Genomic DNA, 141,703 nt, shown 5'->3' with positions numbered 1-141,703 from the left:
CCACATTGCCCACCACTGCACTGTCTCTGGGGGGTCAGCGGGCCGCCTAAGAGGCAGAGGCTGGGACTTCTATCGTGGCTGTGCCCCTTATCAGCCGCGTGACTTCTGCCTTTCCCGTTCACGTGTCTGATTCTGTTTCTTCAGCTGTGAACAGGCTGTCTTTAGCATAGGCCTCCCGGGGTCTTGGTGACAGTAAAGGAAGCAGTGAATGCACAGGGCTTCGCAAAGGGCCTGGCACATACTGAGCCCTCCAAACGGAGAGCTGTTCCCTGCACTCTGCAGTGGGGGCTTCAGAAAGGGCGTCGGAGGTGGCGGGAATCCCCAGTGCCAGGAAGAAGGTGCAGAGGCATGAAACGGGAGGGCGCCCCGGAGTGGCTGGAGGTTGCTTTCCCTGTTGGGATGGCAGGAAAGGAAAGTGGAGCCTGGGCAGGCCCCCCTCCTGAGCACGTGTATACTGGGCCAGGAGCTGGAATTTGACCAGGGGGACCATGAGGGCCACTGCAGGGTGTTAGGTTGGGAATGGGGTGATCTGATTTCTGGCAGTGGGAGGGTGGGTTGTAGGGGCTAGGCTGGAGGCAGGAGACCAGTGGGCAGGCTGTGGGTGTGGTGGGCTGCGACACTCAGGCACAAAGTGGAGAAGGACCAGATCACGGTGGGGGCCTGGGGTTGGGTGGGTGGGGGGCACGGGAGGGAAGGCAACCCGTCCTGGATGGCTGCAGGGTTTCTCCATAGGGTGACTGAGGGATTACAGAGCTAAACGCATGGGGAATGCATGTGGGTTTTGATGTGAATAGTTTGACTTCTCTGGAATTGGGGAGCTTCCTGAGGAACTTCTTTTTTCATTCTGTCTCTCCGTGTGGAAAATCTTTCTGGAATCTCTGAGTGAAGGACCCGTCCCCTAGCGACAAGAGAGTTCACTTGGATGCTGTGCCCACCTCCTCCCCGTGGGGCTAGGGACCCGGCGAGGGAGGGGACAGCCTGGCCTGTAGGTGCCAAAGCTGGGGATGTTGTTTGGAAGCTCTTTTCCAGGGTCTGTCAGTTTTCTTGTGATTTTCTTCCTTTTCCTCAAAGTGTGTGGAAAGAGACAATTCCAGTTAGTGGGACATGTGTATTCCAAGGCCCTTGACAGGGGCTCAGCAACCTTTCAACACTTGATCTTAGCCAAAAGGCCGAGAAGTGATTCAGCAACCTTTCAAAAAGTAAGCTCGTTGTCGTCCCCTCTCCCCATTATTTTTTGGTGAGTGTGAATTGGGGGCTGTTGTTCCGCAGGTCTTAGATCTCGCACTTTATAGATGGGGGAAAGGAGACCCATGGGAAAGCAGATGAGACTTGCTTGGGTCCAGTTGTGAATTAATGGCAGAGCTGGGCCTGGGCCAGGCGCCAGTCCTCCTCTTCCAGGCTGTTCGTGGCTCTCCAGCGGCACTGCCTCCCTGAGGAGTGTGGGGGTGCAGAAGTGACGCGCGTCCACAGGGGCCCCTGTCCCAGCTCCGAGGTGCACAGCTGGTCACAGTAGATACCCGCACACTGGGCAGGACTCAAACTGTCTGAAGCCCCCGACTCAGAAGCCCATCGTCCCCACCCTTCCAATCTGAGATGGGCCCAGGGGCGTAGCTGGAGGCTGGGAGTGCGCACCGAAGGATTGGGGGTGGTTCCTTCCTTATGAGAAGAGGAGAAGAGAACCCTCTCTAGATGGGGGGAAGGCGGTCCACGTCCCTACTCCAGCTGATTGCGGTGCTGAGGAGAGGCCTTTGTCTGGGTTGCCAGGGGAACCAAAGTTTCTGCCTCCTTTCAGGGCTGTGATTGGCCCCTGGTGGAGCTGGAGCTTTGGTGAATGGAGGGGCCTTCCTCCTACCTGCATCTTTCATGGGGTGAGAAAACCAGAGTGAGGCAGGGGTCCCCATGGAAGCGCCCCATAGCCTTCTGTGCTCCACTCCCTCAGCTGTAGAGATGATGGGTCCCCTGGTTCATTCACTCATTAATTTATCCCAGGCAGCGTCTGCCCCAGGCCCTTCATGCTGTAGGTCCAGGAAGGCTAACCTAAGAGTCAGAAGACTTGCATTTGGATCCTGGCACAGCCACAGACTCTCTCCTGGCCTTAGCTGGGCCCCTTCCCCTCCCTGGGCCTCAGTTTCCCTACATGTAAAAACAAAGGCATTGGGCTGAACTTCTGGTCCTTCCAGTTCTGAATTCCCTGACCACACAGCCCACATCCCCTTCTTTTCGACTTTTCACACTCCCATCTAGCCTCCGACCACACTGTTGTCGCTTGTAGGGGCTCAGGTTAGATGCAGGACAGAATAGGGAGTTGCAAACAGCTCTTAGCATTGTTTTGTTTTCCCTTCTGGGACTTGTGTGTTCTCTCCAGCTTCAAGAAGCCCCAAATCCTGCAGCTCTTCTTACATCATTCCTTCCACCCGGACCCAGGCTCAGGGTAAACAGGCCGAGGATGGCCAGTTGATGGCTGCCTCATCGCTGCTGCTCACAGAAGGGCTGGGCAGCGGGTAGAACGGGGACGGCCAGGCTGGGTGGGGCCATTGGGGGAGCCCTGGCGCTCAGCAGTCCTGGGTTTGGGGCCTAAGTCAGCCACGTGTTGGCTAGGTGACCTTGGCAGGACTTTTCAGCTCAGTTCTGGCCTCCGTGGCACAGGACTCATAATGCCACCTTGGGGGGGCTGTTACAGAGGTTGAACAAAATGACATGTCCACCGTACACGTCCTACAGGGCCCCAAGTCCCCCCAGCCCCAGTCTCTCCCCTAGAAATGCAGGGAGCTGGGACAGGTCTGGATCGGAGGGCTTGCCGGGGCTGACCGTAGAAGCTGCTCGTTCCTGGCAGCGCCGAACTGCAGGGAGAGAAGAGCGTTGCCTTGGGCGGGTGATGTCTGAGTGGGGGAGGCCGTGTGTCAGAGCTAATGTTTGAATAACACTTTTAAGATCCTCCAGGGACCTCAAATTAGGATGTTTCAGATGAGCTGAAATCAGAGCAAAGTAAAGAGGCTGAGCTCACTGGCAGGAAAGGGGGTGGCCTAATTGGTCCTGGCCTTGTGCTGGCCCGGCCACGCTCATTACCGCAGGCTGACTGGGAGGACGGCCCCTACATCTGGGCTGTGGGCAGCAGGAAGGGATGCCAGTTTCCTTAGAATGGGGGTGTGCTGGGGGCCATCTGGTAGTGACTCAGCCCTGCGTCTTGCTGGCTCACTAGATTGAGGGTCAGAGGTGGTTTCTTGGGTCACTGGCCTTCAGAGCCTTGTTTAGCTTTTAGCTCTGTGACCCAGCCTCCCTCCCCCTCTGGGCTGTAGGAGCCGCAGCTCCGGCTTGGCTGCTGCCTGCTGTGCGTGTGTGGTGGGAGGCAGAGATGGCCCAATGAAGTCGGACGTGAATTGCTGGGGGACCTTCCCTCCTGGGCTCAGGTTGACCTGAGGGCCGTGATGAGGTGCGTAGAGAGAGGGAGGAGGGGGTTTTCCGGAGAAGAAGGTGGGCTGGTGGTGTGGGCGGTGGGTAGGGGAATACGTGTGAACAGGTATGTGAGTCAGGCCTGCTTATGTGTCTGCTTACATCCAGGAGGCTCAGAATCTAAGGGACATGCCTCCAAGAGGCTGAGGAAGGGCCCATGGAGCGAGTATGCGTGTGTGAGCGTGTGTGTGTGTGTGCGCGCGCGTGCATGTGCGCACGCGTATGCCCGTGTGGAATGTGGGTCCCTGTGGAAACACTGGTGGTAGAATTGGTGAGTTGTTATGTGTCAGGAAAATCCTGACCAAGTTCTTCTCTGAGGCCTCCTCTGTTCAGCTTGGGCTGGGATGGGAATGCATGGCCATGGGTGTGGCGCATCATTGCTTCTCTTGGTGCCTGGTTTGCATTGGAAATGCTGTTTCTGGGGACACCGGTTGTGGTGGGAGCATTTGGAGACTCCTCAGTGGGGAACGTGGGGCACCAATGACTAGAGCTTTCTTGGCACCCAGCTTGCCTGGTGAATGCGGTTGGGGGCATAGGGGCTGGCACTGGGCACAGCGCCTCGCAGACCAAGGGATCCCCTCTTCTCTCTCTTTCCTCTGTCTCCACCACACCACACCCTTCTTTCCAGCTTTGTCACTACCTCTCTGGCCAGCAGTCATTCACCTGTTCCCCCTTCTCTCATCGACATCTCCGTGTGGGGGTTCCTCAGGGCTCCATCATGGTTACTATTGTTTTTTTTAAAGAAAACTTTCCTTTTTATTATTATTTTTTAAAAAGATTTTATTTATTTGAGAGAGAGAGTGCCCGCGCATGAGTGGGGTGAGGGGCAGGGGGAGAAGCAGACTCCTCACTAAGCAAGGAGCCCGATGCTGGACTCGATCCCGGGGCCCTGAGATCATGACCAGAGCCGAAGGCAGATGCTTAACCAACTGAACTACCCAGGCGCCCCTAGAGAAAACTTTCTTTTTTAAATTATGAAAAGTAACAACACAGTAGAGAGATTTTAAAAAAACAGGAGGAGGGAAAAAGTGACTCCCTCGTATTGTTGGGAGTTGGGTGTGTTTCCTTCCAACCTTTCCCCTTTCCCCCTTTCTTAGATAGCCATAGGCCTCCTGGCGCATCTTTGGGCCTGTCCTGTGGGTTTCACTCAGCTGTGTCTGCAGAAAGTCTGTGTCGCTACAGAGAGTCCCATCAGAGACAAGATCCCCTCCCCACTCCCCTGTTGCTGACCATTCACGTTGCTTCCCGTCTTGCTCTTACGAATAACACTGCAGTGAACATTGCACGAGGTGCTTTTTCCGTATTTTAGGTGATGCCTGTTCGGGTGGGCTGCCAGGAGGGGCATTCTGGGTCGAGGGCTATGGACCCCTTTCAGGCTTCTGCCGCTGGAAAGCCCAGCATCCACAGACTGGAAGGACAGGCTGTTTTTGACGCCCCTCAGGTCTGCTGAACTGGTTCCTTGGGTTCAGGGACTGTTCTGGCCCCTCCTCTGTCTGGCCTTTATTCACTCTAGGAGGGGGCCAGGATAGGGCTATGGAGTGAGGCGGCCTGGGTTCAAAGCAGGCTCCCCTCTGCCCCTGCTTGAGTCCATCTCCTCAGCCATGAAATGGGCATCATGAGAGTGACTGTCTCACAAGGCGCGGTGAGGTTCAGAGAAAGCCACCTAGTGACTTGGCCAGGTTTCCAGCCTTCTGGGTGGTCTCTTTCCCTGATGCTGGCCTACCCCTGGGGATGGTCTGGTTTATGGAGGCCAGCGTTCCTGTGTTGGAGAACATATTAGAGGGGCCCAGTCCCTGGAGAAAGGTGGGGCTTCTCCCTTTCCTTCTAGAACTCTTTCCCTTTCATGTCTTTTCTGGGGTGCTGTTTCCCCGAAGATACCTCTCTGGGGTAGAGTTTGGTCCCCCTATCAAGCCTACTCCCTAGAGGCTCATTCAGGGCACATGTTGGCCCCAGGAATCCCCCTGGCTGGCCCTTGGAAAGAGTTTCTTTTTTTTTTTTAATTTTTTATAAACATATAATGTATTTTTATCCCCAGGGGTACAGGTCTGTGAATCACCAGGTTTACACACTTCACATCACTCACCATAGCACGTACCGCATACCCTCCCCAATGTCCATAACCCCACTCCCCTCTCCCGACCCCCCTCCCCCCAGCAACCCTCAGTTTGTTTTGTGAGATTAAGAGTCACTTATGGTTTGTCTCCCTCCCGATCCCATCTTGTTTCATTTATTCTTCTCCTATGCCCTAACCCCCCATGTTGCATCTCCACTTCCTCATATCAGGGAGATCATATGATAGTTGTCTTTCTCCGATTGACTTATTTCGCTAAGCATAATACCCTCTAGTTCCATCCACGTCGTCGCAAATGGCAAGATTTTATTTTGATGGCTGCATAGTATTCCATTGTATATATATACCACATTTTCTTTATCCATTCATCTGTTGTTGGACATCTAGGTTCTTTCCATAGTTTGGCTATTGTGGACATTGCTGCTATAAACATTCGGGTGCATGTGCCCCTTCGGATCACTATGTTTGTATCTTTAGGGTAAATACCCAGTAGTGCCATTGCTGGGTCATAGGGTAGCTCTATTTTCAACTTTTTGAGGAACCTCCATGCTGTTTTCCAGAGTGGTTGCACCAGCTTGCATTCCCACCAACAGTGTAGGAGGGTTCCCCTTGGAGAGAGAGTTTCATCAGGGGCTTCAGTCCTGGAGGGCAAGGTGGGCTCCAAGCATCCCTCCTTAGAGTGACTGTATTAGTTTCTTTCCTACCGCTGTTAGTAGTAAATTACCACATGTTTAGTATCTTAAAATAACCCAGATTCATTACTTTATAGTCATGGAGGTCGGAAGTCTGGAACTGGGCCTTATGGGGCTAAAATCAAGGTGCTGCCTTCCTTCTGGAGGCTCCAGGGGAGACCGTGCACCTTGACCTTTCCCACTTCTAGAAGCCCCACGTTCCTTGGCTCATGGTCCCTCCCAGCAGTGGCATTGCTCCAACCTCTGGTTCCACCGTCACTCCTCCTTCTGTGGCTTTCAGTCCCCTGCTTCCCTCTTTCACTTATAAGGATCTTAGGATTGATTACATCGGGACCACTTCAAGATAATATCATCTCAAAATTCTTTTTTTTTAAATTAAAGATTTTATTTATTTATTTGACAGAGAGAGATCACAAGTAGGCAGAGAGGCAGGCAGAGAGAGAGAGAGAGAGAGAGAGAGAGGAGGAAGCAGGCTCTCCACTGAGCAGAGAGCCCGATGCGGGACTCGATCCCAGGACCCTGAGACCATGACCTGAGCCGAAGGCAGAGGCTTAACCCACTGAGCCACCCAGGTGCCCCTCATCTCAAAATTCTTAACCTAGTCACACGTGCACAGTCCCTCCTGCCATGCGAGGTAACATACTCACAGATTCTAGGCATTAGAACATGGACAACATTGAGGGGCCATTATTCTGTCTATCTCAGGGACCAGTACCAGGAGTCTGTCTGGATTAGCGGACCCCCAGGTACTGTGGGAACTCTACCACCAGCCTCTGTGATGGAGGACGGGCCAGGGGAACCCAGACCTCATTATGCTATGGTTGGGAGAGGCATGAGAGACCATATCCCCAGATTCTCAGTGATGGAGGGCTCTGAGGGGAGGCAGTGTACCCTGTGACAGTGAGACAAGGTGTTCCATGAGGCAAACCTCAGAGAACGTGGCCCCTGGCCTTGACGGTTAGGACTGGTGAGGAGCTGTCTGATGAAGCCGAGCAGCCATGTTCACACGCTGCCATCACTGCTGTGTGTATATGTGTTCGCGTGTACGTTCACTCATCTACGTCTCTGCAGCAGTGCTCTTGGGAGGGGCCAAGGAACCACTCTTTAAAAAGGCCCTTTCTGTTCTCGTTCTAAGCAAAATAATTACACAAGTGACTAATTTTATCCCTAATCCCATAATTACTTTATTATGTAGCTGATGAGAGGGCCCTGAGCTGTGCCTATGGAGCCACTTTGGCGGCTGGCCCAGCTGGCCTGCTCTGCCGGCACGCAGCCCCACCCTACCTCTGACCCACATCCCCCACAATAGCAAGGTCACTCAGTTCCATTCTGGCCGAGAGCAGCCACACTTTGGTATTTGGGGTCTCTTCCCCCAGGATCTACAGACAAGCACAGCTGCCTGGACAGTAAGAGCTCGTGTTTCTAGAGCAAAGTCAGTAGGAGTCAAGGGAGCTGGGTTCTAGTTCACCTCAGTAACTTGCTCTGTGACCTTGAGCAAGTCATTTCCCTCTGGGTCTCAACTCTGTTGTCTGTCAAATGGGGCCGTTACCAGCGTTTGCACCCCATGATTCTGTGAGGGGAGCTGAGGGAGCTGGAGTTTTGAGACTGAGGTACCTTGTGCTGCTTGCTGGTAGCATGTTCCAGTCTTGGCGTTGGAGAGAAGACAAAGATGCTGTACTAGTGATGGGCATTGTTTATTGAGTGCTTATCCCATAGCAAGCACTGTGCCATGTCCTTTAATTATATTTTTCTCATTCTGTACTCATGACTGTGAGGCAAGCTTTACAGAAGAGGAAACTGAAGCAGTGGTTGGTAGAGTGACTTGCCCGCCAGGGAGTGGCAAAACTGGGTCTGTCTCCTACCCCCTTAGCTGCCATCCTCCACTGTCTTCTGATACAGAAACAAATGAAGGGCCATTCAGCTAGGAGGTAGTAGAGCTGGGATTTGAATGCAGATCCGCCTGTCCCTGAAGATCTTGCCTTTCCCATAAGGCCAGCCTCCCAGAGTTAGGCTTATAGGGGTGCCCAAACCTCTTGAAAGATGAATATGTAGACTTCAATTTGACACGACAAAATGTAGGAATGGAAAGATAAGTTGGAAAGACCAGGGAATTAGGTGGCCCAGTGTTGTGTTCTAGCTTTGCCACTGGCTCAGCGTGTGACCTTAAGTAGGTCCCCTCTTATCTCCAGGCCTCGGTGTTTGATCTGTAGGACGAGGGGTGGAGTGAGACAGTCTCCGAAGGCCTTCCTGGTGTTGACACTCTGCGGTTGTAGGTAACCTCATCCTAGAAGGTGCTAAGGGCCAAGGGTCAGCCCATGGTGGAGGCCAGTGGGTAGGTAACTTGGCAGCCCTGTTTGTTTCTGGTATGGTCACTCCATGAGAATGGAGGCTACTTAGACCACATTCCACTGAGGGAGAATCTGCCAAACAACTTACTCAGGCCATGGAGTCAAGATCAGAGAGTGGAGGAGGTCATTTCCAGAATGTTCCTGCTGGTTACAGTCCAGCCTGGGCACTCAGCATTCTCAGGAATCTGGATCTGACCTCTCCAGAGGTCTGGATCTGCCTCGCTCCAGAGACCACACTGGACTCAGCCAGGAACAAGCAATGGTCTGTCTGGGAGGGTCTGTGGGGGGTACCTAGAGACCTCAGCATAATGAGTAATAAGGGCTACTTTGTGTTTTCACTGCACACAATGGCACTTTTCTTGCAATACTATATTCATTTAATTCACTTAAAGCTATATGACGAAGGTGCTATGGTTCATTCCCACTCAACAGCTGAGGAAGAGGACACCCAGAAGGTTAAGTAATTTTCTCCAGCTCACACAGCTAGTGAGGGATGGCGTGGGATTTGGGATCCTAACTCCAGAGCCCACACTCTTGGCCTTTTGTACTGATATCCCAGGGGCTGAAGAGATAAGAATAAGGTTAGGAGTCAGCTGGTTTTTGAATCCCTGCTCTCTCCTTACCACCTGCGTTTCCTGGGGCGTTACTTTATCTATCTGAATTTTCATTTCTTCCTCCATAAAACGGGTACAGGAATTCCTGCCTGTCAGGATTACTTTAAAGATGGCTGAGATGATGATGTGGGATGGTGTCCAGTGTGTGGTAGGTGGTCAGGAAAGGCCTTTCCCCATTTGCCCATTTGCTCTCCTCTTCCTCCTACTTCTCCAACATGCCTGAGCATCCGGCCACCCCGGAGGGCTCTCCACAATATGACTTGTACCCCAGGGCCCTTTCACGTGCTGCTCTGCCGCCCCACTGTCTCTACCTGTTATTCCTTCCTTCACTTCCTTCTGGGTTTCCATCCTTCCCTCTTTCCTTGAGGATTCCGGGCAGGGGGTGGGGTAGAGAGTGAGGCCAGATTCTCCCAGAGGCCTCTGCTTTGGTGCTGACCAGAACAGCCCCTGACTGGGGGCAGAATTCAGGGTAGGAGGCAGGATCCTAGCACCCTGGAAGTGCATGCCCTTGCTGGAAAGTCCTCTGTTTGTGCTCCGTGGCTTTGGAGGGGTGCGTGGGGGTGGGGGGGGGTTGGTGCTTCTCCTCTTTGCATCACCCCGTTTCTGCATACTTTTCTAGTCCTTCCTATCTCTTTTAGCTTTGTCTCTTAGTCTTTTACTCTGTTTTGGGGTTTTCTGCCTGGTACTTTCTTTTTTTAACTAAATTTTTTTTACCATGATAAAATACACCTAACATAAATGTATCATCTCCACCATTGTTAACTACACAGTTCAGGTGCGTGGAGTCTGTTCATGCTGTCATGCAACCATGAGCATGCTCATCTCCAGAACTTCTTTCCTGCAAAACCAAAACTCTATACCCGTCGAACAACAGCTCTCCAGTTCTCTCCATCCCCAGCCCCTGGTAACCAGCACTCTGCTTTCTGTCTCCATGAATCTGACTACTGTCCGTACCTCGTGTAAATGGCGTCAAACAGTATGTGCCTCTTTGTGTCTGGCTTATGTCACTGAGCATAACGCCTGCAAGGTCCAGCCACATTCCAGCATGTGTCAGAATCCCCTTCCTTTTTAAGACTGAATAATATTCCATCATATGTGTAGGACACATTTTGTTTATCCATTCATCTGTTGTTGGACTCTTGTGTTGCTTCTACTTCTTGGTGGTTGTGAGTAACGCCGCTATGAACACAGATGTACAAATATCTCTTCAAGACCACGCTTTCAGAGCTTTTGGGTATATCCCAGAATTGCTAGATCATATGGTTAGCACTATTTTTTTTTAAAGATTGATTTATTTATTTGAGAGAGAGAGCGTGCGCACGTGGTGGGGGGTGGTGTGGGGAAGACAGGGAAAGAATCTTGGGAGAGAGGGGCAGGAGCAGAGGGAGAGAGAGATTCCCAAGCAAGTTCCACGCTCAGTGCAGAGCCCAGTGTGGGGCTTGATCTCAAGACCGCTGAGATTGTGACCTGAGCCGAAATCAAGAGTCAGGCACTTCACCGACTGAGCCCCCCAGGTGCCCCAGTTAGCAGTTTTTTAAAGCCACTATTTGTCGTGTGCTGACACACTTGACCTGTATTGCCTCATTCAGTCCTTATATCTGCTCTGTATCGTAGGTAGAACTAGCCTTCATTTGCAGCTAAGGAATGGAGAAGGCTCAGAGAGGTGAAGACATCCCCTCAAAGTCTCCCAGCTAGAAAACCCAGGGAGCCGGGGCTAGGAGCTGACCGTTGGCTGGAGTCCTTGCCCGTTGCGCTCTGCTGCCTCCTAGTGGCCTCCCTTTCCCCACTGGTCACATTTTCTGCCCCTGTTGGGTAGTTTCTCTCACTCACACTCACACGGTCACTCTCTCCTGACTCATGTGCTTGCTCTCTCTGGAGACTTGGAGCAACCTGAGTAAAGGCTGTCTGACTGCTAGGAGGTTTTTGTGAGCTGGGGACCTGCAGAGAGAGGCCTGTAATTTGCTTTCTAATCATAGTTCTCTGGATTTACACTCGCCTCTCTCCCAGCGGTGGACAGGATCTCAGGCTGCGTCATGTGGCCTGTGGACCCGCAGAGAGATGCCCGCTAGGGTCAGCTCCAGGGGTAGGGGCACTGTACCCCCCTCAAGAGGGGCAGTGAGGGAGGGGAGAGGGCCCAGCCAGCCAGCCTGGGATTCTCCTGGCTCGCCGGTTTCCTAGCAACAGCACAGAGGCCGAAAATTGTATAGAAAGATGGAGGAAGCGAGGTTTCTAAGTGGGTTCTAGTACGCCTGCCTTTTCCTGACCTTCAAAACTGTAAAAGCAAAATATTTCTAAGTTTGGGTGATTTTACTGGTTTTCTAAGTTCAAGCCAGACTTAGAATTTACATGCTCATCAGCCATCTTTCTGTTGTCCTTTTGTCTTTATTTTAACTTTTTGTATTATGGACAATTGCAAACCTGCTAAAAAGTAGGGAGAATAGTATAACAAACCTTCACGAACCCATTGCTCGGTTTTGACAGTCACCAACATGTCAGAGCCCAGCCATCAACGAACGCAGGAGTCAGAGCTTTTCTTCATTTGCAGCACTAGCTGCGCACGCCGTACATAGTAGCTGCTTAGGAAATAAGCAGATGCTGGCTGATGACAAATCCTTTTCCCTCTCTGGGTCTCGGTTTCCTCATCTCCTTGGGAAAGGGTTAAGACCAGATGATTTATTTCTAAGAGATAAGGTGATGGTGTGGGGCAGTGGGCAGAGCGTACACTGGTGTCAGACGTACTTGTTTAAATCCTTGTGCCGCCATTCCGTAGTTAAGCAAGTTACATCTCAGTTTCCTCATCTGTAAAATGGGGCTACTGGGTCCTGCTTCTCAGGGGTGGTTTGGAGCACTGAATAAAGATGAAATAGCTGTTTTGTTGCTAGTACTTATTTTTTTTTTAAGATTTTATTTACTTATTTGACAGAGAGAGATCACAAGTAGGCAGAGAGGCAGGCCGAGGGAGAGGGGGAAGCAGGCTCCCTTCTGAGCAGAGAGCCTGATGCGGGGCTCGATCCCAGGACCCCGGGATCATGACCTGAGCCGAAGGCAGAGGCGTAACCCACGGAGTCACCCAAGCACCTCTTGTTGCTAGTACTTTTATTATTGCTTTAAAAAAAAAAAGATTTTATTTATTTACTTATTTGAGAGAGAGAGGGTGAGAGAGAAGGTGCATGTGGGGGAAGGGGCAGGCCGCGGGGAGGGAGAGGGACAAGCAGACACTCCACTGAGTGTAGAGCCTGACTCGGGCCTTGATCCCACCACCCTGAGATCAAGACCTGAGCCAAGATCGAGAGTTGGACACTTAAGTGACTGAGACACCCAGGCACCCCTATTATTGCTATTTTTAATACTAATAGTCTGGTGGGAAGAGTCCATGTACACACTTCAAAAATACGAAAGGAGATTGGAATTGATGAGAATGTGAGGCCTAGGATTCCACTTCTTTTTTTTTTTTGGCCCAGTCAGCAGAAAGTCAGAAGCTCAAGAAAAGGACAGTGCCGCTGAAGCCGGTGCCCCAGATGTGGAGCTGGGAGCAGGCCTAGAGTGGGAGCCGTGCGGGCTAAGTCCATTTCCTCCCCTCCCACTCCTCCCTCCCCCCAGCCACGCAGGGGTGCTGTAACCCCTGTGAAAGGAGCCTGCCAGCTGCTGCCTCCTCAGTGAGACAGGCCAGAGCAGGAGAGCCAGAGGTGGAGAGAGTGCAGGGCATGGCAGGCTGGTTGCTAGGAGATCCGAGGAGGCAGCAAGGACCTGCTGGGAGGGGATGGTGGCTTGTGTGGAGATGCAGGGCACGTGGCCCTAGATGGGCTTTTGTCGGGTTCTGGGCAGGGGAGGGCGGTGTAGCGACCATGAGCTCAGCTGGAAGAGAGGGCTCTGGAGAATATGGCTCCTTAGAATGTGGGCTCAGGATGTCCTGTTTGGATCTTCTATTTAACTCCTTCTCTGTGCCATTCGGACCTGTGTCTGAATCCTGACTTACATGTGACCGTTGGCAAGTGTTGTGCTGCTACCCTTGTGGGGCCTCAGTGTCCTTCTCCGTCTAATGGGTACAACACCCACTTTGAAAGCCGTTGTGAGGTTTAAGTGATATGAGTATAATAAAATGCTCTAGAAAAAAGGAAAACAGAATATAATGAATGTTCATGACCACTTTTTAAGATTTTTTAAAAAAATTCCAGTACAGTTGACATACAACGTGACATTAGTTTCAGGTGTACACCACAGTGATTCAAGTTCTCTATACTTGAAGCTGCGCTCTCCAGTAGTGTAGCTGCCATCTGTCATGCTATTACACTGTCATCGACCATCTCCCCTACACTTGGCCTTTTTTTCCTGTGACTTCATTCATTCTGTAAGTGGAAGCCTGTGTCTCCCACTTGCCTTCACCCATTTTGCCCATGCCTCTCCCCTCTGGCCACTATCAGTTTGTTCTCTGTATTTATAGGTCTGATTCTCCTTTTTGTTCATTTATTCTTTTTTTTTTTTTTTTTTAGATTTCACATATGAGTGAAATCATTTGGTATTTGTCTTTCTGCGTCTGACTTCTTTCACATAGCATAATACCCTCTAGGTCCATCCATGTTGTCACAAACAGCATGATCGCCTCCTTTTTTATGGCCGAATAATATTCCATCGTACATATATGCCACATCTTCTTCTTTTAATTTTTTTATTAACATATAATGTATTATTTGCCTCCGGGGTACAGGTCTGTGAATTGTCAGGGTTACATACTTTACAGCACTCACCATAGCACATACCCTCCCTGATGTCCATAACCCAACATGCCACATCTTCTTTATCCATTCATCGATGAATGGACGCTTGGGTTGCTTCCATATCTTGGCTTTTGTAAATAATGCTGCAGTAAACACGGGGATGCATACATCTTTTTGAATTAGTGTTTTTATTTTCATTGGGTACATACCCAGTACTGTGTTTACTGGATCATAGTGTATTTCTATTTTTAATTTTTCGAGGAACCTCCATACTGTTTTCCACAGTGGCTGTACCAATTTACATTCCCATCAACAGATTTATTACCACTTTTATCTTTTTATAATACTTATGTCCCTTATTGTAGAATGAGATGCATGCTGTCTGGATCAGACTCTGTGTGGATGAGATTCAGGAACTGGGGTTCCTGGAAGAGGGCACTTCTGCTGTGGAGGCCTGTGTCAGGGGACCGTGAGGGATGGCTGGATGGGGCCCCCAATTAGTGCAATTCCAGGGAGTACCTGGGGAGGACATGGAAGTTCAAAGCCAGAGGGAGACTTGGTGAGAGTGGAGGCTAAAGGGGTGGGACCTCTAATGAAAAACCAGGAAGGGCTTTGCGTGGTTCAGACCATAGGCTGTGAGTCAGCTGAAGGTAATGGGCCATTCTTATGTAAATAATATATGTTCCACACATCCACACAGCAGAAAATCAGCAAGGAAGTAAAACAAAACCCAAGTAAGCACAAGAGAAATAATTCCACTGTCAAAAAACAACATCTGGGGACATAATTTTTTGTCTCTTTCCTTCCAGTTTTCTTTTTTTTTTTTTTTAAAGAATTTATTTGTTTATTTGAGAGAGAGAGAGAGAGAGCACAGGCAGGGGAGAGCAGCAGGCAGAGGGAGAGGGAGACACAGACTACCTGCTGAGCAGGGAATCTGATGCGGGGCTGGATCCCAGGACCCTGAGATCATGACTCCAGCTGAAGGCAGGTGCTTAACCCACTGAGCCACCAGGCACCCCTCCAGTTTTTGTCATTTTCTGTGCATGCACACATACATTTTATAGCAATGGATCATATGTTATATACTGTTTTCTACTTGCTTTTTAAATTGTTGTATTGTGTTATGAATGTGATTACACACCATCGTAGAGATCCACAGCACTCTTTTAACAACTGCATAATATTTCAGGATATTTATGTATCACTATTTGTAAAACATAGCCGCTATTTTTAGACACTTCTATTAATTCTAATTCCCACTTCACTCTGATATACAAAACTCTTGTATACACAAAACAAATGTTCTTGTAGCTATATCGTGGGGTCTGTGCATTGTAGAAGAAGAATTTCTGGCTTAAAGTTATGTATACTTTTAAGGCTTAGAATGCGCTTTTCCAAAGTGCCCTCCAGGAAGATGAAACCAGCTGACCATGGCATTGACCCTGTTCAAGTCTGCCTGACTCACTAGGTGCTCATTGCCTTAGTACCCAGACTTCAGTGGGGTGGTGTGGGGGGAGAGGCTTCTTCAAAAGGACTTGGGAGGAGGAGAGGTATCAATAGCTACTCTGAGGGGACTCTTGCAGAAGGAGGGCCCCCTGCCTGGGCTGGTGGCCTGGTGTGGTCTGTCATGGTGAGGGCTCTGTTGGTCAGTGGAGGCTGGGCTGGGCTGAGACACAGGTCTAGCTCCACCGCCCTGGCTCGGGCTGGCAGTCTTGGCCCTGGTGTGATCTTGGGCTCAGCCTGGTGTGATCAGCATGGTCACCAATCCAAGACATTCATTCTAAAAGCCGGCACAGCCTCTCTGGCCATGCCAATGGCCGTGTACATTCACGTAGCACAGAGTGATTCATCAGAGCCAGCGGTAGCGGCCGTCACTCTGACAGAGTGGAACTGCTCTCACCCATCCTGTCACTTGGCCTCTAAAAATATCTCTTGCCTGTTCTGAGTGACCGCACCACCAAGTGTCTGGAGGTGTAGTCTGTGGCTGTGGCTATGTGAGGGAGGGTATATGTGTGTGTGTGTCTCTCTGTCTGTGTTGGGGTGCGGAGTGGCATCTGGGACCCTCTTTGGTGGTTGGCATCTGAGCTGGGGATTTGGGGTGGGGGAACAAGAGGTGAGCAACTCCTCCTCTCCTACCTTCTCACGGCTGGGGACAATCTGTCCACTCTTGGGAAGTGACAGAGACAGCCTGTGGGGGCCAGGGTTGTCTTTCAGGACTGTGGGCTCACTCCCTGCTGCCTGGGGGGAGCAGAAGAGGGGATAGCCTGCAGAGGTGATGTGACAAGGCAGGGGGCAGGCACTGGGAGGGATGCAGAGCATTTAGCCCATCAGCGATCGAATCCTACGAAATTACATTTCAGATTTCATCACTTTGGTGAAATTTTTCACATAGAGTTCCTTTAAATTAGATACAAATACAGCTATTTCTTCTTGTCACGGGTGATTAGAGACCATCTAGCCAAGGTTTCTTGACCAGGTGTCCGCTGATCACCCATAGGGTGATCGACACATGGGCTTCATGAGGTCGCTTGATGCCTGAAATAACAAGAAGTGTGTGTGTGTGTGTGTGTGTGTGTGTGTGTCTGGAAGTGTGCCCATGTGCATTTTTCTGGGGGAGAAACTCTGCAGTTTTCATCTCATTTTCAGAGAAAACCATGACCCATAAAAGGTTAAGAACCACACTAGGCCAACTGCCTCCCATTAGAGGTAAGGAAATTGAATCCAGAGAGGAGAATGACTGCCTGAGATCTCACTGCCAAGATCAGAGTCCAGGTTTGTCGATACCGTCTCCCTCTGGCTGGTTCCCTGAGTTAGGATCCAGCTCCCGCAGTAGGCAGAACCCCAGGTACTGTTTCCCATACCCTTCTGTCTGGCGTGGATCAACTGAACAGGCTTGACGCTTTCCATGGCGGTGGGCAGCTGAGCACTCATGTCCAGACAATCCTATTCCCAGGTGGTCTTGTAGGGAAAGACTCAAGGGCCATCTTCTGACTTGATTCCCTATAGGGCATCTTAGCTAAAGACATTAAATTCGGGGCGCCTGGGTGGCTCAGTGGGTTAAAGCCTCTGCCTTCGGCTCAGGTCATGATCCCAGGGTCCTGGGATCGAGCCCCGAATCGGGCTCTCTGCTCAGCAGGGAGCCTGCTTCCTCCTCTCTCTCTGCCTGCTCCTTTGCCTACTTGTGATCTCTGTCTGTCAAATAAACAAATAAAAATCTTTAAAAAAAAAAAAGACATTAAATTCGCCTCTTGGATCTTGACACAAGATGTGCCCTTGCCTTCTGAGAGAGGACCTGACACCTTTGGCCTGGAGAGAAGACACTGGTGCTGTGGGGGAGTGGGCCTCGAAATACATGATGGACAGGCAGGAGGCCGTAGCTCATGGCAGGAGACAGATGCTGGTCCATTGTATATGGGAGGACTTTAACTTGGTGCCATGGGAGTTTAGATAAAGAGGCACAGGAGGACTAAAAATTATAATTAACATTCACTGACCACTTACTATATGCCAGGCACTTTTCTTAGAAGAGTTAACTTAGAGTATTAACTTCTTTGATCTTTATAATAACCGATTAGGGTTATTATACGTAAACTGAGGCTGAAGAGATTAAGCACACTGGTTAATGTCTGAGACAGGCCATGGAGCCACGTCTTCTGACTCTGGAGTTAGAGTTACTTTGGAACCAGCATGGATGGCCCCTAGCCTCGGTGCTTGCAGATCTCACCCCCGAGTGTGCATCAGAACCGTGAGAGGGCCGATCAAAACCCAAGTTACTTCTCCGAACCCCCAAGTTTCTGACTCTGCAGGTCTGGGGTAGGGCCTGAGGATTTGTACACTAAGGCATTCTCAGATGATACTGCTGTTCTGGGAAGCATGCTTTGAGAAGCATTGTGCTCTGCATTCCAGCTTACTGATAGGAAGAGGTGAACAGAGGGAAGGGAAGCAGTTATCGATCTTGCCTGGATTATTGTAATGCTCTCTGGCCCACCACCAGATCTAGGATTCTTCTACCCTCCAGTCATTCACTCCTCTCTAAGGACAAATTTATCTTCCTAAAGCTCAGCTCTGGTCATGTCACGCCTCCACGCAAAGTCTTCCGGATTCTCTGCCATGAGGACCAGTGCCATCCAGTAGAACTGTCTGGAAATGGTGCACATCTGCACTGTCCAATATGGTAGCCACTAACCACAGGTGGCTATGAATTTTACATTTTTTCCCGTCTTAATTCATTTAAATTTAAATAGTCATATGTGGCTAGTTGCTAGACAGTGCAGGAAATCACTTGGTATGCCATGCCATTCGAGGCTCCCACAGGTACCATATGCCCTCCAGCCCCAGCCTCAGCCCTTAGCATCCCCAGCTCAGGGCCACACGGGGCTGGTTTCCTGAGTCTTCCCTGGGCTCCCCAGCCCTGGGCCTTTTTTTAATACTGTCTCCTCCACCTGGACTGTCCTTCTGCCCTGTATGTAATGTTCAGCCCAAATGCTCCCTCCGCCTTGAAACTTTTGACACTCTGCCCTCCCCCAGTCTCTTTCTCCTCTGAACTCCAAAACACTTCATCCTTTTCTTACAGCCTTTAGTACTTTTTGCCTTCTATTGCATGTAGCTGGTGCTGGTGTTTTCTCTAAACTGTGAGCTTTCAGAGAGCATGACTGTTTGCTAGTGAGTTCTCGCTGCCTATCTCAGGTTCCCCAAGGCATGGAGAGGAGCTCGCTAAATCCCACAAACCTTTGCCCTGGTGCACTGGGGAAATGGAGATGGATAACATGCCCTTCCTGTCCTCAAGCTGCTCACGGGCTCTCACGAGAATCTGATTCATGTCCAGAGAAGCACTGAAGCCAATGGTTATTTTGGGCAGGAAGATAAAAGCCACAGAGGGCCGAGTTGGCGAGGGAGTCCGGCAGGAGCCACCTAAGCAGAAGGCTGTGTTTGTACACACAGAAGGCTTCTCTGCCCGGCCTGGCCTGGTACTAGGAGTGGGAACATCCAGACATCACTGCCTGGCCGCCTCCTGAAGCTGGGGATTAGCCAGTGATATAGCGACTGGTCTCACCATCTGATCCCTGCATATGGGTGGATGGGGAGGAGGTTGCAAAGACTCCAGAGCTCTGCCAGCTTCTGGAAGTGGAGCGTTGGCTGGGTGACACCTGGGCTGGGAACCTGAATATGAGAAAATGTCCATTGTGGTCTGAGCAATGGGCAGCGGGTAAAATTCTGCTTGGCCTGGTGTGGGAATTTAGAGATCTTGGGAACAGTCCTGGTTGCAATAGAAAGATGGTCAGAAAGAAAAAAAAAGGGGGGGGGAGAAACAGCATTCTAGCTTCAGAATCTAGTACCTAGAGGATTCCACATCCTGAAAATCTCTAGCAAATATTCATCTCTGGGACAAAAATCTTTTCTTTTTTTGATTTTTTAAAAGATTTTATTTATTTGTCAAAGAGAGAGCGCGCCCAAGCAGGCAGAGCAGCAGGCAGAGGCAGAGAGAGGAGCAGGCTCCCGGCTGAGCAAGGAGCCTGATGTGGGACTTGATCCCAGGACCCTGGGATCATGACCTGAGCCGAAGGCAGCTGCTCAACGAACTGAGCCACCCATGCGGCCCCAAAAATCTTTTTTAAAATGAAAATTTTATTGAGGGGGTGTGGGTGGCTCAGTTGGTTGGACGTCTGACTCTTGGTTTCTGCTCAGGTCGGGATCTTGGGGACGTGAGATCAAGCCCTGTGTCAGGGGCTCTCCCTCTCCTTCTGCCCCATCCCCCTGCTCGCTCTCACTCTCTCTAAAATAAATAAATCTTTAAAGAAAAACTTTATTGAAGTTGCAAATGCAGCAAAGTACACAGATCGTAAGTTTACGCACACTTGTGTAACTATAATCCAGACAAGAACTAAAACACGGCCAGCATCTCCACAGTACATTTGTGACAAGCCAAATGTATGCAGGGTTGAGGATGGAAAAGCCACGGGCTCTGGAGTCAGGCATGTCTGCCACTGAATCCTGCCCCTTCCCCACCCCCCACTAGCAGCGTGACCTTGGTTTAGTGACTTCACTGCTCTGAGCTTCAGTTTCCTCCCCTTGGAAAAGCAAGTGCGTCTCTAACCTCTGCTTTACGGGGCGGTAGGAGATTAAAAACCGAAAATGTATCCAAATTGCTAGGCGCCGTGCCAGTACGTAGTGGGGACTCAGCTGCTCTCTGCAACAATGATGTGGATTGATGGTGTCACTGCAGCATCTTCTGGCACATGGGACCGCAGACACATTGCCACTCACTGCTCCCAGCCTCTGTATGACAGTCTCCAAGGTCTCTTCTGACTGCAAGGAGTCTGTGATGCTCCGGCGATGAGCAGACCTCAGAGGCCACCGCAGGCACCTGATGGGAGGCTGGGTGGCCGGGTATGCTTAGCGAGTGGGACGGTGGCCAGACCTTTCAAGTTCAGGCCCCCTAAGTGTGGCTCTCAGACTCCTGGGTGAGGGCAGTTGGAGTATGGGGCTCCATTAAGAAATGTAGCCAAGGTGATGTTGGGGTCAGAAGAACACAGCCCCAAGAGTGTCCTGGTTTCCTGGTGAATTGTTACTCCCGGCCTCTGACTCTGGGAGTGAGGGTGGCTCAAGAGACACACAGCACAAATGCACATGTGTTCTGAGCTGGGCCCCCATGGGGAGAAGGATGAAAGTGAGCCCTGCCATCAGGCTGACAGCAGGCAGGACTTGGGGCCTTGCAGCTGGAGGGCAGAGTGCGGGAGGGAGAGGCCCAGAGTTTCCTTCTATCTGGGAGGGGTTGTTGCCAAGAGGAGGAGACCAGGAAGGACTTCCTGGAGAATGCCTGGATGGATGACCATGGGAAAAGGAGGAGGGGTCTCCCAGGCAGAGGAAAGAACAGGGGCAGAAGCAGAGAGGCAGGGCCGGGCCGCCATCCTGGGAGCCTGGAAGCATTCATACTGACAGAGCTCCCCACCCGGAACCTGAGGATAAGACTGAGGAACCAGGTGAGATCAGCCTGTGGGCGGTCTGGGGAGTCAGACTGAGGAGTTTGGCTTGCTTAATCAGAGAACAGGGGACCCCTGAAGGCTCCTCCGTGGAGGAAGCAGAGCAGGACCAGCTCCTGGAGATTTGCTCAGTGGAGACCAACAGGTACACATTCTTCCAGAGCTGCATTATTTTTTGGCTAAAGGTGGCGGCCAAACGTCCACGCTACTGGAGTGGGCCTTGAGAGCCGTTGGGACGTGTGGACCTGTGCAGAGGCCTGGCTGTGGGTACGGAAAGAAGAAGGAGGGAGGTGGGGGAAGGTAAGGCTCCCCCCTTTGCCAGACTGCATTCTTGTTGGAGAAGCCAGAGAGCCTCATGACAACTGAACTCCAAATTCAGAAGTGGAGACACGAGATGTGTGGTCTAGTAGGCCAGAGGAGGCAACAGGCTGGGTAGAACATGGGTGGAAGAGGCAGGGAGGGTGAACTTCTTGCGGGGGAGGCAACCTTTAGAGGCTTTGGAGAGACTCAGGGTACCACAGGACACGCTCAGCCCTTTGTGGGTTTTCTCTCATGTCCTCTTCCTAGGCTCTAGGAGGTGGTGCCAATAACCCCATTCTACAGAGGTGGGAACTGAGGCTCAGAGAGGCCTTGCCCAAGGTCACACAGCTCCTGTACAAATTCATGAGTGTCCCCCATCCCTGCCTCTGGCCCCCTCTGCAGAGATAAATGTTGCCCTCATGCTCTTCAGCAACACCACACTGGGTCTAGAAAGGTACTTTGTACTGTGTGACCTGCCATGCAGCTCCGTCATCATTCCACGCCAGAATATGACCTAATGCAGGAGAGTGCGGCTCCCACGGTCTGGCCTGGAAGGTTCGAGGGAAGGGTGGTCCCTGGGGACTGCAGCGCTTTGGGAGCCTTTCTGGAGGAATCTGAAGGCGAGGAGATGGGGGGCAGCGGGAAGGGGAGGGTTCCTGCCAGGTGAGTGCTGCTGCCTGTCCACCCTGCCTGCTCTCTACATGCAGGCAGACGCAGCCACCCCGCAGTGCCTTCCAGAGAGTGCCAAAGACCAGTGAGAACAGCCTTGTCAGGCAGACTGTCCCAGACCTGCGGGTTATGCTGCTCTGGAAAGTTTGGCTCTGGTAGCTTCCCCCAGAGACTGGCCCAGCTCTCAGCTGCCTGGGGCTGCAGCTCAGCCCACCCAGGCCCTGCAGCCCTCTGGGGCCAAAGCCAGATGCTCTGCAGCTTTCTTGCCCTGGAATACCCTCCTGTCCATGACCTTGCCTTTAACCAAGCTCAGTTTGGGCATTCCCTCCTCCAGGAAGCCTTCTCTGAGCCCCAGGGGCTGGGTTAGGACTTAAGACTATCTAAATCCATGCAGATTAAAGGAAATGTCGTGTGAGCCACATTTGTAATTTAGAATTTTCTAGCGGCTACGTGAAAAAAGAAAAGCAAAAAGAAACCAATGACATATTCTAATGATATATTTTATTAACTCAATATATCCAAGATACTTCAACACAAAAATTACTGAGCTCTATTACACTCTTTTTCAATTAAATCTTCAATGTCCAGTGCCAACTTTAGCCTTACAATACACCTCAATTTGCATCTGTCTCGGTTCAAGGACTCAGTAGCCACAAGCCCCTAGTGGCTGCTGTAGTAGTCAGCACAGCTCTGGGGGCAGGGAAGAGAGCATAAGGATTGACGCTCAGGGTTTGCCATCAGACAGACATGGCAGTCACATCCTGGTTCTGCTGCTTCTTCGCTGGGTGAACTTTGGGAAGTCATTAACCCCTTCGAGCATCACTTACTTTAGCTGCGAAAGGAGTGAATGATTTCGATGCTAGAGAATTATTGTGAGCATTCTACAAATGAATGTGTATCTAGTGTCAGGTACAAAGTAAGTCCTCAGAAGATGGTGGCATTCATCTTACAGTGTGCCCTCTGATGGGCTGGCTTATGTGCCATTCTCCACTGGACTGACACGAGTCCAAAGACGGAGGCTACCCAATTCCTCTCGCCTCCCCTGAGTCTAGGGCCCAGCTCAGTGTGAACATTACCGTTTGCTGAATGAAAGATTAAGACCTTGGGCTAGGAGTACTAACCACCCAACTTGCTCGCCCGGGAACCAAGGGGCCCCTGCTGGCGGGGAGTCATGAGACCACTGACTAAGTGGGGTGACCTTGACAGAGGCCACTGAAGATGAAAAAGAGGGTAGGAGGGGCCCTGCTTGAAGGGTTCAGTGTCATCTCTGCTCCAGCCTTGGGTGGGGGGGTGGCGGAGGCTATTGCTGACACTGTGTGCTTTGACTTCCCAGCCAATGGGGCAAATCATTTCCATCCTTCTCCTGGCTTTCTGATATCCTGGCCCTTTTCCATCAAGCTCCTTGGAGTTAGAATTTAAGAGAAAATAATTTATCCCACCTCCTGGGCAAACCAGAGAAGGGAGGCAGGGTCCTGTCCCTTGTCTTCCGCCAGCATTTGCTGACCCCCATCACACCAACCCTATAACGGCAGTAGGGCAGGAAGAATTTCTCCCATTTTATAGATGAGGGAACAGGCTCAGAGAGGGCAGTTCTGCCCAAGTAACATAGACAGTGGTAGAGCCAGGGCTGGAAGCAGAATTTAGGGAGAACCAAGGGAGCTGGAAAGACCTTCTTCCCTGGGTGGGCTCTTCTTTGTCCACCTGGGCCCCTAGCATTTCTCCACAGGGGTTTTCAGGAGAGGTGGTGCTGGGTTAGGTCCTGTTCCTGTGCCTCAGTTTCCCTGCCTGGGGAAGGAAGGCAGCAAAGGAACTGGAGTATTAACTTCAGCTGATGCCCATAAGGAGCCATGCGTTCGTCAGAGTACCCCCAGCCCACCCTCCACCAGATTTCTCTGCAAAAGCTTATTGCAGGGTCAAGTGGAACATGGTTCAGAGAGCTAGTGTGACGGAGCAGGTATAACCTTGCACAAGGCACTCACCACTCTGGGCCTCAGCCTGCCTGTTTATAAAATGGGGATGATACTATCTCACAAGATGTTGTGAAGATCACACACAAAAGTACTTTGCAAACTGGAACGTGCTAATAGAAATACTGGTCAATACTAATCATAGAAATAATGACCATAGTAGAAGAAGCCCACATTTCTGTATGGTCCCACTGACCTGAAGGGAATTAATTGGGCCTTTTGAGTATAAATCCAGAATGATGTCTGGGAATGTCCTGCCGCGGTCTTTGGAATGTAGCACAGATTCTTCTGGGAAAGTGAGAGGCTCCGTCTAGCTGAGGAGGGTGGGAAAATGGCCCTGACCCAGGAGGGGAGGGAGAAGGAAGGAGGGGGAGGAGAGGATCCAGAGAAGGAGACTGAACTAGGAGGAACAGGGGCTTTGGCCACATGCTCTGTCCTGCCTATAGGAGCCCAGGGTTGGGAAGGTCAGTGAACAGAAGAGGCTTGGAATCAATCTGGAATAAAAATAGTGGCCAGCAGGGAGTCAAGGATTTCTCACCAGATGTGTAAAAGAATCAGCAAGTTCATCTGATGTGACTCTGGAGTTTTACTGATCCTTTCAGTCATTCGTTTGAACAAATGTGCAGTCACTGAACTCTAACAAACATCCCCAGTGGCGAAGTGACTTGCCCAAGGCCATACCCTGGAGGGCCTGGTGAGTTCCTGACAGGAATTTGGGAAGCTGGAGAGTGACAAGTCCGGAGGTGAAGGAGGACATCTGTTAAGGAAGTCTGCCCAGCGGGACTCTGGTCGTTCTGTGAATTGGCTCTGGGCTGCTTTGTCCATCTTCCCGGCTCCTGTCTGGGGCAAGGGCATGTTCTCTAGGACTGGGAGGAACTGGCTTCCTTCTGCTGTCTGCCCACTCCTGAGCCTAGTGGACAGCACGGAGAGTGAAGGGACCGGAAGCTACGTCTTGGGAACATCTGGTGGAGTTTTTAAGCTGGAGAAGATAAGGCTTGGTGTGGGGGTGGAAGGGACATAGTTGCTATCTTGTGTTCTCTGAAGGGTGCTGGGGAGAAGGCATGGCCTCATTCTCTGGAGGCCCTATTGCGGTATTAGGACCTAGGTTGGAAGGTCACCAGGAGGGAGCAGCCACACAGACACTCAGAGACAGGGAGGAGAGTTGGACAGTGGTGAGTCGACATTGAGGGACGCAGCCCACCGGTGAGGCTGACAGTGAGGGACCTACAGCTTGGCGGGGGGGCGGGGGGCAGATGGCTTGGCTCATGTCTGGGCTGCTTCCCAGCTTTGGGCTTCTGTGGTTTCCACTGCAGTGGAGTCTGGGAGGCCTAGAACAGTGGCTGGCATATAGTAGGTACTAGGGAATTATTGGAAGAGTGGAAAAATCTGTGCATGTCCGAGGGGAAGAGGCTGGGGAGTAGGGGTCATGTGGGCTACAGATGATACCATGGGCAGAAGTCTTTGGAGATTATGTTGGAAGTTACCCACTGTCTTCCCTGGGGCTTCCACCATGAAATGGGATCCTAGAGGTGAGTATGTCCAACCCTTTCTTTGATTGTTTGCAAACTGAGGCCCAAAGCAGGAACAACTTGCCCCAAACTATTGGCCAAGACAGTGACAGAACTGGACCAGATCCCAGACCCTCTGCCTCCCACAGTCCTCTGCCATTTGAGGTCCGGGCCTGTGGACAGAGGGAGCTGGAGGTGTGGTGGCTGGGACCAGCTATTTGAGTTAGTTCCGCTGAAGGGCTTTCCTGTGGTTTTTGTGTCCTATCCTGAGTGCCATAGACCCCTTGGCTACCCCGCCCCCTACCTTCCAGGAGCCTAGGTGCACACCCTGTGTGTGCTCACGAACATCCAGGAAAAAACATCTGTACACAGGCCCAGTCCCCAGTTATACTTAGGGTCACTGCCACCAAGGCATATATGGGCAAATGCACACATACGCTCAGAAACCCACAGGATCCTAGGAGACCTTTGCACATACCTCCTCCCTGGTGGGGGAGGAGCCCTGAGTCCCTGGGAGATCGTGCCCTTCTTTGCTGCCGGGGAGGTGAGGGTATCCGGCTCTGCTCGGTGGGCTGGGAGGCCCACTGAGTCTGAGTCACCCCTTCTGAGTCAGGGATCCTCCTCCTTCTTCTCCCCTCCCCCTCCCTCTGTCCCTGCCGAGCTCCCAAGAGGGGTCGTCCCTGCGCGGAGGGCCGAGGGTGGCGGGGGGGTGGGGGGGGCGGCGCGAGGTTGGGGGGGCGCGGGATGGGGGGGCCCGCGAGGGCGCAGGAGTTGGCTCCGTGGCTTCACCGCGGTCCCGCAGGGGTCCGGGAACGGCCGGTGACAGCGCTGGGGAGGAAGTGGCCTGGGAGCCTGAGAGAGAGAGAGAGAGAGAGAGAGAGAGAGAAGCAGAAGGAGGAGGAGAGGGAGGCTGGCCGAGAGGAGGCGGAGGCAGGGGCAGGGCCGCCGGAGGGAGCAGGCAGGCGCGCGGCGGCCGCCCCTGGGCTGGGCGCGGAGGCCGGGCGGGGGCGGGGGCTGGCCGCGCGTCGGGCGCCAGGCCCGGGGCTGTGGGCACGGTGCCCAGCCCCCGGCGCACGCCGAGCCGCCGCCGCCGCCGCCGCTGCTGCAGTCGGCATCCATCAGCGGGCGGGGGTGTCGCGGAACAGGCTGCTCCGCAGAGCCCGCCGCGGCCCCGCGCGCCCGCCCCGCCCCGCGGCCTCCCGGCCCGCAGGAGCCGACGGGGCGCCCCCCGCCCAGCCTGCCCGAGATGGGGCACCCGGGGCTCAGGTAGGCACGTGGGGGGGGTGGGTCAGGTGGCATGGGGGGGCTGGGGACTCAGTACATGTAGGCCGGGCCTGCGACCCTGGGGAGGACCGGGGACAAGACCGGGAGGAACTGAGTTTGCAGGCTGTTGACTCCCTGGCCTGTGTGTGTTGGTGGTGGTGGCAGTAGCGGTGGTGGTGGTGGTGGTGATGATGATGATGATGAGATCTGTGCTGTTCTTCCCTGCCTCCCAGGTCTGCAGCTTCTCCGAGGCCTGGAGAGAGAGGTGGGCAGGCAGTGGGCTGGTGGTTACTGTTGGGATGAACCGTTGCTGGGTGCTGGGCTCCCTGGCTGGGCCACTCTGTTCTTTGAGATCGTTCCTGCTGCCTCCGTGGAGGCCAGGGGCTCCCTGGATCTTCTCGTCTAAGCTTCAGATGCCGCAGGCCAGTCTCTTGGTTAGAGACTGGGGTGCTGGGCAGCTCCTATCCTCTCGCTCACCCTCTGGTTATAGACCTTTTTCCACCCTGGCCTCACTTCCCACTGCATCTCCCTTCCAAGTCACCCAAAGCTGGGTGGATGGATAATAGTCCAGGCCACCTCTGGGGTTCTGGTTTCCTATTGTTCTGGCCCGAGGCTGCTCCCCTGATTAGAGGGAGAGGACTTGTGGGTTCTAGTGTCTGGCACCTTCACACTTAGGAATGTCTGAGGGCCTGAGAAGCTGGGGTCTTGGGGACAGGCATGGGGTGGGGGGTGGAGGGTGGGCAAGTGACTGTAGCCACTAGGGTAACTTCCCAGGTGCTGAGGCCACTGCCTGGCAGACCTACAGCCCCAGGATGGTCCATGGGGACCTTGAGGCACTGGACATGGACTAGGAAGGAGTTCTGAAGATACTGGTCTCCTTGTTGGCTGCCGGCTAGGGTCCTTGCCACCCCCCCCCCCAACCTCTGAGAATGCGTTGGTGGGGGAAAGGCACTACCACGTGTTCCTGCCTTCACTTCTGGATCTGCATATCACCTCCTCTGCAAAGGTGGGAGTGTAAGAGGGCTGGATTTAGGACCTCTCGGGCTGTGTGGGGTCTGGCTGCTCCATCTCTCCCCCACCTCCCAGCATTAGGAGTCTTCCAGAATTAGCAGCAGCTGGGCCATGTTGAGAGCTGGGGATGGGAACGAAGCCCCCAGAAGCTCCCGGAAGACAGTGCTGCCTGACCCGGACAAGGATGTGGAGAATAGGGGCGGCTGTGTGCCCGCCTGCCCACCCATTCCTCCAGATGGAGCCTGCGGCAGAGGCAGCCTGTGCCAGCCTCCTCTCTGAGCCGCTGTGGCCCAGGGAGGCGCTGCCAGCTCTGTGCAGGGAGGAAGCTGGCTTCTCCTGGCCAGCCTGAGGTCATGCCTGCCTGGCAACCCCACGCGCAGTCTTTGTGGCGTGCGGAGCATGGTTCCTTGAAGGGTACTGCGAGGCAGTCCTAGAGATCAGTGCAGGGGGCATTGTTACTATGAACACCCCTCCTGGGCCATGTGGCATTTCCCTGGGCTCAGCTCTGTGAGCTTCATGGAGCTTTCATAGAACCTGCACGGGAATGATGCTTGACCCGATCGGTAGTCCTCACTTAGTAAACGTTGAAAGCTTGAATGAGACCTAGAGAGGAAGAATGACTTGTCCAAGGTCACCTAGCAGCTGAGTGGGAGGGCCAGCACTAAGGCATCCAGGCCTTCTACCCTTGGTTTGAGGTTCCTGCAGCCTGGATACCTGCTTCCCCATCGCTGTGGCTGTTGCCTACACAGGTCTTTGACAGGGGCTGGGCATTCTAGACTGGAGCTTGAGGCCAGCCTTTAGGAGGGGGTCTCACATTGGCCTCCCAGCCCGTGGCCCCAAAAGATGAAGAGAAAAGGTCAGGCTGCCTCACAGATAATGGGCCAGAGCTGAGGCAATGGGCAGCCAGCAGCCCTTGACCTTGGGAGTATACGGAGCCAAAAGGATGCTGGAGGCCCAGAGATATTCTGGGCCTGAGCCTGCAGAGAAAGTGGATGGGGTCTCTTGACTGGACTGCGCTGTGTTAGCTCCAACATGGACTTCTCTGCGGGCCTCTCTGGGCTTCTGTATCCCCATTTATTAAAAGGGGATGATAATCTCTACCTGGAGTAATATCAGTGATTACACAATCCAGATGATGGCATTTTGAGCAGTTACCTTGGGCTAGTACTTTGCCTTATCTCACAGCAGCCCTGTCAGGTATTATCTACTCTGTACAAACGAGAAACTGCAGCTCAGAGAGGTTGTGTCACCTGCCTGAGGTTACACAGCTGGAAAGTGTGGGGCTGTCTGCATCTGGAGCCCTTCTCTCTCCCATGGCGATATGTCTGGGGCGGTGTCTGGGCGTGCTAGATTGGTGTCCGGCAGAGCCACAGCTGGTCAGCCACAGCTGATGTGTTGGGGCTGGTCCAGCTAGAGTGCTCTGTGTTGGGTCTGGTGAGACAAAGGCGGTTCTGTGGCCCAAGTGCTTCTGATGTCCAGAGGGATGGGGCAGCGGGGTACCCGTGAGGAGCCCTGACAGAGTGGCTGCCTTGGCTTTCTGCTTCCTGGCCAGGGTTCCCTAGAAGTGGGCTGCTCTGGGCTCCCTGCCCCCATTGGCTCTCGGGGAAGACTGGTTGGCTTTCAGCCCTACCCCTTCCGCATTGCTGGGACCCTAATAACCTGAAAACAAAGGTGGGAATGCAGGGTACCAGGTGGGATGGGGACGAGAAGGCGCTTCTAGGGCGGGTGGCTTGGGGATGAGAATAGGAACAGCCAGCATTTACTGAGCACCTACGACATGCCAGGCCCTGTTCGAGGGCTTACCCATACAACTCATACAATTTTCACAAAGCCCAGTGAGGTAGGAATGCTTCTTCTCATTTTACACATTGAGGGAACTGAGGCTTACAGGCAAGGGAAAGGCAGTTGCTCAGGGTCACATGGCTAGGTCATGGGGGAGCCCCGATTTCAATCCAGGCGGAGTAGGCCAAAGCCACGTTCCCAGTGGCCGTGCCAGCAGCCTGTAGTGTCTTCTCAGAGGCCCAGTTTTGTGCAGTTGGAAAAATATTCTCTGGGTATACCTCCTGCAGGCCCCCTGTTGTGTCCGAGGAAACATCCTTCTTTTCAGGGGGCTCACAGTCTGGCTGGAGAAGGGCAGACAGGACGTGGGGAGGTGAAGAGCCAGCTGTTCCATATGCTAAGCATGGATTCCTATTTTGGTGATCAGGGAAGGCTTCCTGGAGCCTGTGCACTGGCACCAAAGACCAAGTGGAATTTCAGTGGCTGTGAGGAAGGGTCCCCACTCCCCTAGGTCAGAGGGGAAGGAAGTAGGGTTGCCTCTGAAGAAGAGTGAGCAGTCTGGGACACCTGGGGCAGGTAGGGCAGGGGGGCTGGTTGCACTGGGAGGTGACTCAGAAAGCCGGCTTGGGGGTGGGTCTTTGGCAAGGTTCTGGAATCCACCAGGCCTAAGCTCTCGTCACACAACTCCGCTGTGTACCAGCCACGTGCCCTCGGGCCCATCACTTAACTAGCCCGAGCCTCAGTTTCCTCATCTGTAAAACAGGGATAAACACACCTGTCTTCTTGAGACCACGTGTGGTGGTGGTTATGTAAAGGGTCTAGCGTGGTGCTGGCACATCCAAGGGACTCAGGAAACACGACTGCTCTCTCCCCTCAGTCTCTCTCAAATGCCAGGCTAAGATGTTTCCAGTTGACAGGAGCCTGGAGGCTCTGGGAGCCTTGGTAGGTCTGCACGGGGCTCGCATGCACTGGGGCATGACAGAAGTGTTCCGGAAGGTCCCTTTGACAACTGCAGGAACCACGAGGAAGGGCGGGACTGCAGCCTTGTGGGAGAAACGTCAGCCCCATGGACTGGGAGGGCGGGCGAGGGAGGAAGGTTGACAATGCACTGAGATGTTCTCTCTCCTGGGGGGCGGGGGGCTCAGCTGGTGGGCTGGGGCAGGCCGCAGGGGTTGTGAATTGGGTTTGAGGCCTCCTGGGCTGAAGGTGAAGGACTGTCTCTCTTCAGTCATTCTGAAGGCTGCCTGGCATCTTTTTGTGCATCTGGCTTTTTTTTTTTTTCCTTTTGAATAATTTCCTTTGGATGAATCTCCATCAGAGCTTCCTGTATAATAGCAGTAAATTGGGACTAAGTGCCCAACAATAGGAAGATGATTGAGAGCGTTTTGGAACATCCAATGGATAAAATAATATACAGCCGTGAACAGCCACAGAAATACTTACTCTTACAGCATATGGAGTGGGGCACTTGGGAAGGTTCTTCGCATCCTTAATTCATTTCACGTCTGTGTGACTCAGGTGGGACAGGGTTAGATTCTGCCTGTCCACAAGGAGATGCACGCTAGGTTCTAATCTCCTTGAGGGCAGGTTTCATGTTTAATTCATTGTTCTATCCACCGCATATAGCTCAGTGATTTGCAAATGCTTGTCTGGTGAAAGAATTGATTGAAGGAACAAAGCAGAGGGGAGTTGGCTTGTCCAAGGTCATATAGGCTGTAAGACCCAGGACCTGGCCTCCTCATCCCTACCTGCTCCATGCTTACTCATCGCTCAGTAGCTGTGCAGGGGAAGTAGGGTGAAGGGGTTCCTAGCCAAGGGCTTGGCACGCACACAGACCAGGACTTTAGTCTACTTTCCATCCTTCTGAGCTGCTAGGCTTCGGCAAATTGATCTTTTAAGGCTCACTTACCCCATCTGTAATATGGACAGTCCAAGAATCTGCTTTTGGGGTTGTTGTCAAGATTAAATGATTTCAGGCATGTAAAACTCTTAGCACTATAACTAGCACGTAGTCAAGCACGCATGAATATTGGCTTTGATGATAATGATTTAATAATGGGGAAGTATTTCTGATACAATTAATGTTTAATGGAAAAAAATCCATAAAATTAGGAACACTCAGATTGAAGTGGTGTAGAATTAGGGATGACCAGAGATAACAGATTGGGAAAGAACGGGCAGAAGTGGGGATACAGCAGATATGATGGGAGGTCAATAAGACTGATCAAAACAGATCTTCTAAAAATACTTTATATTTTCCTTATTTTTATTTTTTTTAAAGATTTTATTTATTTATTTGACAGAGATCACAAGTAGGCAGAGAGGCAGGCAGAGAGAGAGGGGGGAAGCAGGCTCCCTGCCGAGCAGAGAGCCCAACGTGGGGCCCCATCCCGGGAGCCCAGGATCATGACCTGAGCCGGAGGCAGAGGCTTTCACCCACTGAGCCACCCAGGCATCCCTATTTTTATGTTTTTTTTAAAGATTTTATTTATTTGAGAGAAAGCAAGAGACAGAGCACGAGCAGAGGGGGAGGGGCAGAAGGAAAGGGAGAAGCAGGCTCCCCCCGAGCAGGGAGCCCTGATCTAGGACTCTCTGATCCCAGGACCCTGGGATCATGACCTGAGCCGAAGGCAGACACTTAGCCGACTGAGCCACCCAGGCACTTCTGTTCCTTAGTTTTAATTAGAAAAGAAATATGTGAAAAGTCCAGATAATTCAGAAGTGTGTTCTCCCTTTGTCTCCCCAACCAAAATTCTGTCCAGAAGGACCCAATGATAACAGTGTGCTGTGTGTCTCTCAGGGTATTTTCTGTGCCTACATAAGCACACAAACCAGAATGGGACCATAAATTGCATCATTGTTTTACAACTTGCATTTTTTCACTTAACTCTGTATCGACATCTTTCCATGTAGATATATATAAAATCTATTGCAAAAATTTTCACAAGTATGTTATACTTTCATAATTCAGTTTTAAAAAAGAATTTATTTATTTGAGAAAGAGAGAGAGCGAGAGCGCGAGTGCGCATAAATGGGGAGAAGGGCAGAGGGAGAGGGAGAAGCAGACTCTCCGCTGAGCAGGGAGCCGGACATGGGGCTCCACATGGGGCTCAGATCGTGATCGGAGCCGAAGGCACCCACTTAACTGACTGAGCCACCCAGGTACCCCAGTCCTATCATTTGTTTTTAGAGGGGTAAATCCTGGGTGCCTGGGTGGCACTGGGTGGCTCAGTCAGTGAAGCGTCCGACTTGGTTTCAGCTCAGGTCATGCTCTGCCCCTCCCCCCACTGGCTCGCAGGTGCGCTTTCTCTCTCTCTCTCTCTCAAATAATAAATAAATCTAAAGGGTTAAATCCTAGGTAATTTGACCAAGGCCCTGTCGATAAACATTTAAAGTTGTTTCCCAATTTTACTCTATTCTAAATGATACTGACAATGAACTCTAATAGCATTTGAACAATTGAAGAAAATGAAGTGAGAGAGAGAGTCAGAAACGAGCATGAGGGTTGGCCGGGGTGGGGGGGTCTACAGGTCTGCCGCTCCGCACTTCAGCCCCTGCTTCTCAGCAGAGCTGAGCGGGGCAAGGACCTTGAGGGGGCTGGCTTGCTTGGAGGAGACCCTGTCTCTGTCACTATCAAAGGGTGAGGATGTCCCAGGGAAACCCCTTCTGTCAATAGACCCAGTATGGAGCTCACCTGTGGAATTTCCAAATTCCCTTTGGATGCTTTAAGCTGCTCCAGAGTCCTGCTGCTGCCTACACCCTGAGCATCCTTGGAAAAGTTCGTTGCCTTCTCTGGACCTCGCTTTGCCCATCTGTATGGTTGTGACAACCTTACTGATGAGAGCCAACGTTGCCACTCAGTGTCTGCTGTCTGGCGACATGGTGCCAGAGGGAGCTTCTCGTGCATTCTCTCATTTATTTCTTACAACATGCCTTTGAGGCGTAGGGCTTGTTATTCTAATTTTACAGGCTCACACTGGCTCTCAGGGAGGTCCGGTAACTTGCCCAAGGTCCTCAAGCCAGGATTCAAACTCTCGTCCAGAGCCTGTGTTCCTAACTGCTCTTCTACGTTCCCTCTTACCTGCTGCTGATCGGTGAGGACCAAGCGAAATGATGATTATAAAAGGATTCTTTAAATTGTAAAAGCACCCACATGTGGGAGGGGTTGGTACTGCTGTTATTATTTCTACATCCAGAGCAACCGTAGCTTGGTTACATGGTTGACAGCGAGGTGGAGTTTGTGGGATGTAGCAGGATTGAGGGGGAAGAGCGCGGGACTGTCAGCCAGCAGAGCTGGGTCCTCGTTCTGGCTCTACTTGAACTGGTGAGCTTCGTGACCTTGGCCAGCCAAACTGGCCTGAGGGATAAGCCCATCTGCCCTGGGTGGCCCTTGTGCAGCTCAAATGAGACAAAGCCTGGCACACAGCCAGCTCATTGCCTGGCATTCAGAGGATGCCCCGGTACGGGGAGGTCTCTGGCTGTCTCTGCAGCCAGCCGTGTGGTCCGGGCAGAAGGTCTTTCTCCTTTCTGATGCCATTGCTCTGCAGGTCTGGGTGGGTCATGTGGTCCCCCAGCCCACAACTGCACATCAGCCTGTGGCTCCTTGGCGGCACGGAGCCAGTGCCTACGGGTGGCAGCCTCTTCATGTTGCTTGGTTTTATTTAATGCGGTGCCAACAAATTGCTCTGTCCCTATTGCTGTGGACAGAGCTGAGCAGCGGTGCTGACCATGGCAGGCCCAGCTCCCCTCTTGACCCCACCTGCCTCTGTCAGGGGCTCCTGGGCCTCGGCTGCAAGGGTGGCCCCGGGCCCCAGAGGCCGCTCTCTCAGCCTGCACCCTCCCTACCTCGTGGCAGGCAGATGTGTCATTCACATCCACCCCGAGGTCGTCACTCCAGGAAGGGAATGTTCTGTACTGGGGAAATCCCGGTGGGCAGGAGCAGCATCTCCAGAGGGGAAGAGTAAGTCTTTGTAGGCTCACCCTCTCTGTGTTTTTTCCTTTTCATTCCTCCCTTTTTCTTTTCTGATTCCAAAAGTAACACATGTTCATAGTAGAAAAAGGATGAAACCTGGAGAACCCCTGAAAAAGCCTAAAGAAAAGTCTGTAATTCTTTCTCCAAGGGAATGCTATTATTCACATCTCTGCCTTGAGACTTAATGCTAACGATGAGGACATCTAATATTTCTTAAGCCCTCATGGTGGGCTTTGACATGTGTTAAGTGCTTATGGCCTGGTTCGGGTGTCACAGTAACCATGTGAAATAGGCAAGATAATCATCGTGAATTTTACAGATCAAGACACTGAGGCACAGAGACGTTAAAAGACTTGTTCCTGGTCTCCTTGTTGCCCCTTTTGTCCCTAACCACTAGGTGACGCTGCCTTTTCCCGATTACTTCTTCTCCCCTGCTCTAATGCATTTATCTGTTTAGTGGATCAGTTAGATTCTGGCAGAAGCAGAATTCCACTCAGAGGCTTACACTGAGGAGATGTTAATAAAGGTGTGGGCAGGATTAAGGGAACCCACAGGGGTGCCCCACAACATAACAGCGACAGAAGCAGTTTCCTCCCTTCGGCCTGAATGAACAGAGAGCGGGAGTAGTGTTACCAGAACTCCGTGATGGCTGGGTCTGTGCAAGGAGAGGACACAGAGGGCCTCAGCCACTGCCAGAACCACAGAGAAGGAAATTGGGAAGACGTTCCCCAACTTCTCTCTTCTTCCACTCTTGAACCAGTACCTCCCATTGGCCAAACCCAACTGGACATCAGCAGGCAAGGGAGCTCAATCTGAGGGCCAGTCCAAGGGGTCAGCCTCCTGGTTCTTTGAACAGGGCATGAATCTGGAGGTACAAATGGAGACTGACAGCCCAGGAGATGTGTTTGGATGGGGATGGGGGAGATGTGCCCCTCGATTTCACGAAAAGAAAGAAGAGTTAACTTGGTAACTGTGGTTATTGAAAACAGAAGAGTCTCACTTGCTGCCTGGCGTTCTCTTGATGTCTTCCACATCCTGTCCATTTCTCTCTCTCTCTCTTTGTTCCTTCCTTCTATTAGTTCCTCCCTGGTTCAGAATTCCCAAGAAGGCCTGGGTAAAAGTTGCCAGTGTGCAAGATTTAGAAGAGAGCCTTACTGGCTTGGGAGCCATTATCATGACCATGGACACACAGGGCTGTGTGTGCCCTCATGTTGTCCCACTGCTGTGTATATGCTTACAAAGACATGCTTCTGGTATACACAAGGATCTGGAATATACTGTCCCTAAATTATATGACTTCAACTTTTTTTTTTAATTTATTTTTTAAATTTAAATTCAATTAATTAACATATAATATATTATTTGTTTAAGGGGTACAGGTCTGTGATTCATCAGTTTTATATAATACCCAGTGCTCATTACAACACATACCCTTCCCAATGTCCATCACCCAGTTACCCCATCCCTCCACCCGCCCTGCGCTCCAGCAACCCTCAGTTTGTTTCTTGATTAAGAGTCTCTTAAGGTTTATGACTTCACTTTTTGTATCTCAAAGTTAGCCCATTCTCTGTGATGTCCTTTATCTACATGGCCCTGCCCTGAAGTGACAGGATAGGGGCTCTCATCCCTGTTGGGCAGATGAGGAAGCCATTGCTCAGAATGGGGAAGTGACTTGCCCAAGGCCCATCAGTTAGGAGGTGGCAAAACTGAAGCAAGACACTTTGGTCCTGACTTTTTTTTTCTTTTTCTTTTTTTTTTTTTTTGAGAGAGTGTAGATAGCAGGTGGGGATGGATAGAGGGGGAGGAAGAGAGAATCTTAAGCTGGGCATGGAGCCTGACCTGGGACTTAACCTCATGACCCTGAGATCCTGACCTGAGCTGAAATCCAGAGTCAGACGCCTAACTGACTGAGCCACCCCCCAGTGGTCCCTATTCTGAATTCCATTCTTCCTAGTGTATTTGCCTTTCAATCTTGGAAGTTTTCCCTCAGCCAGCCTCCCCCCTTGGAGAAATTCATACAGCCTTCCCACCCCCACCCTCTGAGACTGCTGAAATGCCCTATAGTGGGGTGGACTTTGGAGTCGGAGAGACTTAACACAGCCTTATGACCTTGGGCGGATCAGCATGCCTCTTTTGGTTTGTGTGTCTCACCAGTAAAATAAGGGTGATAATATCAGGAGTTTGGATGGAAAAGTCAGGTGCTTAAGGTCTGATAAGTCATCAGGACAGACTGGCTGGCTGGTAGCCAGAAGGGCTCCCGAGGTGAATGCAGCCCAGGTCTCTGTCCCCAGCTGAGTGCACTTAAAACTCGTGTCTCATTGGTGTTTCATTCACCCATCATGCATGTGTTTGTCCGTTTGTCCATCCACCTATCCTCCTGACACCAGACCCCCTGGGTTTGAATTTTGGCACTGTTATGCACTGGTGTATGATCTTAGGCAAGTTCCTTAACTTCTCAGTGCTCCAAATCCTTCTTTTACAAAACAGAGATAATAAAAGTACCTATTCTAGGTTATTGTGAAGGTTAAATGGTTTAATTGACGTAAAGTGCTTAGACCAGTGCTGGGCAAATAGTAGACTCTATGAATGTTAGCTTTGTGGGTATTTATCAAGAATTGCCCTAAGTCCTGGGGATAATGGCAGTTGAGATGGCTAACATTTGGTCTTTATGGAGTTTCTATTTCAGAGTAATGGAAATAAATAAGTAAAACGAATTATGTGATAGTTACTATGAAAAAAAAAAAAAAACCCAGCATGGTTGCTTAATGGGTACAGAGTTTCTGTTTGGGGTAATGAAAAATTTAGAAAATAGACAGTGGGTATTGTTGCACGAATGTAATTAACATCATGGAATAGTTACACTTAAAAATGGTTAAAATGGCAAAAACCAAACCAAACCAAATCCAAAGCCCAGCATGCTGTCACCAGAAAAAGAAGGGGGGGGGACCCATTTTACTTATTTATTTGTTTTGAAAGATTCTGTTTATTTATTTAGAGAGAGTGCAAGAGCAGGGGGAGGGGCAGAGGGAGAAGGGAGAGAGAATCTGAACCAGACTCTACTCTGAGCGTGGAGCCTAACGCGGGGCTCAATCTCATGACCTTGAGATCATGACCAGAGCCAAAATGGAGAGTTGGACACTGACCCAACTGAGCCACTAAGGCACCCCAGAAGAAAGACCCACTTTGGGCGGAGGGGTCAAGGGGCACTGGATTGAGGTGTAAAGGGCGAGAGCTGCCATGTCAAGAGATGGGACAAGCCCCTGTCCACCCAGAGGGACCATTAGGGCAAAGCCCTATGCCAGGGGTAGGCCTGATGCACTGGAAGGCAGAAGGAGAGCCAATCAGCCAGGCTCACAGTGATGGTGGGAGCTGATGCCACGGCCCTAAGCAGGGACCTTTAACTTTGGTGAGGAGTTTGTGTTTTATTTTGATGGTAAGTCATTGAAGGCTTTAAGGAGGGCATCTGAGGAAATGGACAGCACAGGGAAGGTGTCACGGGTACCATGATAGTGTCATTTGGTGACTGATGGTAGCTATACTGGGTGTCGTGAGGTGTAGACTTGTCCATTCACTGTGCTGTATGATGGAAATTAACCTAGCATTGTGTGCTGACTATAGTTGAATTACAAAAAACAAAGAAAGCATCCGTTTGGAGTTTTGGAAAAATCCACGGGTAGCCCCAGAGACTCCATGAAGGAGGCCGGGTGGCCGTGTGGGCATGGTCTGACTGTGGCTGGGACCTGTGCAGTGGCTGTGGGATGGAGAAAAAGAAAGAAGCCAAGGTCCTGGATTCAGAGATGCTGACTCATGCTAACCCTGGCCAAAGGGCCTGATGTATAAACCAGCTGATTCATTTTTAATGAGTTGGTGCAGTGACAGGCCAAGTGAATATTGTGTCGCCCGGGCGAGGACATTCTCTTGCAGCAGGACGTCCAGACGGCAAGCCACGGGGCCCCTGGAGGGCAAGCCAGGGGAGCCAGCCAGAGCTCGCGCAGCTAAAGAGCATCAGCTGCCGACAGCCTTCTGGACTGGCCTCTGCCACACAGACCTGACAGGGCTGGTGTGGGCGCCGTCCACATTTACTTCTCTGGCTGACCTTTCTCTTTCCGAATCCTGTGCATTGGGGTTTTCATATGTCCGCGCCATCCGTCTGGCCTTGCTGGCCTCTGGCTCCTGGAACATCTTCTCCATGCGTTCTGGGCTGGCGCTTCTGAACTCCTGCTTCTCAGACCACTCCCCGCTGCAGCTTCTCGGTACTGTTTGTAATTATAGACCCTCTCAGCGTCGTTTTATTGGGTGCATACCATGTTAAGTGCTCTCTCTAGGTTATGGTCCTGAACCTCTACCACCACGCTCAGAGGGAGGGGGGAGTATCTCCATTTTATAGACAAGGTGACTGAGGCTCACAGCATTGAAGTCACTTGCCCATGGTTACAGAGTGAGCCAGTTGGGGGCGCCAGGCTTTGGGTCTGGGTCTGCCTGGCCTAGGTCTGCACCCCCCCCTGCCCTGGTACCCCTGTGAAGAGTCCATGAGAGGCCGGTGTCAAATCCCTGACCGTAGGCCTGGCCCCCAGCAGCACTCCGGGATGTGAGTCTTGCCCTTTCTAGCAAAGTAACTTTTGTGACTCTTCCAAGGCGACCTCCTCCACCCCCAGTTCACTCCAACCTGTTCAACCTGCCAGGCCGTTTGGAGCTCACCTTTATAGGCTTCTTGTTCTGAGGTATCAGGATGTCAAGGCCTCCTGTCTGTCCTCTGCGCAGGCCTCCTTGTTCCCATCTCTAGACATTTGCCCCCACGGTGACTCAGCCCAAATGCCCTGTCTGCCATATCTGAATTCCCCCTTTTGGCAAATTTTAACTCGTCCTCACCCCCCTTCCCCACTCCCTACCCTATGAGCCCTCCTTTGGGTACTCTGGGTTGTACTCCTGATCGCCAACTCCCCAGAATCTTCTAGAGGCTAAAACATCCAATGACAAATCGAAATTGCATCCTGCCTGGGTGTTTAACCATTTTCTGGGGGAGCATCATCTCCCCGTGTTGCAGTGAGCTCCAAAGAACCAGCCACACGTGCTTCCCCTAGGGTACCCCCAGTGCCCAGCCGGCCAGGCTGCCCATCCGGCTCCCTCAGTCTCTGCTGGCCTGGGCCCGGGCAGAACTGTGCCCATGCGACTGGCTGTGGCAGAACCCAAGGCCAGGCTCTTCGCTTGCTCTCAGTGGCCGAGAGAGACCATACTGTTATCCCTGGACTTGTGAAATCAAGAAGGATCTCATCATAGGTTTAAAAAAATAATAATGATGTTATTTTTCTTTTAAATTCATAAAAAATTTTGGGGGGTACCTGGGTGGCACATTCAGTTAGGCATGTAACTCTTGATTTCGGCTCAGGTCATGGTCTTGGGGTCATGAAATTGAGCCCATGTCAGGCTCTGTGCGCAGTAGGAAGTCTGCTAAAGATTCTCTCTCCCTCACCCTCTGCCCCTCCCCCCATGCTCATTCTAGCATGCATGCACTTTCTCTAGAAATAAATAAATACTTCTTTAAAAAAAATAAGTCCAGGGGCACCTGGGTGGCTCAGTGGGTTAAGGCCTCTGCCTTTGGCTCAGGTCATGATCCCGGGGTCCTGGGATCGAGCCCCGCATCGGGCTCTCTGCTCAGCGGGGAGCCTGCTTCCCTTCCTCTCTCTCTGCCTGCCTCTCTGCCTACTTGTGATCTCTGTCAAATAAATAAAAAAATCTTTAAAAAAAAATAAATCCATAAAAATTTTAAGTTTAATCAGACTTTACCTCCTCATCCTGTCACACGAAGCCCCTTGCATTGGAAGATTTTATTTTTTAATCTCTCATTTTTTTAAAATCAAGAAATCTCCAGGTATCGTAGAAAAATTGAGAACCACAGTGGAACAGAAGAAAGAATAACCTGTATTCGTGCCATCTAGGAACAAACACAATTAATACTTTGTTAAATATTCTGTATCCGTGTGTATGTATTAATCAAAGTAAGGTTGGTCTGCACAAGCTGTTGTGTGTGGAGCTTTTCATTCAGATATTTCTTTTACGTCATCTTTTTTGACGCTATAGAGAGGATGAGCCCTTATTTCTGTCACCAGGCCCTGGTCGTGGGGTTCGTTGGTGGCGTGGGCCGCCTCTTTGGCTTCCAGCCTGGTCCTGAGTACTTTCTCCATCCAGATGGTTCTGTTCAAGTTTGCTAGGGGCAGCAAAGTGAGGTGGGAAGCTTCATGGCCCCAGTGCCAGGGTCTGGGGAGTGGGAGGCTGGGTGAGGAGAGTGGGCGGGAAGGGCCAGGGAAGGTCTGTCTGAGGAAAGGACGGTCACTCAAGTCTCTTTGCTCTCCTCATCTCACCTAGAAGAGAAGAGATTGAATGATCTCAAAGCACTTCCAGCTGGGGTCGATTCCCTGCCTGCAGGCTCTACTGGAGATCTGGGCAGGGGAAGAATCGGGTTTGTTTTTTTTTTTTTTTTAAGATTTTATTTGTTCACTTGACAGACAGATTACAAGTAGGCAAGAGAGGCAGGCAGGGAGAGAGAGGAGGAAGCAGGCTCTCCACGGAGCAGAGAGCCCGATGTGGGGCTCGATCCCAGGACCCCGGGATCATGACCTGAGCCGAAGGCAGAGGCCTTAACCCACTGAGCCACCCAGGCACCCCAGAATCGGGGTGTTTATTTACAGTTGCTGTTCTGGCTGTTGGATGCGGGTCTGGGGAAGGTTCATCAGAAAATAGGGGCTGACACGAGATGGAAGCGGAGGGGAGAGCACCCGCGTCAGAGCCTCTGGGCCGCCTGGGCCCATGACGGTCACGTGGAAACTGCTTTTCACAGCAGGACACCTACAGAGTAGTCTGGATCCTTTCTAAATTTTTTTTAAAGCAAAATTAAGTGGGCATTTATTTTAAGGATTCTTCTTAGAGACCTTATCTCGTATGATGGCTGATATTCTCAGGTCCAGGCCTCGGAGAGATCCAGGTCCAGGCAGACAGGTCTCCCTCGTTCCCTGTGAGGCCGTGACCTCCCCTGGAGCTGCTTCTAGTGCTTTGTGTCCTGGTACAGAGTTGACATCTGGTGTCACGTAAGTGACAGTGAGCCTTTATTTAACTACGGCTTTAAGTTGAACCATAAAGTCCGAGGTAATGACTTGAGTGGAAAGCATTTCTGGGTGGGGAAGAGGCCATGTGACCAAGGCCCTCCCTTCCTCCTCATCTTACTTCTTAATAGCAGCGTCAGTAACAACAAGCCCTTTCATTTGTGCTAGGAGCTCTGGCTTGCAAAGTGTGACCTGTTCGGGTCAGCTCTTGTGTGGCCTAGCAGGGCCCTCAGGGGCCCCGGCTTTCTGGCCAGTGCCCTTCGCTTGGGGCTGGGCTGGTGCCCCCTGGAATGCTGGGAGAGAAACTGAAGGAGACGGGAGTGGAGGGTAAGGGTTTGGAGCACATGTGTAGCGCATGGCAGAGCCAATGTCCGTCTGTCTGTTTGCTCAGTAGAGGCCTCCCATGGTGAATAGCTTTGGAAACAGACCTGCCATGTCTAGTCTGGATCTTTCTTATTTAATGTAATGGATTTAGAGGGAGGCTCTAGGCTCGGGGGTGAGGGTTCCTGCCCATTTCCCTTTTCCTCACGTTTTAGCTCCAAACTTATTTATTTGTCTATTTTTCTATTTATTTATTTATTTTGAGGATCCACTCTGACCAGGGTCAGGAATAGGTGATTTTGCCCCCTTAAAAAAAAAAAACAACAACCCAGTTTGTCAGTTATATGTATTTAAAATTAAAGAAGTAATTACGAAGCCTATGAAGTAAAAAATGAAGTTGCCTTTCTTCGCCTACCCCATGGATCTCCCTCTTTATCCTCTAACCAGTTCTCAGTTATGAACCTGTCTTAACAGTTTGGTCAGTGTCCGTTCAGATCTTTCAGCACACGTGTATCAGCACCAAGAGGTATCGTTGAGGTTGTTGCTTTGTTAAATATAAAAGCGGGGCCACGCCATTCTTCCTCCTTTCCTCTCCTTGCAGTTTGCTTATGCCAGCAGAATGGCTGGGCACTAGGGCCCCGATTCTCTGAAATCTCATTTCCTGCTCCAAGGGGAGAAGGGTAAGAGTCGCCTGTCCCAGAGATTATTTCTCTAAGTCCTGTGCTTTTTGGGTGAATCCTAGTGCGGGAAGTGACTGCTCTGTGTGCGGCGGACCCAGGGCCTGTGTCCAGGTCTCCTGACTTACCTCATCCGGATTCTGTGCGTTTTAAATAATGTCCTCCTGTCTTATCCCTACAGATCCATTCTCTCAACATCCCTGTGGCGGTAGCGGTGTGGGCTTGGGGCGTGAAGACCCTTGCTCAGAGTCAGGGCCCGAAGGGCCCGAAGCCCAGGGCTCTTTTGATTGAGTTGAGTTTATCCAGCGTTTATGGAGCGGCTACTGTGTGCCCGGGGCTGGGGTTGGAGAGACAGCCAGGCTGAGGGCCTGCCCAGAGCGGGTCACTGACTATCCTTTGTGCTCCTGGCAGAGTGGGGCTCCCTGGAGAGCCTCTCATTGTCCCGAGGAGGGGCCCCATTCCAGGACTGGGCCGAGAGACTGGAGGAGGCCCTAAGAACTCTGTGGTCACAAGAGTGGGAGGGGGGGTCTGTGACTTCGGCTGCCCCTGTAACCCCTGACTTCTGCTCTCTCTCCCCACCCCCACTTCCTCTTTCCCTCCCTCCCTCCTTCCTCTCTCCATGGCTCTTTGTCCATTTGGATCCATCTGGCTCTCTCTGCGTGTGGTTCCTGTCCCCTTCGCTCTGTCCTGTCACACCATCACTGCCCCTTTCCCGTGTCACGTGCTCTCCTTCATGCTAACGCAGGCGTGCTGGTCACCATGACAACAGAGACAGGCCCCGATTCTGAGGTGAAGAAGGCTCAGGAGGAGGCCCCACAGCAGCCCGAGGCAGCCGCCACTGCGACCACCCCTGTGACCCCAGCAGGCCACAGCGGCCACCCGGAGGCCAACTCCAATGAGAAGCACCCGCCCCAGCAGGACACGCGGCCTGCTGGACAGGTGTGTGTCTAAGAGCCTGGACATCCCTCTCCCTGCCCAGCCGTCATCCAGGGCCAGTTCTCAGAGTGGGGGGAAGCCAGAAACAGATTAATTACTGATCTGTTACATGCTGAGCTCTGTGCTGGCGGTGTTGTGGTCACTTTTATATTTAATTCTCCCAAACCTACAGAGAGTGATATATATATACATACATATACACACATGTACACACATACATATATATTTATATTTTAATTAAGTTAGCACTATTCCTAACATGGGTCTTGAACTCATGACCCTGAAATCAAGAGTCCCATGCTCTGCTGACTGAGCCAGCCAGGCGCCCCTGAGAGAGTGGTATTAATTTCTCCATTTTACACTTGGGGAAACAGTGGCTCAGCAGATGAAGTGAGTTACCCAAAGTCACATTGTTATACAGTGACAGACAGACATAAAATCTAGATCTGAATACCAAAACCTGGTTCTTTCCACATTATTCCTACCCCGAACCTGTCCATTCTAGCCTGGCAAGCCCAGGATGACCCCAGAGCAAAATGCATCCCCCTAAAGGGACCAGGGACTTGCCGAATCATCTAACCATTCAATTCACACCTCCCTTCGTTCAGGACAGGCCCAGAGGTCAAGGACTTGGCCAAGGTCATCGAGGGCATTGATGGCAGTTAGGAATAGCTGGCAGGGCTCTGACCTCCCTTCCCTCCGTGAGATCAGGCCACGAGTTCTCAGCCTCATGCTGGAGCCGTGACAGACCGATAAGGGCGAGACCAGATGGAAACTCTGATAGCTGACACGCTACTTTAGGGAGCCAGGGCAGCTCTGGTTCTGTGGGGTGCTTCCCGCCTGCCAAGGCTGCCCCCCTGAAAAAGTGACCCCTTCCACGAGCCCACCCTGTTGCCCACGGAAACTCTGCTTCTCCTCCTGTGTATACCAACCATAGACGCTGGTCACCCTGGAGGTCGTGGAGGGCGGTGGCTCTCATTTTGGAGACCATCTTAGCCCCGGCTGCTGCATCCTTACTGTGTCTTCACGTGGATGAAAGGCTGTGGTCTCAAGCTCACTGACCAGACTTTTCCCCTATTGGACCTACAGAACCTAGACATGGAGGAGAAGGGCTATGGGGAGGCTGATGGCCTGTCGGAGAGGACCACGCCCAGTAGAGCCCAGAAATCACCCCAGAAGATTGCCAAGAAGTATAAGAGTGCCGTCTGCCGAGTCACTCTGCTTGATGCCTCTGAGTACGAGTGTGAGGTGGAGGTAGGGAGCACCCCCACCGCGGGCCCGGCCCCCAGCCGACTGGCCCCTGAGCCAGCACAGGCTTCTGTGTGCTCTCAGCCTGGGCCGAGCCAGAGAGCGTCCATTCTTCATAGAGGCCTGGATTGACCACGGCATCCTGGAGCGATGACCTGGCCGGCCCTCCTTTGTACAGATGGTGGCCCCGAGGCCCGGAGAGGGCTGTTACGATTGCAAATGGAATTAGATGAGGCACAGGGTTGGCGCCAGGAAAAGGTTTCTCTGGGGGGCGGGCTGTACCTTGGCAAGGAGTCATGATCCAAGGGCTGATATCTAGCCCGGTAGGCCTTACAGGCTGGGCCCTTCAGTCTCACCTAGCAGACTCTGGTGTTTCAACTCAAATTGTTTTTATGTTTTTATTGAGCAGAGGAAGGGGTCTTCCCTTATGAATGTCCCTGTCCAGGGCAGTGGACAAACTGGTCACTTGAGGCTCCCATGGTATGGGGTCCCCCAGACATAGACGGATCTACCCTCTGCCCAGCCACAGGTGGACACTTTCCCATTGGAAGGACTCTGTCACCCAGGCCACGTGGAAATCCTGTGGCACGATCCATGGGTAGTGAGGTCAGACACCTCCTGTCTGGGGTCAGCCCCAGAGGGTCAGCCCTCCCGGCCCCACATTTGCTGTCTCCCTTTCCTATATAGGCTCGGACTCCCACCCTAGTCCTGAGCTCTCCCTCATCCCCTTAGAGGGTCCAACCTGGTCTGGGCACCATTCCTGGCCCTCTCCAAGTGTATGGAAGGGTCCAGAGGGTGGCCTTCCCTGAGAGTTCTGGGAACGACCTCTCTCTCTCCCTGGTGCCCCAGCCTGGTCTTCCAGGATATGACTTGTTTCTAGGACCTGGCAGGTTGAGTCTCTCTTCTCTGCAGGGTTGGTTTGCGTTTGTTGTTGTTGTTGTTTTGTTTTGTTTTTAAATTTTTGGGGTTCTATAGAAGGATTTCAAGGTGAACATCTTGCCTACTCCTAGGCAAGACTGAGTGAAATCCAGGGCAGCCCAGCCCGGAGTGCCACTCCCACCTGGGCAGCCCTGGATTTCACTCAGTCTTTGTGTCAGGGGAGGGCCAGGGGAGAGCATCACACTGTGACCCTGAGTCCTGAGCCCTCCTCTGTCCCCTGTCCATATCCCTCATATTTCAGGTGGCTTTTCTCTCCCTCTTACACCTGAACTTAGACTTGTGGTTTTCTTTTCCCTGAGTCAGAGTTAACCTCCTTAATCTCTGTGAAGGAAGGGGAATCAATTACCCACCACCCGAACTCCCCCAGAGCAGGTCTAAGGTCTAGGAGGGCTCCAGCAGGGCTGGGCAGAGGGTAGTTGGTGAACTGGGCTTTAGTGTCACCCAGGATCTGGTAGGACTCGGAGAGGTAGGTGGCAGGAGGGCTGAGATCCCCTGTAGACACTGGGAGACTCTTAGGGGTTTCAAAGGTCCTGGTGGAGTCTCCCTGCCCCCCCCCCCAGGTGTGTCCCAGCCTCACAGCCTCTCTGCTCCCCTCTTCAGAAACATGGCCGGGGCCAGGTGCTATTTGACCTGGTCTGTGAGCACCTCAACCTCCTGGAGAAGGACTACTTCGGCCTGACCTTCTGTGACGCCGACAGCCAGAAGGTATCTGTGCTGGGGGGCAGGGTTGGCAGGGGACGCCTGCTGTCGGGGACACCTCTTGTCTTAGGCCTCCCTAGTCCTGACCACACGCTGTGCTTTCTGTCAGTCCTCAGATCCTCATTAGGCTCCTTCTGTTTGCACATAGCCAAGACTCATCTAGCCCAGTCTGTCTCGGTTCTCTGTCTCTACCCCTCCCACCTAGCCCTTTCTTGGGGACCTGCCAGTCACTCCCCAGATGGGTGCCTGGAGAGCCGGGGCCTGACTTCCTGGGGGGATGAGACACTTACTCCAGCGCCTCTTTTCCACCCTCGGGAGGCCCCTGTCTGGGTTTCCTCTTTCCCACCGGTCCCACAGTTGCCTACTCCGCTACCTCAGGGCAGTGCCAGACTCGGGGCCCAGGGGCCCAAGCCCTGTGGTGAATCCCAGCCTCATTCCCTCCCCTCCCAGTTCCAGAGGGCCCAGACAGCTTAGCCTGAGAAGGGTGTTCCCTGCCTGGGGCTGTTGACAGGCTATTGCTGGATGTCTCTGTCTCGTAGCCCTATCTGGCCCTCTCCTCCATCTTCCCTCTAAAGAACCCTGTCTTCTCTTTCAGAACTGGCTGGACCCCTCCAAGGAAATCAAGAAGCAGATCCGGAGTGAGTGGCCGGTTGTGGTTGGGAATGTTGTGCAAGGGAGGGTGGGACCTCCAGGCTGCATGGCCCGGTTGTGCTGTTTCCTTCTCCCTTGGGGAAGTGCATTCAGACCCGTGAGTTCATTTGCTCTGCACAGCAGATCTTGGGGGAAGGCAGGACATTGTTTTATAAATGAAAACCGGAAGCAGGGACAAGAGAAGTAACCATCTAGAGTCACAGAGCAGGTTAGCCTGGGAATTGTAACTGCCTTCAGATCACAGCTCTGGACGGGACCTGAAGAATCATCTAGGACAAGGGGACAAATTGATGGCCTGCAAGCAGCCTTCTTCCTGTCCAGGGTGGGTGTAGACTTCTGTGATTGGTGACCCTTGACCCAGCTCAGAAGCCTCATCCGCACAGCGCTGCAGACCACTGTCCACGGATAGGAGTTAACATGTTAAGGGAAAGCAAGGCCTAGTCCTGGTCTGGGCCATCTTCTGTGTTTAATGATGGGGTGACTCTAGGCCCAGAGAGAGGCAGTTGCTTATCAGAAGTCACAGAGTGAACTATTGGCCGAGCCAGATCGTTAGCCCTGGACTCCCAACACCATCCTGCTCTCTTTTCAAGGCCTGGGGTGAAGAGACAACCTGTCCTTTCTGGCCCAGAGAGGAAAGGCATATTGTGAGGGGCGGAGCAGGCATCTCATGGCAGAAGGGGGGAGGTAGGTGGCCTCAGCCAGGGGGGCCTATAGTGGGTGGAGACCTGGAGCCTAGAAGCAGAGATGCCTCCACTGGGAGCCCCTCCCCCTTGGCTCTGCTTGGACTCCCTGGTCCCCGGGGCTGGAAAGCAGAGCCTGTTGCCATGACAGCAGGCAGCTGGGCCCAGGGATGCCAGCTGACTCTCTGGGAGGGGCTGGAGGGATTCTTCCTGTAGGCTCCTGTCAGTTGAAGACAAAGAGGCAGGCACACAGACAGAGCCTGCTCCTCTGGGCCTGACAGGGTCCTAGGCCTGGGCTTCAGGCTGTCCCTAGGAGTCCCAGCCCAGCTGGCAGGCCTTCCTCTCATGCCTGAAAGGACTGGAGCACATACAGGCAGCTCGAGTGTGCAGTTCGAGGAGGACCGGGAGCTTGGAAAGGAGAAGCAGACGGCAGAAGCCTTGGAGCTCAGCATCTTTCCCCAGAACAGGGAGTCGGTCCCCCATCTCCGCAGCCCTGGGTGGCACAGCCTGGGCGCGGTGAATGGTTGCTGCATGTGGCCACCTCCAGTCCCAGAGGAGCGGGCCTACCCCTTTCAGTACAGCCACAGTCTCTGTCCCTACCCCTGGGACTCCTACCTATTCATCTTTGTTCTGCCTTCTGGGGCCCGCATGGAACAAATTTTTTTTTTTAAGATTTTATTTTTTAGTAATCTCTACACCCAATGTGGGGCTCAAACCCACAGCCCGAGGTCCCGAGTCACATGTTTGTTTCCCTGACTGAGCCTGCTGGGCACTCCACCGTTGTTTGCCCTTTAATTCGTGATAGCCCCTCAGCCTCCTGAAGGAGGCACCACCCCGTGTCCTGGGCTTCAGAGCTGGGGACTTTTCCTCCCAAATCTCGGTGCCTGTCACCTAGGGCACTGGGGGCACCTCTCTGGGCTCTTCTCATTGGCAAGAAGACTAGTGATTCGTGCCTCACAAGGCGGGAGTGCCAGGGACAGCACCTGGGACATAGTAGGTGCTCTCCTGAGGTAGTCTGGTGTGATGCTTGACAGACGGACATGGGAGCCAGACTGCCTGGGTTTCAATCTTGACTCCAAGACTACTCACCCTTAGGGTTGTTGTGCAGGGTTAACAAGCTATTCTGTGCACAACACCTAGAACGGTGCCGGCACATAGCAGTGCCCGGTACATATTATTTATTATTATTATTACCACTGCCGCTGCTATTATTCCTGACACAGGGATTGTTCTCCTTGACGCTGCTTTTTCTAAGTAGTCAGCCGTGGTCAGGAGCCCGGGTTCTGGGGTCAGATGACCAGGGGTTACATCCCCATTCTCCACCACTGACTAGCTCAGTGATCCCAGGAGGGCGACTTACCCCCTCAGAATCTTCATCTGCATAAGGAAAAGTTTACCTCAGGATCATCATGAAGATCAAACCCTTCCGTGTACACCTCAAGTTCCTAGCAAGTGAAGTGACCAGCACTTAGTAAGTGCTGGAGACGTCACAGCTGAATGGTGAAGGGGGTGGTGACCATAGGGACAAGGACGGTAGTGACCACATGGCCTCCAGCCCTTCGTGATCATGGTGCTGCCCTGGCTGGGCCTTGCAGGGCCCCAGGGGTGGTCTGTTCATTGCTCTAGATTGTTGCCTTTCCCCAGGGCCTCCTCTCTCTCCTGCGGTCATCCTTCTCTTGGCCTGCAGTTTGTCTCCAGGAAAGCCTCAGCCTTTATTTCTCATACTATCATTTCATACTTTATTTCTCATACCTTCGTTTCTTTTACTCTTTATTTCGTGTCAAGCACCACACTCTACAGCCCGGGCCTCAGTGTCCTCATTTGCAAAATGGGGATAATCATCAGACTTACTCACAGGGTTGTTGCAGGGGTTACTGAAGGAATGTTTGTGATGACCAGTCGGCCTGGCACACACCATCGCTTTTCTTTCTTTCCACCTTCCTTCCCCCTGCTATGTCGCAAGTCTTTCAGCCTGGGCCTCGGTCTCCTTATCTTTCAACTGGAAATAATATTCCAGGCTTTCTGACTGGATTGTCCCGGAATTACAGATACGAGAAAACCCTGAGGACTTGCCCATGGGCTGGTGCATCCGGGCCGTCCACTGGGGTGTCGGGGCCTTTCTGATTGTTCCCCTGTCTCCTCCTCTCAGGCAGCCCCTGGAATTTTGCCTTCACAGTCAAGTTCTACCCCCCTGACCCTGCCCAGCTGACAGAAGACATCACAAGGTGAGGGCTGTGGGGCGGGGGGTGCTGGCCATGTGACTAGGAATGAGGGCACCTGGGCCTGGTAGGACAGTACGTGTTGGCAATTGTAGACTCAGGTGCCCGGCCAGGCCAGGCAGACAGCGTCAACAAAGGAAGGTGACTCAGGGCAGGAGGAAGTGGCGCAAACACCATAGTCAGTGGACCCTCTGCTTCGGAGGTGGGAGGCATCCCAGCCAGTATTTCATTGACTGGAGTTGAAATTCAAGAGGACGTGCGCCATCTCGACAATTGCCGTTCGGCTCCAGCCATCCCTGCCACGTGGGGACTGGGCCCCTTGTTGAAGTGAAGCTAGAGATTTGAGAGTAAAATCCACGCTTTTAAAATGCTGGCAGTGAATTCAGACTTTTTAAAAAAACATGGTGGAGGCCATCTCTGGATGGGACAAGCCAAACACGTCTAAAGGCTGATGTTCTGAGTGGACCACCATTTTCGACTTCGGGGATAAGGAGGGAGTAGAGCGCAGATGGCTTTGCACGTAGGAATTTGGTCTCATGTGCTGCTCTGTGTACCTGTCAGGCATGTAAAGGTCAGATTAGACATGTGACCTCCCCCTACCCCGATGGAGGCAAGCCTGGGCTGCTGGGATGAACATGGATTGTGTGTACAATCTCACAGTGCCTCAGGGCCAGGAAATAACGTGGCTTGAAGAGTGGAAGGAGGTCCAAAGCATTGTCGAGAATGAGAACTTCTGGGGGGCTCCTCCTGCCTCTGGAATCAGAATAGGAAGAGGCCTTTATCTAAGCCCCTTCCAAAGAGATAGTCTCACTTCATAATATCTGGGGCTGTGTCATCCATGTGCTGGGCCCTACACACCGCCAACAATAAGACGTGGGCTTGGAGTTACTCCTACAGTAGGGGATGGGCTCCTAAGCCAGCCTCTCTCCCCTGTTGGGTCCCTCCTGAATGTTGGCTGCCTGTTTGCAGGGCCATAGTCACGATGCCGACCCTGGCCTTGGAGGATAATACAGATGTCCCTGGGATAGATCAGATCTGAAGCCTTGGCCTCATTAGTCCTGCCCTAACCCCTAGGGTCGCCTTAGAGCCAAGATTCAGCTACAGGGTCTCAACTTCATTGCCAGGAGGGCTGAGAGCTGTAGACTGGCTTAATCCCCACCCCTCTGGTCTTACTCACTGGTATCTCTCCTCTTTGTGCCAGACCCTGGGCATTGGGCTTCTAGGGACATAGGAGGGAAATAGCCCTGCTTAGGATGGGTGGCCTCAGGGAATGGGGTGGTAATAGCAGCTGATTTAGTCAAAAATATTCAGGCCCAAAATAAACTAGTCAGAATGACAAATTGATTGAAGTGGAATATTGGTCGGGGTGTTTGGCAGTGATTTTCGAATTTTTAGACTTGAACGAATTGCCCTTAAGCCCACACCGGGCGCCTGCCATGTTCCAGCTGCTACTGATTCTGAGCCTACGCCTTGGCCCCAAGCACGCACTGAGGCCACACGTACTTTTTGCCAGAACTTCATGTCATGGAGCAGTAAAAATTATACTGAGTAAAAGGCACTTAAAAGGAAAAGAAATAGGCAATTGGAAACAATGGTGAAACATGGCAAAATGCAAGGAGGCATTATTGGCTGAGAATGAGCTGAAACTTTTTTTTTAATGCAGTAACTGAAAAAGCAACAAAAAATGGTTTAAAATGGGTCTAAAAATTGTAAAATCATCCAAGTGTGCATAAAGTTATAAAAAATCTTATCCTTGTGGTTGGAGATGTTTCTTTTAAAGCAATTTGTTTTTAGACAATTCACTTAGAGCTGGAGGCAAAATTAAAAAGTTTTGAGAGAATGTTAGTGACCAGGTTTGTCCTAGCTGTGGAACGTGGTGCCAGAGTTAAAATGAATGAGGTCAGGTCATTTGTGCTGATGTGGGAAGGGCACTAGGCAAGTACCTGGGTGTGGAAAGAGCAAGCTGGAGAGTCGGATGTACTCTTTGATCCCATGTCCCTGTTTAAAACACCCACGAATCAAAACACATGCATTTCTATATGTCCATGGATGAAAAAGGTCTAGAACACCACCTGGATAATAGGGGTGACCTCTGGGAGAGGGGACTAGGGCTGAGAATGGACATCGAGAGGAAATTTAGAATCACCTTTAATGTTTACATTTGTTCCACAATAAGAATATAATTAATTGTATGATTAAAAATACATGACATTAAAAAAAAGTGGTCAACCAGCAAAGCAGTCCTACTTAGCTTGAAAATGAGATAGAAATTTCAAAGGTTCCCACAGCAGAAAAAAATCCCTCCATGAAATGAACAAATGTTAGAAATTAACAAAATGCTGAAAGGCACGTGACATGGGAAAAAACCGTCTTCTAGGGCACACCCAAATTATCAACGCCTGAAATGCTGGTGTCTAGGAGCTTTCCTGTTCTACTGAGCTGAGTGTTGGTGGTTTGGTTCTGATGGATGGGTGGGCGACGGTGCTGGGGGCCTCTAGGGTGGGAGTGGGGCCTGTGCCCATGGCCACTGTCCCCTATCTCCAGATACTACCTGTGCCTGCAGCTGCGGGCAGACATCATCACGGGCCGGCTGCCCTGCTCCTTCGTCACACATGCTCTGCTGGGCTCCTACGCCGTGCAGGCTGAGCTGGGCGACTACGACGCCGAGGAGCACGTGGGCAACTATGTCAGCGAGCTCCGCTTTGCCCCCAACCAGACCCGGGAGCTGGAGGAGAGGATCATGGAGCTGCACAAGACATACAGGTAAGGGGCGTCCCCTGGCTTCTCCGCCATTGGCTAGGGCCCCAGGTGCTGGGCTGGAAGTCTCCCACCTGGCTCTGCCCCTGATTGAAGGTGCTTCTGAGAGCCAGTCATCTCATCCCACTGGGTCTCTATCAGATGGGAATGGTAGTCACTAGCTGTCTCGGTCTTGGTATAAAACTCAAAAGTTTACCCTCTGACGCCAGGCTGCCAGGGTTCACATTCTTGTCTCTGCCACTTTCTAACCAGGGCCATCTGGGCGGGTCATTTTGTTTCCTCATCGGTTCACTGTGGGCACTAATAGAACATGCCTTAGCGCTGTTGGGGGCTACGTGGCACGTGGAACAGAGACATATTTATCATTGCTCTGTGATCTTAGGAGTTGAAGAGTTGATTGTGCAACAGAAAGCTCCTTATTCCTGAAGTTAGAAGATGAGTAACCCGATGGGTCATCGTCAGGCTGGCTATTTAACTTATCAGCTCCATTTTTCACAGGCATATGTACCGATTTAGATTATCCGTCTGTCTTAACTGTTGGTATTGGGGGCAGGAGAATTCATTGTGCAAGGTGTCTGGCATCCCCAGGCTCCAGGCAGTAGATGCCCCTAACACCCTGTCGGGCATCGTAACCACAAAAATGCCCCCTACCCCATTCCCAAATGCTGCTGTGAGGTTGACACCATCCCTGGGCCGGGGGTGGGGTGCTCCCCTGGAACTAAATGGTCTCTGGGATCCCTTCAAGTGCTTTGGACTCTGAGTCAGGGCCATTATGGGAGCACAATGTGACCAATGACGTAAAGTGTGTCGTAAGTTGTAAAGTGCTGTGCCTGTTGGAGGGGGTCTGGTGACATTATCTCATTGCTCATGAGGATGGGAGGCCTGAGGAGGGTTGTGTCTGGAGACGAGGACAAGGGCCAGATGTGGAGGGGTTGTGTACAGGGGTGAGAGCCTGCTGGGGTGTGACGGAACGCTGGGTCCCGAGGGGCAAGTGTGTCTCTCAGAGACTTGCACGCCAACTCGGGTTAGCAGTGGCTGCTGTCATACTGTGGTGAGCAGGACACTGAAACTGTTCAGCTGGTCAGCAGTGTCAGCAGGCTCGGGAATAGGGAGCGATGGCCTGCCTGCCGTCTGTCATCCTTGCCATGAGTAGCAAGATGTGGGAGGGATTTGCAAGTGTCCTAAGAACTCAGAGAAAGAAGCCCGTGTGTGTGTGGAGAAAGGCTGGTGGCCATCCCTTTAGCTTGTTCAGCTCTTTTGACTGAAAGCACATGGACACCTAATGTCCAGGCATCTCCCACGGCTGCTCAGGGAGGCGGGCAGAGCAGGGGACCCCGAGGCCCAGGGGATATGACCCAGATGGAAGGGAAGAGGTTGGGAAGGAGCACACACTCTGGAGCCAGGTCATCTGGATTCAAGTCCCGACTCTGCTACGTAATAGGTGTGTGGCCTGAGGCAAGTGATTCAGCCTCTCCATGCTGGTTTCTCTATAAGGTGGGAACAGTGACAACACCAGCCATACGGAGCTGTGACGAGGACTCAGTGAGGTTATGCACGCGAAGTGTCTGGAACAGTGGCCAGCACGCCGTGCTCACTGAAGGTTCTCTGTGGCTAAATGGAAAATGTATAGTTCCCCTGCAGCCACAGCAAAGAAGGAAAGTGATGAATTACGTAGCTCTCTTGTCAGAAAGGAGAATGCGCACCAGCTCCCTGGGGGGAATTAAGTGGTTTCGGATACAAAATTCTGAGAGAAATGTCTTCCTTGGGTGATCATTTCGGAGCCCCTGGGTGATTGTAATGAACCATGGCTTCCACAGCGCCTTCACAGCCACAGGGAAGCAGAATCGATGACTCACATTGAACTCTGTGGCAGAATGAAGCAGAAATTCCGACTCCCAGCTCATCCCTTGAATACTGCCCGGAGGAGACAAGACTGGACCCGAGCTTTGGCACCAGGAGGGGGTTGGGTGGCTGGAAGTGAGGGCTGACAGCAGAGGGGAAGGACTGCAAGCAGTTTAGCCATATGCCCACTCCAGAGCGTTTGCCTTCCTAGAATCCCAGGTTCTGATCGTGGCCGCCTTCAGCCAGCGGGACTTGGGCCTGGGCCTTTTCCGTGGCTGCTTATGATCATGTTCTTTCCTTTAGGGGCATGACTCCAGGAGAAGCAGAAATCCACTTCTTAGAGAACGCCAAGAAGCTCTCCATGTATGGAGTAGACCTACACCATGCCAAGGTACTGCTGGGCCCCGCTGTCCCCCTGGCCTCTGTGGGCGGGGTGGGGGGGGTCATGTCCCTCATGCTTCAGAGGGCTTGGTGCGCCAGACCCTGTGTTCCCCCTAGCCTGAAGCCTTTCATATTCTTGCTTCTCACTCCTCAGAGTTCCTTAACACTTTATCTTCCCACGATCTTTATAACGTTTCTATATTCACTATATTATGAACCTGTTTATACCACCACTAGATTGGGAGCATCATGAGAGAGAGACATAGGCTTTATTTATTTTTTGTTTACCATGATCTAATTTTATTTATTTATTTACTTATTTATTTATTTTGTAAACCAAGTTTTTTTATATTTAAATTCAATTAACATATAGTGTATTATTAGTTTCGGAGGTAGAGGTCAGTGGTTCATATAACACCCAGTGCTCATCACATCGCATGCCCTCCTTAATATCCGTCACCCAGTGTCCCCATCCCCTCACGCCCCTCCCCTCCAGCAACCCTCAGTCTGTCTCCTGTGATTAAGGTCTCTTCTGGTTTGTCTCCCTCTCTGGTTTCATCTTGTTTTATTTTTCCCTCCCTTCTCCTATGATCCTTTGTTTTGTTTCTTCAATTCCACATGTGAGTGAGATCATTTGGTACTTGTCTTTCTCTGACTGACTTATTTCACTTAATTGGCTTATTCAGTATCATAACGTCCAGTTCCATCCACATCATTGCAAATGACAAGATTTCATGTTTTCTCATGGCCAAGTAGCATTCCATCGTGTATATAAATACCACATCTTCTTTATCCATTCATCAGGACAAAGGTTTCAGTTTGTGTCTGTGTCTTTAGCACACAGCCCGTGGCCTAGCACCACAAAGGCGCCACTAAATGTTTGTCGGTGAATCAGTGATTGAGTGATTGACAGAATGATCAGATTGGGGCCTGGGTGAATGGCTGACAGAATGAACGAATGAATGATGCCTGTGTGAGATTGGTGGGGGTCCTCCCCAGTACACAGGCTCTGACCCTGATCCTGAGGGCTCATCCAAAAGCAGAGCTCAGGGAGGGATTCGGGGTGCATGGCAGGCGTGGTCCCCAGGCCTGCCATTCGAGGGTGTCTTCCCATGCAGGACTCCGAGGGCATCGACATCATGTTAGGGGTCTGTGCCAACGGCCTGCTCATCTACCGGGACCGGCTCAGAATCAACCGCTTCGCCTGGCCCAAGATTCTCAAGATCTCCTATAAGAGAAGTAACTTTTATATCAAGATCCGGCCTGGGGAGGTGAGCCTGCCTTGGGAACCCCTCCTTCTCACTGGAATTGTCTAGAACGGATGGGATCCTGACCGCTGAGCCCGGGTTTTTTCCTACTTAGGCTCCATGGAGAGGGTTGCTAGGGTACTGGGTAAGGGGAGAGCACTCCTCTTCTGGGGCTCTCTACATAGACTTCACGCCTTAGCTGTGGGCCCACACACATGCACCACACATATAACAGACACACACACGGGAGCACGCATAGAAAGATAACCACATATGTTCCGGTTACACAGATCAGCGATTATCTGCCCATCCATTTCCATTATCTGTTTACATGCAGTATCCAAGGACGTACACATGCCAAAACACACGACCGCACATGCAGACGTGTGTGTCCAGCTTCCACATCTCACCCATCAGAAAGTCCATTGGTTTGTACCTCTAGAAGAAACGCAAACCAACTGCTTCTGTCTTCCTCCACTGCCCCAGCCGCCAACCGCCACCGTCTCTCACCTGCCTCTCTCCGAGGTGCCTTTCCCGGGTCCCCCTGCCTCCATTGTCATATCAGGCCATTTTTCTCGTAACTGCTAAGGAGAGCTTCAAAGTCCCTTCCATCAGATCATGTCTGACGGAATCAGATCACTATCCCCCACTCCCACTCCTGCCTTAGACCTCTCCAGAGCTCTCTGGCTCATGGGCTACTGTCCAGACCCCACGTGTGGCCAGCTGCCTCTCTCTCGGATCTCTGTTCCATGCCCACTGTGCTTCAGCCCTCCAGCCTTCTGACTTCCCAGGATGAGCCAAGCTCTTTCCTGCCTCTGGCTTTTGCTTTTGAGGTTCCCTCTACCTGAAATTCTCTTCCCTGCCTTCTCACATAGCTGGCTCCTTCCCCATCCTTCAGATGTCTGCCCAGAGATCACCTGTTTAGAGGGCATCCCCCGATCACCCTTTCTAAGACAGATCCTGACCCCCGCACCTGTCCAGGCATTCTCTGTTCATTCCCTTCAGGTCCCCTTATCAGTGTCCGAAATGATCTTGTTTACTAATTTATTATCAGAGCACCCCTTCTCCGTCCCTGAGAATCTTCCATCTTGGTCACCATGGTGCTCTGCTGCTTAGCACTGGACCTGTTGCCAAGTAAGGGCTCAGTCCACTTTATTGAAGAAATAAGTGAATAAATGAATGAACAGCCTGAAGTCACACATGCCCGAGAAGAGTTCAGAAAAGATGGACCAGCAGCGAGAGAGCCCCGGCCTTGCTTGTAACCCACTCTCCTTGGTTTTGCAGTATGAGCAGTTTGAGAGCACAATTGGCTTTAAGCTCCCAAACCACCGGTCAGCCAAGAGACTGTGGAAGGTCTGCATAGAGCATCACACATTCTTCCGGTGAGCCTGCCCCTGAGGTAGGGCCCTGGGTGGGGCCCTGGGGGCCAGGCAGAGGCCGTGAGTGTACATGGATGCTCCGTGATGGGGAAGCCGGAGAAGGAGTTAGGAAGGAGGGACTCCAGGAAATCCCCTCTCCCCAAGTTTCTCCTTTTGTGGGTCACTTCGAGTTGTAGCTGGTGGGACAGTGGGCTAAAAGGCCAGCTGTGGTCCAGCCTTGGGCCTGACAGCACATATCTAATTCCCCTCCTCCCTCCACTGCAGGCTGGTGTCACCTGAGCCCCCGCCCAAGGGCTTCCTGGTGATGGGCTCCAAGTTCCGATATAGTGGGAGGACCCAGGCACAGACCCGCCAGGCCAGCGCCCTCATTGACCGGCCCGCACCCTTCTTCGAGCGTTCCTCCAGCAAACGGTACACCATGTCCCGCAGTCTTGATGGAGGTACGCCCCAGACTGGAGGTGGATAAGGGGGGCATTTAGCGGGAAGAGGGGGCGTGCCAGCTTCCATGGGATGAACAGAGAAAGTGGTGGACACCTCACTGGTTGATTTGCACCAGGCCTGGTGCCCCAGGAGCACTGTTGTCCCCAGGCAGCTCTTGGTGGTCTCGCCCAGTCTACAGCATCACTCCCACTAGAACGTGACATTGCCACTCTCTGGACACCTGCAACTTCCCCGAGTCTTGGCCTCTTGGGGTCTCAGGTTCAGCCATACGGGTTTCATCATCATACCAGGAGAATGGTATATGGCCACTGCAGTGTGGAACTGGTGAGGCCTTTCTGACCGGAGGCTGAGAGGGTTTGTTGTTCCTGGTCATTCTTTTGGTTCCAGTGAACTGATTGACATCCAGCCACATGCTGTTCTCCATGGCCTTCATCTCTGTTGAGCTGACAGGTACCCTTAATATCGAGAACTGGCCCTACATTGTCCTGTAGCAAGCTGACCAGGGCTTCTCAAAACATAGTCACATGTGAGCTGGTTAAACATGAAGATTCCCAGGCCTTGGCCCAGACCTGCCTCGGCACTCAGGGCCTAGGACCCTCCCCCGGGCTGTGCACACTGGAGTTTGTAGGAGAGGTTCAGAAGCCGCATGGGCAGTAGGGAGATTCCATTAGGCACATCTGAGTTCAAATCTTAGCCTTCATACTCACCAGCTGCTCTGCAGACCAGGAAGTGGTCCGTAAATATCCACACGTGAACGGAGGGGAGGTCTCAAGTGGCTGAACTTTCCCTGTACCTGTTTCTTCTGCAAATAAATAATGCTGACTTTGCTGTGTTATAGAGAGAACTAGGCATGATAACACCTCTCTAACACCCCAGAAAAGTTCCTGGCACATAGAAGGACCTTAACAAATTATACCTAATAATAGTTTATGATTATTCTTAGGTTTGTAGAGGGTAGCTTAAGGTAAGAGGTGGGGACTTACATGGGGGAACAGTGGATACTCCCAGAACACATGGGGGCAGACCTCCAGGCAAGTTAGTTCTGCCCAACAAATATTTTCTGAGTATTGGAATAAGTATGGCCCTTTCTTTTGAGGAGCTCATAGAATGGTAGGTTTGTAAGCATTTAAGGCAATTCAAGCCATAGGAGAAGTATGTGCAGAATACAGAGCCGCCATGAGGAGAGAGAGATTAATTCTGTCTAGGAGGGCAGAAGGGGCTTTGCAGAGAAGATGACAACTGGGCAGGGTTTTGAAGGATATGTAGGTGTTTTCCAGGTGGTCAGGAGAGTCAGATACTTTGCCTGCAGTATGAAGGTGAGACCTGTCCCAGGATTCTTTGACTATGTTCAGAGAACATGCAGTTTTGCAAAGGTTCATTTGAGGCTGAGGAAGCTCCTTTTCTCCTTAAGTGGGCACAAGGCTGAGAGCTAAGATTTGTGCAAAGGGAAAGTACAGGCTCCCTATTCTCCCCTGCAGCTTCCCTTACTCTGCCAGTCCCTAAATGAAGCCCAGATTGTGCAGGGTCGCAAGGATTGGTCTAGAGCTGGTGAGGCTCATCCAGGGAGGACCAGAAGTCTGGACTCTAAGACCTGGGTCTTTGTCCTAAGTCACTGAAAGGTCATCAGTGGGACCTTTCCTCTCTCTGAGTCTCATATTATCCTTTGTAAAATGAGGATAAGGATTCCCATTCTAGCCATCAACACAGAGGATTGTGTGGATCAAATGAAATAATGTGCAGAAAAGGGAACTTTGCCGAGTGAATATATATATAAATAGAAAGGCTAATTATTCTCTTTTAATCTAGGCCAATCCCAAGGATAATCTGTGTTCTGGTCATTTGAATTCCGTGTTTTCCAGCCATTTTTTTCCCCACCAAGACATAATCCATGGGCACAGTCTGGGATATGCCCAGTGCCTAGTGTAAAGCCCATCATTCCATCCCTTCTTTCCTATTCGGAGAACTACTTTGGAATGCCAGTAGGTGAGAAGGATGTTATTGCAGGAGTCCCCTTGAACTTCCCCTGATTTATAAAGAGGCGAAATTATTTGCAAATCTCAGAACTTTGGCTTTCACTAGTAAAAGCTAATCTCACAATAGCTCTATATTGCTACATAATGGTCAAGCAAGTGTCCGTCACAACCACCATGACAAAAACATCACCATTTGTGGACCAGCACTGATTGAGTTGGCTCGCTCTGTGCCAGTCTCTCTTCTAAGTATTTATATACATGGAGCTTATTCATTCCTCCCCCCAGCTGCCTAAAGTAGGTATTGTTTATAGATGAGGAAACTGAGGCCCAGAGAGGTTGTGTAACTTACCGAAGGTCACACAGCCCAGAAGCGATAGATTTGAGGTTTGAACTTGGGCTCTGGTGCTGTAGAAGTCGGGAGGGGGTTCGGTGGGGAGGTAACTGCGTGACCTGGACAAGGCTTCCTCCCCTCTCTGTGTGCTGGCTCCTGATCCCCGATGTGTCGAGGATGCCCCACTTCAGCCATGGTTGGGCAGGTGGCAGGACTGGCTCCTTGTCTGTCCCCCTGGGAGAGATCTTACACAGCCACCCGGCCATCTCTGCCCATTTTAGCGGAGTTCTCCCGCCCAGCCTCGGTCAGTGAGAACCACGATACGGGACCTGACGGTGACAAGCAGGAGGAGGATGGCGAGTCTGGGGGCAGGCGGTCAGAGGCCGAGGAGGGAGAGGTCAGGACCCCCACCAAGATCAAGGAGCTAAAGGTAGGAGCCTGGCTTTCTCAGACCCTCTGACCTGGGATCAGGAGGCTAATTCTGGGTCTAGCCTTGGCCTTGGCCTTGAGGTATTTCCAGCGGTGGGAGAGCACCCTTGTTCCAGGCTGCACCATGGGAAAGGCCTTGCCCAATACCTCAGCAGCCCCTCATGGTGGGTGGTAGGCGTGCTGCTCTCCCTGCACCCTTGCCCTCTTTTTGTCCTGCTTCCCCACGGGGACACTTTGACCCCTAGAGGACTCCAGTGTCCTCTTGCCCACTCTTAATTTGCCCCTTTGACTGTGATCTGGGTCCGCATGGCCCCCTTCCTCCCCAGAGCATGACGGGGTGTTCCTGTGGGCCCTCACAAGGATGAGGTTCAGGTGTGTCCCCTCCTGCTGCCCCATGCATTCCCCACTTACCTGTACACACACTCATGTGGGGACACGTGGTCTCACTAGCATGCATTTGCTCACAGTTGTAGACCCCTCTTACAGGAGGGGTCATGTACCCAGATGTGCACACAGTGGGCACACACACGGGCGGGGGCGCATTCAGGTGTAGCATGTTCCCATCGGGCAGTTGCCGCTTGGAGCACGGGCTTCTGAACACACAGGCTGACTGTGGAGGCATGAGTACCCAGAGCCCTCATGTCCCCTCTACTGAGTGTGACTGTCTGCTTTGCCCCCAGTCCCCCAGCCCCCTTCTTCACCTTCACGGGCTCGCTCCCTGCCTCCCACCCCGCCCTTTCTGTCTACCTCGCTGCCCCATGGGTGGTCCACCAGCTTCCCTGGCCTCTGCTCCCTGGGAGAGAGCCCTGTGGGCCACCTGCTGCACCGTACCGGGCCAGCGCGGTGCCTCTAATCTATTTGTTCTACTGACCCTGCTGGTTCCTTCTCCTCCTCCCGCATCTCGCTAGCTGGAGCAGGAAACCACGCCGAGACACAAGCAGGAGGTACTGCATGGGACCTGTCACCACTTACCCAGCCATTCACATCCCCAGCTCATTTGTCACCATCCCATAGTCCATCCCAGGCCCATATTCTGCACCATCTCAGCTTCAGCTTTGCCTCTGCTCCTCCTCCCCTAAGGCGCCTCCCTTCCCCTGCCCCGCTCCCCAACCACCCTGACTCCCCCAACTCCCATCTATCTAGCTCCCCCTCAGACCCCACCCCCTAGCCAACTGGTTCGCCTGCCCTCCTCCCCCTCCCTCTCTCTAACCAGCTTCTCACTTGCCTCTTCCCACCACCCCATGCTTCCTTCCCATCCCACCTGTGTCCATCAGCTCTTCCAGGACATTCCGTGCTTTTATTGGTCTCATCTCCCCTGCCCCCCCAAACCCTTCCTTAGACTCACTCATCTCTTCCCCACATCACCGTTTGGTCATGCCTCCACTCATCTGTGTCCTCCCTGCCCTCACCCCGAGCTTCTTTTTGTATCTACTGGCAACCAATGTGGGAGTGGGCGTGCTGGGTGGGGGGCAGGGAGGAACCTCCCAACGCTTCTGCCTCTTCTCAAGCTCCAGCTGTCCCTCCCTCTGGGTGGGACCCGCTGCTCCAGCAGGGAGAGCCTCTTCTTTCCTCCTCCCTCTCCTCTTCCTCCTCTTCCTGGTGGCTTCTCTCAGCTTACTTCTCGGCATTAACAACTTCTTCCCTTTCACACAGTCCCCAGCTCTTTCTCTGCACCTTCGCTGCCAAGACGCGGGTCTCTTGTTGGGCCTGAGGGAAAAGACCAAGGGCTGGGACCTAAGGGCTTGGCCTTGGCGTCACGTGAGCTGGGTTTCAGCCTGACCCTTTGAGGGTCGTGGGTAAGCCCCCTTGGGCCCCAGCCCCCCATCTGCACAGCAAGGCATTTGGACTAGGTTTCCCCAAAGCCCTTAACCCTAATCAAGGATCCCAGGGTTCCACTGCTCTCTCTCACCTCCGAGAACACTGCGAGCGCCCAGAGGCCACGTGCAGGGTCAGGCTAGAAGGTCACAAGCCATATCTTGGGTCCGTTACAGCTCAAACCCACCCCCTTGTGCAAACTCGATCAGTCTGACTTCTTGTTGTAAGGCCATCCCGCTCAGGAGGGGACATGGGAAGTACAGACAGGTGTCTGGAGGGAAAGCAAGGCTTCGGTGGCATCAGTCTCCTCCCCGAGGTAACTCACACGTCAGTCATGGCAGGTCTGTGGGTGCCAGAGATAAGCCCGGGGAAGATTTCAGCCTTTCCAAGAGCAAGCTTGTCTTCTGGGCACTTCTTCCAGAGTCTGCCGATTAGACTTTATAACAAGCGGCGATGGTCCATTTCTTGTCCTGAGTTGAGTTGCCGGGACTCCTCCAACAGCCTTGCAGATAAAGGCACTTGAGCCAACAGCCCGCAGAAGCAGGCTGCTCCTCACCTGACCTGGAGGGGGTCACTCTGTCCTGCTGCATTGGCTTGAGCTCGGACTCGGCAGTTTAATGGAGGACATGCCCCTGACTCCCGCTACCCTGGGCTCAGCTCTGGGATTTACCTCTCTCCTTCCAGGTCTCCATTTCTCCTGCCCTCCTGAAGGCCCTGCGGCACCCCTGTCTCTGGCCACAGCTCACTCTGTTTCCCCATGAGGAGTTGGTATCACAAGGTGTCCACAGGACCCTGGGTGATTAGGAGAGGTAGTAGCTCACCATAGATGGCGCTGAAAACCGTCTTTTCCTGGCTCCTGTGTGGGAGCAGGGCTCATTTTTCTGGGGATCCCTGGCTTTAGGAGTATCTGAGAAGCTCACCTGTCAGGCTGACAGGGGCCTAGACTGGGGATCCTGCTAAGCACAGGCAGGGACCAGGACCCCGGGAAGTCAGGGAGTGGGCCAGAGCAGCCCAGCGAACAGGGTGGGCCAATTCTCTCTGTGCCTTGGTTGTAACCAGAAGGAAGTCACCTCCATGCCCAGTTGAGATGGGACACACAGAGAGGGGACTCACCTAATTTTAGGGGATTTGGGTTGCCTTGGGGGTTCTGAGGCTGGAAGCCAGGCAAGGGGGAAAGAAAAGGTGATGCTTGATCGGAAGCCTCCTCTTCTTAATCTTAATTGCTTTTCTTTCCTCTGTCTAACCTTAAGTGCTTTGAGCACCTGTTGGGGCTAATCATCTCTGTACCGCTTGGCTCCTGGGGTGCGGTGAGGGTGAGATGGACTCATGGACAGGAATCACCTCGCTGATGTAGGGCAGCGATGGCCACAGTTACCATCCCCTGCTCAGAGCTGTTCCTCTAACACACACTGCCCTCTCCATCCACCCCTAGTTCCTAGACAAGCCAGAGGATGTCTTGCTCAAGCACCAGGCCAGCATCAACGAGCTCAAACGGACCCTGAAGGAGCCCAACAGCAAGCTGGTCCACCGGGACCGAGACTGGGAGCGGGAGCGCAGGCTGCCCTCCTCGCCTGCCTCCCCCTCCCCCAAGGGCACCCCTGAGAAAGTCAACGAGGTAGGTCTCACCCTGAACCCCTCAACAAGGGCTTCGGGTAAAGAGAGTCAGGGAGGTTGCTCTGCACCAGCTTACACTCCTCCTCCCACCTGTATGCCTCCCCCAGCTGCTGCATGAGGGGTTGATGGGGTGGGGTGGGGGGCTAGAAAAGCAGGTTCTGTTGATTAGACAGGCCCCAAGTCTGACCAACAGAATCAGAATATTTGGAGCTAGAGCCCTGGGATCAGGATTTTGAACAAATGCCCCCAGACGATTCTCATGCACCCTAAACTTTGGGAATCCCAGCTGTTGTATCCAGTAACCAGATCCTTTAGTGCCTGTTGTGAAAACACAGATGGTGGGATATGTGTGTGTGAGAGGGGGTGGTTCCCTGCTGGAAGGATCCTCAGAGCCCACTAGAGGGGAACAGATCCTCCAAGAAAATCAGACCTGCACCTCTTGCTTCAGAAAAGGATCCCACACCCACCTGCCTTTCGGAGTGGAAAGCATGGGGTGTTTTCTCAAATGCAAAAGAGATAAAGATAGGATCATGAGAATTCCTGTATTTATAATTCCAAGCTATTATTTTTAGCAGTGCTAAATCTTGGCAAGTATTTACCCCCATTTATACTTTGGTGTTTTCTCTCTAGCACTGCTGCTTACTTGTCTCAAACCCAACTGATCTAGACTTTCACCACCTGGGTTTGAATTCTGGTGCTGATTCCTGCTAGCTGGGTGACTCTGGGCTTATTACTTAATTTCTCTGAGCGTCCATGAGGCAGAGATAATAGAAGTACCGACCTCGTAGGAATGTTGTAAGGACCCAGGGAGATCAAACACAGAGGTGCTGGTAGAGGGCCTAGATACTCAATAGGGGTTTAATGTTTCATTTTGAGAGTCCTGGGACTCACACAGAAGGGTCATTTCAAATCAGAACCGCTTTTTTCTTTTGTAAAGATTTTATTTATTTATTTATTAGAGAGAGAGAGAGAGAGAGAACATGAGTGAGGGGAGGAGCAAAGGGAGAGGGACAAACAGACTCCAAGCTGAGCAGGGAGCTTGACATGGGGCTTGATCCCACGATCTTGAGATCATGACCTGAGCCAAAATCATGAGTCAGATGCTCAACCGACTGAGCCATCCAGGTGCCCCCCAGAACCCCTTTTAAAGTTGGGAGGACCCTCAGAACCTACTTGGTTTGAGCTCATCACTTTACAGATGGGGCACTGAGGCCCAGAATGGGAACATACTTGTTCAGTGTCATAGCTGGTAGGAGAGGGGCCAGAACCTGCTTTCCTTGTATCCCGGCCATTGTATTTGCTGTTACATCACAGCTGCTGGGAGCAAGACAAAATCACGGGAAGACCAGGATAGAGTCAACTGTGTACGTACTGCCCTCGAATGCTTTGAAATTTGGTGATGCAGTCCTGATCTAATAAGTGAACATTTGATTGATGCCAGATAACAGGGCCTCACCGGGGGAGGCTACTGTGTTAGTTTTACTGGCTGATGATTCACAAAATCACCAGGGATCCTTTGAGGGCCTTTAAGTCCAATGCCATGGAAGGAGGGCCAGCCTGCTTCTGTTGAGGGCCTCTGGGTTCACCCCTGGCACTCTGGACTGGGCCATGGGGGCCGGTCCACTCCTCCTGGGTACAGGCCCCACTCCTCCTGCCCTGAGAGTCTTAACCAGAGTGGCCTGATTGGGGCTGAGGAGGGATGCAGAGGCTTTTGAAACTGTGGGACTCCTGCAGAGAAGGGCAGGGTGAGCCCTAGGGAACTGAACTGGGACGCTTCCCTTGCCTCAGAGGAACCTAGCTTGGGAGTGTGCCCCACCTGTTGGTCATAGCTGGAACTGCAAGAATATGGGTCTTACTCAGAGGTGGGGTCTGTTCCAACCCTTGCCCCCTCACTGTTATCCCAAGAAGTGTAGTCCGCTGCCCATCTAAAGGGAGACCAGAATTGCCATTGCATAGGATTGCTGGGAAGGCTGAGTGAAATGATGGGTATAAAGCACTTTATAAACCAGAAAGTGCTGTACAGTGATGGGGCACTGCTGATGGTGACTGGAATCCCTGATTGGGCTGGAAGTGGGCTCTCCTGCGGGGATGTGTCATCAGAGGTCCTGGTGGCTTTCTCATATATTGTTGGGCCTCATCTGAGCCAAGGGGAAAACAGTAGGAACTTAAATCAAAATAAGGACTCCAAACTTTTTGTTGAAGATTTTACTTGAGAGCAAGAGCAAGAATGCATGAGCAGGGAGAGGGACAGAGGGAGAAACAGACACCCTGCTGAGCAGAGAGCCCAATGTGGGGCTCGATCCTACGGCCCCAGGATCATGACCTGAGCTGAAGGCAGATGCCTAACCAACTGATCCACCCAGGTGCCCGAGACTCCAAACTTTAAAGAAAAGTTCCCATTTGCCAAACCCGGGTTTTCATTTCAAAGATGACTTTTTGAGGGGCTAGGAGCCCAATTGCAGGATTGAACCATTGCCTAAACCAAAAACACACAGGGCAGACTTGGAATCAGAGTCTGAATGGTATGGCTCCTCGGCCTCCTGATTTAGAGCCTCTTGAACGAAAGTGGTGTGTTTCTGAGCCCTCTTGAGTGAGGGCAGGGAGAGAAGGGTCCAAAGGCACGGTGCTGGCTGGCAGCTGACCGTGGGCCTCCCTCCCTTAAGGGGCCACAAGGGGCAACTCCTCTCTCTCATCCCACTGGCTTCTTTCTGACCTAAGCCACAAACTCCAAGGGTGTGGGATTTACAAAGCTGGACTATTTACAGGCTTGTGTGTGTCTCTCTCCTGCTCCTCTCTCTCCCTTTCTTCCTTTCTCTGTCTCTCCTTCCCTTCCTCCCTCTTCCCTTCCCTCCGGCCCCGGGCCTCCCCTGCAGTCCCGGAGGACCCAGGACACCTCTCCACAGGACTTGGCACCTGAGCCTGGGACGGCCACAGGCTGGGAAGTGTTCACTCAGAAAAGCCTCGCAGCGTCTCCTGAGGTTACTGTCAGCACTTCCCCACCCACACACAGCGACTCTAATGGTCTCAAAGAGACCCCTTTCTCTGGGGTGAGGGGGGTGGACTAGGCTCTGCCATGCAGGTCGAGCAGTGGGTAGCCGTTGTATCCCCATGCTGTGACAAATGACTGTCCCCATGCCAGGGATCCATAAAGGGCCGGCCCCTCCCTCATCCATTGTTTCTCAGGAATCAGGACTGAGATCATATTCTGGAAAGACAGGACAATATGAGTCTGGCTCTGGCTTCAAAGGGGAGGCCGGAATGAACTTCTCTTGGGCCCTCCTGACTTTAGAGGCAGGTTCTGACATCTAAGCTTGAGATCAGGGGTCATTGCACCTAAATGCCTTCTCCCCTGGGGTGTTTTCTCTGTTTAGGTGCCTGGGTGAGGTCTAACAGTGGCTCTCTAGGGAACGGTCCTACATTCATCCTTCACCTTCGTCTTCTCCAAACTCAGGCAAAAGTGGGCATCTTGCTCTAAGGAGCTTCCTTGGGGTTGAAGAGATGCTGGTCAGGCCAGCGTTCTAATGAGGAAGGCATTACTTTTGCAGCCTGGACAGCAGCCGGAAGAGGGCTCTTGGGACTTGCTGTGTCCTGCTAGGCCTAGAATCTAGGCCCAGGGATGGAGGGCTGCATCTCGACAGCTCAGAGGCTGTCACGATTAGACAGTGCTGACAGACCATCTGGGTGGAACTTCCTTCTCCCTGAGGTCTGAACCTCCGTGTTATGCATAGTATGTATGAGGGCATCTCCCTTTTTTAATTCCCATGGAAAAATTTTCTAGCTACTGAAAATGTGCCAAAACCGTAAAAGAGACATGAGTCAGTGACATAAGTGGTAAGACAGAAATCACAGGTCTACTCAATTTTTCCTCAATGTAAAAATCAACCATCAGCGCTCTCTCTTGAGAGGAGTTGGACAGGAGTCAGTAGCCTCCCAAGGTTAGGGAAATCGTGAGGCCCCGGAGCACAGAGATGCTCCTAGAGCAAAGGACAGGTGCCCGGACTCGTTGTGGTGGGGAGGGGCTGTGATAGGGGGCAACAAGCGCCCTTCTTCAGCTTCCCTGCAAATTGTCCTTCCAGCGCCTTCCACAGAGGGCGCTCTTGTTGTTCTTCACAGGGAACCAATTTGACTTCAGTCTCTACTGGGAAGTTTTCATATTGAACTAAAATCTGCCCTTCTGAAGTATCTGTCCGTGGGCCTCGCTGTGCCCGCTGCTGCCCAGAGATCCGCCGGGCATCCTCCCGCCTGACATCCTCCCCCAGAGTTCAGCACCTCCCCTCCCCCTGAACACTGCTTTCTTCAAAGATGTTTCTCCCAGGGTGTGGTTTCTAGAAGGCTCCTTGTCCTGCCTCCCCTCTTCGGGGTGTCTTCTGTAAAGAACAGGGCCCAGAATGTGACCCAGAGCCCCAGGTGGTGATTGAATAGTCCAGAGTCCGCAGAATCGGCTGGCTGGAGACTTTCTGCTTTTAGAAGCTTGCGTGTGGACATAACCGGTCTGCGTCCTCCTCCGGCTTCCTCTCCTTGCTGCAGTACCTCCAGATGATGGCAGGGGGCGCTCTGCGCAGGTTCTGAAGGTCCTCAGGCTCAGGGGACAGAAGCAGGTCTAGCAGATACCATCCCATCTCCCATCCTGGAAGGGGGTCAGGACGGCTTTCAGACCAGCCCCCAGGGGCAGGTGCAGCCCCCCCCACCAGGGCCTTGGTGCCAGTGCAGATTTCTTTTGTTCAGTCTTTTTTTCTCTTCAGGATTTTCACTTGTTAAAAGCAGAGCATCGTCTTCCCTCACCGCACACTCTGTGATCTGTGCAAGTCACCCTTGCTCTGTGAACCTCAGTTTCCCCTTTGGAAATAAGGACAATAGTACCTGCTTCACAGGTTGCCATTTGGATTAAATTCAATCACTTTAGACAAAGGGCTAGTCTTGTCTGGCACAAATTAACTAAATATAAGTACATGTTTCTTTTTTTCTTCCTGTGGAATCTTTCTTTCTATACTGGGCTAGTTCCCACCCCACTCAGCCCACCTTCTAAGCTACCAGTTTCTAGTTAGACTTAGGGCAAGCATATTCCATAAGGGGTCTCCTTGGCCATCTTTGGCCATCATTGCCAGACTCCTGACATCAGGACAAGTGGAGACAGGAGCCGCTGAGGGCCCCTGCTTCGCCAGTAGAAGAGAAAAGAGACGTGGCTTCTACAGGCTCTCGAGGCACTTCTCTCTGGGATGGCTCAATGGTGTTGTCCCGAGGCTTAGCAACCTTAAGTAAAATACCAGAAAACCTATGCCTGGGCTTTCCTCTTTCCTCTTATCTCTCTTGCCTGTTGGCAGGATTCTTTCAGTGAGGTTTGATTCCCTGAAAACCATAGAGATTTTGCTAACATGGGTTGAGGGAGTGGAGGTAAGAGAGTTTACAGCACTCCCTGAACCTTCCGAATCCTTCACGTCTTATGGGATCTGACAGGCGCCTCGCCAAGTCATAATCGGTGTCAGAGCCCAGGTATTTACATCTCTCCCCTCCGGTGGAGGTGTCCCTCTGGCACATCTCACCAGGGATGCACTTCCCAGAACTTGGACTCAGAGACTGGATTCTAGACCTGCCTTTGCCCCCAGCTCACTCTCTGGCCTTGGACACGGTGCTTACCTTTTCTAGGCCTCAGTTTCCATATCTGTGCCATAAGGGGCCAGAGTCTGAGCAAGGATTTCAAAGGAGGATGGTGCCTTGGCACTGGGGCAGCCGAGGCCTCCAGCTTCCAACATGGCAGCCTGTCTCTGGCTTACGTATCGGACTTCCATTGAAGTTTTATGTGGAGACGGTATTCTGTGGCCGCAAGATTAGAATGCCAATGGCTTTCTGGCTTTTTTTTTTTTTTTAAACACTTCTGAAGTCTGTTGTTCCCCCTGCAGTGCTGTTTAAAGGGCTCTGGGAGAGACGAAGGGCTGCTTTGTCGACAGGCTGACAGCGCTACATTCTTATTGGTGCTTTTGACCAGTGATGACACTTGGGTCTTCAGAACTTTTCCTTCCGTGATGTCTTCTGCTCAGCCCTTTCCTACTCTTCCCATGGATTTTGTCAGAATTCTCCAAGAATAGGCCTTGGTATTCCTTTCTTTGGGAATGAAGCTCACAGAATTCAAGCTGTTCAAGCCACTGTGGTGCCTGGCACTGACCCCTTCAGCTGAACATTTGACATTTTTCATTCATTCTAATATCTTTCCTTCCCAAAAACTCTTGGAGAGAAGTCAGGTTTCAGGCTGTGGCTCATGGAACTTAATTCAGTGTTTCCCCTCTTGACATGAGACTGCATTTGGGATCCATATTCTTAGATTGTGAGATAAGTCAGCAAGGATCCCAGGCACTCTTTTCCTGCCTCTGCCATGAACTAACTTGACTTTGGGGAAGTCACTGACCTTCTCCAAGTCCCAGTTTCCCCATTTGCACAATGAGGAACTTGGACTAGAGGATGTCTTAGGAGTTGTTTTTGCTTTAACGTTCAAAGATTCCAAGTGCTGTAAGTTACCTTCACCTCTGATAGTGGCAGTTTTATTATTAAGAGAGGAAGAGGAAGAGTCCGGGCCCATCCATGGATGCCCATTTTCCCATGATTAACATGGGGAGGGCGTGAGACCCCCGTCCCATCTTACCAAGTTGGGGTAGTGGTTGAGGGGAATCTGTAAATAATTTCTTGGGTGCCTTGATGGGAAGGGGAGCCTTGATGAGGCTGACTGGCATTGTCATGCCTTTCTCTCCCCCAGCCAGTTCTGGGGACATGTTGACCTTTTGGTCCTTCTTACAGAGGAAAAAAGGGACCCGTTCTTCAGGTGCCTGACATTTCATGTTAACTCTTCTTGCTCCAATTGAAACACAGGGTTCAGAGCATTGGGTATTTATAGAAAGAGAGTACACTAGGCCAGAAGAACTCAGTCTCCTAAAAGTGACCACCACGCAGCAGGAAGAAAGTAAGGCAGGCCTCGCAGATATCCTTGCTGATGGCAGACTCTCCAAAGTAGACATCCGGGTGGACAAGTTCAAAGTCGAAGTGGCCACAGAAGAAATGGTGGGAGTTAGAAGAACAAAGACCCAGCAACAAGGAAGAATGATTGCAAGCCCTGAAGACTTTGAGTCAGTGTGGGAGGAAGGCCCCTGGGTCAGAAAAGGCCCAGGAGGGGCTTCTCTGGCTGCAGGCTCTGCCCTGGCAGAAAACCTATTGGAGGGCTCCCAGTTGAGGGTGGGCACTGGGGAGGCCACCATCAAGAAGCGCTGGATCTCAGGTGGTCAGCTAGAGGGCCAGACGGAGCTGAGAAAGGAGCTGGAGGAGTTCCAGACTTGGGGAAGACCCACTGCCTCAGGGACCAGGTCAGCAGAGGCCGATGTCCCTTCTCCAGCCTCCGACAAGGGAGGACTCCAGTCATTTCTGCTGGACCCAGCCCAGTCGGAAGCCAGAGCTGACTCGAGTGATGAAACCGAACCTTCCTTTGCAGAGAGGAGCTTCTATCTGAACTATGGAGAGAAAGATTCTGAAGACCAAGTCCTCCCTCCGCCTCTGGAGGAAAGGGAAGAGTGCCTGGTTGCCCTTCCCGTTGATGAGACCAGGCTGGAGCTCACAGAGAGCTCTGCGCTGAATTCCTCAGGCCCGCGGGGCTCTGCTGCAGCTTCCAGCAGGAACAAGGACCAAGAGGGTGAAGCTCACAAGCCTTCCTTAGAGGAAAGGGCAGGGTCCCCCAGGAACCACAGAAGACCAGGTGGCCTGGAGGCCTTTGCTGAGCAGCTCGGTAAGGGACCTTCTCCCGGGCAGACACGTGCTGAGGACTGGGAAGAAGCTGGGCGGGGGTTGGAAGGAGAATTCAGCTACTCAGCATCCAACCTAGGCATGGAGGAAGAGGCCCCCAACGGTGGAGATTTGGTGGAAAAGGCTGAGAACAGTCCCCCAGCAGGATGGAAGGTCCACTCGCCTCACAGAGCAGGGGCTATGCGCCCAGACCTCCCAGCCTGCGCCCTTCCGCGGACCACCCCTCCTAATGATGTCAGGAAGCCAGCCAAGCCAGGCAGAGGCAACTTCCTGCCCCAAGACCGGGGCCGGGTCCACATCCAAACAGGAGAACCCGTGACAGAGGACAGAAAGGCCTCAGCGTTTCTTCAGATGGAAGTGCTCGCCCCCCTCCCAGCCTCTCCTGGTCCCTTTCAAGCTCAGGCAGCTCCGGAGGAAACTTCTCCAAGCCCAGCCCCTCATGGGTCAAGGGAGCCTCTGCAGCTTGGGGATCCTTTTGGAGAACAGTCCCCTGTGTTTCTCAAACATGCCCATCCTCTTAAAGAGAGCCCAGAGCCCAAGGACCGAGGAGGACCATGTGTGACCTCAGACGGAGGTGAGCGCCGGGCACCTCCCGTTGCCAGCAGAAAGCCCAGAGTTGTCTCTGAACGAGCCGAGGGGGCTGTACCCCTGGGGTTGGTGTTCCCTTCAGGGAAGCCAAAGGAGATAACCTCTTTCCAGGCTGGGGGCCAAGAGGGCTCCCTGGAAGATATCAGCAAGACCTCAGTGGCCAACAAAATTCGGATCTTTGAGACCCATGGAGCTGAAACTCGCCGAGCGAGTCAGAGTGAAACAAGGGCCCTCATAAACGAGTTGTCTTCAGAGGCCTCCATGGGTCAGGTAGAGCAACAGCGGAACAAGCTTCTGGACCTGGGCTTCGTCCAGCTTCAGCCCCCAGGGGACTTCGCCGGCCCCAAGGCCACCCATTCCTCAGTGACACCGCTGGCTGCCAGCCACTTCAGGGAGGGCATTGCTACCACATCCACCCAGGAAGGATGCACGGACCTCGAGCTCGTGTCCCCCGATTCGGGCTGTGAAACTGCGCTGGAGGAAACCACCGTGGGCACTGGCCACGTGAGCCCCCGCCCCCGCCGCTGCCCCTCCCCTGTGGGGGAGCAGACCGCATGCTCCGTAGCTCTGTAGAAGCATGTTTCAGGGGCCCCTCGTCATCACTGCGATCAGAGGCTGCTTGTCCATTCCTATGAGTTCTCTTCCCGACACGGGCCCGAGGGTAGCCCGGGCGGAATGACGGGTTCATCTGCTTGGCCACTGTTAGCTTAGCCACAAAGGCCCTCGGCTTTTGGTGTGACCTGGTGCCCAGAGGGTCGAACCCCCCCACTGGAGAAGGTGGCATCACCGCCAGCCGACTACATACTTGCTTTGCCTTGCTGCCCCCAACCTGCTGGGCTCCTACCTGTTTTGCTTGGCTTGTCCAACGATCTTCCTTCATCTTTTCCCTTCCCTGGTTCTCCCGCCTTGGGGAAGCTGACAGGCCAGAGGTTTCCATCCTTCACGCTGGCTCCCTCTTGGTCCCACTGCCAAGTTCCTTTCTGCCTGCTTAAGACTAACTATCTTCTCTAATCCAGAACAAATCCGGAGATGCGGTCAGGGAAGAGAAGCCCATCACCAGCTTAGCAGCCAACCCCCCTGGAAAAGGGGGGCACCTGAGATTCACCAGCCCCTCGGCCCCTCAGGTCTCTGCAGCCCCCCCGGTGCCCTGATGAACCTGGTCCTCTCCGCCTGGCCAGGGTGCATCGCTGCCTTCGACTCCCACCTGCTCTGGCAATGCCGTCTGTGGCAGCTCAACTCTCGCTTGTCTGGAATGTGTCCTCACACCTCTCAACCTTCCAGAAACTGGCTAAAATGGAAGCTAAGTCTAGCAAGTGAATCTCTAAGTGCACTGAATCTCTAGAACCTGAAGCCAACTACTTAAAAAAAAAATGTATATATACATGTATATATATTTGGTGGGTGTTAGATTGGGCTTTAAAAAGACTGTTCTGGAACAGCCAAAAATGTGCATGTGGTGTTTAATCCCTGACAGGCCAGTTGAGAGGTATGTATGCGGGACAAGAGTTGCTGGTTCCCCTCCAGCGTTTCCTTGGCCTGCCGTTGTCAATTACACTGATGGGACTAGAACCTCCACCCTGCCCGCCGGCCCGCCCGGAGCTCCGGGCTGAACTGCTGTAGCACCCAGCTCCCAGGACTTAACCCATATTGTTCCTCCCCATAGCCAGTATGCCCCCTCCCTCAGAGACTCAGTGGAATTGACAAACCATGTTGGCTTCCTCTTTGTTTCTCAAAGCTCTTGGCTCCAGCCTCCCTGCCTTCCCATCCCAGGTTTCCCTAAATCCCTGGGTCTCCCTCCTTGGTTTCTGTCTCTTGGTTCCCACCTGCACGGATGGGCCTGTGTCCAGGCTCCCATCCCTGCCTTGCACACAATGCCGCTTCTGATAAGCTCCCAGATCCAGACCTTGGATGGGGCTTCCTGTCCAGAACCAACTGGCAGGAGGTTTGCTTTGTACTTGCTTTGGCCATCAGCGGGAGACCCTCGGAAAGGAGCATTCCCCACTCTTGAGAACTTTGTGGGTTTTTCAAGCTTGTTGTCATGTCAAGGAACCTTCCTGGGAGTGTTTTTCATTTCCTGACCCGCTCTTCTATTTGAGACATTGAAAGGCCTCACGATTTCTTCTCTCATTCACCATCTTGCTTTCTCTCTCTCTCTTCCCACCCCACACCCCCGTTCCTTTGCTTTTTATCTGGCCATAGAGAGCAGGGCTAAGGGAGGGCTCAGAGGAGAAGGTCAAACCACCTCGTCCCAGGGCCCCAGAGAGTGACACGGGAGATGAGGACCAGGACCAGGAGAGGGACGCGGTGTTCCTGAAGGACAACCACTTGGCCATTGAGCGCAAGTGCTCCAGCATCACAGTGAGCTCCACATCGAGCCTGGAGGCTGAGGTTGACTTCACAGTCATTGGTGACTACCATGGCAGCGCCTTCGAAGACTTCTCCCGCAGCCTGCCTGAGCTTGACCGAGACAAAAGCGACTCGGAGACCGAGGGCCTGGTGTTCTCCCGGGATCTCAACAAGGGGGGCCTCGGCCAGGAAGACGAGTCTGGGGGCATCGAGGATAGCCCGGATCGAGGGGCCTGTGCCACCCCAGATATGCCCCAGTTTGAGGTACAGTGGAGCATCCTGGATACCTGGGCCCGGCGGGCACTGCATGTTCAGAGGGCCCCGGGGCCATCTGTGAGAAGACCGAGCCGCCAGCCTGAAGCTCTGTTTCGTGTTGCATGACTGCCCCTCGCAGAAAGCATGGTTCTGTGCTCGCATGTTTGCCATCTTGGTTCACCCCTAACATGCACTCCTTGGCGTTTTAACCCTGTGACCCCATCGCTTGCCCACTTGCCCGAGGTCAAGTGATGCTAGGTGGTCTGGTCTTACCTGCCTCCTCTCCCTGTCTGTGTTGCATGGCACCTGCAGAAGGCACGTGCTTATGGACTCGCCTGCAGCCCGGCCTGAAAGTCGATGGTTCTTCCTGATTCTGACCCGGCCTCTCTCCCCGGGGCCTGGGCTTGCTGGGGGAAGGGGCAGCGGTCTAAACCCATCTGGCCCCGGGGACTCAGGGGAGCAGCAGAAGCTCCAAGAGAAGAGGAAACGTCATCACTGAGGGGGACACCAGGATCGACAGTGTCTGGGCCCCTCTGCTTTGTGTCCTTCCTTCAGAGGATCTTTGTCCCATGATCCCTTTGCCCTCTTGTCTCTTGCAGCCCCAGCCTACCTCCCACCACACTCTCCTCTCTCAGTTCCAGGCTTTGAAATACGAACTCATCTACTCTGGGCGTTCACCCTGTGCTGTGCCCTCTGGGAGAAATTTTCCTTCCCTTTCTCTGCCTTGCAAACTTGTCATGTTTCAGGCTCTCACATCTAGCAGATGCTTCCCTGACTACCCAGGGCAGAAGTGTGGCTCCGTCCACAGCCCCCTTGCTCTGCAATGTTTCTGCTCCCGGCATCCTCCTAGGTAGTCAGGCCAGTGGCTGCCAGGCCCACTCTCCCCCCGGTGGCAGCTCCTCTAAGCCTGCACGTGCCAGGCACTAATAGACGATTAACTGGATGAATGGCTTGATCTCACGGTTACAGTCATCTATAAGAATCCCTCTCACTACCCTCCCAACCAGATGGCAGGCTTTTTCATTCATTCATTCAGCTCTCATACGCTCACGGTCCCATGAATTGACCTTGCTGGGGGAGTCTGAAGAAACTGATCATTTAACCAGAGACTTCTAGAGGAGAGGTTGAAAACCGATGGCCCCAGGCTGGATCTGGCTAGCACAGGTGTTTTCTTTGACCCTCACTGAAAAATCAGGACGTGGAATATAAAATCCACAGGTGTTTTTTTTGTTTGTTGGTTTGTTTTTAATCATTAAAAAAATCAGATGATCCAAGTCATTCAGAAGCCGTGGCTGCCATTGGCCAAACCTGAGTGGTGAGAACATGTGACCTCCTGTTCACCCCAGTCCTCCATAAGCCCAATTCACCCCTTTACATCTCCTGCCTGGCCCCCCCTTAGGCCCCCAGGTGTGTGACTCCTGCTTTCAAGAGCAGTTCAAAGGAAGCAGCTGGGAGGGGGCAACATAATTGTTGAGGTCTGTCAGGATTCAGTGGCAAGTGTATAAGGACAGTTCTTAGTGGGGGGCCTGGCACAGAGCCTGTTAATTGAATAGTAGATGTTCTTTTACTGGTAGCGTAAAAACCAGCTTCTAGCCACCAGGAGTGTATGTGCGCCAAGGTCATGAGTGGCCCGTCTGGGTGCTGCTGGTGGCCCCGGCTCTCCCCTTGGGCTGGCTGTCTGGGATGGCTCGCTGCGCCTCTTTGCCCTGACCTGTGTGCCCTTCCCGACACCTGGCCTGCTACAGGGGTGGGAGAGACACCACAGCGGACTGTGAGCAGGAGTCAGGCAGAGGCTTGGCTTATGGAACTTTCTCCCTCTTCCCCCATAGCCTGTGAAAGCAGAAACCATGACTGTCAGCAGCCTGGCCATCAGAAAGAAGATTGAGCCCGAGGCTGTCCTGCAGACCAGAGTCAGCGCTATGGACGCTAGCCAGGTAACCGGGGCCTTCCACTGCACCCTGAGCACAGGACATGTAGGGGTGGGGTCCTGACCCAGGCCAAGCTCCTGGGCCGACTCTTGCCACTCCGGCTTCCCCAGAGCCTCCAAGTTAACTCTGTTGCTCTTCTGAGCTTCGTTGTCCTCCCGTGAGCTCTGGGGTTGGCCGGTGGAATGAACTCCTGTCCTGGGCAGACCACACACACCTCTTACAGCCTCGACTTCCCATCTCTAAAATGGGAATGATCATGTCTCCCTGTCCTCCTGGGAGTGCTGTAAGGGCTAGTAGCAAGTGGACTAGACTGTGGCTCTCAGATTGCTTGAAGGAGTTGGAGAAGTTTCTTGAGGTATCCCAGGGGCTGCTCTGGGGGAGAGAGGGATCGATCCCAATCCAGCTGTTGTCAGAATGACTCACATTGGATTATTATTATTTTTTTTTACACATGGGGTTTCCATATCAGATTGGCAAAATGAACAAACTGAGAAAAAGATTTTAAAAAATCATTTGCCTTAGCAAGATGAAGCATACTTGGTACCCTGGACAGAGCAGTCCGAAAGAGATACAGGTGCACTACGGGGGTCCGTGTGCACAGAGCGTTGCCGAGTTTTCTCTTGTGTTTTTATTTTTAAACTTTGAACCTTGGGACTGTAGGTCTGATAGATGCCCTCTGGGTTCCTCCTGGTCAGAGGAGCTGCAGTGGTGGGAGCAGAGACTAATCTGCGTCTCAAGAAATAAGAAAGGTGTAAACCAACACAGTGTAGACAACTGTGTCATTTCCAGAATGTTCTTCTCCCCCGTTTGTAACATACACAGTGGTCTCTGTGGCAGCTGGTGCAGCAGCCAAGACGCTCGAGTTCTGACAAACTATGTGATCTCGAGCCACATGCCTCCTCTGTGGCCTCTTTTGTTTTAGTGACCGGCGTTTTATTTTGTTTTCCAGTAGAGAAATACAGAGAAAACTTAAAAAGGCCCCAAAGTCAACAGCCCAGTAATCCATACTGACATCGAAACAAAATGACAAAGTGTTCATAGTTATGAAATTCAAACAGAACAAACTGAAATTTTTCTTACGATTCTTCCCAGAAAAAAAGATGTATATGTATTCCAGTATATACACTGACATCTCTAGAGTGTAGAATTTTACACAAAAGAGATCCTCTTTTATTTTATTTTTAAAAAAATTTTTTTAATTTATTTGTCATAGAGAGAGAGCACAAGCACGCAAGCAGGCAGAGGCAGAGAGAGAAGCAGGCTCCCGCTGAGCGGAGGGCCCAATGCAGGACTCGATCCCAGGACACTGGGATCATGACCTGAGCCAAAGGCAGTGGCTTAACCAACTGAGCCACCCAGGCATCCCATCTCTTTTATACCTGACCTTTTTTCTTAATGACTGTCTTGGAGATCACTCCTCATTGCCCTCTGTGGGCCCACCTTACACTCAGTCCCACTTAGGAGTGGGTCCTGACTTATCCTGCAGTCTCCCATCAATGGGCCTGCGGCTGTTTTGTCTTTGGCAGTTAATGATGAATGTTTCAGTAAACTTATTCGTTCACACTTCTTTGCAAAGTTTTCAGAGTTGATATCCAAAGGATGAACTCCTGGCTGTGGAATCACTAGGTCAAGGAACACAGAAATTGAGATTTGCTTAGGGCTTGCAAAATTATCTGGGATTATTTGTCCTTTGCCAAATAAGGTGATTCAAACAAACTGGGGGCATGTGAGAACCCCCCATAATTCAAGCTGTGTGCGGACAAGCCCATCTCCCCGCCAGCGCTCGTTTGCTCACACAGCCCATCCCTCTGTAGCTGGGAATGCCACCTGCCCAGGTAACAGATGCTCCAGGCAGAGATGGTGTTCTCTCTCTCTCTCTCTCTCTCATGACTCCTCTGGCCAGCAGGTTGATGGGACTGCCCCAGGGGGAAAGGAGTCCATAACAACCACTCCCTCCATCACCACAGAGACCATATCGACCACCATGGTAAGTAGGACCCAAGAGTCTTCCCTCTCTGACCAGCCTCCTTGCCCTCGGGCAGCCAGATAACAGCATCACGTCACTGGCTGTCTGGGGTGGTCCTCCTCTGCCCTCCCCGCGTCAGGCATAGGACACAGAGTCGATCTCTTCTTGTCAGGCACCATCGTTACCACAGGACACCCAGTCAGATCTCAGTTTTCCTAACTGAATGATGTGGGGGGGTGGGATCCCTGAGTCTCAGTTATCTGGACCGTCTCAGCCACAGCAGGGGTAGAGGGAGGGTGGTACTATTCGATTATGTGATTATGGGCAAGGCGTGAGGATTGAGCTTGATAGTCCCTGACGGACCCTGGCGGCTGTGCAGTTTCTCGTGTCTCGGGCCACTTCCTTGCCTTGGTCAGTAGATGGCGTGCAGGGAACCTAAAACTGGAAAATCAGGATTTTGAGACCATCTCCTCAGGCTCTGGTTCTGATACTGATGTGCTGCCTGACCTGTGAAGGAGGGTCCTTGGCCTCAGATGTCTTCATCTGTAAAATGGGAGTAATCCCCGTTCTGCCTGTTTCATAGGCTCTTTTTTTTTTTTTAAAGGTTTTATTTATTTATTTGAGAGAGAGAGAGAGAGAGAGAGATCACACCAGCACAAGCAGGGGGCCGGGCAGCAGAGGGCAAGGGAGCAGGGAACCCAACATGGGGCTCCATCCCAGGACTCTGGGATCATGACCTGAGCCAAAGGCAGAGGCTTAACCAACTGAGCCACCCAGGCACCCCTGGTTCACAGGTTCTTAAGAGAGTCCAGTAATGTCACATGCTTTAATGATGACATAGACCAGATAGCTTTAGGCACCCAGGCTGTGTCGCCAGGCAAGGTGCCAAGAACTGTATGTGGGTGATCTCACTGAGTCCTTACAAAAACTGGAGGGGATTCTCTTTTTTCTGCACCCTTTACAGATGAAGAATCCGAAATGCAGGGAAGTAAGGTGACTTCCTAAGGTCACACACCCAGTACGTAGTAGAGACAGGTCCAACCCAGAAGCCTCCCTGTGCCCCTCAACTGCTCTGCACCCTCATTTTGACCACTGTGAACACTGGCCGCTGGGGCCAGGGCCGGGGCCGGGGTCGGGGCCGGGGCCGGAGCTGGGGCCGGGGCCGGAGCTGGGGCCGGATCTGTCTTGAGTCGGTGTAAAGTTGTTTTCAAATGCTTTCTCTTGCCAAACCCCCAATAGACACCTAGGAAGGGAATGACGTTTAGACTTACCCAACAGGTAGGTTTTGAGCAAACAAAGACAAATAACTCTGAACTGGTTATCAGCTCGCACCCTCTTTCCTGGTCACTCTGTCCCACCTCTCCCTCAGTCCTTCTCCACGTGGCATCGGGACGCTTCTAGGGCTAAATTTAAGTTCATACTATGGTGAATAGGCAGTTACATCGCTCATTTACCCACGTGCCCACCCACCCACCCACCCATCCATCCATTCATTTCTTCCAAAAACATTTCTTAGTCTCTGTTGCCTGCCTGATTCGGAACACAGAGTTGAAGGAAATCTATTGCCTGCGAGAAGACATTTGTTCAAGTAGTGATCACAGGCTTGTGTCATTGTTTAGGTCCTGGGCACACAGTGGTGAACAAGGCCCAGCTCTCCCACGTCCTGGCAGGGTGACCCCTGGGCAAGTTACCTGAACCTCTCCAGGCCTCAGTTTCCACTTCTGTAAAATGGGGTGACAGGGAGCAGTAATAGCACATCCCTCAAAGGGTCGACCCAAGGAGGGACCAAGGTAATCTGTGCAAAGGCGTGCCTGGCACATAGGAAGTGGTCTGTAAATGTGAGCCGCTGTACTTCTTCCCTGCCTTCATGGAACAGGGTGACAGTGCTTTTTGAGGGGGCACAGGGAGGAAGGGTATGGGGTGACACCCATGCCAGGAGAGAAGGCTTTACCTCGGCAGGGACAGCTGAGCCATCCTTTGAGGATAAATGACGGCGTGCCCACAGCAGAAGGCGTTCTAGGCAGTGGGGACAGCAGGTGCGAAGGCAGGGATAGGAAGGAGTGGAGCATTTGGGGAAAGGCAGGTGGTCAGTGAAGCAAGATGTCAGGTGTGTGGAAGAGGAGCGGGGTGGAGGAGAAGAGGCTGGAAAGGCAGTCTGGGCCAGAGCGTGAAGGGCCTCAGATGTCACATAGGAAGTTCACACTTTATCTACTGTGACAGTGGGGGGCAGTAGGCATCCCTTCAACTTCCGAAATGGGCGTGATGTCATCAAATGTGTGTTTCTGTGTTTTAGAAAGATTATCCTGGCAACTGTGTGGGACGTCACGAGAGAAAATGTCCCTCCTGTCCTCCCTCCCTCCTTCCTTCCCTCAGCAAATACTTGTTGAATGCTGTGTGATGCGCTGTGAGCCCAGCACTGAGGGAGACAGAAAGTGCCCTGAGCACGCACGCCATTGGGAGAGATGGAAAGAGAAGGCGGGGAACTGGTTTAGGGGCTGCGGCAGAGCTGGTAGGCAAGGAGGTAGATGCTGAGAAGGAGGGCAGGGTTGAGGGATAACCAGGGGGAGGAAGGTGCAGGATTTGGTCATTGACAGAATGTTCAGGTAACAGAGGACCCGATGGGCTGGTGACCTAACCCTGACCTAGCCATTTTTGAAGCGCAGTCCTGGGAACCTTTAGAAAAGCAAATCTCTGCACCCCGCCCCCCAAACCTATCAAATCAGAAACTCTGGAGCAGGGCCCAGAAATCTGTGACAGCCCTCAAGTCGGAGAAGCTCTGATACAGAGAGCCCTGGAGGGGGTTGCTCATTAGTGGGGAGGCAGTGAATTCCATGTTGGATCTCTCATGAGTCCAAGGTGCCTATAGGACATGTCCAGGGGGAAATACTGAGGAAACAATTGGTTTTAAAGGTCTGGGTTTCGAGAAAGATCTGGGCTCTAGATAGAGGAATAAGGACAGGGGCCTTGTGAGAAAGCCTTGACTAGCTGAGGCAGCCCCAAGAGAGGGTAGCGAGGAAGAGAGCCCTCAGCTGGAGGGAGGAAGGGTCCAGAGCAGAGATGATGGCATTGCTGTGGCCAGGGAGAGAAGCCACACCTGCTGGAGACAGGAGAGAAGACTGGCCGAAGATAAAGGAGAGGTGGGCAGTGCAGATGGTGCCTTGTTTCAAACGACCTGTTTCCCCTTTAGTGGCCTCCCTTTTTAGTGTGAAGGTGGAGGTGAGGCTTTGTCCGGGACAGAGGGAGCCATGGGAGATGAAGAGGCTTAAGGGGAGAATTGCCTGGGGCGATAGTAGGACTCAGAGGGGCTAGTGACTCTCCGAGGCTGGCAGCAAGGAAGCACAGAGCCCAGAAGGCTGCTGCCACCCTTTTTCTGAATCGAAGCAGAGTTGAAACACAGTGTAACATTGGTTTCAGGTGTATGACATCGCGATTTGACAGCTCTGTGTATGCTGTGCTCACCGCATGTGTAGCTGCCATCTGTCCCCACACAACCCTGTTAAAGTACCACTGACTGTGTTCTCTGTGCCATACCCTTGATGCCAGGGACCTGTTCATCCCAGAACCGGAAGCCTGCACCTCTCGCTCCCCTTCACCCCTGGCTGCCTATCCCTCCATCCCTGCCCTCTGGCAAGTCCTAGTTCTCTGTATTTATGATCTGTTTATGCTTTTCTCATTGGTCTCTTTGGTTTTTTCGATTCCACATAGAAGTGAAATCATACGGCATTTGTCTTTGTCTGACTTATCTCACTTAGCATCATACCCTTGAGGTACATCCGTGCTGTTGCAAATTGTCAGATCTCATTCTTGTTTGTGGCTGAATAAGAACATTGTATATCACATCCTCTTTATCCATTTTCTCTCGGTGGACACTTGGGCTGCTCCCGTATCTTGGCTATTGTAAATAATGCTGCAAAAAACATAGGGGTGCATATGTCTTTTCAATTAATGTTTTTGTTTTCTTTGGGTAAGTACCCAATACTGGAGTTCGTGTATCCTATGGTATTTCTAGTTTTAATTTTTTTCCAAGGAACCTCCATACTGTGTTCCAGAGTGGCCACAGCAGTTTGCACTCCCGTCTGCAGGGCACGAGGACTCCCTTTTCTCCACATCCTCGCCAGCACTTGTTTTTTGTCTGTTTGAGACGTGCCATTCTGACAGGTGTAACGGGATAGCTCATTGCAGTTTTGATTTGCATTTACCTGATGATGAGTGATGCGGAGCATCCTTCTTTGTGGGCAAGCCTGCCTGCTTTTAGGCCTGCCGCCAGGCCACATTCTGGGACTCCATCTGAGAAAGTTGCTCACTGGCGGAATGCCAGCTAAATGCCAAGGTCACTGCCTTGGTTGGAGGCAGGCTCCGGGTCGGGTGGGGAGTGGTAGGCAGGGCAAAGGCAGAGAGAGGGCTGCCATCCTTACCTGTCCTGGCAGGCAGAGGTTGTACAGACCAGGACCAGGGCTCAGCTAGAACAGACATAGCTCTGAGCCCCTGGACAGACTGGGGTGAGCCCAAGATGGTGCAGAAGGTGGGAGGTAGAGGCGGGTGACCAGGCCCCCTGACAAACATGGGGCACGAGTCTCTAGTGGTTAGAATCCACCATAGGACCAGGAGAGCTGCCACAGGGTGAGCGTTCTGAGGGCAGAGAAGTGTTGCACATTGGGCTTGGAGTCTGACAAACGTGGCGGGGGGGGACATGAATAAGCCACTTGATGTTCTCTGGCCTTCTAGCTTCTCCAGTCTGAAGCAGGAATATTCAAACAATTTCCTGTGGTCGTTCTGAGGATTAAATGAGATAGCGCATCCTTAGCATAATACCGAGCGCATGGCAAGGACTCAGAAGTAGGTATTATTACGTTGTTGGTAGCTAGCCTGTGTTCTTATGTTTATCCTAAGATTGGGATTTGCCAAGCCCTTTCTCCTCTGTTAACTTCATAATGTCTCTGAGGGAGTTGGGCAGGGTGTCTTTTTACAAAAAATGTTTAAGACAATATTTTTAGGGCAGTTTATTTTTTTAGAGCAGTTTCACAGCAAAACTGAGAGGAAGGGACCCCATATGCTCCATAAATGGGGATATATACAGAGATATATATAGAGAGAGATTTCCCACATGCTCCTTACCCCTGCACACACGCAGCCTCCCCCATAATCATTACCATCGGCAAACCGACATTGCAGGGGTCCCGTTTTATAGGTAAATCCATGAGGCCCATGGAACAGAGGTGGCTGTGCCCAGCTCATGGGACTAGATCATGGCAGGGCCAGGACGAGAGCCTGAACGTCTCCCCTCCTTTGGCAGTGCTTCCTGAGAGCAGTGCCATGTCTCGTTCGCCCTTGTCTCTAACCCCAGGCACTGTACATGTTGAACAAGTGAGTACGTGAGCCAGTGAGAGAGTAAGTATAAGAGCAGGTGTGTGTGTGTGCATGTGAGTGCGTGACAGTGTCACTCCTCAACCTCGTGGCCGTGAGAGCAACACAGCTGTGCGCTCTGGCCATCCTGGGGGCCCACTCACGCGAGATCCGGCCATCTGAGCACTATTGTTTCCCCAGGAGAACAGTCTCAAGTCCGGGAAGGGGGCAGCTGCCATGATCCCAGGCCCACAGACGGTGGCCACGGATATCCGTTCTCTTTCTCCGGTAAGTGGGTAGGGCCAGCTCAGGCTAGGGGACTCTGTGCTGAGAACGCAGTCCGTAGGTGGCCCGAGTGAGCGCAGTGTAGAGCCCAGTGGGCTGCCCTTTGAAGCACAATGCCAGGAACGTGGATCGCTCTCAGATGCCTATAGGGCTCCCTTGTGCCCACCAGAGTCTCATCCATCGCCTCCACCCCCCACATACACACACCAGAGGGCATCGCAGCTTAGGGTGATGCAGCCCCCCTCCTTGGTGATGCCTGTGATGGGACAGCTCATTTGCATCTGCTGTCCTTACTGCCCAGGAGGAAAGATGGACTAGGAGTCCAGAGGCTTGCACTCTGGACGTGGCTTTTTCAATGGCTCCCGTGAGTGTGAGGCTGTCACTGTGAAGTCTCTTGCATCTCCTGCATTCTCCAAGCCTGTCCGTCTCCTTGTCTAGCCCCGGAGGCCACGTGTTCCCAGCTGTGACAGGGTGGGGTTTGGGAGGGCTCTGTTTCTACCCTGGATCCCCCATTCATTCTTCTGAGCTGCCAGGATTCTTTTTTTTTTTTCCTTCAAAGATTTATTTATTTATTTGACAGAGAGAGACAGCAAGAGAGGGAACACGAGCAGGGGGAGTGGGAGAGGGAGAAGCAAGCTTCCGGCTGGAGCAGGGAGCCCAATGCAGGGTCCGATCCCAGGACCCTGGGATCATGGCCTGAGCCGAAGGTAGATGCTTAACGACTGAGCCACCCAGGTGCCCCAGCTGCCAGGATTCTTAAAATCTGGGGTCCTGTTAGAATTCTGGGCCTCGGGAATCTCAGGTTCTAGGAATCTGAGAGTCAGTGGTTTGAGAACGTCATGGATCAAGCATTCTGAAGATCCCAGTATTCCTGAATTCTTAGAATCGGTGATTTGAAGCATCTTGGACTTCCAAACTTCACCCTTCTGGGGCCCCCTTGGTTGACTCTCCCCACTCCCACCCTACAGAGCCCAGTGTCCTTACCTGACCCCGGGGGTGGGGGTGGTTATATTCTGCAGATCATCGGGAAAGATGTCCTCACCAGCACCTACGGCGCCACCGCGGAAACCCTCTCCACCTCCACCACCACCCATGTTACCAAAGTGAGTAGCAGCAGGGCGCTGTCTGCCCCCAGCCTGGCTGTGGGGCTGGGCAAGGTCATGGCCATCGCTGTTCCTTGTATCGTGGACAGAGAAGACCGGCAGTGGTCTAGCTTCTGGAGTGCTATGCGCTTTGTTCTGTACTATGGGTTGTCCTAGGCACAGGCCCCGCCCCTCATCATCGGCAGCCAGGCTGGCAGGGTGGGGCGGGGGGCAAGACCCCCTTCCCGGAAGCAATTCGGAGCCGTGGCTTTTGTGCCTTATAGACCTTACATGCTGGCAGGATTTAGAAGGGGTGATGTAAGGAAGCCTCAGAGAGTGAGGAGGGCTCTTCTGGAAAGTGGGATTTGTGCGGGGTCTTAGGAAGCCGGGTAGGACTCGTGAGGGAGGAGAAGACAGACACAGACGTTCTAAGCAACGCAGGAGATGGGAGCAGAGCCTACATTTGCTTATTTGTTCACTGAGTGGATGTTAGTGGACGTCAAGCTGCTGCCCCCCTCTGTGCGAGGGGCACAGGTGGTGGCTGCAAGCGCTGCATGTTTGTGAGGACGGCAGCGGGGGGGTCTCTGTCAGGGAGAAGTAGCAGGGGAGGGGGCGGAGCTGTGGGGAATTGGGGTGGACTGGAGGCAGGGGAAGCCAAATAGAGACAAATGAGACAAAGCCCAGGACAGATGGGACTAGGAAGGGTTTAAGAGCCATTGGAACACTGTCAAGATTTTTTAACTGGGGAGTGACCCAGCACAAAGAGGTTTAAGAAGAGGAGATTAGGTCCATCAGTGTGCACAGGTAGATGGGGGAGTGAAGAGAGAGGGCCGTGGAGTGACTAGGGATGAGGGCCCTGGACTGGTGGGGGAAGGAAGAGGCAGGGCTACGGGAGGGACTCCCTATGCATCAGCTGTGATGCAGCCAATGAGCTCAGAAGGCTGAAGGCAAGTGGTTCCATGCCTGGGTGGCCAGGAGGGAGGCAGCAGCGGGTGCAGGCCAGAGAAGAAGGCCTGGAGGAGAGGGGCCGGGAAGGCAGGTTGAGGGGGAGGTTCTGCCGAGCCATCTAAGGGAGAAGCCCGCTAGGTACCACTGGCCCTTCTGCACACACCAACTGTCCCAGCCCTGCCCCATCCCGTGTGTGCAGGACTCAGCACCTTTGCACGTTCCCAGGAAGCTCCCCCCACAACACCCCCTGCCCACCCACCAAAAGCATTTGTGAGCAATGTTGACTTCACTGAAAGTTTTATGGGAAGCTTTTCCATCACACACCCCGCTGCATACAGCTCAGAAAACTGTTCTTCCCCAAGTTGTCCCCCTCCCTCCTCCCTACAAACCAGGAGTCCCCTTCTTTCTGTCAGTTCCTGGCTCCTGCTGGGATTTCCCTCAGCTACCAACCTCCTTGATATGCCAAGCAGTTAGTTCCTTCCCCATCTTCTACTTCTAAACTTGTGCCAAACCCTGCCCTTCCGGAAAACAGTGGACGTTATAAGCATCACCAACGTGGTTTTCTCTTGTAGTGTTGTTTGAAGTCATTTAAGATAGAACCGTGTCACCATTCACATTTCATTCATGTGTTCATTCAACAACTCTGCATTTAGCACCTGCCCTGGTCAGATTGGACGGTTGTGGCGGGGGGTGGGGGGCGGAGGGGATACGGAAATGAGCAAAATGCCGCCCCTGCCCTCAAGAGCTCCAGCCTAGTGAGCCAGGCCGGGTCACACACACAAGGTCAGCATGAGGCAGAGAGCCCCAGAAGTGGTGCAAGAGAGACAGACTTGGTTGGGCAGTACCAAGGCAGGAGGGAGGGCAGGGTCACCGACCTGGATTAGGGAAACATGACTTGAGCTGGGCTCAGAAGACCTAGAGGGGGCAGTTTGGCAGTTGGGGGAGTGGTAGCCGCGGGCAAGATGTGCCATCTAAAGTCCCAAAAACCAGAAGAGGGAGCCAGGAGAGAAGGTGACTGCTGGTTCCAGCCTCGTCCTTGAGGGGTGCTTTGGATGGGTGCCCTGTCACACCCTGGCAGGACCCAGAGCTGACCTTACTGCCCTTTCACTCTGCAGACTGTGAAAGGGGGATTTTCTGAGACAAGGATCGAGAAGCGGATCATCATCACCGGGGATGAAGATGTTGATCAAGACCAGGTATGGGGGTAGGGAACGCTCATCCTGGGGGCAGTCCCCAGTCCCTCCCATATTGGGTCACCCGTGGACAGCTGCCCTTGTGGGCAGAGATCATGGTGATCCTTACTGAGACAAGGAGCTCCAAATGAGCCCCAAAAGAAGGGGCATAGAATGGGAGCCCCAAGAAGCCAGAGACCCCAAGCTCTGGGCTCTCCCTTTAACTCTTTGACCAGTGCCTCTCCTGGGCCTCAGTTTCCACAGCTGTACACGAAGGGGCTTGTCGGTCTCCATGGTCCATCCTGTATTCGATAATCCGTTCCTCACTTTGTTGCTCTTGTCTACCAGGCCCTGGCTTTGGCCATCAAGGAGGCAAAGCTGCAACATCCTGACATGTTGGTAACCAAAGCTGTCGTATATAGAGAAACAGATCCGTCCCCAGAGGAGAGGGACAGGAAGCCACAGGTAAGACGTCTGAGGCTCAGCAGCCAGGAGAGGGAGGTGGTGAGATCTTCCGAGGGTCGTTTCTATCAGGTGGCTTAGTCCCAAGCACAGCTTTAAGTCCCCACGTTCCTGGTTTGTGGCTCAAAGGAGAGAAGTAGCTTCCTCAAATATAACAAATCAGAGTGGGGAATGGGGGTGGGGAAGATTGGTTCCTTGACTTCTTGGGGGTTTCAGACCCAAGTATATCTGGACGTGATAAGGCCAGGGAGAGAGGGTGGATAGCCCATCCTGAGGCGGGACAGCTGGAGACAAGCATAGCCTTACTGGCCATTACCTAAAAACCTGAAGCCAGAAAAAGGCCCCTCAGGCCAAGGGCCACCTTCCTGTCCCTGAATCTCTGCCTCCATCACAGGTCACTGGATATTGCTAAGGGGGAATATGATGACCAGAGTCCTTGATCCCATCTGTGTTGCTAGATCGCAAACCCTTGACTTCTCAGGCTACCTTGGGTCAGAAACTTACTTTTCTGTTTCCTTACGGACGGACCATGCCTTGCTGAGCAAGAGGAGGGAGATGGTGCTGTAGCAGACAGGGCTTTTATTAGCCTAAATTGGGGGAGGGGTTCTTCTGGTCCCTCTGGAAATTGACTGAATTTTATCAGGCATATAAAATGAAATCTCACAGACATTGAGTTGAGTGGGAGAATTCTATTTAAGTTCAAAAGTAGGCCAAACTAATCAGTGATGGTAAAAGTCAGAATACTACTTAGTTCCGGGATATGATATTGACAGGAAGAGTCACAAGGAAACCTTTGGGGGTGCTGGAAAGGTCAGCATCTTGAACAGGGTAGGTCACATGGGTGTAGACATATATAAAAATGTGTCGGGCTATATACTTGGATTTGTGCTGCAGTGAGAAAAGAACTCGTCTCAAAGACCCCTACAAGCAGCAGATCTCCTTTGGATCTCTTCCCTGATGAATAAGACTGTGTTTTCTAGAGAGATACAAGAATGTGGATCACCACTCCCTTCTTGTCAGAAGAAAATGCACTGAAACATTTTCCTTCCAGCTTGAAGGGCTGCCAAGCCCTGGTCTAGACAGTGCTGTCCAACAGAACTTTTTGCAGTGATAGACAGGTTTTCTTCGTACCGTGCAACACACACGGCTGTTGAGCAATTGCAGTCAGCTAATCTGAAATCAGACATGCTTTAAGGGTAAAATTCATGCAGGGTTTTGAAGACTTAATATGAGAAAAGGCATGCAATATGTCTCAAAAGTGTTTCTATTAATTACATCCTCAAATGATCATGTTTGGATGTATTGGGCTAAGTAAAATACATTATTAAAGTTCATTCCCCCTGTTTCTTTTACTCTTTTTATGGTAATTTAAAATTTAGAATTTTAATTTGGAAATGAAAAGTTTCTATCTAGAAGAGGTAAGGGAATTGGAAATATCCAGAAAATGTAGCAAGTTCTATCTAAAGGAATTTAAATTCCATAGGTGGCTCTCATTTCTATTTCTGTTGGACAGCACTGCTTCTACAGAAGTTGAAGCTGGTCATGGGCAGAGCCTCCTCCCAGCCTTCCTTGGACTTCCATGCAAATGTCCCTCCTGTCCCCTCCATTGTCCAGTTATTCCTGCCCGTTGTCCCCCAGATCTCTGAGTGGTAGTGCATTGGCGGCATCACCGGGGGAATACGGGTACTGGAGAACTAAGATCATGAAGTCTGATTTAGAAGGGCTGGACCACACCTGGGAATCTGTATTTATACATTGGTCCTTAGGAAGTCCATGGGCAGCCACTGCTGCAAAGAATTCTGTGCTTTGAATCTGGGGACCTGACTCTAGTCCCAGCCGTTCCCTCCTGGGCAAGCAGTTTCCTCACTTGCAAAAAAAAAAAAAAAAAAAGAGAAGGGGCAAGGCCTTTCCAGGCATGGCTTTCTGGCTGCCAGTTTGCTTTCGTAGAGTACCTGTCACGTGTTTCTCTTATTTTTTCCTTTCCCTGTCTTTTTCCTCCCCATCTTTCTTGGGGCATTTCCAGCCGGTTCCCCCAGCTCTTGCCTTCCCATTTTCCCTGGCCGCTCAGGGCTCTCATCCCTGCTGCCATATCCTACATCCCTCCCCCCGCCACACACACACACACCCCCAGCAACCAACACCGTGCAACCTTCTACATGTGCCCACTTGGTGCGTCTCATTTGCCCCTCTGTTAGTTCTTCCTTTGATGGCGTTGTCCACATAGAACCGCTCTCTGTCTCTTCTCTCTCTCCACCCTCCTCCTTCCCTCTCTCCTTCTACCCCTCTCTCTATCTCTTCCCTCACTCTCCCTTCCTCTGGTCTCTCTCTCTCTCCTTCTCTCTCTCCCTCTGTCTCTCCTCTCCTCCTCCCTCTCAGATCCTTCTGTAAAGTTCACCTTGTTCGTGTCACCCTGGAAAGACAGAAGTTTCTCCCGTGCCTTTTCTCTCCGTATGCTTTACGCTACTTAGGAAACACCTTTGACCCCTAATATCCGCAGACTCTCTCATTCTGGGGAGGGGTCTTCTCTGAATTTGAAAACTCTTTTTTAAAGTGCTTGAAACATGTCAGTTTGATGGATGGATATATCTTGGTAGCCCACGGAAAGATCTGGAATCCTGCAAACCTGACTCAATCTCAGCCCTGCCTGCCATTAGCCATGTGACTTCGAGCAGATTGTTTAATCTCTGCACTTTGCTCATCGGCTAATGGTCAGCAACCATAATCACAGTGACAACAACTGCTGAAATGTATGGAGTGTCTACACTCTTCCAGGCACAAGGACACACACTTGACCAAAGTATTGTCATCTGCTCATTCTGATAAGTGAAGAAACTGAACCCCTGAGATGTTAGGTGACTTGCTTGGAGCCATGGGGCTTAATGAGGGAGTCAAAGCTCATCTGTGAAACTCCAGAGCCACCCTGTGGTCTTAACCTCCTTAACCCATAGGGTTGGTGAGATCCTACATACACAGCAGTTAACACGGCGCCTGGCACATAGTAAGTGCTCAGTAAAAGCTAAGGGTGACTCTGATTATTATCAACTCAAATTAAGCTGTCAAAACACTGCACACTCAGACTCTGATGTAATAAACTAAGAAGAATAAATTATAATACGGCATCATTTAGATGTCCTCGGCATCTCTGAAGTGTCTAAAGCCTTTTGAAGACATCCCACGTCATGTTTACACTGAGCTATAAGACTTCAAGTGCAGCCTGCCACTGTGGGGGAAAAAAAAATCCTCAGGAAGTTAGCAGAATTGAGTACAAAGAACACACCCTTTGGAGCCCGAAACTCCCTGCTAGCAGTGTGCCCAGAGGAACCTCCTTGGGCCTCGGTTTCCTCATCCACAAAATGAAGTTCACCTAGGAATTGGAGCTGCGATAATAATTAGCATCTGTGAGTGTCTTAGTTTGGACTACTTTGACAGCGCACCATAGACTGGGTGACTTAAACAACACATGTTCATTTCTCCCAAGTATGGGGGCCTGGGAAGTCCAAGATCAAAGTGCAGGTGGCTGTCTTCTCTATATGTCCTCATGTGGCAGAGCAGAGAGAGAGAATCTCTCTTGTGTATCTTTTTATAAGGGCATTAATCCTATATATGAGGGTTCCATCCTTACAACCTAAGTACCTCCCAAAGACCCACCCCCCCAAATCCCTCACATTGGGAATTAAGGCTTCAACATAGGAATTTTGGTCTGGGGGTGGGGGACACAAATATTCAGTCCACAGCAGTGACACACAAGGACAGCACCTCATATACAGAAGATCCTTAGCACTGTGAACCCGCATCCTTATCCCCCGAGGTTTTGCCATGTTCAGGGATGGACGAGAGCCCTGGATAAGTCAGACTGTGAGCTTCCGCCGCCAGCCTGGTGCACAAACCCTGGCTCCTTGTAGGTGTCCATCTTGCTGGCCTTTAGCTTCTCTTCCCTCCCTGAATTCTCCAGAAACATCTGTTCAGAGTGCACTTGACTCTTGGCCTTCCTCCCAGAAGTTCCTTTTCTTTGAAGTTCTTGCTCAGAGTGTGGAAAGCACACCCATCTGACACAGGGTCTTTTTACTCCCTGCAACTCTCAGGCCAGATGTGTGGTTTCTCTTCCATCTTCTCCCACTGGCCCACGTCCCTCAGACAGGACCTGTCTCCACAACACTGCAACACCCAGCTTCCTTACCTCCAAGATCTGGCTGACATGGAGAAAAAACTGACCTGTTTCAAAGCAGGAATCTTGGGTTCTCGTCTCATTTCTGTCACCAACTCACTGGGATGTTGAACCCTCTGGGTCTCCATTTTCCCGTCTGTCAACTAAACTGAGAAGGGTTTCGTGTCTATGACTCCCTTCACACTGGACCCTATGTGAGTGGGAAAGGGCAGAAAGGATTATCCATCCCCCCCCCCCCGTTAAGTGGTTCTGGGGAGCTGCTATGCACCATGCACAGTGATGAGCATTAGAAAGACAAAGATAGGGACGCCTGGGTGGTTCAGTGGGTTAAGCCTCTGCCCTAGGCTCAGGTCATGATCTCAGGGTCCTGGGATCAAGCCCCGCATCGGGCTCTCTGCTCAGCGGGGAGCCTGCTGCCTCCTCTCTCTCTGCCTGCCTCTCTGCCTACTTGTGATCTCTTGTCTGTCGAATAAATAAATACAATCTTTAAAAAAATTATTTAAAAAAAGAAAGAAAGAAAGACAAAGGTAAGTAAAAGGCAACCATTGCCCTCAAGGAGAGCCAAACGGTGTGTGGCTAAGTTAACAATAGCAGTAGTAATAATAGGAATGGTCAGGTACTTATTCAGTGGTTCCTGTTTGCTAACCTTTATTTCGAATCCTCCCCGTAACTGCGTGAGGAAGCACCCATTTTACAGAGGAGCACAGGAGGCCTAAAGAAGTTAAGAAACTCACCCAATTTGGCAGAGCTCGTAGCCCATGGAATGGGATTTGAACTCCGGCCGTCTGGTGGTGGACCCCATGCACCTGACCACAATTGGAGTCAGACTTGAGTTGGAATCCAAGCTCCAATTTCTTTATGGAAATGCTGCTCCCTGGGGTTTAATCCCAGGATACACAGGCCCATGGAGATCAGAGAGGAAAAACAAATAACTTCTGCAATCACAACTAAACAATTCTTAGACCAGGAGGAAGTAGGAAGAAAAGGTGAACCGCATGTGATCTGAGCCTCTTAGTGTTAAAGGAAACTTGGACAGATTTCTAGACAGATGTGGGTTCAGGTCTTGGCTGTGTGGCCTTGGACAAATCACTTGATCTTCCTGAGCCATAAGAAAGGGCATACAGGAAAGGGAGCTAAAACCACCTCTTGCCACGTATTTAAAGATGAATGAGAAAAAGTTACTAATTTTTCTTGTCCTCTTCCTTCGTGTCCCCTTCCCTCCATGCCTCCGGCTCTAGGAATCCTGACCTCTGTGAAGAGATGCTGGCGCTTCTGGTCCAACCCAAGCCAGAGAACCGTTAAGAAGGGGCCTTCATTCTGGATTCTCCGACTCAACACCGCAGTCCCAGCTGTGACGTACTGTCACCGAAGAGGGACTGGGAAAGGAAAAGCATATATATATATAGATATATATAGATATAGATATATATACAGGAAACACCGCGTGCTTGCACTGCTGCTGGGGCTGGCCGCACCTTCGGCCAACAGCAACAACCAACATCTGAACACCTACATTTCCTTTGCAGACAAATTGAAGAACTGGTGGGATTTTTCAGGAAAAAAAAAAAGTATATATATATATATAAAATGACAATAATCTCTCACTCCCCCTTTCGAAGCCCTGCGGAATGACAAAAGCAAGCCAGACCACGATGATCATTGGAGTCCAAAAGGACCCTGGTTCTGCACGTTACCTTGTGTGGACAAACGAGCATTCCATTTGTCCCGAAGCGTGTGCTGCCCACTGCAGTGCAAAGGAAACACGTTTGCAGCAAAGCAAGAGAACTCTCAGCAGCGAGACACGCGCCGTCAACCGTTTGCCAAGAAAGAAAGAACATCCCCCACTCGGAAAGGAGGAGGAACACTGGATTATTATTTTTTGGGTCTTGACACTGGGCTGCAAAATCCACCTTCCTTTCTTCCACCTCCCCTCCCCCTCGACTCACGCGTCTTGTTGTCATTTCTGTCTCGGCTCCCTCCTCCCCCTCCCCCACCCTCTGTATCCTGGTCCTGCCGATGACTCTGGTTTGAAACAAGAAAAAGAAGAGAAAGCAAGCAGAAAACCCAGCCACAGGAAGGAAAGTAGACATTGTGCGTTTATGGGTTGTCATGATGAAGGTGCAGCTTGTAGGAGATGTGTATGGATGTGCTTTTAAGTTATGTATATGACATATAACAGGAAACAAATATTAAAATAAACAGTGCTGGTAAGTATGAAGCTGACATTTTAAAATTATAATTATCCGACTGTGATTGATGTATTCCAAGGTTCTTAGATCGCACTGAACCGGCCCAGCCAAGGAGACCTGGACTCTGGCTGCGGGCTGCTCGCAGGAGGAGCTGACGGTTCAGCGTAGTAATACAGTGTGTGGTATTTGTAACTGGTTGATTGGTGGGGAGGGGTGGGGTCCCCAGATGGAGGGGCAGGGATTTGGCAAGGAGGAAGAAACCCAGATGTAGTCCAAGATGCCTTCCCCGCCTCGGGCAGTAGCCACCAGGGCCTGATCTGTGCTCAGCTGTGGGGTCCAGGGTCAGGATTCCACTCCAGGGGCCCCGGCTCAGCCCCCAGCCCCCTAGGGGGTTTGCTTCGGTTTTCAGTCTTCTCTTTTTTCGGCCACATGTCTTTTCCCTGACCACATTGTGACAGCTGACTCCCCATGCAAAGAGATGGGACACCCTTGGCCACTGCATAGAATGGTGGCTTTAACCTGGCTGTCCGGAGACCCTGGCTCACTCTGGTCCTCTCCCCTCCCGCATTCATTCTCTTCCTCCTGGGCCAAAGCACCCATGGCAGAGACCCTGAACAAGGGCAGGCCCTGACAGGACCAAACTTCATTTCCAAAGGCCTTGCCTACCACCTTCCCCCCATCCCCGCCCTGAATAAACCGCTGATGAAATATGGTGTTGCTCAGAGGCTCCTTTTATGTGTGAGACTCTGGCTTTGGAAACCTCCCCTTCGGCAAGCATCTGAGCTCTGAGCTTGTACCCTCAGAGTCCCCAGAACTGCCTTCAGACCGCAGAAGCCCTTGGAGGTTACCCCAACCAAAGCTCGAGCTTTCCCAGGCTTGCCTGCCAGGAGCTGCTCCCCGGAGCTCCGTGAGTCCCCTTTGGAGGGAATATGTCCCTACTGCACTTTAATTTCTCAGTCCCATCTTACCTCCCCTGCCCCACCTCTACAGTGGCCACTGAAGTCATTCAACAAATATTTATTGAGTACCTGCTTGTGCCAGGCACTAGGCTTGGACTGCAGGAGAGAATGTGGGGGAGGGGAGGGACCTGGAAGCCCTCCGAGCCAACCTTACATCTTCAATCACGGCTTGCCCCTCTGAGAGCATTTCCACATTCTCTCCAATTACTGACCATTGCCCGGGGATACCCCCCCGGCTTACTTATCAGTTACCCCAGTGACATAAATGCTTAGTTTGCTAAGCTGGTGCTGACCTGAGAAAAAGAAACTAGAACAGTGTTGGCTAAATAGGACAAAATGGGACAGAGAGCAGGCAGAGAGAGCCCTGCCCCTGGGGCTCAGAGGGCAGATTCAGCCATCTCCCCCCCCCCAACCCCCCCCGGAGCAAGACCAGTGGCTCACTCCAACCCCCCCCCCCCCCGAGTGTGACAGCTCACTTCCCATGCACCAGGTTCTTTTTACTACTTTGGTGGAGAAGCCACAAAACTTCCCACCCATCTCAACCTGAAAGCTCCTATTTTCTTTCTGGGCCAAGAGCTGGAATGGCTCCACCCTTCCCGAGCCACCAGGAATGTGGCTCGGGCACCCCTGTCTTTGCAGGAGCCAGGTGTCCGAGCACACTGGTCACACCTCAGAGGGAGAGTATTTATTCTGGATCCTGCACCTGAATGTGTGGCTTCAGAGCAGGGATGAAGGGACCAGGCTTAGCTTGTGAGCTGGTCAGGGTTTGTGGAGCTCTCCATCCCACGGATGCTGTGACCTTCCTTCCGTGGAGAGGCAGGTAGTGCCACCAGGGAGGAGGGGAGCTGCAAAGCTGAAATCTAGGGCACTGTTTCCTCCCATCCTCCTCTTCATAGAGAATATAGATGTTTGTCTTGTCTGTCTTCAACCTACTTTTCTTTTTTCCTTTTTGCATTTCTCATCCTTTGTGCTGCCTCTCCACCCAGGAGACCATGTAGCGTGGTGGAAAATGTCCTGGAGGGTATCCTGGCTCAGCCCCTAACTCACCATGTGACATTGGACTAGTCCCACCCCCCCACCCCCTTTGGGGCCTCAGTTTCCCCATTTGCAAAATGAGTAGGATAAACCAGATGCTCTCCAGGGTCTTTTCCTAGTCTGCTGTCCTACAGATCTTCATTTTTCTCTTGTTTTGCTTTCTTGGGATCTTTTCCATCTGAGGGGACAGGAAGTGCCAGGACCTGTTTCAGTTTGTGAATCCTGCAAGCACATTCCAAGACTGGCCTGCGATTGCATGAGCAACATCACTCTAAATAATTTTTTTTTCAAAAGCACCTTCCAACCAACTGCGATGCTGTCCTGTTCCTTTTTACTCACACCCCTCCCTCCCCTCTTGTCCCCACGCTCCCCCACCTCAGTGCTCTGTGCTGTATGCGTGTGCTCTCTGTTCTTGTATACTCAATAAAAGTGAAATAAATGTGTTTGATGCTGAACCACAAACTGCCTTGGCATCTCTCTCTCTCTCTCTCTCTCTCTCTCTCTCTCTGCCCTTAGCTACCAGTACGGGTTGGTCTTGTGCAGATGGATCAAATTGGGGTGGAAGAAATCCCAACCTTGAACACTTTCATGCAACACATATTTGCAGCTTCCAGTATGGTCCCTGACTTGGGTTAGGCTTTGCAGGCACAATAGCAAATAAGACAAATTTCTTGCCCTCCGGGAACCCTCAGACCTGTGGAGTGCTGGAAACATAATACAACAGGCAAGCAGTCTGAGACAGTTCTGGAGTGATCAGCACCAGGAAGGAAATGCACAGAGGCAGGAGATGGCTGTTGAGGGAGACCACTTAAATAAGGTGGCCAGTTATGGCCTCCCTGAGGAGGAGCTAAATGAAGAGAGAGATCCAGTAAGGTGAGGGACTTGGGCAAGATATTCTAGGCAGGGGCACCTGGGTGGCTTAGTCGGCTCAGGTCATGATTCTAGGGTCCTGGGATCAAGTCCCGCATTGGGCTCCCTTTCCCACTGCTGGTGCTCTCGCTCTCTCCCGCTGCTTGTGCTCTCTCTCTCTCTCTCTGTGTCAAATGGATGGATAAAATCTTAAAAAAAAAAAAAAAAAAGAGTGGGGCGCCTGGGTGACTCAGTGGGTTAAGCGCTGCCTTCGGCTCAGGTCATGATCTCAAGATCCTGGGATCGAACCCTGCATCAGCTCTCTGCTCAGTGGGGAGCCTGCTCCCCCCACCCCTGCCTGCCTGCCTCTCTGACGACTTGTGATCTCTCTCTCTCTCTGTGTCAAATAAATAAATAAAATCCTAAAAAAAGAAAAAAAAAAACTATTCTAGGCGGAAGGAACAGTAAGTCTGTGGGCCCCATGACATAGAGGGGTTTGATGCATGGAGGAACAGCATGATCCCTCCTCTTTCTGAAAGAAGAACACTTACATTGGGGGTCTCATCCTACAACCCTCTCCATGGAAACCTAGTGGTTAATGTATACAGTGACCCCCAGCTTCAATCTTTGCCCACCTCCACATACATTGCCATGTCCCTTACATGCCACTTGTCCCATTATTGACTTATTTAAATGGACTCTGTAAATTATATATATATGTGTGTGTGTGGGTGTGTATACATGTATATGTACATATATATATGAAACAATATTACTTCCATAAATCAAAAACTAGTGTCACTTGCCAAAGAAAGGAGGTCTTCATAAAACTAAATGCAAAAATATAAAATTAAAAACCCATAATCCATGTAAAACTTACTCCTTGGGCTACCTGAGTTGCATGTACCACACTTTCCTTTTTATTCTAAGTGGCTCACCCCAGGCCACCTTTCTCTATTGCTCCAAATCTCACAAGCGAGAACCACTATAAATAATTGGATGCATTTTCTTCCACTATATCTCTTCAGAGCTTAAATTACCTGGGACGTACCATTCTAAATACTATTTTAAACTTAAATTCTGAGCATTTCCTAGCAATTTTGAATACTAAATACTATTTTGTTTCTTTCCAAAGGTAATTAACTCAATGACACAAAATGCTGTGCAGTGAAAACAATTCTTCAACGCTCTCTGGAATCCCATCCATTGTCAGAGGTAGTTGCCTTCAGGAGCTTTGGGAATCCTTCCCTAAATTTGTTTCCTGTACATCTCCTTTAGCTATCTGCCACCCATAGGGTTCTGGAATAGAACACGCTTTGCAAATATTGGGTCCCCACACACTCTGGATCTGTATCTTTATCTCCTAGAAATTCAGGGTCAGCCTGTGTGTTGCTTGGGAATAACCTGGGGTTGATTTATCTAGATCAGTGGTTCTCAAATGGAGGGGAGGGAGGTGATTTTGCCCTCCCCCAGGGAACATTTAGCCATGTCTGAAGACATTTTTGGTTGTTACACCTGAGGGGTGCTATTGGCATTCAGTGGGTGGAGGCCAGGAATGCTGCTATACATCCCATAATCACGGGACAGATCCCACAACAAATCTGATCTGATTTGTCAGTAGTATCAGAGTTGAAAACCTGATCTGGATGGACGTGTGACCCATAAGGTAGCATTCCAGGGCCACCATCGGTAGCTTTCAAGCTCTGATTCAGGGCTGGAGTCTCTGAGAGATGGTGAGCCCAGCTGGAACAGGGAGCTCTGAGATCATAAACTTAGCTCAGCACCCGCACTGGGAATAAGGAGGGTCAGGGAAGGAGCTGAGCTTCTTCAGACAGGAAATGGAACCGACATGACAGGCGGAGTTTGACAGGCGTGACTGTGACTGATGGAGGCCATCTCTGGTTAATCCTGCAGCAGCTTATTGTGATTAACTGTGACTGCAGGGCCCAGTATGGTCTGCAACCCACCTCGAGATGAGCTTTGACTGAGAAAGATTGGTGTGTCCAGCTGTCACTGAGGAAGTGTGACAGACAATCTAAGAAGCAGCGGCACGGGGACAGGAACAGTCAGTCAGACCGTGGTTTGCATCCTAGCTCTGCCACTCTCCAGCTGTGTAACCTCTCTGAGCCTTGGTTTTCTCTTCTGTAAGCTGGGAATACTAATATCTACTTACTAGGGTTATGTTAAGGCTTAGAAGTCATATATGAATGGCCTGCCCTATGGATATTGGACTTACCTAGTCAGTCCCCACAATCATACAAGCCAATTCTTTGTAAAAAAAAAAAAAATCTCTTAATATATATCTCCTATTTATTCTGCTTCTTTGGTTGAACCCTGACTGATACAGACGCCCAGCACAGAGCAAAGCCCTCAAACAGAAATCATTTATTAATACAGTCATTAATTAAACTTGTGATAGATACACGCACCCAGCTGAACCCTGGTGTGTGGCTTCGGGCTAGGTTCCTGGGAAACAACAGAGAACCAGACAAGAAATTCCCTCCCTTCGGGCACGTTTGTAGCCTGCACCACCTGAGGACACTGGTGATTATGGCCGGAGGGACCCATGTAGTGGCTATTGCTGCTGGGACGACTTCTCTGCCCTGCAGGCTGGGTTTCTGACAGTCTCTTTTAGGACTGAGTGTGGTTTGACAGCGACTGGGTGATAATGGGCCAGTGGTGATACTCAGGTAGAAACTGGCTGACAGGGACTATTACTGAGCATCTGATGTGGCTACTAGACAGCCATGCTCATGACCCCAGCTTCAGCGACCATGACTGATTAGGACCAAAGGACTAGGGCTGGTGGGTGTGTTTCTGGAGCAGGATATACATAGTTTGGTGAAGGTTGTTATCCACGGTTCAGGAGACGTGTAACCTAAAGTAGCAAAAGGCAACATTTAATGGGGCGGAACCTGCAGGCGCGGACCGTTCCTCCCCAGACCAGGAGCTCTGCCGGACCGCTTTCCCCGTCGCTCCCGTCCCGAGCCAAACCGCGAGGACTTCCGGTGCGTTTCCGCGGTGCTCGGGAGTGGGGAGAGTCCGAAGCTGGTGAGTGCGGCCTCCTGGCCTGTTTGAACTTTTCTGTTTTTGTTGTCCGTGTGGCCCAGCCACCCTGTTCCCGGTTCGGGATCGCGGAGTGCCCTGAAGTGGGGCGCCTCGGCGGGACGCGCGCCTCCCCCTCTGTGGGCCGGTGCTGGGACCCTGGTGGCTCTGCAGGCCTTTCTCCCTGAGAAACCGTCACCAGAGCCCCCGTCGCCAGTACTTCCCGGGGCACCCGGCGTAACTTAGCTGTTTCCCGAACTTGGGAACTTGGGGGCCGGAGACCCTGGCCGCGCCCGGTATGGTTCTGTCCGACTCTAATTTCGGGTAAAGTAATTTGCCCGAACCGACCGTTTGTTTCTCATCTACAAAATGGATATCATGTTTTTATTAAATAAATGCCTATCGAGGAGCTGGTTTGTGCTGGAGGAACAAAAAGACTCAAGTCTCACGGAGGTAACAGCCCTCTGCTAAATATAAACGCAGAATTGCAGCCTGATCAATGAAATGGAAAGGTCCAGGGTGCCGGGGATTGTCTCACGGGATACCTGACCTAACCCCGGGTCAAGCAAGCTTTAGTGAGGAAGTGAATATTGAGCTGAGATCAGAAAAAATGATTTGGGGAAGAGTTTTGTTTTTTTATTTTAATCCAAGGAGCCTCCAGCCAGTGTGGCGGGAACAGAGAACTCTGCAGGGTGCTTGGTATGAAACAGACGAAGGAGTTGGGAGGGGCCAGGCAGCCCAGGCCTTGTAGGTCTTGTAGGTCATGGTAAAAATTCTGGTTTTCCAGGAGCCATAAGAAAAGCCACTCACATGGAATTAAGTGTGAGCCGGTGACATGCTTAGATTGGGCCTTCGAAAAGTTCACTCTGGCTGTTGGATGGAGAACAAGTAACTTGGAGTAAGGAGGTGATGGCGAGAAGCAGATGGACGGATGTGACTTTGTGCATTCCAGGGCATATTCTCTGTGCCAGGCCATGTGCCAGCTGCTGAAGATACAGTGAAGAGAATTACCGCTGGTGTAATTAGAATAAAGGAATGTCATTATCAAGGAGGAAGGAGCACAGGTACCACAAGGGAAAATGGCTAATTGATGAACAATTATTCTAAATGTAGTAGCTCCTCATTTAGCAAGTACTTATTAAGTACCTTCTGAATTCAGGGTTGGGAATAAGATGATGATGATGCAAATTATTTAGAGCAGCGGCTTTCAGGCTTTTTTGACTGTGACCTACAATAACAAATACATTTTACCTCATGACCAAGAATCCATACAGACACATAAAACTTCAGAAGACAGTTTATCTTTATTACTCATGAAGCACTCTTTTTTTTTTAATTTTGTTGTTTCCATTAAAAAAAATTAATGCTGGTTGAGACTCTCTAAATTGATTTTTTTTTAAAGATTTTATTTATTTATTTGACAGACAGAGATCACAAGTAGGCAGAGAGGCAGGCAGAGAGAGAGAGAGGAGGAAGCAGGCTCCCCGCTGAGTGGAGAGCCCGATGCGGGGCTTGATCCCAGAACCTGGAGATCATGACCTGAGCCGAAGGAAGAGGCTTAACCCACTTAGCCACCCAGGTGCCCCTCTAAATTGATTTCTTAACCCATTAATGAGTTTTGACATGCAGTTTGAAAAAAAAAGTGCCAATTTAGAGTGAGAGTCATTTACCGTGGTTTGGGGTTAAGATGATAAAACATTGCCTCTACCATTTTTGGAAACAGGTCGGCCTTTTCTCACTGCTTTATTTTGTTCTGTTTGCTTAACATAGAAAAGAGTAAGAAGAATTAAACAGGCAGCTGGTTCTTCCGTTTGTGAAATTTGGGGGTCTTGTTTGTGCATCTGGCTGGGTTGGAAGTCCCTAGAGGCAGTAGTGACTGTCCTACCCTGTGGACATTTCATAGATCATTGTTTCAGGCAAAGATCTGGCCCAGTGCGGGCTCTCAGTGATTATTTATTAAATTGAATAGGTAAGCCTCTTGGGACTAGAAGGTTAGATAATTGTTTTTATTAAATTAGCTCATGTTGGAACCATTCCTATAAATACCACCCAGGCAGTGTCTGCCTGCCTACACGTTGTGTCAGTATGTCCCCGTGGATAGTTCAGAGGTGGGTAAAATAAGTGTTCTTGCTCTTTCTCTTCTAAATACTGATCCTAGACCAGCCATCCCACCTGAATCTATTCTGGGCAAGGTGTCCAGAGTTGCCGCTGACTGTGGGCCCTTTGGGAAGTTGCTTCACTCCCTGGACTTTAGGGGTTTTTTATGCGTAGAAGGTGAAGAGGAGGTTTGTGGTTGAAAAGCTTTCCACTTCCAAACATTTTATGAATGAACACCCACTTCAGATGCAGAGCACCCACTTTCCACCTTCTGTCCATGTCTGGGCCTTCCTTAAGGCTTATGGGAAACTGGGTATATGCTGGATTTAATCATCCTTCTTAGCTTCTTGGGACTCTTCCGTGATAGGGTTTAGGCAGAGTTACAGTATGAGGCAGTTTAGGCACAGTTGTAGTTTCTGATAGACCACCCAGGCTTTTCCCACCTTCATCTTGTTGTGGGAGAGAGATCCTGAGAGCAGATCTTGAGTGGGCAGTGAGAAGAACACTGGCCTGGAGGACAGGGTACCCAGGTTCTAATTTGTGTGACCTTGTATGACCTGGAGCACATCGTTTATCCTCAGTGTCTTTCCAGCTATGCAGTGAGTGTTCTTTCTCCATAAACCAAAACACAAAATCCTCTTCACCCTGAGTCCTCTTTTCCTCATCAGTAAAATTGATGCAGGGTTGTGGCGAGGATTAAGGGATCTGATTCAATCTGGCACATGCAGAATCCTCAGCAAATGAAGCATCTTTCCTCAAGTTCCAGTTAACTCTGATTTCTTTCTTTTTCAGTTGTTTGGAAGACAAGAGGGGTTCTCTTTTTGGTCACTTAGCACTGGTCCCATGGCTGCCATGCAAATGGATCCTGAGCTTGCCAAGCGCCTGTTCTTTGAAGGGGCCACTGTGGTCATCTTGAATATGCCCAAGGGGACAGAGTTTGGCATTGACTACAACTCCTGGGAGGTGGGGCCCAAGTTCCGGGGCGTGAAGATGATCCCACCAGGCATCCACTTCCTCCACTATAGCTCTGTGGACAAGGCCAATCCCAGGGAGGTGGGACCTCGTATGGGCTTCTTCCTTAGCCTGCAGCAGCGGGGGCTGATGGTCCTGCGCTGGAATGCGATTCGAGAAGAGGTAGACCTGTCCCCAGCCCCAGAGGCTGAGGTGGAGGCCATGAGGGCCAACCTCCAGGAGCTGGACCAATTCCTGGGCCCTTACCCATACAACACACTCAAGAAGTGGATCTCACTCACCAACTTTATCAGCGAGGCCACAATGGAGAAGCTGCAGCCTGAGAGCCGGCAGATCTGTGCTTTCTCAGAGGTGCTTCCTGTGCTGTCCATGAAGCACACCAAGGACCGCGTGGAACAGAATCTACCTCGCTGTGGCACTGAGTGCAAAAGCTACCAGGAGGGCCTGGCCCGGCTGCCAGAGATGAAGCCCAGAGCTGGGACAGAGATCCGCTTCTCAGAGTTGCCCACACAGATGTTCCCAGCAGGTGCCACGCCAGCAGAGATAACCAGGCACAGCATGGACCTGAGCTACGCCCTGGAGACGGTGCTCAGCAAGCAGTTCCCCGGAAGCCCTCAGGATGTGCTTGGTGAGGAGGAACAGGATTCTTTGGGAGTGGGCCAGAAGATGGGTGTATAGTAGGGGATACATCTTGGGTTATCTAGTCCAGCGGTTCCTAAACTTAGCAAGAAAGCAGTCTTGCCCAGTCCCCCTGGGACTGAGTCAAGAGAGCTGGAGTGGGGCCCCAGCACTATCTGTCTGTCTATATAATAAACAAACAATGTAGGTGAACCTGATGCAGCCAGTTCTGTGTTTGGGAACCACTTATATGACCCAGCCTCTCATTTTACAGATTGAGGTTCACAGAGGGAAAGGATTTGGCCAACTATGTGGTCAAAGTGAGACCAGAGCCCAGGGCTCCTGGTTCCCCATCTCCCATCTGCCTCCTCAGTTTGCTCCTGATTCTCTCAAAGTGTTGGTTTCTCCACTGGCTTAGACCAGGATCATGATTTTTTTAAAATTATTTTTGTTTTTTTTGTTATTTTTCTCCCTTATTGCAAAAGTACTGTATGGTCATCATAGAAGCAAAACAAAAATGCATTCCCAACTCCCACCACCTAGAAATAACCAAATTTTGTACCCTTGGGTATATTTCCTTTTCGTCTGTTCCATGTGTATGTATCCCTGTGCAGCATTTCATTGCAGTCTCTTCTCTGTGTTTTCTGTGTATTTCCCTTTAGTCTCTTTTTTCCCTCAATTATATGTGTTTGTGTGTATAAATGATTTTTTTTATTTTTTTAAAGATTTTATTTATTTACTTGAGAGAGAGAGTAAGAGAGAGAGCATGGGAAGGGAGAGGGTGAGAGGGAGAAGCAGACTACCCGCTGAGCAGGGAGCCAGATGCGGGACTCAATCCTGGGACTCCAGGATCATGACCTGAGCCGAGGGCAGTTGCTTAACCAACTGAGCCATCCAGGTGCCCCTATAAATGATTTTTTACAAAAACAAGATTGCAGTATACTATTTTGTAATCTGCTTTAACATAAACATTTTTCTATGTTGCTGAAACAGCCCCTTCTCGATAGTGACCACTTATGTGCCATAGTTAATGAACCAGCCCTCTGTTGGTGGGCCTTTAAGTTGTCCCTATTTTCCCTATTGTGTTGTCTAATGAACATCCTTGTGTGTACTTATACATACATTTAGGGTTGAAATTGTTGGATCAGAGCCTATGTCTTGTGAACTAGGGTAAGGCTGTTGCCCATCATCTCTGAAATGGCGATTTAGCAAAGGCCTCTTCCTGCCGGATGGTTGGAGAATGATACCGTTTCAATTTATATTTCTTTGATTCTAGTGACAGCAGACATTCATCACATCTTTAACAACTATTTATATGTTTTCTTTTACAAATTGTCCAGGTATTTGCATATTTTTCTGTTGGAAGATCAGTGAGAAATTTGAATATAGGGCCCTTTATATCATTGGCTCTCTGATAAAAGGGTACACTTTAATGGGTGCATCGTAATGCATTACACAGTATTATCATTTAATAAGTAACACTTAGGAAATTCTGGCTTAAAAATGAACCAAAATCCTGTTTTCTACCTCTTAAACATTTTAGTTCTTCAAAGTAATCTTGTGAAAGGTCTGTTGCAGGGATAACTTTGTATCTTCCTGACAGCACTTTGAAATTACTTCTGATCTCCTAACTTAATTTCAGACTAGGCCAGAAATGCATGAATTTAAGTAAATGCCCTAATTTCAGAGAATAAGCTCCTATTTTCACAAACTAACCAGGTAAAGCCAACTGTAGAAGCAAATCATTAACCTCTATCGTAGGAAGAAAATTTGATAATATCTTTTTTTTTAAGTTTATTTATGTATTTGACAGAGATTATAAGTAGGCAGAGAGGCAGGCAGAGAGAGAGGGGGGGAAACCGGCTCCCTGCTAAGCAGAGAGCCCAATGTGGGGCTTGATCCCAGGACCCTGAGATCATGACCTGAGCCGAAGGCAGAGGCTTTACCCACTGAGCCACCCAGGCGCCCCAAATTTGACAATATCTTGAAAATGTCAGTCAAACATCCAGTATATCTGGACCAGACAACTAGACAAACTTAGTTCCACAAGCCTAGGAATAGAGAACTAGTTTTTCATGTCTCTGGAGGTGACAGAGATCAAACAGCCTGCATTTAAAGAGGTACGTGGTGTTGAGTGCATCTGTTCTTCTCATGGCCCACGTGTAAGTGTGACACCACAGAGCCCCTCATTAAATTTGAAGCCAGAGAGGATGTCTCTAATCAACAGCAGTGTATCTTGGCAACCAGAGACCCAGTTGCTTGCCCAAGGACCGTGGCTTCTGGATCGTGGGGTCTCTGTTTCAGACAGGTGGAAACGTGGGAATAATAATTAATATTTCCTGAGCGCTCCTTTGTGCCAGGCATTATTTTAAATGCTTTATGTGAATTATATTGATTTATTTAATCTTCCTCACAGCCCTCAAATAAGGAAATTGAGGTATAAACAGATTGAGTAACTTGCCCAAGGTCACACATCTCTGAAGGTTTGAACTCAGATTTGAACTCAGGTAGTTTGGTTCCAGAACTCGTGCTATTAACCACCAAGCTGTTCATAGAGATTAAATCACAGAGCTCCGTGGTTAAACAAATGCAAGTGATCTGGGCTTGATCAAGTGATCTAAGCCTCGAAGAAGTACTCACAAATTTTCCTCTTCCGGGAAGCTCTGGAACTGTTCTCACCCAGTAGGAATTCTGTTTTATCTTCCATTGTTCCCATTGCCAAGCATTCGATATGTGACCTTGGGTAAGTCCCTTGACTTTATCTGTAAAATGAGACAGATATCACCAACCTGAATACCTTTTGGGGTTGGGCTGGGGATTACATGGTGTAGTGCAGCATTTCCCTGGCCCTGGAGCAGACCATCTGCATCAGAATCACCCAGGAAGCTTTTTAGAGCTACAGACACTGAGGCTCTGTCCATCTGTCCTCAGCCAGGATCTCTGTGGGGGAGGCTTGCACAGCTTTATCTTCAACAAGCTCTCCTAATACTGATTGGCAGTCCAGTTTGGGATCTGCCTGGCATAATAGCCATGGACATGTTTTGTGAACTTTCGAAGTACCAGGCAAATACTGGTAGATCTCTTCTCTTACAGTCTGATTCTATAAAACCATGGTTTGGTTTTTCGTGGCTTGAATTTAGAGCAGTTCAGCAAACTTGAACTGAGTGTGTGCTCAGTGCAAACCGCTCCCCCCGCCCCCTCCTTGCAGGAGAGTTGTGCAGGAGACCACCACTGCTGGGGTCAGTAGATCGGGCACTCCACTCTCTCAGGATCATTCTCCTCTCTGTGCCTCCCAGGTGAACTCCAGTTTGCCTTTGTATGCTTCCTCCTGGGGAATGTGTATGAGGCGTTTGAGCACTGGAAGCGGCTCCTGAATCTCCTGTGTCGCTCCGAAGAAGCCATGGTGAGGCACCATACCCTCTACATCAACCTCATCTCCATCCTCTACCACCAGCTCGGTGAGATCCCGGCCGACTTCTTTGTGGACATCGTCTCCCAGAACAACTTCCTCACCAGCACCTTACAGGTGAGCCATCTTCTGGCTGACACCCATGTGGGTCAGAACTAAGGGGAGGAAGTGTGAAAGCCCCTTCGGGAGGGTTACTTTGTTGTTGCTGTTTCCTGGCTCTCTCTTCTACTCAGTTGTAAGTTCCGTGATGCCAGAGACCCTCTCTCTGTACCACCATCTCCCTGCCTTGCTCTGAGAATGCCACGCAGTGGGGTACTTGGCATTCAACTAACCTCTACCTCTGTGAGTTACTCAGCTCAAAACACTTTTTCTTTCTCCCTGTAGCCGTTAGTTGGTATAACCCAGTAGGACAGAGTTTTGAAGCTTGTTATTTCCAGGGAAACATCTGCAGCTCCTTAGATCTCATTTAAGCATTAAAGTAACTTTGATTTCCTGTTCAAACAAAACGTGCCAGTTTCTGCAGAGATTCTCTGACAGAAAAAGTGAAATTTGCTTTTAACTTGGCAGTTAAATTTTCATTATGAGTGGTAATTAGGGAAGATGCTCAAACAACTTACAATCTTCATCCTGTGCTATTTCCTCCCTTTGCAAATAGATTAGCATCCTTTAAGTTCTTGGGACAGCCTCTGTCACTCACATTTTGTAACTTTCTCAAGTGTGGAAGAGGCAGAAGCTTCAAGCTGTCAGTTTCCATACGTTCTGTTCTGTGAGCTGCTTTTTTCTCCCCGTGTGTGAGACCACTATGAGGCCCAGTCCTAAGAAGCTGGCTGTTCCTTATCCTATCACTCCCACCCAGGGTGAGAGAAGGAACAGACATTCCGGAAATTCCTGTTGGGTAGCAGGCATCATGTTTATCATGCTACTTGGGTTCCCTTATTTAATCTCTCTGGAGCCCTTCAAGGCAGGGAGGATTATTTCCTATTTACAAAGGAGAACATTGAGACTCGGAAAGGTTAAGTCATTTATGTAAGGTCACACAGCTGGTAGGTGGCAGAGTGAGGATTTAACCCAGGCCTGAGTCTTGTGATTATGCTCCTATGTACTGAATATAATGTATTCCCCCAGTAAGGATTCTTGATTGGCATCAGTGGGGACACCATCAGGGGCTTATATCTCAGAGGTATGGAACACTTTTCTACAAACAACATGCTGTTGGAAGAATCCCTGTAAGCAGGCAGCTGACTTAAAACCCTGGTACTTGGGGGCCTTATGCAGACCATGGGGAAAGTTGGTCAAGCTGATGGCTTGAGCCTGGTGTGTTCCACTTAAAAGGAATTATACAACTGCTCTTTTACTGGTTCTTGACATAACAGAGAAATTAAGTCCCTTTACCTTTCCTGTGAAGGGGAAATACCACCCTCCTCCCCCAACAAGTTCCTGGGTTACATGAGCTGGTAACTGATGAGGGGAGAGAGGGGGGCATCAGCTTGCTGACTTGCCTCTGGCAAGGACTCATGGGAATGACATGCTGCTCTTGTGATGTGTGTTAATGCTGTCACACAAAACATAGGAGGGCCACACTGTCTCATTGGCTGTCCTGACCATTGTCAGCAGAGCTGACTAATAGCTGAGCTCTGATTGCTGACACTGTGTTGCCAGCAATGATATATGAAGCAGTGAGGGCCCAGCTGGATTGCTAGATGCCCAGGTTGGGTGTACAGAGCTGTTGGTTGGAAGAATTCTGTCTGGACTTTTCACCAAGAAAATTTGATGTCATTATTTGGAAAAATCCAGGACATGTTCCTTGAAAAAAATAATATCAACACATATTTTTGAGCATCCTATCATTATATACAACATTTTCCTGAAAGTGTTGAGGGGTCCGTATATTAAGTTTCCTGCCTTCAAAAGAGATATTTTCATTGATTTAGCAGGTATTTGCTGAGCATCTGCTTTATACAAGGCCCTGTTGCAGGACTGGAAATAGAGCTGTGAACAAGACAGAGTCCCTGACTTGCAGCTTATATTTTGGTAGGAAAGTAAACAAATGAATTGACCAAGTCACTTCAGACAGCAGGGCTGTGCAGGGCTCATTTCCACCACCCCGAGACCACGACCTGAGCCAAAACCAAGAGTCAGATGCTTAACTGACTGAGCCAACCGGGCAACCCCACCCCTTTTTTTTATCCTGGTAAAAAACACAAGAGATCTAACTTCTTTTTTTTTTTTTTTTTTTAGATTTTTTTTATTTATTTATTTGACAGACAGAGATCACAAGTAGGCAGAGAGGCAGGCAGAGAGAGAGGGGGAAAGCAGGCTTCCCGCTCAGCAGAGAGCCCGATGCAGGGCTTGATCCCAGGACCCTGGAATCATGACCTGAGCCGAAGGCAGAGGCTTTAACCCACTGAGCCACCCAGGTGCCCCGAGATCTAACTTCTTAACACATTTTTAAGTGTACAGTACATTATTGGTAACTATAAGCACAGCAGATCTAGAACTTTTTCATTTGGCACAACTGAAAACTTTATGTCTGTTTCATGCCTTCTTAACCTGATTAACATGATTTTCTTAACATGATTTTCACTCTGCCTGGTGTGAACTTGTTCATCCTACAAGATGCCCTCAAGGCATCCCTCTCTCTGAAGCCATTCCCAATCCCTCTCCTTTCCATATTATTAGCCTACTTAGGACTTGTCACTATTATATTACACAGACTGTGCCTGCTGAAATGTGTACATTGCCTGCCTGACTTCCCCACTAAGCCATGAACTTTTGCCCAAAGCCTGGTTTGTTATTCATATGGTGATTTTCAACACCTGGTCGAGGCCTAGCTCTTCTCTCACTTTGTGTTATTCAGTGTTTTTAGATGGCTAGAGTACATAATTCCCGTGGTAACGTAAATAGATGCCCCTGATATGACAGGTGTAAACGATGCAGTCTGATCAAAGAGCATTAGAAGCACTGAAAAGGAATTGGTTAATTCAGACGAGGGTTGCAATTTGAGGAGAAGAGGGGATCAGGAGTGAGGATCAGGAGTGACTGTGAAGGGAGGCGTTTAACCATGTGCTGGAAGGATGGCAGATTTCAACAGGCACAGTGTAGAAAAGGATATTACAAGATCTTTTTTTTTTTTTTTTTAATGGAGAGTTAACGTTGGTACCATCTTGGCAGTGAGAATCCAGACCCCCACACAGAGGCAGTCACTCAGGGTGTGTGTGAGTGAATGAATCAGCCCATAAAAGCCTTCTTCAGCCAACCTCCTGCTCTGCCCCCAGGTAGTCAAGTAAGTGGAACTGGCTTTCTTACTTAGGAGCTTAAATGGCTACTACCCATGGAGAGGGACTGGTGTTTGTATGTGTAAGCACTAAAAGGCTGCCACGTTAGCTGGTATAAAATTAGCCACGTAATGGCCTCTGCCATTAGAGGCCCTTTTGAATAGATGCCACTGGTTCTTATAAATCCCATGGATTTAGCTTGAATAAAAATCATTTGTTTTACAAAAATAGATACAGTTTTTTCTTTTATTAAAAGCAACTTGAGTCACCATAGTTTGTTTAAAACCAATGAAAGGATAATCTGAATTTAATAGCATGTTGGAAAATGAGTTATGTAGAAAATAAGGATTCGCACTGCTCATTGCATAGCATTGAGGCATAAAGTCAGGTAACCTGTTTTTTAAAATACTTTAAGTTGGGGCGCCTGGGTGGCTCAGTGGGTTAAAGCCTCTGCCTTCGGCTCAGGTCGTGATCTCAGAGTCCTGGGATCGAGCCCCACGTCGGGCTCTCTGCTCGGCAGGGAGCCTGCTTCCTTTCCTCTCTCTCTGCCTGCCTCTCTGCCTACTTGTGATCTCTGTCAAATAAATAAATAAATAAAAATTTAAAAAAAAAAAACAACTTTAAGTCACAATAGGCCATCTGTGCTTTCCAGCTTTATTTCTTGCCAATATTCTAAATCCAGTGTCCATCTCAACTCCTGATGGAAGACACTTGCTCTGACAGTGATGTCTATAGTGTTTTTACCAGAACTCCTGGCATGATCAATATCACCTACCTACTCGCACACCTTCTGCCGTCAGCTGTCACTTTGGCACATTTACTGTGTGCATTATCTCATTTAGCCCTCACCACAATGCTCAGAGCTAAGTATATAATCTCACTTTGCAGTGAGGAAACAGGATCATAGAGGTCACATGATTTTGCCCAGGCTCACCAGAGCTAGTGGATGGCAAGGCTGAGTTTTGATTCTAAAGTCTGTGGTGGGTTCCCATTTATTACTCCCGGAGAAACATCCCAAATTCTTAAACTGACCTCAGAAGACATGATTCCTGTTGCTTTTTACTCCCCTAGAAACCATTGTGAAATGATAGTTTTATTTAACACCACTTTCTTCTTCTGCAAGTGGAAATAGAATGTTCTACCTCTGGCTAGTTTCATTCTAAGTTGAAAAATCATTTGGGAATTGAAAAAATTAGGAAATTTCATCTTTTTTGTCTGTCCAAAAAAAATAGGATAAGATAGTGACTCAGCTACCTACCTTGATATTTTGAATTTCTCAAGGTGACCTGACTGAACTCAATTTATTTAACTTGGGTTTAAAAGAAGGCTTTCACATTTCCGGCTAAAGTAATTTATAATTTTAGAATATACAGACTTAATGATAAAAATATCAGTAGCTTTTTCTGTATTTAAAAAAAAATACCCAAGGGGTGTGCTTTTAGTTTTAGAGAAATGCAGTTGTTTGTGAAATGTTGTCCTCTTTCAAAAGTATTTTTAAAATATCCAGGATTGATCTTCCGATATTAAGATGATTCATTTCTCAGTGATGTTAAGAAGTGTTTACTTGATTTCACATTAACAAGTAAAATAATTAGATCATTACCATGTTTTCTGAAGAAGCCATAAAGTTAATCTAAAAACAAGGGAATCAAAGAAAATTATTGCTTGAAAACCAGGTAATGTCTATACATCTCTTTTTCTGAGTTATGGGTTTTTAAAATACCAAGTTTATAAATTATCAGGACAAAAATAGATCACTGGATGCCGGGGGCTTAGGTAAGGGGAAGGTTTGACCAGTAAGGGGCAGCACAAGGGAGTTTTTCAGAGTAATGAGACTGTTCAGTATCCTGACTGTGATGGTATATGAGCTTCAGACTCATAGAACTGAATACCAAAAGAAAAAAATACCAGTCTTGATTATATCATACAGCGATTGCATTTGTGTACACATTCGTCAAAACAAATCAAACACTTAAAAATGGGTGAATCTAGTTGTGTATAAATTAGACCTCAATAAAGTTGCTTTTTCAAGAAAGTCAACCTGGGCTATACCCTGAGTCCTGGAGGCCTGCAGAGAGGACAGTTGCAGAAGTACCTTGTCTCCAAGTCCCCCGCCTTCCCACAGGGCAATGCTGAAAATATGACGAATGTTTTAAGTCTACGTCGAGACAAAAAGGTCTCGGTAGGGATGAGGGACTGAGATTTCCCTGCTGGGACTGGATCTCGCTTAACATCTGTCACTTACTTGGCATTTATCACCATTCTCATCTGTACAGTAGGAATAGTAATTTCCTGTCCTCTTACCTCCCAGGTTTATAGTACCCAGGCTTGTAGTAAAGATTAAATCGATAAATTCTTTGAAAAGGACAAAGCACTTTTTTAAAATTAGAAGCCTTATTTTTCAGACAGAAGGTTTCTGTTATACCTGCCTCTGGTTAATTTTACTCCCAGACATTGTTTGAGAGATGAGTGGGAAGGATGAGTGATGAGTCTGAGCCCAGCCTGTTCAGACCTGTCACTGCTGGCCATTGCCAAATGCAGGGCAATCCCTACATCTCATTCTTATCTGTTTAGTGAGCTTCCTGTGGGCCCTAACTCTATGCCAGGCCCTGGGCGATGTGCTGTGTGGGACACGTTGATAAAAAGGACTCATTCTCTACTCTTAAGGAGCACAAATACTGTGTGCACGGTGTGAGAAATGCCATAGGAGGGTTTAGGCCCAGTCTAGGGAAACAGAGGCTGGAGCAGTTCCTTTTGGCTTGGGCTTTTGTAAGAGACCTGTCACAAGGAAGTGGCTTGTGAGCTGGTGGCATTCAGGAGCCACCTCCTCCCCAGGACAAGTCCTTTATTTGGTCCAGCACCATGACATAATTATTGAGCAATTATTTGGTGCCAAGGACTTGTGCAAAAGTGAACCAAAAATGGATTTTCATGGAGTCTGTGGTCTTCTTCATTCTTTTGCTCATTACACACCTCATGGGTCCTCTGTGTCAGATGCTGTGTCAGGAGTGAGTATGCAGTAGGACCCAGAGTCACTGCTTTGGAGTTGCTCCTTGTCTCTTGGGAGAGCTCGACAGTAAATGGGCTGTTACCTAACTGAGATTGAAGCTGTGTTCCCGGTAACCCTGGGCGCTGGAGGAGCATAAAGGAGCACCTGTTCCATCCTTGGTCTGGGAAGACATGCTGAAGGAGGTGATGTCTCAGCTGAACCTGAGACACTAGTAGAAATTAGTAGGTGAAGAAGATGAAAGCAGGGGTGGAAGGGTGTTGTAAGCCGAGGAAAAAGCACGTGTGTGTAGAGGCACAGAAGAGGCTGCAGAGTGTTTGGCAGCTGCTCAACGTGGCCAGAGAGGCGGGGCTGTGTAGAGAGGGGTCCAGTTTACTGTGGGAGGAGGGGAACAGGAAGACGCTTTTGCAGCTTCAGCCAGCAGGCTCCCCAGGACCTCAGGACGGACCCAGGGGTGTGCAGGGCCTCTGGAACTAACGCTGTTTGAAACAAGGCTTCTCTGCTTCCCAAGCGGGGCTCTTCCCCAGAGCTCAGCTGGGCTCCACAGTCAGCTGTCCAGGGCAAGGTCCATTAGCTGCCTGCCGACAGGCGGCCGGCTTCCCTGCTGCCCTCTCACCGCCAAGCTCACACAGCCCCTCTAATTAGTTATTGATCTGCTGTTTTGTTGTGGCTTTGCTGTCCGCTTCTGTATTTAGTCGATTCCCAAGTTAATGAAACCAAATTCTGTAACCCCCCCACTTCTGCTTCTGCACACCCACCGCCCCCAATCACTTCTGTCCCTGCTACCACTCCAACAGAATGACTCCAAACAAAGACCACTGAAATGAGCTTTACTCCTGCTAACAGGCAGTAGAGAAACAGCTGTAGAGTACACCTGTTAACTTTGTCAGGTCAAGGCCCCCAGAGCCCAGATCCTTCCACGGTGATTGCAGGCCGGCTACAGTGGGAGACCGATGGGGAACAAAGAGTTTCCCCCACCCTCGTGCTCCTGTATCTGTGGGATGGTCTGTGGAAAACTGCCCCTTCTTTTCCTGTCAGTTTTCATCTGGTCATTTAACTCCTCTTAGCCTCCATTTCCCTAAAATAGGTGTTCTGGGGTGTCTTCCCAGAGCATCGTGAGGATCTGTTGGGATACTCTGAAACTTCTTTGAATTTGAAAACAGCAAAATAGTATGAGGAGTAATGAGTTTGCTGTTATTCTTAGAAGTGATTGGGATCCAGGAAAATCCAGAATGGAGTGTCAGATGCAGAGAAAATTACTGCTTTGCTCCCTGCTCAACGTTTATATCAGATGAAACTGAATTAAAAAGAACATCAAAACAAGGGATTAATACCCAGAATGTATAAAGAACTGCAGTAACTCGACAACAACAACAAAAACCTGACTAAAAATGGGCAAAGGGCTTAAATAGACATTTCTCCAAAAAAGACATGGAAATGGCCAGTACATCTACATGAAAAGATGTTCAGCATCACTAATCATAAGGGAAATGCAGATCAAAACCACAGTGCGATACCACTTCACACCTATTAGGATGGCTTTTACTGAAAAATAATAATAATAAATAAATAACAAAAAACAGTGCTTGCCAGTGATGTGGAGAAATGGAACCCTTGTTCATTGCTGAAGGGTGGCTTCCAGGGGCTGGGGAGAGGGGGCATGGGAAATCAGTGTGGGTAGCTAGTATCAGTTGGGAAAGATAAATTCTGAAGATGGATCATGGTGATGGTTGTGAATGTACTTAACGCCGCTGAATTGTACGCTTAAAAATGGTTAAAATGGTAAATGTTATGTGTATTTAATTTTTAAGATAATAATGTAAAAAGATGGTTTAAATCGTAGTTTTGTATTATGTACATGTTACAACAACTTTTTTTTTTTGAGAGAGAGAGAGCATGTGTACAGGTTGGGGACGCGGCTTCCAGAGAGGGAGAGGGAGAGAGAGAATCCTAAGCAGACTTGCCCAGCATGAAGCCTGATGAGGCTCCGTCTCACGACCCTAAGATCATGACCTCAGCTAAAACCGACAGTTGGATGTTTAATCGACTGAGCCACCCAGGTGCCCCTGTTAGCACAATTTTATAAGAAGAACGTCAAAGATAACTTCCAAGGGGAATAGAAACCTCTGACTGGCAGCCTGTGGCCCATGAAGATTAGAGCAGCAGTTCAGCCTCGTTGGCCTAGGGCCTGGGACTTGATGGGATGCAGGGGCTTATAAACCCTCCAGGCCTTTCTTGGCACCAGCTGGTGTAGTTATTGCCCAGGTGCTCAGGAGAGCTCCCCAGGGGACTGGGCCAGGATGATGGCCCCACTGGCCTTACTCTTAATGGGGCATCTCTGCCCAAGATAGTGATTTTCCATTCTAGTCCTGCCCCAGCCTCTCAGCTGGGTTTGGACCTTCTTCCTTGGTTTGGGGGGAGCACTGCAGGTGTCCTGGGCCAGTGCCAGCAGCAGCTGATCCACCCGCCCCAGAGGGCTGAACACCACGAGGCAATTTCCACAGCTTTCTCGGCCCTCTCTGTGTTCTCAGGAGTGACTTATCCTCTGTTCTCTGTAGGTTTTCTTTTCCTCCGCCTGCAGTGTTGCCGTGGATGCCACCCTGAGGCAGAAAGCGGAAAAGTTCCAAGCTCACCTGACCAAGAAGTTTCGGTGGGACTTTGAGGCAGAGCCAGAGGACTGCGCCCCGGTGGTGGTGGAGCTCCCTGAGGGTGTAGAGACGGGCTAACTGGGAATGCTGTCAGCCAGGGGTGGCCTCTTCCCCTACGGCTGCAGTGTTGGCTTCTCCATTCACCCCTTCCTTCTGGGACCTGAGGGGGTAGGGTAGTAGCCCCACCAGATTCTGCAGAGATGGAGCCAGAATTCCCTCTTCCACCAATAAATCCGTTTCTTCGGTCCCCAAGAGGCAGTATGCATCCGAAGCCACCTTCATGGGTTCCCGTCAGCCTGGCCACGAGGCTAACCTGACCAGATCCCAGATGGGCTCTTACAGAAGCTCTCAGGAGAGACCTGCCTCGGCAGCACCCTACTTCCTTCCAAAGGAGAAGAATGTGAGCCAATAGCCTAAGGAAACTGATTGTTTATTCCACAGAATGGTTAGAAAACAAGAAACTCTGGACCACACAGGGTCTGAGCTATCAGTTGGTGATTTAAAAGTTAAACAGGGTGATAGGGAGATGAGCTAGAATTTCTGCCTGTCCTTGTTGAATGGGAACGCATCACAGAAGACACGGGCATGGGACCACCAGGAGCTCCAGAGTGGGGAGAGGGGACCCAGAAGACAGTTGGATTGAGTCTGACAAATGGTCAGCTTTTGCTTCCTCCAAGTTTCTTCCTTCTGTCCAGAGGTCCTAGTGGGTAGTTGTCCAAGACTGTTGTGGCTGCTGACCTCAGGGGCTTTGCCGAAGCCACGTCCTTCCCATCTGTCCCATTTTGAGGCCTCAGACCCAGAGGTGGGACTTGGCAACCCTTCCATATGGCTCCATTCCTCACCAGAGCCACCATGACTCTTTCCAAAGACCTGAAGACTTAACAACAAAGAGGAAGGTTCTTGCTCTGGAGAGACTTCTTTTTGTGCCTTTATTCAGGACTCTGTGGAGGACCTGGCCAGCCTAGATATTCCCAGTCCTGCTATGGAGCTGTCAGCCACAGGAGTAATGATGCTCGAGTTCCCCCAGAGTCCTGAGGCTGTGCCTGTCACACACAGGTCCTGCCACCCTGACCTCAAACAGCTGTACTCCAACAAGAGTCCCTGCTTTCCCAAGGTGCAGCTCACACCAGGTTTCTGAATGCGAATCCATGCTGGTTAAAACTTTTGGTTTCACTTGTTTCCTTGGAGATGTTTTGTCAAGAGCATAATGTACATTAAAGTCTTTGAGTTGAGACTAAATGCCCTTGTGTGAGTCTCTCTTGCAGTTAATTTGTCCACTTCTCGGCTGCCAGGCCACTGTCCATAGACACACTTCTCCCTGCTGAGCACCAGGAGACCCTGCCCAACATCTTCAGTCTCTGGAGGAGGCAAGCAGCCAGCATTGCCTGCTATTAACCAGTGGGGCCGCCGAGACAGACAGACCTGGAGGAAGGATTGAGGCCCTGTAGCTTTATAGTAACCAGAAATTATTCTCTTCCTCCCGAAGCCCACTCATCACAACTACCTGGGGAGCTTGTTAGAAGTGCACATTCCAAAGGAAGAAATTCCTGGTCCATGCTATAACGTGGATGAACCCCTGAAAACGTCATGCTGAATGAATGAAGCCAGACACAGACCCCATGTTACATGAGTCCATTCATAGGGTTTGTCCAGGACTGACAGATCCACAGGGGGGGCAGTTACTGGTTGCTGGGGAATGGGGTTGACTGCTAACAGTTACAGGGTTTCCTTCTGAGGTGATGGAAAGGTTCTGGACTTAGTGGTGATGATTGTACAACCTTACGAACTTACTAAAAACCACAGAAAGTACTCACTTAACGTGGGGAATTTTATGCTATGTGAATTATATCTCACTAATAATTTTTTTAAATGCATATTCCCAAGTCCCACCCTGCAGGGATTCCAAGGCAATAAATCTGGATATGGCCTGGGTCCTAAGGCACACTTAGTTTTGAAAAACTACCCAGAAGTGACAGCATTGCAAGTTAGTACCTAGAGCTCCACTGGGACAGAATTTGTTTCCCACTAACATTGTCAGGGCAGCACGTGGAAGTGAGGATCCCATGACTTTGTTCGGCAAGCTGTTGGTCTTCTGTCTCCACAGACCTGCTACCCTCCAAGTGCTGTGTTCTGTTACTCCTCACAAAAATAGGGGGTAAGTGCTACTATTTTCCCCATTTTACGAATAAGAAAATGGACTCAGAGAACTTCATTCATTCTGTCGGGACCCCACAACTAGGAGGGACTGAGGACAAGAGTCAAACCCAAGCCCCTTGGTGTCCAGGGCCCCCGAGGGCCTTCTCTCCCCGCTTCCCAAATGGAGGTGCCAGCCAGCTGTGCCACTTTGAACGAGCCCCTTCCATTCTCTGGACCTCGGTCTACTTACACATAAAGTAAGAGAGTTTACTTGGATTTGGGGTTTCTGATGTAGATTCTCCAGGCTCCCTCAGGTATTTAGAAGTGGACCGTTGTGTTATTTTAAATGTTTTCAAAAGAGAAACTACATTTGCACAGGATAACGTGACTGAGCTGACAAAAAACTAATAGGTCTCTCGTTTGGGGCCGGAGCGACATTGACTGCATCTTTTGTGTGTCCCAGCTGGCAGTCCTCTGTGTGTCTTTGATGAATAAAAAATGTGAAAACAAATTAATTATTACTTAATACTTGCAGTATTTCTGGAAGACAGAAACCTTGCAAACGGAGAGCCGGTGGCCTTGCTGATCTGTAAGCTCCTTCCAGTTCTAACACATCTAAAAGTGAAGTTATTGGCAGGACCTGGCCTGATTTCCAAATCCCCCCAAATGCAGGCCTCCTGAGGTCTGGCTCTTATTTGCAGGGCTGCTTTATCCTATTAACAGAATCAGCAGAGGTAGCAAGTCTCCAACCACTCCCACTGTCCCCATGACAGCCCTCGCTGATCTGAGCCCATCCCTCTAATTTCTCACCACTTGAGCAGCGGAGATCCCGCCGAGGACTGCCTCTCACCATCGATAATTACTTTCCCCACGTCATCCCCTTATAAATATGATTTAATATGCCCAGGGTGCCATGACATGTTGGTTTCTCCAACTAATCAGACTCTGGCTTGACCAAAATGCCATCCCTTGCTGAAATAGGGGCTGGAGATGCTGAGTGAATGCCTGGGCGAAGCCGTCACCGAGTCTCTGCCCCATGGTCACATCCTCCAGATCCACAACAGAACAGAGTGGGGACACTCACCTGAGCTACCTGCTGACGCTGGAGGCAGTGTGGATCCGCTCTTCTCTTCAGTACCCTGCTGACCAGGGCACTTTGCCTCAGAGTTCCATACATCTGGCCCAGGCAGGCTTTGTTTTCACTAGAACATTCTACCTCCAGAGTATCCAAGGTCTCCTTGCTGGTGCATTCTCCCCCAAACCTGGGCTCCTGCCCTGGACTGGCCTCCTGGCTGAGATGGGGGGAGGGGGAATGGGAGCCAGAAGTAGTGTCAACTGTTCCCTGCTGGGGGGGAGGGGTGTGTCCCCAACCTGCCAGGGCTTCTGTCCTATGTCCTCAATCTAGTGTTCACAGGCATCAACTCACTAAGTTTCTCTGGAGAACAGAGATCCTGGAGGCTGTCAGTCAAAATGTTTGGTGGGAGGAAGGTAAGAGAAGTAGGGAGCTTCTCAGTCCAATATCAGATGGGCTGTACAAAAGAAATTCCACAAGTCTGTCTTTCTTGGATCTTTGTCTATCTTCTTCCCTCCCCGGATTTCTCCATTTTTCCTGTCACCTCCAGACATTGTTCCCTAGCCCAAGTCTGGACTTCACACTTCTAAAGGGATGCTGACAGATGGGTTACATTTTGGGGAAAGGGAGCTGTCACATGAGAAGCAGCTGGAGAAAAATGTGGGGCCCTCACCCAAGAGCAGAGAGGCTGGGAGAGCTGTCTTGAAGGAGGAGGTCTCTGCACCCTTGAGAGCGTGGAGTTGGGACCCACGGGAGAAGTTACAGGGAGGCGGCGGTGGGCTCTGTTCCTTCTGCATGCAAACAGTACTTTCTGAGTGCTGCCCCGGTGGTGAGCTTACGCTCATTCGGAGGGGAGGGGCAGACAACAGGCATAAGAAGTAGGTTACAGAGATTGTTAGTTGTAAGAAATGCTCTGGAAAAAACTAGAGCAGGATAAGGAACATTGAAAGTCCTGGCAGGGTAAGAGGACATATCGTGATTTAAATGGGGTGACATTTGAGCACAGATTTTGAAGGTGAGCAAGGAGTCATGTGGGCATTTGGGGGAAGAGGGTTCCAGGCAGAATGAACAGGGAATGCAAAGGCCCTGGGGCAAGAGCATGCCTGGTGTGTTCCAGGATCAGCGGGGGTCCATATGGTGAGGGTGCAGTGATCAAAGGAGGGAGTGGTCAGAGGGGAAATCTGGGCAGCTGCAAGAGGTCAAACTGTCTAGGGCTTAGGGGCTGTTGTAAGAACATTGCATTTCACTCAGTGAGATGGGAACCCATTAGAGGGTTTTAGGCAGAGAGTGACATGGTCTGACTTTTGTTTTAACAGGATCACAAGCTGCTGCGCTGGACACAGACTACAGGGGGATGGGCAGAAGCAGGGAGACAGGGCAGGAGGCTAGAGCACTAATCCAGGTGCCAGAAGGCTCTGACTGCGGTCTGAGTCAGGTGTGCATGCTGGGCTGCATTCATGACTCAGGTGAAGGGCGTACTGGAGGCCTTCCAAGGGCTCTGCTAGCCCGATAACCCCTCCCTTCTCCGAAGGCTCAGTATCTAGGCAGAATACCAGCTCATTGGGTCCCCATCCCCACACAACTCCCCGCTCTCCCGTCCCATTGGGGGTCTGTAAGTTGCTGTCACACGGTAGTCTTATGGCTCATAGAGAGCTGATGGCAAGTGAAGCCCCTGTTGGTCCTCAATCGTCCTGGTCAAGGACCATTCCTGCCCCCACTCCCACCACCGCGGTTGTGTGGACTTCTGACGATTCGGAGGACCTAGCATGTAGCAGGGCCCTCCTCCTGGCTGCCTGGCACTGGGTCGGGTCCTTACCTTATTCGGGCGGAGTGCCAGCTCTTCAAGGAAGGCCTTATTCTTCATAGTTCAGACAAGGAAAGCAAGGCTCAAAGAGGTGAGGCACAGGCCAGTGTGTCCCAGAGCCAGAATTCCAGCCTCCTGCAGGAGGGCAGGGCTGCCCTGCCACCGGCACACGCACCTTCATAAGGACAGTTATGTAATCCTGGGCTAATGACATGTGCATCCAAGGCTGCCAGTCTGACTACTTATGGAAGCAGCCCCACCGGCCCCTTGGTTCGTGACAGCTTCCTCGTGTGGCCATCCAGACCCTTTGTGTCCAGTATCTGGCCTACACATGCTGGACCACAGGCTGGGGGGAGGTGGCTCTTGGGTGTGTGAGGAAGAGAAGCAGCATCCAGTCCAGGATGAGGCTGCTTCTGCCCCTTGCAGACCACTAGGGGTGGTGGGGGAGGGGTGGTAGCTGCTTAGCCTGGAGTGCCCATGAGTGGAGGCCCCATACATTCTGTCCTACCAGAGTTGATGTTGAGTTTGCAAACGGCATTTGCTTTAGAGAAAGACACTGCTAGATATGGGGGCTCCAAGGGGCGGATTTCATGCCCAGTCATCTGATAGGCAGGTATTCGCCTCTGCTAGCCCCTCGGTGGATCAATAACCTGTTCTACTTGGAGTCTCACAGCCCAAAGGTAGAGGATGGGATGTGGGAGTTTGCGGGGGGGTGGTCTTCGTGGCTCATTGGGGCACCTGGGTGGCTCAGTGGGTTAAAGCTTCTGCCTTCGGCTCAAGTCATGATCCCAGGGTCCTGGGATCAAGCCCCGCATTGCATCGGGCTCTCTGCTCAGCAGGGAGCCTGCTTCCTCCTCTCTCTCTGCCTGCCTCTCTGCCTACTTGTGATCTCTGTCCAATAAATAAATAAAAAATCTTTTAAAAAAATATGGATTTGTCTTATCACAATATATCTTAATATTAGAAATATTTTCCCCAATTTTCCTTTTAATGTTATGTTTTGAACTCTGTGCTTTTCTTCTTTACATGCCAAATATGTCCAATGTGTTCTTTTTGATTTGATTTTTCCCACTGCTTTAATGCTTAAAAGTCCATTCCTCTAGCAAGATGAAATAGATATTAGCCGTATTTTGTTCTTTTTATGTTATGCTTTTTTTGTTGTTTATGCTTTTTTAATGTGTTACGCGTTTCTTTATTTTGTATTTTGCCACAGTCAAAATCAGGTTTCCTCAGCCCCACTTATTCCATCCCCACTCCTACCTTTCATGCCTCACATCTACTCTAGATTTTTCTCTCCAGATTTGAAGTCCTAACACCCCGCCTCCCACCTCCACTTTTGCTCAGCCACCAAGCACTTTTTAGGGAGCCTTCCTAACCCCCCTGGTGTTCACAGAGGGACCTGCATGCACAGCTGGCCCTTGCTATCACAGTCTGGTAGTGCGGAATAGTTTCTCAGGGCTTGTCAGGGCTAGAATCATCCATTCGTGATTCTGGGGCGCCTTGCTCTATTCATGGAGCTAAGTGTGTAAATGCTTTATTGATTGGAAGATCACCGCTCTCTCTCTCTGAGAAGGCTCTGTCCCCACTAAAGCCCCGAGAATGGCCAGTGGTCACAGTTACTGTAGATCGCACGACTCATTTCTGTTCACCTCTCTTCTAATGTCAAGCCTCCTTTGCCTTGAGGAAAGCTTTTTTTACTTTTCTACATCCTTGATAGGAGCACCAATCAGTAACTCAGCCATCCGTCCATCCACAGGGATAGATATGCAACTTCAGCGAGGCCACTTGGCATCATCTCTGGGATGCTTCTTCTAGGTACAGAAGGGTGCTGCCAGTTTTTGGAGTTCTGGTGGTAGGGGACTCTTAGCTGGACCTAATAGGGCTCATGATACCCATCAAAGAAAAAAAAAAAAATCCCTCGCACCTGAAATGAGGATAAAGCCAACACAGGAAGAAGCTAAGCTGAGAGATAAGAGTGAGAAAGAGCCAAAAACATCACTGGAGCACCTGGATCAAGCCCTACCTGCAGTCCACAATCCCCAGGCTTCCTCCTTCATGAGTGAATACAAGACTTTTTTATCTGTTAATTTTATTTTATTGTGGTAAGAACATTTAGCATGAGATCTACCCTCTTAACAAGTTTGTAAGTGTATTGTCAACTGTAGGTACAATGTGAAATAGCAGATCCCTAGAACTTATTCATCTCACAGTTAAGCGAAGTTCCAGTTAAGGAACTTTATGTCCATTGACTTGTAACTCCTAATTTTCCCATCCTCCCAGCCCCTGGCAACACCATTCCATTCTTTGATTCTCTGAATTTGACTGTTTTAGCTATCTCACAATAGATAGGTTGTGGAAATAATCTACATGTCCATTAACAGATAAATGGATAATCAAAATGTGATATATACATACAATGGAATATTATTTGGCCTTAATAAAGGACATTCTACAGAATGTGACAACATGGATGAACCTTGAGGACATCTCTGAGTGAAATAAGCCATCGCAGAAAGCTAAGCACAATATCTTTTTCTTGAAGCCCCTTGCAACAGCTTTCTCCTCTTGCAGCCAAAGAATTCTGACTAACTCACTCCTGCCTCCTGCGGCTTTGGCCTTCATTGCCTGTCGTTTTGCAAAACTCCCAAGAAGTCACAGTTCAAAGGACACATACTTACCCTGCAGTTGGTGAAACCGGGATCTCAGGAGGGAGAAAGAACTCATCCATGGTCACATTGTGAATTGTTTTCTGCCCAAAGGGAAAGAGAGTTTGAACCCAGTGGCCAGCAGCCCGAAGGGAGATGCAGCCTCGCTGATGGCACTGAAGCATGGGGTGGCTGTTGACCTGCTGTTTGGGGATGTGCCTGGCTGCTACCCCATCAGTGTGTGAGCAGACAAGGGGGAACTCGGCCATGGGCCAGAGCCAGGCTGGGGAGGGCATCAGGGGTTGCTGCTTCTCCTGACGTCCCTCATACTGTCAGGAAAAGGCGGTGGTGGTCAAGACCATGGTGGCCCTTCACTGAGTGCTCACTCTGCACCCGGCAGCAGGTGCACCCAGCACAGACATGTAGCTTGACCTCTGTCCACTCTCAGCAGCCTCGCAGCATCTTGTGAAGGAAGTACCATGGAAATCCCCATTTTACCAACAAGGAAACCGGCCCAGAGAAGTCAGGGAGTTCTCTGATAGTCACACTGCAACTGAGCCACGCACTTGGACAAACTCAGCCCAGCCTGACTGCAGAGCCTAAGCTCCTACCTTGTGTCGGGGAGGCAAACTCAAGGGCCAGCAGGGGTTGGGCAGGCCACGTGGCCCCGTGGACAAAGAGCCTGCCTCTGCTCCGCAGCTCCAGCCGCTTGCGGCCAATTCAAGGCAGGCTTGTCAAAGCTTCCAGTTTTTCAAGAGAAGCCGGAAATCTGGATTTTTATGTGCAACTTCTCTATTTTTAAATGTTGGCAGCAAATTCAGATAAAAAAATACCACACAGTGCAAGCCAACAAAATCACATTCGCGAGCCCGTGGATTGCAACTTTCCTGCTTTACTATCCTCTTGTGTGGCCGCAGGACCTTGTTCTAGTCCACAAAGGGCTTTGTCCACCCCCCAGCAGGAGAACCGACCCGTCTGGATTAGAGGCATGGTGATGGTAGGTCCTGGTTCTGCCCTGCCCTGCCCTCATTCTGGGGAGACACCAGAAGCAGGGGCAGGGGGTGGGGGGATGCCAAGAGGGCAGAGACTGGCGACTCAGTTTTACAGGTGAGGACCTTGAGAGCAAATGAGGCACTGTAAGTGGTCAGTATCCTGCAGAAACTCTGAGAACTTGGTGCTTGAGATCTTTCTGAGGAGTCCCACGTGTGGTGCTCTTCTCACCACTACCCAGCTGATGTCCATTGGCTGGGAAAAGGAAACCCTGGATTCTGGAGCATGTCAGAATCCCAGCCTTGCCCATGGTAACGATAATGCCAGGGAAGTCACAGGGCGGGGGGAGGGTCCTAGCGATTGTCTGATCAAGGCAGGGTGGGTCCCCGCACACAGAGTGCCACACCAGTCCCTCACCTGAAGCAGGGGTGTGGGGGTGGGGGACGGGGGATGTGACGAAGTGAGCATGAACACCCCTTCCTTCTCAATGTGGTGCCCCAGGTAGTCTCAGCCACCTATAGGAAGCTGGTATTAGAGAGAAACCTGTTTGTCTTTCCTGATCCAGTTCAAGTGCCCTTTTCTTAGAGGAGGGGAGAGAGAGGCCCCGAGAGGGTAAAGGTTTTATCTAAGGTCACCTGGCATGTTTGTGTCAGGGCTGGTGTCCAAGCTGCCCTATGTCCAGCCTGGAGCGTGGGTTCTGTGGGGATGAGGCAGCTCCGGAGGGGAGAGGTCCCTGTGGTCTCATCTACCTGGCTCAAGGCTAAGAGCTGCGTGCTCCCTGTGTTCCCCACCGGGACGCTGCGGATCTGCGACCATGTCAGGAGCCTTGACACAGCCATAGCCCTCGGACAAGTTCTTTAGCTGCTCTGGGGCTCAGTTTTCTCCTCTGTAAACTAGCGATATTGGCTCGGCGCCGGGCTCCTGTGAAGGCCCAATACCTAGTCCCCAAAGGGCAGGGGATATGCGCTCCCCACCTCCAAGAGCAGGGGTCTGACACCCCCTCTGCGTGCTGCATCTGGAGTCAGGACCTGTGTGTTACCAGGGCACGCCAGAACTGAGTCTGTCCCCTCCAGCCTGATGCTCCTTGGGCCAGAGGGCGGAGCTGTGCCCATTTCATCTTCGGGCCAGCAGCCCTCAGCCCTCTGCGCCTGGCACAGAGGAGGAGAGTGAGTGAATGGATGGGTGGATGGGTGAATAACAGCCTAAGCAGTCCTTGTCAAGCCCCCCAGCATGTGCCAAGCTCCCTGCACATGTCCTCATTCATCCTGGCAGCGGTCTCGTGCTGTGGAGGGAGCCATTCCCCCCCTCCTTGTCATCTGTTCATATGCATGCACACCCTTCTCTCCAGGCTGTGGTTCCCAGCTCTCCCCGGTGCCCAGAGCTGGTTCTGAAGTCCTTCCCCAGGCCCAGCCAGGACAGCTACCCATAAGCTTTCATCGGGCATTCTGGGTCTTACCCTGCATCCTTGGCTTGGCAGGACTGGACATTGATGGGCGTGAGAGGGCGGGGCTAAGACCAATGCGGTGAACTTATGGGAGGCACATCGAAAACCTCAGAACTGTTTTTGAGGTAGTTTATAGTCAAAGCTGCCCAGAATGGAATGGACTCTTTACAAGTCGTGAGTTCTCCATTCCCAGGGGCATTCGAGTAAAACCTAGCCAGCTTAATGGGGTTAACACAGACTTCTACCAGGAGAATAGTTTTCTAGGTGACTCTGAAGTTCCCTTTCCAGTTCTGAGACCACAAATCATTTTTCTAGGACTTTACCTAAAGTTACTTCCTAAGATAGACATGGGTATCAGCAGACTTGTTTCAGGACAGAGGAAAGGGGAGACTGAAGGCAAGTTGTTTGTGAACACACAGTTAGGACCAGAGACCCTGAAACCCAGCTGTCTTTTTGCAGGAGTGTCACTGGTTCTCCGTGGGTCAAGGGTAAGGCTGATGTGACACCCTAATCTAGCCCAAGACGTTCCCACAATGGTGCTGGGGCTGTGGGTCCAGCCACCAGGTGGGTGTAGCAGTCAACAGAAGCAATAGGGTAGGAGCTGGGGCTCCAGCTTCAAACTGGCCAAATGCACCGCTACCCAGGGGACAAGCTTTTCAGGATCCCAAGGTCATGGAACTCTGAAGGCCTGTGCACTCAAGGCTACGGGAAAGGCAAGAAAGAGCATGAACCAGAACTCTCTCACTGCTTCCCTTTCATGGGCTCCACAGAGCTCACACTGTCTGTCTTTCTCACAAGCTCTCAGATAGACACAGCAGCACCCACACCCAAACTGCGAGCACACATCAGACGCAAGCACACATCGTGTGCAGGGACACCCACACAGACATGGAGACACACCCTCCCGGAGCCACACAGACACCACAGCATGCGAGCATGAACAGGAGCCCCCCCCTGTTTGTGAAACATCCCTGCTACCCACACATCTCAGCCGCCCGGGCTGCAGAAGGTGGCCTGGGGCCAGGGAGATGCACTGGGGCCTTCTTCTGGAAGCCTGATTGTGTGGAAGCCACTTGCTGCCTCTCCCCATGGCTGACTGCCCACCGCAGGTCAGCAGGCCTGGGGTCAGCAGTGAGGCGGCAGAGGAGTTCGGCGGGCCTCGGGTTTCAGCTCTGCCACCTTCCACCTTCGAGTTCTGTGACCCTGGCAAGTTTTTGGACCTCTCTGAGCTTTGGCTTCCTCATTTGGAAAGTGGGCATAAACCCAGTATCTCTTAGATCTGGTGACTTCTCTAACACCCAGGCCTAGCTGTTGAATATACCAAGCCAGTTGCTGATTGCTGTAGGCTCAGGGCAGAGGCTCCTTGGACAAATGGCCATGCCCTCGCTGCAGCCCCGCCCACGGGAAGGGCATCCTATCCCCAAGCCACCATTTCCATGTCTATTGCAGGAGGCCACCTGGGCTCTGAAGCCATGTGTCTCGCCTGCAGGGGCCCAGGACCCTGGGTGTCTCTGTCCAGGCTGGGGAAGGCAGTCTCCAAGGCCTTGCGAAGGCCAGCCTCAGCCTGGTGGATGCGGGGACACCCCCAGATAAAGTCTTTGATACAGAACAGTGAGCAGAGCCTTGGCTAGAACCTGGACCAGAGTCTTAGCAATATGGCGTTCTAGAATCATGGACTGCAGTATCCAGAAGCTCTTGTCAGACTATTTTAGACTCTCAGGGATCTCAGAGCATACCTCTCAGCATCTCAGAGCTGTAAAGAGGCTCTGGAGACATCTGGTCCAGCTGCCTGGCTCCTCAGATGGAATCCCAGAAGCATGGACCTTCAGAGTGGGAGAACTTGAGTCCCTTCCACTCCAGATTTGATAGAAAAGGAAACTGAGCCCAGAGAGGATGAGCAAGTGGTTCAAGTTGCACAGCAAGTTAGTCGAAGCGTTGGGACCAGAACCCTGGTCCTGGCTTCCCAGGCTAAGATTTGGGCCTTCTATGGAGGCCTGCGGGAGGTGGAAGAGGAGGAAGCATTTCGACCCAAACAAGGATTTTCCAGAGAACTGTTTTTGAAAAATCAAACCAAAAAGAAAAATAGGGAAGGGTGCTGGCTTCCCTTTGTTTTCTGCCTTGTCTTCCTCTGGGCACTCACTCTCCGCAGCTCTCAGCCGGCCTCCAGCTCTGCTCACAAGCTGCTTCCAAACGCCCACGGTCTTCCTAAAACGGTCTCTGCAAGCTAATTCCAGAGGGTGAATGGCAGAGAGCAGGCCTGGGGGGAGGGGGGAAGGGGGGAAAGGGGGGAGGGGGAGGGGGAGGGGGAGGGGGGAGGGCGGGGGGGGGTGTGCTTCCTCAGCTGGCGCAGGCGCAGGGCGTGGGGGGGGGCGGTGCAGAGCTAGCAGCCCCCAATCCCCGCCCTCTCCGCAGGTGCTGTGGCCCCTCCCTGTAGGGGGTATGGGGGTCCAGCTCCCACCGCTCACTGCCTCCTCACTACCCGACCTCTCGGGAATAGGTTATTTATTTTTCCTTCTTAAAAAATTAATCCGTAACATTATACAGTAATACATATTGATAGTAAAATAATCAGGAGAGTGTAAAGAAAATTAAGATCACCTGTAATCAACCCCTCTAAATGAAACACCCATTAGCATCTGCACGTACTTCCTTCCAGACTTTGGACCAAGCACACATATTGTGGAAAGAGGGGCAGATTCAGTACAAAATGTTCTAAAACCTGGGTTTTTTCCCTTTCAGTCATCTATTCACAAACATCTGTCCCAGTCAACAACTGCTCTTCTGCAACACGATTTCCGCCGGGACGGGACGTGGCACCCTGCTGGGACACCAGCCTGTACTCTTCCCGCTGAAACTTCAGTGTGTATCCATTTTCCCTCGAGGAGAAACAACCAGTCATTACTTTTGTAGTTAAATCTTCGTGCTTTGCGCTAATGATTTCCTTAGGAAACTTCCTGGAATTAGAATGACTGGTCAAAGGGTTTACACTTCCTTTTTTTTTTTTTTTTTTTTAAGATTGATTGATTGATTGATTTTGAGAGAGAGAGTCTCAAGCAGACTCCACAGTGAGCACGTGTTTACACTTAAAAAAAAAAAAAAAAGATAAATGCCAGGCGCCTGGGTGGCTCAGTGGGTTAAAGCCTCTGCCTCCCGCTCAGGTCATGATCTCAGGGTCCTGGAATCAAGCCCCGCATCTCATCGGGCTCTCTGCTCAGCAGGGAGCCAGCTTCTTCCTCTCTCTCTGCCTGTCTCTCTGCCTACTTGTGATCTGTCCGTCAAATAAATAAATAAAAATCTGTAAAACACATACACACACACAAAAACAGTTCTCAAAAAAAAAGATAAATGCAAACTTACAACTACACTCTCTCTACAATGAACATGTAATAAAGAAAAATGAGAAAACACAGATAAAGAAACGTAACTCCTGAAGTTCCCCTATTCTTCTGTTAACTATAGGGAACATACAGTGTTATCTTAGCTTCAGGTGTACGATGTAGTGATTTGACAATTCTATACATTCCTCTGTGCTCATCAAGGTAAGTCTCCTCTTGGGGTGCCTGGGTGGCTCAGTGGGTTAAGCCTCTGCCTTCGGCTCAGGTCATGATCCCAGTGTCCTGGGATCAAGCCCCGCATTGTGCTCTCTGCTCAGCGGGGAGCCTGCTTCCCTTCCTCTCTCTCTGCCTGCCTCTCTGCCTAATTGTGATCTCTGTCTGTCAAATAAATAAATAAAATCTTAAAAAAAAAAAAAAGTAAGTCTCCTCTTAATCTCCCCTCCCCACTGACCCTCTGGCGACCACCAGTTTGTTCCCTGTATTTTAAGAGTCTGGTTTTGTGTTTGTCCCCCTTTTTTCTTTGTTTCTTAAATTCGATCTGTGAGTGAAACCATATAGTATTTGGCTTTCTCTTACTGACTCATTTCGCTTAGCATTATACCTTCTAGATCCATCTATGTTGTTGCAAATGCAAGATCTCATTCTTTTTATGGCTGAATAATATTCCATTGTATATACATATTTTTTAAGGATTTTATTTATCTGAAAGAGAGCCAAGAGAGAGTATGAGCAGGGCGAGGGGCAGAGGGAGAAGCAGGCTCTCCACTGAACAGGGAGCCCGGCATGGAGCTCAATCCTGGGACTCTGGGATCATGACCTGAGCTGCAGACACATGCTTAACTGACTGAGCCACCCTGGTGCCTCCCATTGTATATACATATTGTATCTTCTTTTTCCATTTCCATATCGATGGACACAGGTTTCTTCCATATCCTGGCTATTGTACATAATGCGGCAATAAACATAGAAGTGTATATACCTTTTCTAATTGGTATTTTCCTTTTCAATGAGTAAATACACAGTAGTGGAAATACTAAATCATAAGTTTCCCTAATTCTTACCACTGAGTTGCAGTTAAGACCTTTGCTATAAATTGAATTAATTTATTTATTTTTAAGATTTTATTTATTTATTTCTTAGCGTGAGCACAGGCAGACAGAGTGGCAGGCAGAGGCAGAGGGAGAAGCAGGCTCCCCGCTGAGCAAGGGATGCGGGACTCAATCCCAGGACGCTGGGATCATGACCTGAGCTGAAAGCAGCTGCTTAACCAACTGAGCGACGTCCCTATAAATTGAATTTAAATTAAAAAAAAAGATAAATTACAGGGGCACCTGGGTGGCTCAGTGGGTTAAAGCCTCTGCCTCTGGCTCAGGTCATGTTCCCAGGGTCCTGGGATGGAGCCCGGAATCATCAGGCTCTCTGCTCAGTAGGGAGCCTGCTTCCTCCTGTCTCTCTGCCTGTCTCTCTGCCTACTTGTGATCTCTGTCTGTCAAAAAATTAAAAATTAAAAACCCAACTAATTAGAAAAATAATAAATTACAAAAACAAATCAATTTCCTTGTTGAAAAAAAAAATGATTAGAAAGATAGTTTTGGGGCGCCTGGGTGGCTCAGTGGGTTAGGCCACTGCCTTCGGCCCAGGTTGTGATCTCAGGGTCCTGGGATCGAGCCCCACATCAGGCTGTCTGCTCAGCAGGGAGCCTGCTTCCCTCTCTCTCTCTCTCTCTGCTTGCTGCTCTGCCTACTTGTGATCTCTTTCTGTCAAATAAATAAATAAAATATTTTTTAAAAAAAGAAAAGAAAAGAAAGATAGTTGTATGACCAAGAAACAGACTTTTTTTTAGACAAATTTTTTAATTTTTTTTTATTTTTTAATTTTCAGCATAACAGTATTCATTGTTTTTTCACCACACCCAGTGCTCCATGCAATCTGTGCCCTCCCTAATACCCACCACCTGGTTCCCCCAACCTCCCACCCACCCGCCCCTTCAAAACCCTCAGGTTGTTTTTCAGAGTCTGTAGTCTCTCATGGTTCACCTCCCCTTCCAATTTCCCTCAACTCCCTTCTCCTCTCCATCTCCCCTTGTCCTCTATATTATTTGTTATGCTCCACAAATAAGTGAAACCATATGATACTTGACTCTCTCTGTTTGACTTATTTCACTCAGCATAATCTCTTTCAGTCCTGTCCATGTTGCTACAAAAGTTGGGTATTCGTCCTTTCTGATGGAGGCACAATACTCCATAGTGTATATGGACCACATCTTCCTTATCCATTCGTCCGTTGAGGGGCATCTTGGTTCTTTCCATAGTTAGGCGACCGTGGCCATTGCTGCTATAAACATTGGGGTACAGATGGCCCTTCTTTTCACTACATCTGTATCTTTGGGGTAAATACCCAGTAGTGCAATTGCAGGGTCATAGGGAAGCTCTATTTTTAATTTCCTGAGGAATCTCCACACTGTTCTCCAAAGTGGCTGCACCAGTTTGCATTCCCACCAACAGTGCAAGAGGGTTCCCCTTTCTCCACATCCTCTCCAACACACGTTAAAGATATGGACAGACACTTCTCCAATGAAGATATGCAAATGGCTACCAGACACATGAAAAAATGTTCCTCATCACTAGCCATCAGGGAGATTCAAATCAAAACTACATTGAGATACCACCTTACACCAGTTGGAATGGCCAAAATTAGCAAGACAAGAAACAGACTTTTAACTATAGAGAACAAACTGCTGGTTGCCAGCGGGGAGGTGGGTGGGGGATGGGTGAAACAGGTGATGGGGATTAAGACACGCACTTGTGAGGAGGACCCGGTGACGGTGACGAATGGAAGGGCCGAATCTCTATATGGTACACCTGAAACTGCTATTAACACTCTGCTAACTATATTGGAATTAAAATTTAAAAGTTTAAATTAAGAAGTTGGCTATAAAACACCTAGGTTTCTTCGTATGGACGTGTGTGTGTGCGCGTGCATGTGAGCGAGTGAATATACACACATGCATGTATAATGAGATTCTACCCATGCTGATTTGTAAAATTGTTAAGTTTTTCATTTTAATCTAGTATAGTTAACACACAGTACTATTCGTTCCAGGTATACAATATAATGATTCAATAATTCTGTACGTTACTCAGGGCTCATCAAGTGTACTCTTTTTTTTTTTTTTTCAGGTAGACTCCAGGCCCAGCGTACAGCCCAGTGTGGGGCTGGACCCTGATATCAGGATCTGAGCTGACATCAAGAGTCAGATGCCCAAGGGACTGAGCCACCCAGGCAGCCCACGGTAAGTGTACTCTTATCCCCATCACCTATTTCACCCATCCCCTCACGTACCTCCCCTCTGGTACCCCTCAGTTTGTTCTTTATAGTTAGGAGTCTGTTTCTTGGTTTCTCTCTCTCTCTTTTGGTAACGTCATGTCGATAAACTTACCTTCACAAGCTCAATTTTATCAGCCACCCCGTATTTCACTGCACTTATATATCTGGGTGTAACCACTCTCCTCCTATTGTTGGGGAGCGGATTTCTGATTTTGCCAGGTAAGGAACGCTTCTGTAATGAACCTGCTTGGAGAAGAATCTTTGCTTCTTGTCTACATCCATGCTTGGACTCGATAGCAGTGGACTTGCTGGGTCGGAGGGGTTTCTATGGTTGATATCGCATCATTTCAGATCATAAGTCTACACCCGGAGCTGGCACAGAGGCTCAGCCTCGCTCTGCGGGTATCTCCAGGGATGGAGCCATAATCTTCAGAAGTGGGCAGGCTGCTCGTGGAATGTCTCCTGCTCTCCAGGCTGATTGCTTAGAGAGGCCTTGGCCCAAGTAGGTTCACCTGTTCTTCCGGGGCTTCTCAGGCAGCGGGGCTCACAACTGCTCACAGGGCCCTGAGCTCAGAAGCTGGTTGTTGCTGGCTTTCCCCAGTCCTCTTCCTGAATAGCCTGGACAGATCAGAGGCCTTCTCTGTGCCTTGAAATCCCCACTGGAGATCCCCAGCTGGAGAACAGATGTGACATGACCCGGAAGTCTTCAGTGCTTGGAGGAGAGGAAGGCAGCCCGGGGACTGCAGGGCCTGGAGAGCCTTTGCCTCAGGCCTGAGGTGCACGATGGGGGCTGAGCTCTACCGCAGCTGAAGGTCAGCCTGGGTGGAGGAGAAAACGGGGGCGGCCAGTGCAGAACAGGGGTGACACCACATAACTGAGGTGCTCAGAGCAGGAAGGGCCAAAAGCCCACACTGGACAACAGAGAGAACAAGTAGAGAGAGAGGACGGGGCTTCTGCCCATAGCTTGCTGGGTACTGGTGGCCAGGCCAGCCTGGGACCCTCCTTCCTCATGCAGAGCCTCTCCATCCAGCCAGGAGTGCCTCTGTCCCCCAGGATCTTGCTCTACTCCGAGTTGGGAGACAAAGAGCTGTGTGAGAGAAAGACAAGCTTGAGCTCACTAGAAAGAGAGGGAGAAAGAGAGTGTATATGGGAAAGGGGAGGAGGACAGGAAACGCAGTCACCCGAGAGATGAGGCCACACCATCCAGGCCTCTTGACTGACCAGCCTGAAAGTCTACACAAAGACCTTGCCAGAGGTCAGCTTGGAAGCAGCTGTCAGAACTTCAAGCTTCTTCAAGATCGAGTTTTCAGGCAGCTCCCAATCATCTCTCTGGATTATAGAGCCCTTTGCAACTTTCCAAGCGGCCTCTCATTCCTGTTCTCAACGCTCGCCAAGCTGGGCGGAGTTCAGGGATGACCTTGCCTCTTCAAAGCCTTAGCAGGTGCACCTGACGACGAGGAAGGGCAGCGGATCCCGACAGCAGCTGGGGCTGAGGCTCCTGAGTTAGGCTCTGGCAGGCCCCTTTCTTTTAACTCTTGCTCCTCATTGTATTCCTAGGTTTAGGGATCCCTTCTGGAGTGCAATGGAGTCAGTCTGTGTCGTGCAACATGTTTTCGCTGCCCAGTGAGACCACAGCTCAGCATGGCAGCTCAGCGATGTGCCTGGCCCTCTGGGGGCGTTAGCCAGGGAGACATTTCTTTGAGCAGAGTTACTCGGCTCGATGTCCCTGTCCCGGTCATGTCCTTCTTTGCCTCGTGATTCAGGTAGGTTCACCTCTCCATGGCCTCTTGCCTTCTACTTTGTGCTGGGGCTGTTGGGAGTGGAGCGTGCACCATGGTGTGCTTCCCTCACAACACCCACCTGTTCCCAGACTTGATTGTGGGAAGCCAAGTAGGCAAGGACCTCTGAGCCTTTCAGCCACCCCCTCCCTCCCAGGGGGACAGCTCCTGGGAGACTGAAGTCAGAGGGCCTCTGAGAAGGGACGGAAGCACACCTTGGTCTCTTCTGCTTGGGGTGGGGGCATGGGGAGAGGAGGGCTCTTGCCTGAATGGTCTAAAAATAAAAAACACCAAGAGCTAACATTTAAGAGCACTCAGTACATGCCTGGCACCTTCCTAAGTATTTAAATGGAGCACCTCACTGGTCACAGCAGGTAGGTCCCATTATCATCCCCATTTTATAGGTGGAGAAAGTGAGGTACGGAGAGGTGAAGGTAGCTGGCCCCAGATCTCATAGCCAGCAGGTGGCAGAGCTGGATTTAGAGCCGGCACTTGTCACACAGCCAACCAAACACTGATCAGGCTTTATATCATCTGAGCTCTGTGAAGCCTTCAAGCCCTTGGTTCCCCAAAACCTTTCCTTCTCTGGCTGGGACGCTGGAACCCAGCCCTTGCCTGGGCCCAAGAGCTGGAGTCTGTAAGCCTCCCATCCCTGTCTGATACGATACCCTCCCTGAAGGCAGCGACTCAGTCCGGTTTGCTCCCTGCTGCATCGCCAGGGCCTAGAATAAGTGCTTCAAACAGAGTAGCTGCTCAATAAATCTTTGCCAAATGAATGAACGAGATTTACTCCGGGAAGAAGGCACTGTTATAAGGGAATGGTGCCCTAGTGTGTGTGTAGTACAGTGAAGAGAGATTCCTGGCCCTTAGCTGCCTGGCCCAGCTCCCACCTGGGTGACCCAGGACTAATCACTTTGCCCCTCTGAGCTTCCTTTGCCCACCTGCAAAGGAGAGGTGAGATGTCCTAGGCCTTCCTCCCGTGCTGGGGCATGGCACACATGCTCTGGAGTTATTTAGCTGCTGTTATTACCTACCCAAGGGCAACACCAGTGCTCAACCCTGGGTTTGGCCAAAGGTGCTTCTCTCCCCACACCCCTTCTCTGGAAGCTGCCAAGGGGCCTTAGGGGCTGCTGGGCTAGACCAGGCCCTTCCCTTCACCGCACGTCAGGAAAGAGACCCTGTCCACACCTGTCCCCAGCCCCAGCTGCTATTCTTAGTCCCTCCCCATATCCCTCATCACTAGGCATTTTCCCTCCTAAACACACTCTGCGTTTCCATAGGAACCGGGGGGAGGGTGGAAATGGGGGGGAGGGTCCTCCTCCATGGAAGGGAGCTTCATTTGGGGCTTTATGGGAGGGGCTGGCAGCCCTTGGCCTGGAGGAACGTCTCCTACTGCTCCTCTCCCACTTCCCCAGACCCCTCCCTGAACAGCATGTTCCTCTGACCGTGATTTCTAATGCATTTACCCTGCTGCTTAATTTATCCCGCATTGTGATCAGATTTAGCCCAGAGCGCTGAGCACAAGCGGCCTGCCTGCATATTCATGAGGCAGTTCATTCATGCCACCCCAGAGGATGCCAGGCACAGTGGGTGCAAGCCTGGCTCCACAGATCCCACCGCACAAAGGGTGACCCAGGGTCAGGGGTCAGAGGTCCCGACTGGAGTTAGGCAGGTGGCATAGGGCACAGCATGTGTGGGGTGTCACTGGGCACAGGCTCCAGAACCACACTGAGTCCTTCTCTGCCATTACTAATGAAGTTGCTTCACTTCTCAGTTTACCCATCTGCAAAAGGGGCCAATAAGGGCCACCGCCCTGAGTTCCTTGAAGGACCAAATGAGATCCTACATGTAATGATCATGGGGGTGTGTGTGTATGTGTGTATGCGATCAACACATTTTTCTGTCATCGTTACAGTCCCTGCTGAGCAGTGGGTCGTCTGGTCTGGTTCGTAGGAGGGGAATAAGGCAGAAGGATGGGCGCAGGTCCATTCTGGTGGGGCAAGGACTTGGGGGCTATTTCTCTCCGGCCTGTGCCTGTTGTGGATATGAGCTCCCCTTGAGTGGCCTTTGGGAGGCCAGTCCCCAGGAAGGCAGGAGAAGCCCAAGGAGGCCATCCAGCCTCTGTGGAAGGGCCACAGGGGTCCCCCGGGTGCGTGAGGCCTACCAGGCACAGCAGTCCTCGGGGAGGCTGCAGCCCTGGAAGGAGGCTGGGCTCTCGGCTCTTCAGGCCCCTGGGAATTTCTGTGTAGATTCATCCTGTTGGTTTACTGAAGCCAACACCCTGCTGGGCACTGAGGACATACTTGTCCTCAAGGAGATTTCATCCCGTGAAGGTGGTGAGCTCAGCATGGGCAGTGGTCAGGCCTTCAGCTGAAGCCAGACCAACTCTCCGGAAGTTCAGAGGAGGAAAAAGTCATCCCAGCTGGAGGCATCAGGGAGGGCTTCCTGTGGAAGGTGACATCTAGGCTGAGCCTAGAAGACATGGCTGTGAAGAGATAGGACTGGAATAAAAAGGGTATTTGGTGTCTAAGGGACAGGAAAGTCTTGGTCGTGGGAACTCAGCTTGGAAGGTGTTGGTCAGACACAGGCTGGGAGAACCACATGCCCCAGGCGGAGGGGTCCAGACTCCCTTCAGCCAGCCCCTGAGGCAGGGGGCTGGAGGGGGCTCCCCTCTGTCCTCACGTGCACGGGCACATGGATGGGTCACGTTCCAGCTTGCTGGAGAAAAGAGGAGAGCTCCTGCCCTGGCTCTCCTGATTAATCTATAATTAAATCAGCACAGACGCCACGGAACTGTGCTGTCATTAGAGAGCTAGTGAGGGCAAACCGTGATTTCTCCGCGAACCAAGAGCCCTGCCAGGTGGCTGCAGCTCTGACCGTGCACGGACAGCCATCAGGGGCAAGAAGCAAGCAAGCGCAGGAGGCTGGAGCGTCGGCCAGGAATAGGGAAACCAGCAGCTCACACTTGGCCGTTGATACCGTGCTCCCATCACTATCTCGGTGAAGCATGACAATGGCACAAATAGAGGCTGTTAGTGGCTCCCGTTTCACAGATACAGAAACTGAGGTGCAGAGAGCACAGGGCTGAGATAGTCTGATTCCAAAACCCATGTACCCAACCAGGCTATGTTGGGTTCAGAATTCCCAGATGTGCCTCTTGCCAGCTGTGTGGCCCCAGGCAGATTGCTTACCCTCTCTGTTCCTCAGTTTCTTTGTCCGTGTAATGAGGTCAAAACACTATCACTTCAAAATATTGGTTGTCAGGATTGAATGAAGCAATCCCTAGAAAGAATTTAGCTGTGTTTGGTGCTTAGCAGATGCTCATCACATGCTCCTGCTTATAATCATGCTTTGTGGTAATTGCTTGTGTCTTGTCCATCTTTCTCACTAGAATGTGGGCTCCATGAGGATAAGGACTATGTCCATCTTGTTTGTTGCTGTGACTCCAGAAATTGTCACTTAGTAGTGTTCAGTGAGGCAGCATTTATGTGGTGAGCCCATAAAATGCTAAATAAATATTAGGTACTATTTTCTTTAATAGTAAATTCTATAATAGTAAATTTTCTAATTTTCTGTGTTCTGCCTTGCTCTAAAAAGGATTCCAGGAGTGGGGCACCGGGGTGGCTCAGTCAGTTAATTGGCTGCCTTGGGCTCAAGTCAAGATCTCAGGGTCCTGGGCTCAGTGATTCTGTTTGACCCTCTCCCTCTGCGCCTCCCCCACCACTCGTGCTCGCTCACTCCTCTCTCTCTCTCTCAAATAAACAAAAAAATTTTTAAAAAATAAAAAAGAATGTCAGGAGACAAGGACAGATCTTCTTTGACTGATGATAGAGTTTTGTCCTGGTAAGTTGAAAATTCAGTAAGACAAAAATTTAATACACCTTACCTACCAAACATCAGAGCTCAGCCCAGCTTACCTTAAATGTGCTCAGAACATTTACATTAGCCTACAGCTGGGCAGAATCATCTCACACAAAGCATATTTTATAATAAAATACCAAATACGTCACTTTAGGAATTTATTGAATACTGTAGTGACAGTGAAAAACAGAATGGTTGATGGGTGCGGGGTGGGTGCGGGGTGGGTGCAAGTGTGTCGGTCGCTTACCCCATAGGCTGGGAGCCGTGCTTGCTGCTGTCCCAGCGCCACGAGAAAGTGTCCTCCTCCATGTGGCTAGCCCAGGAAAAGACCAAAATTTGTATATGTGCTGCCGAAGCGAGCACAGGAAAAGACCAAAATTCGAAGCACAATTTCTACTGAGTGTGTGTCGCCATGGTACCCCTGTAAAGTCATTTAAGGGTAAGTCAAAGCGTGGTGAATTGGGGGCCATCCACACCACCATGATTATTATTGTTGCTGTTGCTGTCTTTGTTATCACCGTCCTGTACCCTCATCTGCTCGTCTGAGCTGTTCCTTCCTGAAATGGGTTCTGGAAAAGTCTAGAAATATGCAGGGAGCCTCAATTCACCAGCCTCTGGAAGGACATCTGGGCACAGCTGCAGAAACATCTGGGGGTCCTGGAAGAGCCCCTTCCTCTTGTTGTCTGGGGTCTTAGGACCCTCAGAGAAGTCAGAGGGGCCTCTGTCTGCGGCCCGCTGAAGGCAGAGGGGACCTGAGGGAATCTGCCTCTGGCGATTCCCGGGATCATTACTGTCTCTGTCCTGTGTGGCCGTGGTTTCCAACCTCTCCACTGGGATCTGAGGTTTGTTACACAAGTAACTTGAAGTCCTAGATTCTCCAAATGATTTACTTTAAATATGATCAATTTGAGTGGATTCAGAGTTATCCCAGTAATGGTGTCACCCCACTCACTGGCATTCTGGAGTAGAAGGCAAAGGGACAGACTTACCTAGAGCTTCTAGAACGCAGAGCCCCTCACCTGCACCTCGAGTCACGAGTCACTGCTGTGTGTTAACAGTCACTCCCCAGTGACACAAATACTCACTTGCCCTGCCCATGCTCCCGGAGGTGCCTGCCTGTGGCCTCCCTGGGCTCTGCTGAGGGAGCACACTCAACCGAGAGAGAGCCAGGGGCTTCATCCCCCAGGAGCCACCCTCGACCCAGGGGGCCTGGTGGGGGGTGGGTGTAGAAAGTCTTTCTTGCCCCTCAGTGCAGCAGTCGCCCACAGCAATAACTCAAGTATTAGCACTGATCTTGGCTTCCCTCCCTTTCCGGGCTCATTCTCCGCCTCCCAACAAGACTACTGCACCCTGGTCCTCAGCCAGGATCTGCATTTGGGGAACCTAGCCTAAAACGCCCTCCAGAATTGTGTGTGCTTTCCTGACCTACAAAAATTGTTGAGAGGTGTCAGAGGCCTATGTATACCCCTGGGAGGGCATCTACGATGTGGGCTGTGATGATCACAATATGGGGGGCTGCGGCTGTAGGTGGGGAAGCGCTCGCGGTCTGCAGATGGGAAGTAGAGGCGATGGACAGCACACGGCAAGCCGAGTGGCAGAGAGCTCTGACCTGCGGCAGCTTCACCCCACCCTTCCTCAGGAACCCAGGGCAGATCCTGAGGTAAGGACTCTTCTGAACCAGAGGGACACTTGATTTGTTTTTGTGGTCCCTGATTAAGCACCTACTGTATGCTGAGGAGATAAAAGTTTAACAAAAGGCGAATCAGAGCAAGTGGCCTTGCCCTAGGGGGGGTCGGTGTCTCTTAGGAAAGAGAGACGTGTCAGCATGTGGATGGAGGTCAGAGATGAGCTGAGAAATTCCTTCATTCATTTGAGATACAGTTATTGAGCACCTGGGGTATACAAGGCACTGTGCTAGGCCCTGCGGAAGAAGGAGAGCCGTACTCCGCTCGGAAGTGAGGGAAGCTAACTGACAGTTACTGGGCTCCTGCTGGGGGCCAGGCACAGAGGAGGGCACTTTCCGTGGTCCATCTCGTCTCTTCTCATGACAAACCCGCGAGATGGCAGCCATTCTTACCCCCACTGCACAGAGGGGACCCAAAAAGATGATGTAATTCACCAGAGCACACGCCTGGCGAGTGGCAGGGCCGGGATTCAGCCTAGGTCTGTCAGATTCCCAGACCCCAATACTATTTTTTCCCGTCGAATCAGACCAAGGTCTGTGGTTTTTGTCTTAAATACCCACTGAGTGAACCAGTTTTAAAAAGAACAAAACCTGGAAGCAAACCAGGCCAGTCTCAGATGGAGCCAGAACAAGCTTTTGCTGGGGTCAGGCTCCTGCTCCGAGGCCCTGCCTCATCAGCAGGGGCCCCAGCCTGGTCTTGACCCCTGTCTGTAGGGAATCCGGGACACCTGGAAGCTGACCTCATTCCACCCTGAAGAGTCAGGGAAGGAGAGCTTGGTAGAGGCCTGCTCCCTTTGCCCACGGGCCTCAGTTGCAACTGACGCAGGATTCAGGGCAGCCGGGGGCCCAGGCGCTCCCCCTCACCACCCCCCAAGGGAAGTCAAGGCAGGGCCTGGCTGGTTGGTGGGGGAGGAATGTTCCGGATCCTATTACTGCAAAACAAACCACCCCCAAATTTAGTGGCACAAACGAACCATTTTATTATGCTCACAGACTGTAGGTCAAGAATGCGGACAGGGCACGGTGGGTATGCGAGCTTCGTGGTGTCTGGGCCGCCTCAGGAAAGACTCAGTCACTAGGAGTGACTCAACAGCTGGAGGCTAGAATCATCTGCACTAGATTGGGCTTCCCCACAGCATGGCAGCTGGGCTCTGAGCACAAGCATCCCAGGAGGGCTACGTGGAAGTTGT

At 50.9% G+C, this 141,703-nt stretch overlaps 2 protein-coding genes across 4 annotated transcripts; both read left to right on the top strand.

Annotated features, from left to right (window-relative positions):
- Positions 1 to 43,193: 43,193 nt before the first annotated feature.
- EPB41L1 (erythrocyte membrane protein band 4.1 like 1) lies at positions 43,194 to 96,970 on the top strand (the record flags this gene model as incomplete). The annotated part of the gene is made up of 21 exons (XM_080813456.1): positions 43,194 to 43,373; positions 44,460 to 44,624; positions 46,158 to 46,262; positions 46,852 to 46,894; positions 49,737 to 49,812; positions 52,351 to 52,569; positions 54,709 to 54,796; positions 55,905 to 56,057; positions 57,318 to 57,415; positions 57,677 to 57,852; positions 60,439 to 60,587; positions 61,495 to 61,530; positions 63,834 to 64,016; positions 74,582 to 74,992; positions 76,813 to 76,917; positions 78,818 to 78,898; positions 84,422 to 84,508; positions 85,525 to 85,608; positions 87,651 to 87,731; positions 88,056 to 88,172; positions 93,573 to 96,970. The coding sequence occupies 21 exons, from the start codon at positions 43,194 to 43,196 to the stop codon at positions 93,579 to 93,581; spliced, it is 2,646 nt and encodes an 881-aa protein (XP_080669582.1). The 3' UTR covers positions 93,582 to 96,970.
- Positions 96,971 to 100,350: 3,380 nt separating this feature from the next.
- Positions 100,351 to 117,673, top strand: AAR2 (AAR2 splicing factor). 3 transcript variants are annotated; one of them, XM_080813454.1, is made up of 5 exons: positions 100,364 to 100,417; positions 101,199 to 101,475; positions 103,301 to 104,108; positions 107,395 to 107,624; positions 116,348 to 117,673. In XM_080813454.1, the coding sequence occupies exons 3-5, from the start codon at positions 103,352 to 103,354 to the stop codon at positions 116,513 to 116,515; spliced, it is 1,155 nt and encodes a 384-aa protein (XP_080669580.1). In that variant the 5' UTR covers positions 100,364 to 100,417; positions 101,199 to 101,475; positions 103,301 to 103,351; the 3' UTR covers positions 116,516 to 117,673. The 3 variants fall into 3 exon arrangements, with proteins under 3 accessions (XP_080669579.1, XP_080669580.1, XP_080669581.1); XM_080813455.1 differs by having other exon boundaries at positions 100,405 to 100,864; XM_080813453.1 differs by lacking the exon at positions 101,199 to 101,475 and having other exon boundaries at positions 100,351 to 100,417.
- Positions 117,674 to 141,703: the final 24,030 nt, after the last annotated feature.

This window comes from Martes martes (genome assembly GCF_963455335.1).
Source record: "Martes martes genome assembly, chromosome: 9".
In the NCBI taxonomy this organism is placed as follows: domain Eukaryota; kingdom Metazoa; phylum Chordata; class Mammalia; order Carnivora; family Mustelidae; genus Martes; species Martes martes.
Note: the sequence above shows the minus strand (reverse complement) of the source record. Positions and strands in the feature narration are given on the sequence as shown.

Excerpts from the sequence above, each read along its gene's own strand:
- AAR2 (XM_080813453.1), top strand. The coding sequence starts at position 103,352 with ATGGCTGCCATGCAAATGGATCCTGAGCTTGCCAAGCGCCTGTTCTTT. Across the intron at positions 104,109-107,394 it reads AAGCCCTCAGGATGTGCTTG|GTGAACTCCAGTTTGCCTTT; the intron begins GTGAGGAGGAAC and ends TGTGCCTCCCAG. Across the intron at positions 107,625-116,347 it reads TCCTCACCAGCACCTTACAG|GTTTTCTTTTCCTCCGCCTG; the intron begins GTGAGCCATCTT and ends TGTTCTCTGTAG.